Source organism: Protopterus annectens, chromosome 3.part0, assembly GCF_019279795.1.
Source record: "Protopterus annectens isolate FY-2018-M chromosome 3.part0, PAN1.0, whole genome shotgun sequence".
NCBI lineage: Eukaryota > Metazoa > Chordata > Ceratodontiformes > Protopteridae > Protopterus > Protopterus annectens.
The window spans coordinates 1,784,036,898-1,784,181,076 of NC_056731.1; positions in this window are offsets into that span (position 1 = coordinate 1,784,036,898).

The following is a 144,179-nucleotide window of genomic DNA, read 5'->3' on the forward strand; positions in this document are numbered from 1 at the left end:
ATCTGTGTGTCAGTTGTCAAGACATCATCTAACAATTGTTTATGGTCAGACTGTTGAGGTTATGTATACTACCAGAATGCAAACCAATGACAGATAGTAACAGTATCACCCACAGCACAGTGTCAAACTGTGTCATACACACACGTTTACTCAAGTTCCAAAATGTGTGTAATGCAATGCATACTGGCCACCAATAGAAACCATGGAGTGTTAACACTGTCTAATACAGGGCATGTCACCCTGCCCATGTGTCCAATATGCACATAAATGCAGACAGTGCACCTCAACCATGTTCACAAATGTACACCTGCAAATCTGTGCTGCACACATCCCACACTTACTGTCCACTCTCTAACACATGCTGACAAAACTACACACATCAGCCAAGTGGCACAAGGGCAGACAATACACAATTGGAATAAACACTGGTGTAAACAATACTACATTGATAATTATAGCTTTAATGCATCATGCCTGCTCAGCTACACCTTCAAGGATATCATTACACTTTACTGCTGACAACATGCTAACATTGCTATTCTGTTATAAAGTCACCCTGTGCATCAGTACCATGTTAGCCTGTTCCTGCATTAATGTTACAGATGACAGGAGGTGGCACAGGTTTCATCATATGCACAGGGTGTGTTGTAGGTTTGCCAGAGGCCTACATTGAGCCATACAATCGACATGTGTGTGTGTGAGTGTGTGTGTGTGAGGGCTAAGAGTACTGTTATGGGCCAATGTGGATGTAATGTGTGCGGGTATGTGTTTGCCCTAGGTGTATGGTTTATGTGCGTGTGTCTGCATGCACAGAGTTCCACCATGTGGCTGCCATATACGGGGATTTGTGGGGCAGCTACAGACTGTACCTGGCAGGCTTTACAGCTCACCGTCTCTGGCCACGGATATGGGACCTGTGCTTGGCAGGGGTGCTACAGACAGTATCAGGTACTAATCCAGACAGAGTACTATCCTCAGAGGTTGACATATGTACACTGGATCCAGGTCCCTGCTGAGACTGGCCAGAGCCACATGCACGTGATCTTCTAGGACGATCTATGGACAGCCCACCCCAACATTGCAGGGGCAGGTACTGGCACTACGGGAGCAGCTATGACTTGATGGACGTCCACAGTGACTGCCAGCTGATGATGTTGCTGGCATACGTCCACATCCACGTCTCAACTTTCCTGCACTGTCCTGACACATGGACATGACATTGTCACATCTAATATCTCACCCCAACGTCTATCAATGACCTCAGTGTAATTGCGGATGGCACCTGCTAGGTCATGGATACTGTCATTTAAAGAGGTGTTATGAGCCCTCTGTGCCCTTAGTCCCTGTCTGGTGTACCGCTCCATGCATGCCTGTGCCTCCATGACAGCCTGGAACATGTGTGTGGTTGTAAGAGTTGTGGCATGTCTGCCAGGGCATGATGACCAGCAGTGGTCTGATGAGAACCCCTGAACATCTGCCTATGTGGTACCATTCCAGACATCTGGCTATGGCTGCTGTGCCCTGATGCATGTGCCATAGATACCACACTGCCTTGGCCATTGCCGACTGTACACTGTCTCTCTGCTAAGGGCATTGGTGATGATGGATGTACAGGCAGTATGACTGTATGCATGGATGGGGTGAAGACTTGTGTACTTTCAATTGGTGGCCCAACAACAGACTCTGACAAACATGCCTGTGCCTCAACACAACTATCCTCATTATCACTATTTGTGTCAGTGACATCAGGTTCCCTGCTGCACTGAACCAGTCCAACCTCAGCAGCTGTGAGAGTAAAACAGGAAACACATTTTAAGACCTGTACATGATGTCAGAACACATGCACACATGAACACATGCACACATGCACACATGAACGCATACACACATGCACACATGAACACATGCACACATGCACACATGAACACAAATACACTCCTCACTAAAGCAGACACACACACACACACACACACACACACACACACACACACACACACACACACACACCACCAGCAATCTCAGAACATACTCATAGCAGTTGATAGTGGGGTACAGTATCACAAGCCAGTCATATCACACATGTCAGCATGCAGGACATGTGTTGCTCAACAGCATGCAGTGCGAGTGTAGACAGTCCTTGTTACTAACAGTATACATGGCTTTGATGCATGTGTTTTGTTGTTCGGTGATTGGCCTCCCCCTGGAACGCAATGTATACATGGACACAACATTGCTGTGCAAGTATTAACAACTCTTTAATGTACTGTGCACCATCACTCACAGGTATACATACCATGGCTGGATGTGTATCTGTGTGTCATATAGATATCCAATTCTGATTAGAGCCTCTGTGTCTTTAGCAAATAATTGTGGACACAGTTTTAGCTCATGCATGATGTGTATACACACAAGATCAGTGGTGCATGTATAACTGATGGAATACCACTGGTCCACATAGCCAATGTACAGTAGTTATGGTGAGTGTAGATCATATTGTGGACATGCCAGTGTCATCCATGACATGGCATGCTAAAACACAAATACATATTTAAACATCGCACATACCCAATGTGTGTCATATGACATAGCCACTCAATAGCATTACAAGACATATATGTGTCGGTTGTGCAAATGGTGCTTGGTATGCATATTGTTTATAGGTGCATATGTTTGCACACACACAACATTGAGGTGTATAGCAATGTAAGCTATGTGTAGTACTGTGGTTACAATAACTGGATGGGGTGTAGTACCATAAGCCATCATCATGAAGCATCATGTGGTCACTCACGGCTACAAATGTGTCCCAAACCAGCACCTATCTTGCTGTACCAAAACTGCGCTACCATGGCTACATTCATCATTTCACAGCCAGTTGTTACATGGGTTTGTAAGGAAGCCAATAAGGAACATTGGCTAACATGAATGTGTTGTGTGTTGCAGTGTGTTTCACTGCCCCATGGTAGGCCTCTACCCCTCAGGTATATTATGTGTGCTGTGTGGATGACATGTGGGATACTGGAGTGTGACTTTACAGAGGGTTTGTGAATACTTCATGTGTAGCATGTTAACATGTTCTGTGTATGACATAGTTGTGTATGTTGTGTGCATGCGTATCAACTTTGCCTATCCAGTGGTCACTACAGTGTAGCCACATTTGTTTGAGATAGTCTATGTATTGCATGTGTTTGAGGCAGCTAATCACATTACTGAGATGTGAGTAGTCTCACAGCAAACATGCACAGCATGCATTATGCATAGGTGTGTTACAGGTGTACATGGCCTACATCTTAACTATGACATGCACTTTTTATTTGCAATAATAAATGTAGAACACACTCACCAGCATGTGTCCGCTGCCTTGCTGTCACACCAGAGGGACCTACATGGATATGAGACAGTTTGTCAGTGTCGACAACTGTGGCATTGCTAATGTGGGTTTGCAATCTTAAAGTAGTACAATAGTTTACATTCACAGGCCTACAGATTATGTTCCAAATGATCAGTATTGCACAACAACAGGCTCCACATCTTCTAACTACACAGTACACATCTCACATATGCATGATCTACCAGTAGAGGTAACAGTAGTCTATAGATATGCCATGTTACCTGCACGCTCCATGTGTTCTTGCTGGGTGGCCCCAACCTCCATCAAGGTAAATGTCTGCTGTTGTTGCTGTTGGGCAGGTGCCACCAGGCTCAGGAGCAGCTCCTCCACTCTGGTTAGGGGGGGATGGATGTTAACCCCACCACCTGTTGCAAGCTGTTGTCTATGGACATCAGAAGCACGCTGCCAGACATGTCTAAGTAAATCACTGCAGTGATGGCGTACCTGGTCATATGTCCAGTTATGCATGCCTATGTCATTTACCCTCCGGACAACATCTTGCCACAGTGCAGTACGCTCATGCTGGTCTTGGCTGGTTCTCGAGAATAGTAGGCTGTAGTACTGAATCAGACAGCTAGTAATAATGTCATCCTCAGCACTACTGTAGCTGGAATTACGATGGTGGGACATGATCCCTGGAAGACAAAGAAAAAATATGTCTGAGCAAGTCATATGGCACACTTAACATTATACAGTAAAGATATCACTGAACTGCCATATATAGCAACCTATTAGCTGACTGAGATTAAACATTTTCAATACCACTTATCAGTGCTCACCCCACAACTGCTTGAAAGTGCCTAGCATGCTTTATATAATAAACCATGTTCTGCACAGCAACAAAATAAAATCACTATATAAGACTATACAACAGTACATGGCACACTGTATGCAACACAAAGCACCACCTAGCCACAGAAGGTATAGATCAAGTGAATGCATAAAGAAATATGTCATCCATCGCAATTTTTGTAAAGTCCAGTTACAGTATTACCATTATACCACACAACTTGTCGATGGCAAACCCGTGGCCAAAATATGTGCACAATTGTGGATATAGGTGGCATACTGCTGTAGTAAACTATAAATGTTGCTAGATACGCAGTTATATCTTGTAACACAAATATGACAGAGGACATGTTACAGGCATACCCACACACACACATCAAACATAATTACAAGACACAAAGGTATGGCAACCCAGATAAGCTTTACATGTGTACCATACAGTACTGTGTGTCAGTACTTACAAAACCTTAAGCATGAGGAATGTAATCCCTGAGGACTACAGGGACCACACAAAACAGTGGATCTAAGCAATGTGGACATACACCATACTTTGCTGTTTAGGCCTACAGCTTCAAGTAGTACTACAGTTCGTACAGGATTTGGATTCAACATCAGTAACAATCAATAAGCATACATGTAGTGCTTTAGCCTCCAATGACACACCCCAGTTAACACCAAGGGATTACATCAGACTGTATGCCATAGTGCTTTATCTGCCTAGCAACAGCATATGCAGCTTTTGCTGGGATCAAAGCAAGGACACATAATACCATGACAGAAACAGTTTCCCACTAAGCTATCCCACAAATACACATCTTTGACACATTCACCAACACATTGACCATCACACTCAGTCAACTTTACATAGAATCTATTGCAACAAGTAGATGTGGGTGTGTATGATTATATATGACTCTCTCTCTCTCTCTATACACACACACACACACACACACACACACACACACACACACACATATATATATATATATATATATATATATATATATATATATATATATATATATATATATATATATATATATATATATATATATATATATATATATATATATATATATATATATATATATATATATATATATATATACATACATATACACATCCATTGGTGTACATATACATATACATATAGGAACATATACAGTCCACCTTTCATGGTGGGAATATCAATTATACAAAGGATGTGAGGTATACAGTAATGTAATAATATCGCACAGTCTTGTGAGAAATACATTGAAAGTGTTTTCAGCCCAGGTAGCTTTAGCAGGCCTCACTGGCTGCAACATTGCAAACTGAACAAAACACACACAGTGTTTAACCACCACATGTCATATACCAGCACTGTATGCTGTCTTGTTTGTCACACACTAAAACCTACATACAAATATGCACATAACAACCTTCACCAACATATATATGTCCACCCTTCACAAACAGTTGCAATATGTCCCTTGCTCTATGCACATATACAGATGATAATATATATGACACATATATATCTCTCCGTATGTGTTTGCCATACACACACAAGGTCCACACTGTTGTAAGTCCCTGGACCTCACAGTTGAACTGTTGGGCCTTGCTGTAACATGAATAGGTGTCACATGTGAACACACAGTAACATTAGATGGGGTATATAGCTACAAATGCTAGATTAGCATACTAGCCGTATACAGCAGTTGCCAATGCTAAGCTAAACTTTAATATGACTATCATGCATGTATTACTCTGTCACAACCATGTTTATATGAATGTTTGCGCTAATCACCCAAACAGCCATTGTCCACACTACTGTACAGAACACAGATAACATGGATCAGATGTTTGTCATTTAATGCTGAGCTACATATTTCACAGTTATGTCCCACTGTACACAGCTACACACTGAATTGTCCATGGCAGTAGTTAAGCAGGACATCTGTGCATAGATACATACTGCTGCCACATATGAATGGTTCACATTATGTAGTGTACTCTTCAAAAACATCTACTACATGCCAGTAAATATGTATCTGTTACATACTTTTCCTTTGTATGAGTTGGTATTATTTATTTTCCATTTTCCTTTTGCTTTTCACTGTCTCTCTCTCTTTCCCTCTCTCCCTCAGTCTCTGCAATAGAGTGATTGAGTTTGTGGGCAGCAATTACAGCCTGCTTTTATAGGTATTTGCACATGTGCATGTGATGGCCTCTGCACCAATTGGTGGCCACCATTTGCTAATTGCATGCAGCCTGCTGTGTGATAATTGCAGTAATCACTGTCATAGCAACCCAATGCTATAAATTGCTAACTCAGGTAGGTGTCACCCTTTCAGCTTTCCAAAATGGGGATCATGTTTGTTTGCTGTGGGCATCGTTGTTTAAGTCAGAAGGTTGGTATAGTTCTTATATCTGAAGCCAGGGGTGTAGCCAGTGATTTGAATGTTGTACTCAGACCTGAATGTTGCTGCTTCCAGTACACACTTGTCAGTTTAGAATTGTACTCACCCCTCCAAATGCTAACACAAGATTCATGGGAGTATGTACTTTCTTTTCTAATTATACAATTAACTGCCATACAAAAGTAGTTATTGAGATGTAGTCTTTTGGTACATGAACTGTTTGTGAACTGCTATACTGTGAATATTAATTTACTCACTTCTGAACAGTTTGTGCTTTTTTAGTGTTGACATTAGCATAGTCTGCTCAAGAAAACTGGACAAATTTCAGTACTGAGTATGCCTACCTACATCCTTGGTAGACCCTGAACACACAGGTATATTGTACATTTGGGTAGGGGTGCAATTCTACACTGATTCTGATGCATGATATATTTATTTCAGCGCCAACTTGTAGTATGTCTACTGTGGCTTAGTGGTACTTTATGCAGTCTAGTGTGTACAAGGTCTGGGGTTCGAGACTGACAGAGGTGTTTTATTTTGCTGCTGAGCAGAACAAGGGCCCTGACATACAGAGTGACAAAGGCAATTTTAAGCAAGTTTGCATGGGTTTGTGTGATGCTTAGCAATGCTTAGCTAAGCGCACACAAGTGCACACTCGCGCAAACCCGCTAACTACTGCTTAAAAGTGCTTACTCCCGCTAACCCCCACGCTCATTTCTTTGAAAGAAAAGAAAATGGGGAGAGAGGAAAGTAGTGTAAAAGGGGCACAAAGAGGGAAAGACAGTAGGGAAAACAGCTCGGGATGTGCAGGATGGGTGTAGGGAAGGTCCATAGCTGCCCATTTCTTTAACAGCAACAGCTGTGCATATGCAATAAATTTGGAGGGAAATATGAAACCTTCAACCCCTGTGAGAGGGGTGAGGACAACAAAGTATGTTGTACTGCCAATTAAATATCAGTTTATGTGTCCAGCAGACATGTGTGCAAAATGAGCAGCTATGTACGGGGCATAATTTTGTTTGGGAGCAGATTGCCCTTTTTTTCTTTTTTTTCAGGTAAGAGTGGAATGTGGGGTAGGGGAAGCAGGTATATTTGGGGAGGTAGGTTGGGGAGGTAAACAGACAAGACAAACAAGATGCATACAGGGGCGGAATATGACACATGTGGTGGGTGAACACCATTGACAGGGAAGGATGTTTGGAAATCGCAAGCCCATGAGCCCACAGATGGCAACAGTGGAACTGAGATCCCCACCCATGGGCAGTCACCACTGCACCTTCCACAGCCCAGAGGATGGCTGTGCTGGGGGCTGCATTGGAGGAGCAGGCTCACCCATGAGTCACTCCACTCGTGCCTCAAGCTGGTGTAGAGGATCAGCGACAGAACGCTCGATCTCCCTACGCACCACAGCCCGGACCATTCGGAGGGTGAGAGGTGGCCCTCCTCCACCCACGCTTGCATGGGGGGGTGAGCCCCATCCCCTGCAGCACTTCCACCCAAAGGTAGCACAGGGCCAATGGAGGAGGAGGTCCCAAGCTGGGCACCGGACCTGCTGGTGCCAGGTGCCATCACCAGCTGAGGTGGGACAGGTGGGTTCGCTGGGACCAGCCTTCCCATACATTCTATGTTTAGGAGGATTTAATGAAAATATGGGTTAGTAACAGTCAACAGCATTCCCAATTAGTTATAACAGCATGCAGAAGTATTCCCATTAACCCAACACACCAGAGTTACAACAGTTGAACAGCAAGCATGACACATGCATATATGGAAAAGTAGTGGACATTACAACAGCATGTAGGTTTAATTGATGGCAACAGGCCACCAATATTGTGGTATTTGAGCAGGGCACATGCATCAAAATATATGCAGATATTTATAAACCAATAGGACATATGTCCCAACAAATGTTTTGAGATTAGACATACCCATTGAGGTGTGGAATTGTATTTTTTATGCACATACAGTAGGGTGGAAAATGATAGCTCTATTAACAACTTATATATCCTTCTAGTTTACACTACATTCCTATTAACTGCAGTTATATGTCCCCTACATGTATTATTACACTACCCAATTGTCCTTAAATCCTGAAATGGGTTTTGCTAGATCTTTATATACGTGGGCTGTATCTGACATACAGACTGTCCGGGATGCAGATGTTACTGCTACATATTTTGTGAGTTGCTCAGACACACTACTGCTGAGATGGTATACCGACAGCTCTACTTTCCTATACTTATCTAGATATGTTTAGGTGAAATTATCAGTTATATGTTAACAGCTCCCTACATTTCTGCCAGCACAATGGCATTTCTGGGGAACACAATACCAAGCTACTCATGTGCCAGATTAACCTGTACATGCTGGGCATGAACCAACAGTTGAGGTCTGTAAATATGCTTAAAAGCTACAGGCTCTCCCTTCATCCACTTTATATGGGCCTACCCAACTGTGTGTTAACAGCGCTTAATACAACAGTACTATTTCTATAATGCAAGAGTACAACAACATATCAAAGAAAATGACACAGACACACTCCAGGAATTATACCTTTATTAAATACTTAAAACACTTTTCTAGAGGCTCTCTCATTTATTTTATATAACAGTATATGCAGAATAATTATTAGATAATTATTATACCTTTATTTATTGTGTTAAAACACTTTTTTCAGGCTCTCTCATTTATTTTACATAAAGTACAAGCAGAATAATTACTAACCTGTCTGGTGGCACAGACTTAGCAGCCTATCTGCATAGGCTTGCTGATTCGCAGCACGGACACCTGCAGCTGTGAAGTAAATGAAGTGATATTGAGACATACCTATCCATAGTATACACTAGAATAGCAATTCTTACATACTTAATTCCATGGCTACTTACTCAATAGAGGGCATTTTCCATCTCACAGGTCCAGTTGATCTGCCTTGCGTCTCTTCAGGTCTGCGTGGTGGTGTCTGACCTGCTCACCAGTCTGAGGGACACCTGTGGCACTGGTGAGTTCATGAGCTAGACGGTCCCAGGTTTCCACTTTGTATTGGGTGCTCTGGTACTGGCCCCGCAGGAGTCTATCCTCATGATTATGGACAAGGAGCCAAACCATTACTTTTGACTCCTCAATGCCCCAACATTGCGCTCGAAAACGAGAGCCCTCTCCAGCACCGGCCATTGATGCCTGCAGATTGGAGCTACAACCAGTTATGGCAAGTATTCCCGCCTATGGAGCTTAAATTCACATCATTTCCCGCACTTATTTGTGATTGGCCAGTTTTGAAAAAACTCAGCTGAAGGTACACCTGCTTAGCAATGGGTAAACTTCCATTGATATGTATGTCTGTGTTGAACGTGCATGCTTATGAAAAGCTGTCATGGCTTAGTGGTTCAGTACTGTTATTATGGTGCACAGTATCCCGGGTTTGAGGCCTGTCATTGCTTTTTATTTTACTACTGGCCAGACCGGCTAGGAGGTGTGGCTATGTTTTGCCGACTTTGCTCAACTTTGCCCGACGTTGCTCTACATTGCCCACCATTGCCTGACATTGTGCTGGTTAGCGCAGTGCGCAGTTACTCTCAAACATCTTCTGTTTGCTCTCATTTGCGAGATGCACAGCTCTGCACAAAGCTATTGTGCTAGTTAAAGCAGTGCTTAGCTACAAGCAATTATATTTAAATATGCTTAATACTGGTAAACTTTGCTTAGCAGTGCTTCACATTGCATAAGATACATTACTTATGCATCCATCAGTATGCATAACTATTTCACTTTCTTATATATATATATATATATATATATATATATATATATATATATATATAACATTTATTCACTACTACATAGGCCATTTTAATGCTTTTTACTAAAATTTAAATGATAAATGTCTGGAATTATTTATATATACAGATTTCCAACAGAAAATAGAAAGGGGAGTGGTGGGACTCGAACTGTGAATGCCTCTTTTTTTTGCGAAGGCTCTACCACTATGCCATCGCTATTCAGCTTAATTTGCATATACGTTTCTTATTATCCTCTTCGATGTCTAAACTGCTAACTGTAGCTAAGCAATGGGAAAACCCATGCAAACACGTGCAAATACAGGCAGCTATATCAGAAATAATAAAAAAAAAATTAAAGTTTTACATTTAATAGTTGTACAGGGGTTTAGAATGTGGGGGAGTGTAGTGTTGGGTATGTACACATTTGAGCGGACTCGCTCATGTATGTTGACATTTCCCGATTGAGAGACTTGCAGGGGTGTGGATTTCTGGACTATTCGGCAGTCCAACATGGCCCCTGCACTCGTGCACGCTCCATGTTAGCCTTAGAGTTGAAGCAGTGAGCCCTCATTAATATGCATGATGCGCTGCCACCTTACTCTTAGACTGGCATTTCCATGTAAGACTAATCTAGTCTTACATGGAGGATTAGTGAATCCTGGGGTGTATTTCTCATTTCTGGTGCTGTAGTAGTCTGGCGGATTCCTAAACAGGATCTGCTGATCTAAAACAAGCTCAAACACATCCAAACATGCGTATTTATGCCAGAAAGTTGCAAGGGATAGAAATCAGCCCAAAATGGCCAATAAAATTGCAATTTCAGAGCTGGAAACCACTGCTCTAGTGTTAGATAGGCAGTTCAATGCTCTCACTTTCACTGGAAAGCAGAAGGACCTCTTTCTACCATAGCAGGTCTGGATAGCTCCGAACACTGAAACTAAAGTTCTGAAATGAGCAAAGCCTGCAAACTGTACTATTCTAGTTAGAAAATATGGGAAATTAGCAAACAAGATAGATGTTTTTTTGGTTAAATCAGGCTAAACAATGCAGTTATACAGTAAATAAGCACAGAAAGGCTAATGCACTTGAGTGTATAGCCCAGAACTGTAAACTCAATTAAAACTTTGCAAAATTAAACATTTGAAATTTTAAACTTTTTAAATAAAGCAAGGCAAATGCCCAACTGGGAAATGACCTACAGGCAGAAATATAGTGAAATAAGTAGCCAGTCTACTTTTTAACCTTTCTGAGAAGAGCAGGTAATAAAAATGACCAAAATCAGCAAAAATTAGAAATTTCAGAAAAAAGTACTTGCAGTTAGCACACAAAGTCTCTCTTTCTTGTTTCTGGTGCTGTAATAGTCTACAGGATACCCAAACAGTATCTGCTGATCTAAAACAAGCTCAAACACATTCAAACATGCGTATTTATGCCAGAAAGCTGAAAGGGATAGAAATCAGTCCAAACTGGTCAATAAAATTGCAATTCCAATGCTGGATAGCACTCATCTAGTGTTAGATAGGCAGTACAATGCTCACACTCTCACTGGTAAGCCGCAGGACCTCCATCTACCACAACAAGGTCTGGATAGCTCTGAACACTTAAACTAAAGTCCTGAAACCAACAAAGCCTGGAAACTGAACTATTCTTGTTAGACAAGACAGGAAATTTGCAAACAAGATAGAATTTTTTTAGTTAAGTCAGGCTAAACAATGTAGTTATACAGTAAATAAGCACAGAAAGGCTAATGCACTTGAGTGTATAGCCCAAAACAGTAAACTCAATTAAAACTTTGCAAAATTAGAAATTTGAAAATTTAAACTTTTTAAATAAAGTAATGCAATGCACAACTGGAAAATGACTTACAGGCAGAAATTCAGTGAAATAAGTAGCTATTCTACTTTTTAAGCTTTTTGAGAAGTGCAGGTAATAGAAATGACCAAAATAAGCAAAAATAAGAAAATTCAGCAAAAAGTACTTGCAGTTAGCACAAAAAGTCTTTCTTTTTCATTTATGGTGCTGTAGTAGTCTGCAGGATGCCCAAACAGGATCTGCTGATCTAAAACAAGCTCAAACACATGCAAACAAGCATATTTATGCCAGAAAATTGAAATCTGTAGAAATCAGCATTAAATGGCCAATAAATTTGCAATTTCAGAGCTGGAAACCACACATCTAGTGTTAGGCAGTACAATGCTCTTACTTTCACTGGTAAGAGGTAGGACCTCCGTCTATCACAGCAAGGTCTGGATAGGTCTGAACACTGAAACTAAAGTCCTGAAACCAGTAAAGCCTGGAAATTGGACTATTCTAGTTAGAAAAGGCGGGAAATTAGCAAACAAGATTTTTTTTTCTTTTTAGTTAAATCAGACTAAAAAATGCAGTTATACAGTAAATAAGCACACAAAGCCTAATGCACTTGAGTGTATAGTCCAGAACAATAAAGTTAATTAAAACTTTGCAAAATCTGATATTTGAAAATTTTTAACTTTTTAAAATAAAGCAAGGCAAGTGCTCAACTGGAAAACAACGTACAAGCAGCAATACAGTACACTAAGTACCTAGTCTACTTTTTCATCTTTCGTTGAAGTGCAGGTAATAAAAATGACCAAAATCAGCAAAAATTAGAAAATTCAGCGAAAAGTACTTGCAGTTAGCACAAAAAGTCTCTCTTTCTTGTTTCTGTTTCTGTAGTAGTCTGCAGGACGCCCACACAGGATCTGCTGACTTAGTAAATCTTCATTAATCTGTCATTCTCTGTGCAATAAAGTTATTGCTATAGGGACAAATAAGCCGTTAGAGAGTGCTACAAGCATGAAGATACAAGCAGGATAAGACTGGTTTAAGAACTTTCCCTGTTGGTGTTACAATGTTTTGGCAAAAGATGTCTTGTTGACTATTCAAATAGTATGCTAATGATGTGTTGTGTATGGAGAGAGGTGCCGACATTTGCAGTTAAATATGTGAAATTAATATGAAATGTCATGAATTAATAAATTTAACTAATTGAACCCATGACACTATGCAAAAGTATCAGTCTACAAACAGGGTAATTATCTCAGCAAGCCACATAAAAATGCTTATGTTATTACATCCAGCAGTCTAAGAACTGTTAAATTAACTGTGTCACAGTATAGCCTTTAGTCTGCCTTTACTCTGTATTCGCACAGTGAGGCAAATTTAAACAAATTTCATGAAAGTAAATGGATCACTGCAAATTAAATAGAAATCACCAGCGTTTGCAATAAGAAGTTAAACAGAGTTTACTTGCACTCAGCGTTATTGCACTATGTTAACTTCCATGTGAATACTGAGGAGAAAAAGTGAAAGCTTTTCCATTAGGCATTTCTGTCTATGTGTTTTGCATGTGAATCTATTTATTTACCCAATTAATTGTGTGAAAAAGGGAATACATAACCAATTATGATAATTTACTAATGTACACTTTTACCATATCCATATAGGATGGAAAAGTATTAATGTGTCATAAAATAAGCAAATCTTGCTTCAACTATATAACAAAGAACAGCCTTTATTTCCTTATGATGAATAAGTATATATGCAATCAAATGTAATAATTGCAATTATCATAACTGAATTGTTCCTGACATATTATTGCTGTTAATATTTTAGAAGTACTTATCCAGTGATAAAAAGTAATTGTTGCTTCTGAGTATTGCACCCACATATTTGTGTGTTCTCATTCCTAATGCAAGCAGCAAGAGTTATTGTGGAAGGCATGCATGCTTGAGATCAAGGATGGGTTATGTATGACCAAGATGCTAGTGATTGAGGGAACTGAATGAAATTCCTAGCTTGAATTTGGATCTGAGTAATATTTACCCTTTGTCTGTCTGAGGCAAGTTAGTCTTTACTGGTGTGCTTCATGGTTTGCAACAATTTCCTCTGCATCTGTAGAGTATAAAAAGAAAACACGCACACACACACACACACACACACACACACACACACACACACACACACACACACACACATATATATCTATAGTTATATATCTGTATGTATATCTATAGAAATTAGGTGTGTATGTATATATATATATATATATATATATATATATATATATATATATATATATATATATAAGCATAATGAGTGACTGCATTGGCTGGCAAGATCATTAATCTCATATCATATGATAGGCAGGTTATGAGTCAGTATACTTACACAACTGAGGGGTGTTAACAGTCCTGTATTCAGTCTCCCAGCAGCTTAGGAGGTCCATCTTGCACTTCTTAAGGTCACTATAGTTGTAATGACATTGTTCCCCAGTGCAGGGAATGCTAGTTGCATGGAAGACAGCCTTGGCCAAACTATTCCAAGCTTCAGCCTTATACTGAGAACTGATATAACCCCCTTGCAGCAGTCTACAGCTGTAATGCTTCATAAAGAGTGCCACAAATATCCTGGAAGTCACAAAACCCCACCTTTGTACTTTAAATTTAGCACCATTCTCTCCCTTGCCAGTCATGTCTGCAAATATCAAGCTAACAAGATATGTCTGAAATGGCACCCAGTTCAGAAGTCGCAGGTAACTGGTTGTGTGCAAAGAAGCACAGCCTTGCCAGCTGCAATTGCATAATTGGAAACAGATAGATACCTTGCCAGACACATAGACAATACTTACATCACATAGCAATAAAGGTGTGAAACATGGCATTGAGCTTTGCCATGTGTGATGCTCAACCTATTGACACAGGTGTTCATCAATGGAATGCTTAATGGCATGTTTTTAATCCTTACAGTTTGGAAGAAGAAAAAGCATGAATTGTGACATATTGTGATGTTGGGGCTTACATAATGTTAAAATATTGTTGTACCAGCTGTGAATCAAACTGATGGCGCAAAGTATACAAAAATTGAATGCTAGTTTATTCATTGCCATTACCCCTGCCGAACTATATTTTAAGCATAGAAGTTAGAGATATACAAATTTCAGCATGAATGGAGATACACTTCAGGGAGGCCTGATTTTAATTAGTTATGGGAATGCACGGAATGCATTCTTATGTAAAAGTCAATATTTCTGTTTGTAAATATGTTTCCGATGGATACAGTTGAATTAACTGAGTAATGCAGGTTGAGGTATGTTACATACATACTTCACAAGACATACCTGTCATAAACACATAGTTAGGATATGTGATGAGTCATAATTATTATAACAAAAGTATTGTGACCATCATACATCTGCAAGTGAATTTTAAATTAAATATCATCATTGTCATGTTTAAGAAATTAAAAAAATAAACAGCAAAGGTTTGGCTCCACTGTGTTCATAAAGCATCAAATATTCCACCAGGTTGTGATATAGTTGAGCAGCTCTCTTTATTCAGCACAAGCGCTTTCACAATAGCTTCATCAGGTCATGCACCTGATGAAGCTATTGTGAAAGCGCTTGTGCTGAATAAAGAGAGCTGCTCAAATATATCACAACCTGGTGGAATATTTGATGCTTTATGAACACAGTGGAGCCAAACCTTTGCTGTTTATTTGTTTAATTTATGGTTTTGCGTTTGTATGCAAAGGTATCCAGTGCTTTGTAGGTATACTTTTGCTTATATATTTAATGTTTAAGAAATTGGACACACATTAGCTCAAGGTGAAGCGTTAATGATATATGCTAAATAGAAAAGTTTACTTGTGCAAGCATCATTGATACATTTCTTGCAGGAAACATATTTAACATTTCTATTTTTACAGTCCTAATAAAATACTGTGAGAAATAGGATTCTTAAACCTTTATAAAATTATCTTTTAGCTGGATTCAAACACAATCAGCTGTGTTCTTTATCTAAACTCACTGCACTTGCACCTTCTGCCAAAGAGTATATGATGAGGATCTGAAGAAGGTTTTTTAACTGAAAGCGCTTATCCTGTTTGACCTGCAACCTGAATAGCACAATTTGTGCTTTTTATTTCTTCGTTTTATTAAAGCCTACATTTTAACAGAATTTCTCAGTGAACTTTTCGTTGTGGTGGAAGCCTTTTTTTCATTTTACTAATATGATGGGTGGATTTCTACACTCAGTACTGTCCAGAGTGCTGAGGAAAGCATAATGCTGTCAGGAGTGTTTGCACACTGGAAAACGGAAAGCAAATGTGGATTAAAAAAAAATAAAAAATTACACAGTACATATTGAGGATAAGTGCAATGTGATCTTTGCACATGATTCAAACAATGCCTCACGTGCCTTATTTCATTGAAGTCACTTCATTTACACATTGTGCCACAGATCTGGACATCTGTCAGGTGCATTCTCTGCACTAAGTACTATCCATGGTGCAGGGGGCCACAGACTGACACCAGGCATATTTGCTATACATAAGATTGCCTAAACTAAATTTTTCACTTTTTTTTCCTTAGGCAGTGAACCATGTTTGCACACGTCTGAGTGTAGAGTAAATGGAAAAGGATATTTATTTATTTGTCATTTGTTTACTGGGAAAGTCTAACTGGGCCATACAGATCCCATTTTCAGAGAGGGCCCAGGGAGAAAAGCTCTGAGATACAATGATCAAACAGTAGCACGTTACATAAGTGGTTACAAGCATACACAATTAACAGTAACTAATGCAATTGAACATAACAGTAGCATAACTATATCAAATGTTTACAATATAGAATCGTTACAGTGAAATGTCCAGTTAAAGTCTATACTATTCACAGCATTTAGTATTAGGGTAGGTATTTATTAGGCATTTTTTACTTATTTTTATTTTATTTTTCATTTGTTAATGAGGATAGTCTGACTCGACAAGGTCTATTTACAGCGAAGACCTGGGGAGAAAAGCTGCATATTAGTTAGAAATAATAACAAAAATAATTATACAGACAAATATGTGGTACAAAAACATACAATTTAACAAAAGGTGGGTTAAACGCACTCATATTAAACATGAATTACTGCATCTAGAGATCAGCTATTAGAGTTTACTAACTGTGACATGTCAACAGTAGATAAGATTAGGAAGGTAAGAAAGAAGCAGGAAAAGCAGTCAAAATCAAGTAATACGTGGACATAGCCACGGCTTCATGAGATGTCATTGTGTGGAAGTGGAGGCAGAGGTAACAGAGGGGGGAGATTATTTCAGGTTTTAGCTATGGCGTGCGAGAATAGTGCTTTCCCTGCAGTGTTATTAGCTCTAGAGATACAGAGGAGAGATTTGTCAAAAGAACAGAGAGGGCGATTAGCAGAGTAGTGGGAGAATAGTTGATTTAGTGCTGGAGTTTTGTCAGGGTACCTCAGGATGTTGAAGGTGATGGTAGCTAAGGAATTGAGAAAGTTCTAGCCATTGTAAGTCCCTTAGTGCCTGACAGGGATGGGTTCTGAAGGTGGAGTTGTTAGCAAACTTGGCAATTTTGTTATAACATATCTCACATTTCTACAGATCAGCTTTTCTAGTCTGGGTCAGGATTGGCGCTGCTTACATTAGAATGGACAATAGGTGAGTTTGGGCTATGGTGATCCCCTCCTTGTCTGTGAGGAATATCTTGTGTCTGTAAAGTGTTCCCATTTTTTTATTTGCCTTTTTGATGGTTTGAGCAATGTGGACATCAAAGAAAAGATTTGTGTCTATTTCTACAAAGAGGAGTTTAGTATGGGTAGAAGGAGAGATGACAGTGCCATTTTTGGAAGTGATAGAGAAGAAAAAGGGAGTGGCTTCAGATTTGTTAGAGGTGAACAGGAGTAATTTATTTGATATAAAAGAAAATATATGATAGACAAAAAGGCTGACAGTAATTTAATGCAATCAATAGGTATATGTAGGAATGATCAGAGCATAAAGTGCATTCAAGTAACAGATGCATCCTTCTCACATCTCATTGCAAGATCAGAAATGCACTTTATGAAACACATTACCAGACTTGTAGTCAATGACACATAATGTGAAAGTTGACACACAACGCCTCACATGTTGTCAGCAATATTGACACAACACAATGTTATAACAAAATGTGATTAAAATATATTCAGACAACCTATCTTTAAAATTATCATTTAAATGAATTTGAACTATTCATCAGCTGTCTTTTTTCTCTAAGCTGCCTGCACTCATGTCTTGTCACAAAGCAAATACCTAACAGCTGTATTTTCTTCACTGAGTACTATCGATAGTACCAATGGAAGTTAAATGCTACCGGGCTAGTATGCACTGCATAAGGCAACCTAAACTAAATATTTTACTTTTTTTTCCTTAAGCTGTAAAACACATTTCATGGTGCCAGTGGTGCACAAATACAGAAGGCGATATTTATCAGAAGCATTCACACAACTTTTTTGGAATAACAGCTTGAAGAATCATGAAATGAATCATAGTGTATATTTAGCAGCAAGCAAATCTACTACTGCATTACACTGATGTATTCAGTCTTTTGACATCTCCCTTCCACATTAGTACTAACATGTATGTCTCACAATATCAGGACTTGAGCTAATGCATGGGAATGGAGAAGGGCACAAGGAACAGCAGAAATGCTTTCATTGTTCACACAGCACTTACAATTAATATTGACATCATTTCAAAGGACTTATCTTTCTGTCACTTTTAGTTAATATTGACCTTACCTCAGTTTTTCAGATCAGCATATCCATATACCAAAATGAGTGTCAGGATTTAGTATGACCTCCATCAGTAAAATGATCTATAAAGAGGTTTTAAACCCTGTGTATGTATGTATGTATGTATGTATGTATGTATGTATGTATTTATTTATTTATTTATTTATTTGACACTTCTTGGTGGGTTATTCCAACTGGGCAGATGCCCTTTTTCAGCGGAGACCTGAGGAGAAAAGCTCCAAATGCAAAGTGTAAAAAATAGCAGCTGATGGCGTAATTGTAGCCACTGTAGATTTTTAGAGATAGACAGCGGTGTGAGCGGTAGGGATTGTTAGTGGCAAATCTAGCAATTTTATTATAAGTGAGCACTGGGAGTACATATATGTGTACTGTTTCTCTAAGCTCAACACATTTAAATATTATGCCACAGGGATAGGAGAGGGGCAACTTGAATTTCTTCACTCAGTACTATCCAGACTGCCGAGGAAAGTGCAATGACACCAGTCTTCATTGCATTATTGATAGCAGTCCAAATAAAATATATCAGTTTTTAACCTGGGCAGTGGCCTGCTGCCAGTCAGTGGAGCACAGTGCCAAATGGCACACAAATGATAAAAGAAAAAAAGAAAAAAAAAACATCACAATCAAGTACATTAAATGTGCATTTTAGATGTTTAATCAACTTTGTTATCTTGCAACAGGAACCTGTATGGACTTGAAAACAAGGGTAGTAACAACACTCATTGAGGAATCTTTTCCATTTTTGCTACATACAAAAAGAGAAAAAGTGTTTAGGTGTTCTGATAATGTAACATTGTATCGTGTCCCACTGCAAGTGCAACAGAAACCAGTTATGAAAGTTGTTCTTTTTCATCTGTCAGTAAATGTCAGGATGACTGTGATATTATCAACAGGATACCCATGTACTCATGCGATATTAAAAAAAGACTGCATATTGCCAACAGTTAGGATACCCATGAACTTCCCATGAAACTTCCACAATATTTAAGCAAAACCCTGGCTCATATCTGGTTTGGCACCTATGTTTCTAATGGACTCAGGTAACATGTAAATAGTTAATCTCCCGGGCCCATGCTTACAGTTATCAAGGGTATCCAAACTTGTCAGAGATTTGGGATGCATGGCTAGGCTTAAAAAGGCCCTTGTGGTCATTAGCCTAGTAAACACCTATGAACCTATGAAAAGTGCAAACACTGTGGGTGTATTCCTCTCTTTCTTTATGGTGCTTCATTCCCTTATCTATGTTTTTTTCAGAGCAATTCTATCTCTGTTTTCTTGCATATGTTATCTGCATCAGTGCTTAAAGTACTCTGCCACAAAAGGAGATACTACCAACCCAGCTATCTGGAATTTTGTAAATAATTATATGTCATTGGTGAATATCAAAATGATTTCTGTAAGATGCTTGTGTCACAACTGTATTAGAACAGTATGTTATATTTATATCAAACTGCTGGTACAGAAGTGTGTGTCGAAAAGGGTTTGTAAAGTACTGAGCTTAAAAATTTAACCACAGTGTAACTTGCTGGAAGGGAACAGAAATGTACATACACTAGTGTAACTGTTTGAATGTATATATTTTAACTGTGGAAACTGGAACACAACAGGTTAACTTCAGAAAAATAGCTGAAGTTAAATTACTTTATGGCAGCAGGGAGACACAATGGGCAGGATTCACGAAGCCTCCGTGTAAGAGTTACAAGGCTTACACGGAGGCTGCAGTTAAATGGTGTGATGACAGCATGTCATGCATATGCATGAGGGCATGCTGAATCACACCTAAGGCTAACACGGTCCATGGAAGACAGTAGGGGGTGCGTCTGTAGGCCGAGCCCTGCAAGCGGACACGCCCCCAGAAGAGTAAAACTGCCCAAAGTAAACCCCCACGACAGAGTACATGGAAATGTGAATAAACACAACATAACACATGCCCCCACAGACTATGAACATAAAATCATATAAATGAACATGTGTTATATTTTTTTTAAACTGTAAAGATGTTTGCCCGTGAGTGCGCTTGTTTGCGCGGGCGTGCCCGTAGCTCAGCCACAGTTAGCAGTAAGTGGAAAAGAATATAAGAACTAACTATGCAAAGTAAGCCAAAAAGTAAGAGCGTAGCAGTAGAGACATCGGCTGAAGAGCAGGCAGTCATGGTTCGAGCCCCCACAACAGCAATTTTTATTTTTAGTGAAATAAGCACGAAACAAGTCCCTGACACATATGTACACATATAAAATTATATTTTATGTAAAATGTAATGAAATAGGCCAGTTATAGTGAAGAAATGTGAGATAAAATAATAACAAATGCCAGATGTGCCCGTAGCTGAGCTATAGTTTAACAAGTTGAGTGCATCTGCCCGTAGGTGAGCAGTGGTTTAACAGGTGCAAAATGAGTGCCCGTAGGGGAGCTGTGTTTTAACACACTGAAACTGTGTGCCCGTAGCTGAGCTGAGCGTAATATGTGTGCTGACAGCCAAATGAGGCTTAAACCAGCGTAACCCGTTTGCGCAGAGCTGTGCCCCGCACCAACAAGCTAACCGATGGGCAATGTTGAGCAAGCTGTAACAAAGCTGCCTTTACACAGACACACCCCCTAGCCTGTTTAGACAGTCATAAAATATAAAAAGCAGTGGCCAGGTTCAAACTCAGGATACCATGCACCATAGTCAAGGTACTGAACCACTAAGCCATGACAGCTGTACTTAGAAATGCAGTAATAGCAAATATATAGGAATGAATAGAAAGTGGAGCATGACAAAGCAGGTTTTGTGAAGCTGATACAATTCCAAAATGGCCAATCACAGATAAGTGCGGGAAAAATGGCATATATAAGCCCCATAGGCGGGAATACACAGCATAACCGATTGTAGAACTAACTTGCAGCCAGAATGTCAGGAGTAGGTGAGGGTAGTTGCTTTCGAGCACAGAGATGGGGCATTGAGGAGTCCAGATATATGGTCTGGCTCCTTGTCCACAATCATGAGGCCCAACTCATGCAGGGCCAGGTCCTGTGGGGAGCATATAGGGCTGAGGCGTGGGACCGGTTGGCTCATGATCTCACCAGTGCCACAGGGATTCCAAGGACTGGTTAGCAGGTCCGTCACCACCATGCGGACCTGAAGAGACGTAAGCAGGACCAATTGAACCTTTGGATCCAGGAGGCCCGGCAAATGCCCAATGCCCCACTACTGAGTAAGTTACATTTAATTATGTATGTAAGAAATTAAACTAGCTGATATTATGGAAATGTGTATTCCAATATTACTTAATTTATATTACAGCTGCAAGTGTTCGTTCTGAGAACCGCAGAGCCTATGGCAATAGGCTGGTGCAGTTGCGCCACCAGGCAGGTCAGTAATCCTCTCCCAGTAACTGTAAAGAAATATAAAAGTATGACAGTTAGCAAAAGAGTGCAGTGTAGTCACTAAGTAATAAAATGTGCAAGTAACAGTGTAAGAGTGTTTGCAAGTATTGCTTGATTACAAAAGTGTGTTGCAGTCTGTAATCCAAACAGAAAAATGAAAATCTCTGAAATAAAGTCTGAAATAAAGATGCCCCACCTGTAATATAATAGTACACAACCTGCAGCAGGCTGAAAAGTACAGCTGCAGAAGATGAGCAAATCACATGTGTGAAATATATCCCTGTTGAAATACTGAAACATGACAGAAGTGAAACTGTTGGAAAGGATTGTAATAACTACAGGTAAAACATGTCAATAAAGCCTAGAAGTAAGTACCATCCTGAATTGTAAAATTAAAATAAGTGAGAGAGTGTGAGAAAGAGTTATGAATCCACCAATAAAGTAGTAATAACCCCTGAATAAAGTATACTGCAGTCAGTACAGAATGAAATGAATGTGACAAGCAGAACCAAACTGCGAAATGTGTTTAAAATGTTGCTGCAGCTGGAATGTGTATCCCAAAATCTGGATATGTTGCTCTCAGTCTGCAATATGCAGATAGTATGATTGTCTGAAATACCAAACATCCACAGTTGTCTATAGTTATATAAAGCAAATGTAGCAGGATGATGTAGCTGAACAAAGCCAGATATGAATGTGTATGAATAACAATAAAATGTATATTGATGTAGCAGTAACAGTCCTATCACCAACTTGAAGTAGTTATCACATAGGAGACTGTAGGTAGAACAGTAGTGTGTATATATCTGCAGCTATTAGAAATGTACAGCATATGTATTGGTATTTGAAGGTGTTAATTATATTTTCTTCACCCTACCCTATAACCACATATAATCCATTCCATGTGAAATTGGTATGTGCAATCACAATTAACACCCCTGGACATTTGTCCTGTTGGGTCATACATATTTGTATGTATGTTGATGCATCTGCCCTGTTCATACATTCAAACCTGATGGCCTGTTGCCATCAATCAACCCTGCATGTTGTTGGACTGTGTATTGCTGTTCAAATTATGCATGTGTTACGCTCGCTGTTCAATGGTGTGAATATCTGGGTGTTTGGTTAATGGGAATACTAATGCATGCTGTTACAACTAATTGCGAATGGTATTGTATGTTACTAACCCAAACTGTCATGACATAATGCAAAACATAGGATGACAGGGAAGGCGGGTTCCAGTGGACCCACCTCTCCCACCTCAGCTGGCGAGTGCACCTGGCACTAGTGCCCAGTCTGGACCCTCCTCCAGTGGCCCTGTGCCACCTGCAGGTGGAAATGCTGCAGGGGATGGGGCCCATCCCCCCTCTGCAAGTGTGGCTGGAGGAGAACCACCACTCACCCTCCGTAGCGTCCAGACTGTGGTGCGTAGGGAGATCTGGGAATCTGTTCTTGGGCCCCTACACCAGCTTGAGGCACAGGTGGCACAACTTACGGGCATGCCTGTTGCCCGGCCTACACAGCCCCCAGCACAGCCCTGTCCTGGGCAGTGAAGGAACAGTGGCAACTGCCCATGGGTGGGGATATCAGTTCCACTGTTGCCATCTGTGGGCTCATGGGCTCTGGATATCCAAACATCCATCCCCGTCAATTGTGTAACCCCCTCCCACATGTGTCATACCTGTATGCATCTTATTTGTCTTGTCTGTTGACATACCCAACCTACCTCCCCAGCTATACCGACTTCCTTTACCTGACATACCACTCTCACCTGAAAAAAAAAAAAAGGGCACTCTGTACCCACAAAAAAATTATGCCCCATACATAGCTGCCCATTCCACACACATGTCTGCTGGACATGGAAACTATCAATTACAATTGGCTGTACAACAAGTATTATTGTTGTCCTGACACCTCTCTCAGGGGTGGAAGGTTTCAAATGTCACACCAAATTACAAACATATGCACAGCTGTTGCTGATGAAGAAATGGGCAGCTATGGGCCTTACCTACATCCCTCCTGCAAAACCCAAGCTTGTTTCCCTACTATCTTACCCTCTTTGTGACCCCCATTTTTCACCACTTTCCTGTCTCCCCATTTTCATTTCTTTCAAAGAAAATAGCGCGTGTGTGCGCCAGAGTAAGCACTGTTAAGCGGTTGTAAGCGGGTGTGCACGGAGCTGAACGCCAGTGCGCATGCGGGAGCTCCACGCAAACCAGCGCTAACCCGGTTACAACTGCTTAAAAGTGCCTTAGTCACTCTGATTGACAGGTCCTGTAGTCAGTTCAAAAGCAAAATAAAATCCCACTGTCAGTTCCGAACCCAGGACCTTGGAAACAGTAGTCTGCATGACTTACCACTAAGCCATGACTGTTGTACAAGAACATTGTGCTACAATAAATATATCATGCAATAGTAGGAATGAATGTAAAGGGAATATAGGATGTGTAGTACACAAAGCATGTCATGTATATTTACTGTCAAATGTAGTGGATTTCTATAATAGTAGTGTGTGAACAGAAACAGCCATGCTAGTTGGTAGCTAGTCGATAATAATGTCAGTTATTATACATATATAAATGTATATATATATATATATATATATATATATATATATATATATATATATATAGTTGTAGGTGTCAGTGTACATACACACAGTACAGGAAACAGGAGAGATGAATGGAGAAATGTGAATCTACAACACAGCCTGAATCATGAGAGAGATACTAACCTTTACACTCACAGAACAGTGTCCACAGCATACCAGCATGGTCCCCACCCTTACAATCTGAAAGGGCAATGCCTATCTCACATACCCTTTTATAGCACTGTCCTGAAATCACAGTGAGAACTGCAATCAGTACACAACTGGCTGCATGCTATTAGCAAATGCTGGCTTACAATTGGTGCAGAGGCCATCACATGGACTTATGCAGATACTTACAAAAGCATCCTATACTCCCACTCCACACATGCAATACTTTCATTGCACCGTCTGGAGGCAGGGAGAGAGAGAGAGAGAGAGAGAAAGAAAAAAAGAAAGAAAAAAAGAAAATAAGAACACAAACAAAAACCCATGTAAGACAAACTAAGTTGAAGCTGTCATCAGTGTCAGTATCAAGCTGGGCTAGCAGCAGCAGGAAGCTATAGTAGCGGTAACGCAACCAGCTGCGACCAGCACAGGTAATGTAAAGTAATAAGTTAATAGTCTACATACTGTGAACCCTCCATATGTGTTATTGGTCTGTATCTATATGTATGTCTATGTGATAAGTTGTGTGCACGTAGTTTCACCCAAAGGGAATGACTATACATTACATGTCATTCAGTGTTAGGCCGTGATTCTGGCATCAGTTGTCCATTTCAGTGAGGCCTGTCTGTAGGATGTGTGTGTCAGCTGGTGTAACGACTATGGCGCTTAGTTCACAGTCATCTGGGAACTTTGTCATCCACAACCCGCACATGTTTGCTTTCACATCTGAGAAGTAAATGCCAAACAAGAGGGGTCCTAGGACAGAGCCCTGTGGGATACCACATGTGACTGGCTTTGAGTCTGACATGGCTCCCACAATATTGATTTTATGGATTCTGTAGTTCAACCAGTGTGCAACCCATCATGTGACATATGTAGTAACATGTAAGCTGATGAGCTTGTCTATGATGCCTGAGTGGAGTACTGTGTTGAAGGCCTTAGGCAAGTCCAGGTAGGCTGTATGGACTGCTTTGCCCTCATCAATGGCTGTAGTGACTGTTTTGAAAAGGTCAACCAGGTTCAAAAGGCAGGATCAGCCAATCACAAAGGCAAACTGGGTGGGATCAAGTGTCTGCAGGTACCCAATATCGCTGTATATGAGTCCCATAATGAATCATTCCATAGCTTTGCAGACCAGGCTGGTTAAGCTTATGGGGCGGTAGCTCCCAGGGTCAGTAGAGGTGCCTCCTTAGTGGAGTGGGACCACTGTTGCTGTATGCCAGTGTTCAGGTACAAATCCCGTAGTAAGGCCAAGGTTAAATATCAGTTTTATATGTGGTTGTATCTCCTCTTGGAGTTCACGTAGCACACATCCAGGGATACCATCAGGTCACATTGATGCTGTGTGTTCTGCTTTGCTGAGGGCGGCCCTCACCTGGACATCTGAGATGATAGGGAGGTTACATCCAGCTGTGATAAGTATTTCTAAGTGTGGGGGAGAGGGAGGGGGGATATTTGCACTGAATCTGTCTGCCAGAATGTTGCCAATATCTGTGGGTTCAGTGAATGTTAAGTAGGTGTGTAGTAACTCAGAGCATATCTGAGGCTTTTGGTCCATATGTCTAACAAAACTGAAGAAGGCCTTGTGGTTACCTATAGTGTCCGTGGCCATTTCCCTCACAGAGTTGGCATTGGATGTTGTTATGAGAGACCTTAGCTTACTACCAGTGCCGACCACAGATGCCTTCCCTTTATATGAATCTGCTCTTTCCTGCAGTAGCCCCCTTCTATCGTTATACAATTTGCCTTTGGCTGGGGTCCACCAGACAGGATGCTTAACCTTTGTGCATAGGTTCTGGGTTAGAAATGTGTGTGCATGTTCCATGCATTCTTTGGGATGTCCGTGGGAAGCATTCGCAAAGGGGTCAGCATTGTGGATTGTGGCTTCCACTGGCCCAGTGGGCTGCATGGATACCATGTCAGTCCTAACAAGTGAAAATCTGTGTATTCACATATATATCAAAGTAGTCTACTGTGCTGGTGGTAGTGGTGGGATATGTATATCCAGGCCGATTAATTTGTGTCCAGATCACACTAGTGGATGGCGTTCCACATACAGTACCTTGGTATGAACCCCCAGAGTGAGGTTGTGCATTGGACCTGTCTCAGTGTGCTGACCAATGGGGCTTGGTACTATGTTGTATGGAATGTGGCAGGTATTGTTGCACAGGTGTTGGCTGAGCACTGATATCCGGCCATGTACATGTGTATCCACCAAGAGACACACACGTGCTACATATGGGAGTAGTAGTATATCACTACAGTTGAGTATCATGTACAGTATGTGTGCCATATATTGCTGACATAGTTTGCTGATATCCTGTATGTGTTCTCTTTCAGGGACATGGTGTGTCAGCGAAATCCTGCCTACTCTGCTGCAGAAGATGAAGAGATACACCAGATCCTGGTGTGGGATTATGACATACTGTTTTCCCGCACCAGCCAGAATCAGCAGGAGAGGGCTGCACTGTGGCAAGACCTTGTCCGTAGGGTAAATGACATTGGCACACATAATAGGACATATGAGCAGGTACGACATCACTGCAGTGATTTAATCAGAAATGTCCGTCAGCGTGCGTCGGATATCCACAGGCAACAGGTCGCCGCAGGAGGTGGGGTGGCCAGACATTCCCCCCTCACCAGACAGGAGGGGCTACTCCTAAGTGTTGTGGCTCCAGCCCAAGAACATCAGCAGCAACACACCTGCATTATGATGGAGGTTGGATCCACACAGCAACACGACATGGAGCGTGCAGGTAATATGCCATATGTACACTTGACTGTTCTGTACACTGTTAGTTTATGCATGTGTAAGGTGTGTCCTTGGTATGTAGCTGTCAACATAGTATGTAATTGTGCAGGTGTGATATTGCCGATATCAGCAGCTGACATGTGAAAGGCAACTGGTGTACTACTGAACTGTATCATACGCAGTATCAATGGCACAGTTGTGCCCACTGACATTAATCCCCTCATTTCTGCAGGTCCCTCTGATGTTACAGCAAGGCAGCCCATCCATGCTGGTGAGTGTGTTTAAACAATACCTATAATAGTGTAACTCAGTAGTGCTCTGTGTGTATACTGTGGGGTGTGCATGTGTGCATGTGTGCATGTGTCCATGTGTGCATGTGTGCGTGTGCATGTGTGCATGTGTGCCTGTGTCCATGTGTGCATGTGTGCATGTGTGCCTGTGTCCACGTGTGCATGTGTACATGTGTGCATGTGCGCCTGTGTCCACGTGTGCATGTGTGCATCTGTCCATGCGTGCACATGTCCACATGTGCACGTGTCCACGTGTGCATGTGTGCATGTGTGCCTGTGTCCACGTGTGCATGTGTGCATGTGTGCATGTGTCCACATGTGCATGTGTGCATGTGTGCATTAGTGCATCACTGGTGACATTGTGTAGACATTGTAAACTGTGTTTGCTGTCTTCCTCCCACAGGTTCTGGTGCTGCTCTGTTGTCCTGCAGCAGGGAACCTGAATCTGGTGCCACAGGTACTGATAATGATGATATCTGTGTAATGGCACAGGAAGGTGTGTCAGGGTCCGTCATTGGTCAGCCAATTGACAGTACACAGCTGTCAACCCCATCATTGGGCACAGTCATCCTGCCAGTACATCCTATGTCACCATTGTCCCTAGGTGATGGACAGGATACAGTGGGCATTGACCAGGGTAATGTGGTATCTGTGGCACATGCTTCCCCACACAGCAGCCATGGGCAGGGTCCTGAGATGGTACCACACAGACAGTTGCCCATGGGTTCTCGTGGGAGCATCCGTGGGCGTACTGCCTCTGGCAGACGTCCCCAAAGAGGTCTGTCAACCTCAGCTATGTTTTGGGCTGTCATACAGGCACAGTCACGTATGGAAAGGTACACCAGACAGGGTCTGAGGGAGCTGAGAGCATGTCGCACATCCATGACTGACAGTATGCGTGACATCGCGGATGCTATCCGTAATTTCACCAATGTCATAGACAGACGTTGTGGGGACATATTACAGCAGTTCCACAACCACATATCCATGAGCCAGGGTAATGGTGGACGGTTGCATCTTCGACATGGCCGTATGCCAACAACAGCAGCAGCTGGCAGTCGGCGCGGATGACAACAGGCCCGTGGAACCCCCATAGTGCCAGCAGCAGCCCCAGCAATGCTGGGTCTGTGCTGTCATCAGACTGCCCCAGGAGACCATGTGCACATGGCTCTGGACAGTCCCAACAGGGACCTGTGTCCAGTCAACAAACTCCCGCTTCTGATGACAGTACCCAGTCTGGCTTAGTACTGGATACAGTCCATAGCACCCCTGCCAGGCACAGGTACTGTGTCCGTGCCCACAGACACTGATCTGTATGACCTGCCAGGTGCAGTCTGTGACTGTCCACAAACTCCGGTATATGGCAGCCATGAGGTGGAACTGTGTGCATGCATACACACATGCGAAATGTTAACACCTAGGGCTACCACCTACATGCACACACTGCACCAACAGTGCCCCACCCTGTACTGCTGTCCCTCACCAACACACATACACATACATGTCAATTGTTGGTATCAGTGGCAGACTCAGGCATACCTAATTCACACCCTGTGCATATGATGAAACTGTGCCACCTCCTGCAATCTCCAACATCAGTGCAGGAATAGGTAAACATGTTGCTGATGCACAGGGTGACTACATAGAAGTGTATTACTAGTATCATGTTGGTAACAGTACAGTGTGCTGATATGATTGTGTGTATATCCCAACATGCCTGATGCAGTAACTGTATGACTGTCCTGAATTGTTATCTACACCCATAGTAAAAACCATAGTGTAACAGCTGCAAATTATTGCATACCAGTGGTAAGGATGTCAACAGATAGCCACATACATAGGTAGCACAGGGGAGAAGCTAATGCAAGTAGTGATATGCAATGATGGACATGTACACTAATGGTAGCATGTTGCCCACAATGACTATGCAATGTGGATGTTTGCGCATGTTGATATGTGTGCAGTACCGATTTAATTCAAATTACAATGAAATATGACATAATATCAGTTCTGCCATGGACATCTGAGCTGTGCATTCCTGGGTACATGTTGATAGTGCCTGCATATTTGCACTGTTACCTATTGGAAGTGTTACCCCTTCTTTGTTGCACAATGGACTACTTCCAGCCCTGCTTACTGTAGCTTTGTTTGCATGCATGTTTGCTTGAGGTTCCCTGGAACACTGATTTCACCTGCAATGCAGATTTACAGAGCTTCTGTGGATTCCTAGTGACATCTGCATAGCGTACTATACGTATGTCAATTTTCCACCTGACAGAACGTCACTGTCTGTCCTGTTCGCATGTACATTGCCAGTGACACATTGCATATGTCTTACCTGGCATTTACCCACGTGTGCAGTCATATATGCCAGTGCTATGAAATCAGTAGCAGTACACCTACACATACTCACATTCAGTATGTTGTTCCCCATTGGCCCTATGTGTTGGTAATCACCATGGCAATCACACTACTATGGTAGCATGTGCAAAGGTAACCTGTGAATCACCTCTATGGTCCAGTTGTGGTTTATGTGAGTCATGTGGCAATGTCACAGCTGCCACATGTATGCAGTCAACCCTCTCCCCTGGCCAGGAACGTACAACACATGTGTGAGATGCCAACACATAGCCAATCTGGGGACTGAGCACTCTGAACCCAGTACTGCCATACCCTGAAAGGTGGCATGACATACTACAGTGACTACAATACCAGTCTGACATAGACCCGCACTGACAGCAATCCGAACACACTGGGGCATACTTGGAGACTCAGAATAGCATCCTTCCTGAGCATCACACACCTCCGCAGCTGGCACACAGGCATATGTTAAGTCGGAACAGAGCACATGCCACACATGGCACACACATCCCATGTGCCACACACTCACAGCCTGTAGGGCTACACAACACACCTGCTACAGATGTGTCAGGTACCTCTCTTGGCCGCTGCAGTGGGGTCCTGCTCAACAGGCTGTACATGGTGAAGGTCACAGTGATATGTCCGTGGGGCACTATGGTCCACCACAAAACACATGCATACAGGTCAATCAGAGGCATGGACACATATGACTCAGTCATTGTCCATGCCACTATGGATGACCTGAGATGTACCTCCCTGGACTACATGATAGGGAACATAGAAGGGCTCTCTCAGCATGTGGCACAGGCCAGTATGAGCCTGACCCTGGTTGCCATCATACCCTCACCAGGTATGCTACCACAATATGTAGGAAGGGTGTTCTATGTCTACATTCTGCTCAATCTCCAATGTCATTCATAGGGTATCCAATGGCTTTCAACGTGTGCTTACATGCTAGGGAAGCCACAATGATTTGCGAGGGGCAGCTTGCACGTGACACCCATGGGCCATTGTATATTGGCGAAGCCCCTTGATACACACATAGTGCCTTTTGCTGCAGGACACGGATTACATAGCCACCTCCGCAGGTATCACACAGGATAGGACACTAACAGTAATGCTACACAACACCAGCAGTGTACACCGCAAGATGCATGCACTGGACACTGTCCTCAGCACGGTACACTGCAATATCTGTGCAGTAACAGATTCCTGATTCACGGCTCACAGGTACAACCCATCACTGCCAGGTTATACCTCATACCATGCCTGTCATCCCCTACACATGTAACACACATGAACAGGGGGTGATATCTCAAGGCACCACAGATACACACACCTCCAGGTTGTTGGCACAGCACAAAGCATCAGGGCCTATCCATGAGAAGCTAACAGTGTGTTGGACTGCCTTCTGTTTCATAGCCTGGCACACACAACCCTCCCATACGCAGGAAACCCACCTGTCCTCCCTAACAACACTGGCATTATGACAGTCTCTAGATATGTCTTTATATGGCTGGACTGCATCCAGCTGAACATTGTGTGTGAGCATTACTGTAGCTACAACACACTAGCTGAAAGGTTCCCAGCATGTAGTCACTGAATTGCAGTGGAACAACATGCTACCACTCCCACAACAGGTGAGAACATGCAGCATCTGTTCATCGACTACATGTAGACTATATGGCCCAGACCAGATGTGTATCCCCTGCTGTAAGGATTATACCATATACAATTCACACTGTATATACACATACCGCATGCGGCCCCTGCACAGTAAGACACAGTCATAATGTTATGCATTGCAAATACCATTTATCCACTTGAGGCACGTGTCAGACATGGTAACTACTGAAGGTCACAGATATATATGTGTATGTGTCACACACATACATCATATGTGCATTGCCATTGCTGGTTTAAGCAATGTCATGCATTGTTATGAACAACAACCCACACATGATCATATTGTGTGACACAACCACACGTGGCAGTTGTGGTTTCCAAAACATACCTATCTGTGCTCTGACAGTGGTAATAGACCCAGTAGCGGAGCGCACTATTGGCATTACTGGGCAATTAGCCCTGTTTGGCTGTACTGATAGTGTGGTGACATCACCTGTGTTTACTGGGGGAATATGCAGCATTTGGTGTATTGTAGTAGTTACCAAAAGGAACTGTTCTCTCACACTTGCAATTACACACAACCCTACTACCCAAGGAACTGTTCTCTCACACTTGCAATTACACACACCCTACTACCCCCCCCAACCCACACATGGTCATATTGTATGACACAACCACATGTGGCAGTTGTGGGTTTCCAAAACATACCTATCTGTGCTCTGACAGTGGTAATAGACCCAGTAGCGGAGCGCACTATTGGCATTACTGGGCAATTAGCCCTGTTTGGCTGTACGGATAGTGTGGTGACACCACCTGTGTTTACTGGGGGAATATGCAGCATTTGGTGTATTGTAGTAGTTGCCAAAAGGAACTATTCTCTCACACTTGCAATTACACACACCCTACTACCCAAGGAACTATTCTCTCACACTTGCAATTACACACACCCTACTATCAACCCACACATGGTCATTTTGTGTGACACAACCACACGTGGCAGTTGTGGGTTTCCAAAACATACCTATCTGTGCTCTGACAGTGGTAATAGACCCAGTAGCGGAGCGCACTATTGGCATTACTGGGCAATTAGCCCTGTTTGGCTGTACGGATAGTGTGGTGACACCACCTGTGTTTACTGGGGGAATATGCAGCATCTGGTGTATTGTAGTAGTTGCCAAAAGGAACTGTTCTCTCACACTTGCAATTACACACAACCCTACTACCCAAGGAACTGTTCTCTCACACTTGCAATTACACACACCCTACTACCCCCCCCCACACATGGTCATATTGTGTGACACAACCACACGTGGCAGTTGTGGGTTTCCAAAACATACCTATCTGTGCTCTGACAGTGGTAATAGACCCAGTAGTGGAGCGCACTATTGGCATTACTGGGCAATTAGCCCTGTTTGGCTGTACTGATAGTGTGGTGACATCACCTGTGTTTACTGGGGGAATATGCAGCATTTGGTGTATTGTAGTAGTTACCAAAAGGAACTGTTCTCTCACACTTGCAATTACACACAACCCTACTACCCAAGGAACTGTTCTCTCACACTTGCAGTTACACACACCCTACTACCCCCCCCCCAACCCACACATGGTCATATTGTGTGACACAACCACACGTGGCAGTTGAGGGTTTCCAAAACATACCTATCTGTGCTCTGACAGTGGTAATAGACCCAGTAGTGGAGCGCACTATTGGCATTACTGGGCAATTAGCCCTGTTTGGCTGTACTGATAGTGTGGTGACATCACCTGTGTTTACTGGGGGAATATGCAGCATTTGGTGTATTGTAGTAGTTACCAAAAGGAACTGTTCTCTCACACTTGCAATTACACACAACCCTACTACCCAAGGAGCTGTTCTCTCACACTTGCAATTACACACACCCTACTACCCCCCCAACCCACACATGGTCATATTGTGTGACACAACCACACGTGGCAGTTGTGGGTTTCCAAAACATACCTATCTGTGCTCTGACAGTAGTAATAGACCCAGTAGCGGAGCGCACTATTGGCATTACTGGGCAATTAGCCCTGTTTGGCTGTACTGATAGTGTGGTGACATCACCTGTGTTTACTGGGGGAATATGCAGCATTTGGTGTATTGTAGTAGTTACCAAAAGGAACTGTTCTCTCACACTTGCAATTACACACAACCCTACTACCCAAGGATCTGTTCTCTCACACTTGCAATTACACACACCCTACTACCCCCCCAACACATGCTCATATTGTGTGACACAACCACACGTGGCAGTTGTGGGTTTCCAAAACATGCCTATCTGTGCTCTGACAGTGGTAATAGACCCAGTAGCGGAGCGCACTATTGGCATTACTGGGCAATTAGCCCTGTTTGGCTGTACTGATAGTGTGGTGACATCACCTGTGTTTACTGGGGGAATATGCAGCATTTGGTGTATTGTAGTAGTTACCAAAAGGAACTGTTCTCTCACACTTGCAATTACACACAACCCTACTACCCAAGGATCTGTTCTCTCACACTTGCAATTACACACACCCTACTACCCCCCCACAACCCACACATGCTCATATTGTGTGACACAACCACACGTGGCAGTTGTGGGTTTCCAAAACATACCTATCTGTGCTCTGACAGTGTAATAGACCCAGTAGCGGAGCGCACTATTGGCATTACTGGGCAATTAGCCTTGTTTGGCTGTACTGATAGTGTGGTGACATCACCTGTGTTTACTGGGGGAATATGCAGCATTTGGTGTATTGTAGTAGTTACCAAAAGGAACTGTTCTCTCACACTTGCAATTACACACAACCCTACTACCCAAGGAACTGTTCTCTCACACTTGCAATTACACACACCCTACTACTCCCCCAACCCACACATGGTCATATTGTGTGACACAACCACACGTGGCAGTTGTGGGTTTCCAAAACATACCTATCTGTGCTCTGACAGTGGTAATAGACCCAGTAGCGGAGCGCACTATTGGCATTACTGGGCAATTAGCCCTGTTTGGCTGTACTGATAGTGTGGTGACATCACCTGTGTTTACTGGGGGAATATGCAGCATTTGGTGTATTGTAGTAGTTGCCAAAAGGAACTGTTCTCTCACATTTGCAATTACACACAACCCTACTACCCAAGGAACTGTTCTCTCACACTTGCAATTACACACACCCTACTACCCCCCCAACCCACACATGGTCATATTGTGTGACACAACCACACGTGGCAGTTGTGGGTTTCCAAAACATACTTATCTGTGGTCTGACAGTGGTAATAGACCCAGTAGCAGAGCGCACTATTGGCATTACTGGGCAATTAGCTCTGTTTGGCTGTACTGATAGTGTGGTGACATCACCTGTGATTACTGGGGGAATATGCAGCATTTGGTGTATTGTAGTAGTTGCCAAAAGGAACTGTTCTCTCACATTTGCAATTACACACAACCCTACTACCCAAGGAACTGTTCTCTCACATTTGCAATTACACACACCCTACTACCCCAACCACACATGGTCATTTGGTGTGACACAACCACACGTGGCAGTTGTGGGTTTCCAAAACATACTTATCTGTGGTCTGACAGTGGTAATAGACCCAGTAGCAGAGCGCACTATTGGCATTACTGGGCAATTAGCTCTGTTTGGCTGTACTGATAGTGTGGTGACATCACCTGTGATTACTGGGGGAATATGCAGCATTTGGTGTATTGTAGTAGTTGCCAAAAGGAACTGTTCTCTCACATTTGCAATTACATACAACCCTACTACCCAAAAGGAACTATTCTCTCACACTTGCAATTACACACACCCTACTATCAACCCACACATGGTCATTTTGTGTGACACAACCACACGTGGCAGTTGTGGGTTTCCAAAACATACTTATCTGTGGTCTGACAGTGGTAATAGACCCAGTAGCAGAGCGCACTATTGGCATTACTGGGCAATTAGCTCTGTTTGGCTGTACTGATAGTGTGGTGACATCACCTGTGATTACTGGGGGAATATGCAGCATTTGGTGTATTGTAGTAGTTGCCAAAAGGAACTGTTCTCTCACATTTGCAATTACACACAACCCTACTACCCAAGGAACTGTTCTCTCACACTTGCAATTACACACACCCTACTACCCCCCCTGATAGTGTGGTGACATCACCTGTGTTTACTGGGGGAATATGCAGCATTTGGTGTATTGTAGTAGTCACCAAAAGGAACTGTTCTCTCACACTTGCAATTACACACAACCCTACTACCCAAGGAACTGTTCTCTCACACTTGCAATTACACACACCCTACTACCCCCCCTGATAGTGTGGTGACATCACCTGTGTTTACTGGGGGAATATGCAGCATTTGGTGTATTGTAGTAGTTACCAAAAGGAACTGTTCTCTCACACTTGCAATTACACACAACCCTACTACCCAAGGAACTGTTCTCTCACACTTGCAATTACACACACCCTACTACCCCCCCTGATAGTGTGGTGACATCACCTGTGTTTACTGGGGGAATATGCAGCATTTGGTGTATTGTAGTAGTTACCAAAAGGAACTGTTCTCTCACACTTGCAATTACACACAACCCTACTACCCAAGGAACTGTTCTCTCACACTTGCAATTACACACACCCTACTACCCAAGGAACTGTTCTCTCACACTTGCAATTACACACACCCTACTACCCCCCCACACACACACACACACACCTGCTATTTGCAGGATTCATACCCCAACTTAACTATGTCATGACACGTGAGAGAGTTGCATTAGTGAAGCACACTATTCGGATTACTAGGAGGTTCTTCTTCTCCGGCTGTACTTATAGGGTGCTGACATCATCAGTGTTTGGAAAGGGTAATGGGCATCATGTAGTGTGTTCTCCTGATTGTCAAAAAAGCACATGTCTTTCATACAGAATTGCACACACACAAACTCCCCTCATCCAAACACATACACTTACCATTTGCAGGATTCAAACCCCTACCTAATTATGTTACGACACTTGAGTGAAATGTATTAGCAGAGTGTGTTATTTTGATTACTGGGAGGCTTTTCTTCTCCAGCTGTACTTATAGGGTGCTGACATCATCAGTGTTTGGAAAGGATAATGTGCATCATGATTGCCAAAAAAAAATGTCTTTCATACAGAATTGCACACACACAAACTCCCCTCATCCAAACACACACACTTGCCTTTTGCAGGATTCAAACACCTACCTAACTATGTTATGACACTTGAGAGAGACGGAGTAGCAGAGTGCTCCATTCGGATTATTGGGAAGTTTCCCTTCTCCAGCAGTACTTATAGGGTGCTGACATCATCAGTGTTTGGAAAGGGTAATGTGCATCATGTAGTGTGTTCTCCTGATTGCCAAAAAGCACATGTCTTTCATACAGAATTGCACACACACAAACTCTCCTCAACCAAACACACACACTTGCAGGATTCAAACTCCTACCTAACTATGTTATGACACTTGGGAGAGACGCATTAGCAGAGTGCATTATTCGGATTACTGGGAGGTTTTCCTTCTCCAGCTGTACTTATAGGGTACTGACATCATCAGTGTTTGGAAAGGGTAATGTTTATCATGTAGTGTGTTCTCCTAATTGCCAAAAGGCACATATTTTTCATACAGACTTGTCAGCACACACACTCCCCTTATCCACACACTTGCAAGATTCAGACCCCTATCTAGGATATGTTATGACACTTGAGAGCAAGACACATTAGCAGAGTGCACTATTCACATTACTGGGAGGTTTACCTTCTCCTGCTGGACTTATAGGGTGCTGACATCATCAGTGTTTAGAAAGGGGAATGTGCATCCTGTAGTGTGTTCTCCTATTTGCCAAAAGGGACATCACTTTCATACAGACTTGCACACACACTAACCCCCCTCCACACACACTTGCAGGATTCAAACCCCTACCTAACTATGTTATGACACTCGAGTCAGACACATTAGCGGAGCACACTATTCGCATTACTAGTAGGTTTCCCTTCTCCTGCTGTACTTATAGGGTGCTGACATCATCAGTGTTTAGAAAGGGGAATGTGCATCCTGTAGAGTGTTTTCCCAGTTGCCAAAAGGGACATTTCCCTCACACAGACTTGGACACACACTAACCCCCCTCCACACACACACACTGGGCATTTGCAACATTCAAACCCCTACCTAACTATGATATGACACTCGAGACGGACGCATTAGCAGAGCACGCTATTCACATTACTGGGAGGTTTCCCTTCTCCTGCTGTACTTATAGGGTGCTGACATCATCAGTGTTTAGAAAGGGGAATGTCCATCCTGTAGAGTGTTTTCCCAGTTGCCAAAAGGGACATTTCCCTCACACAGACTTGCACACACAACAACCCCGCTCACCCACACACACACACACACACACACACACACACACACACACACACACACACACACACACACACACACACACTGAGCATTTGCATGGTTCAAACTCCTACCTAACTATATTATGATACTTGGGGAAAATGCATTAGCAGAGCGCGCTATCCGAATTACTGGGCATCTGTTCTGCACCTGCAGTATTTATAGGGTGCTGACATCTTTATTTCTACAGAGGTATGTACATCTGGTACTACCTGTCAGGTGGGGGATAGCATATATATGCATTTGCAGCCACCTACTTCAGGGTCAGATATGCACATCGCACTGGCAGGTTATGTTCTATACCATGCTTCATGACCACAGGACCTGTAACACACAACACAACCAGTCCAGAATGCCCCTCCCACATCCAGGACACACACTTTGCTTCCCTGGGAACAGTGCCAGGATATGCAGGTGTTCACATACACCATTCCAGTTGTTAACATCAGGTACAGGCATATTGTGTGTGGGAACTACTCAGGCCTCTACAACATTACCCTACAGCCACTACAATTTGTGGGTCCATGTGCTATGACAGAACCACTCACTACAGCCACATGGGGGAATACATATTGCACCTGTCCATCTCAACATGGGTACTCACTGTTCCACACCAGATGTAGACCATCATTGTTGATATCTGACCATACCCACCTTTCCCTGGACATCCATATCCCATCCCCACCCCCAGGCAAGGTTGTCACTGCAAACAAACTGTATTTAGCACAAGCAAACTCTACACTTGTGAAGACTGGGGTGGAAGACTTCAAAGGACCCATGCTGGGGGACTATACTCGTCACTCTGCATAATCCTTGACAACTGCATTTTATGAGCATGTGTAAGGTTTGCATTGATCATGCTACCCCACATATACCCATGACTGCTCCACAACAGGACACCTGTCAGGTGTACACCAGCCATATATGAGCTGTCCAACAGACAGAGTGAGCTAATACATTGCAGAGCTGTAGCCCACAGAGAGAGGACATCTCTGAACAGTACCGGCACGACACTTCAATCCCACATAATCATCACAACACAGTGTTGACAGTGAAATTGTCCAGACAATGCAGATAGGGCTCCTCTCAGTCTGTTATTGATGCCCACTTACTGTTAGAGGTCCTCAGCAACCCTCTTCCAGCACACACCAACAACATGGATGTGGCTTAGCACATTCAAACCCTGGGATCTCCACTGTGTCCCTGCTTGACAGAGGCACAGCACACTAGCCTCACACGATGCCTTATGTGACCTACTTTACAGTGGAACACTAGCCTACTGTACTGGGGATGCAGATGCCAAGCACACTCTGGCTAAGCTGTCATTCCCTAGGGCAAACAGCCTAGTATTGACCTCTACACCCATATGTTTAATTGTCAGATGCACAATATTTGTTGCTGATAGACTGTTTGCAGGTCTTATTGCCATAGCATTCCCTGTTTCTATGAACAACTTGTTTATCTGTGGAAGATGTTTGAATATGAGGGGGATCCACTATATCACTTATGTCTCTGTAGTCATTTACTGTGTGCACTGGGCATATTGCTGTGATGTGGTTGGTTCCTGGAATGACAAGTACAAATCCCAGATATGTGTGGCCAACTACTAAACGGAGATATGGCCTAAGTGTGTGAGCATGCCCAGTTCAGCCTTTCCATGGCATGTTGTCTGACATATGCCTCATTTATCAAAGTGTGCGAGCATGCCCTGTGTGAGCTTTCCATATGTTGAACTCTGCAGTCCACCACATATTTGGGTGAGTGTGAACTTCAACAATATCTCACGTTTATGGTTGTGTGTTGGGTGTCATGTTGTGTACTTACCGGCCAACTGCTTCGTGTCTGAACACAACAGGGATTATACTGTGCCTGCAGGGTTTGCATGGGATACTTTGCATACAGTTTTGGAAAACACCCAACACAAAAAATTTGATTCCAAAAATTTCCCTTTGGGGCCCCCTTTTTTTTTTTCCCACCCAAAAACCTAAAGTTTGAACCCCTTTTTAAAATTAAAAGGGGGTTAAAATTTTTTGGTTTCGGGGGGAAAAATTTTTTGGGCCCCCAAATTTATTTTTGGGGGGTTGGCCTTGGGAAAAAGACCCTTTTTTTAAAAATCCCAAATTTTGCTTTTTTAAAGCATTCCCTGTTTTAAAACAATTTTTTACGGGGAAGTTTTAAAAATTTCCCCAAAACTATGCCTTTAAATTTCCCTGGGTTGCAAAGGGGGCCTAATACGTCAAACCATTTGGGGCCCACACTAAAAGTATGGAGGGGGGGCCCCGTTAGCCTTCCAGGCAGGCTGACTTCCCATTTTAAATGTGAGGTTTTGGTTCCAATTGTTAAATCTATCCAACATTTGTTTCTTAAAAAATTTGTTTTGGGTGTTTGGGGTTTTTGGGGACCCCAACCCCCTTTTCTGGGGATTTACCCGGGGTTTGGGGGGTTTTAAAACTTTTAAAAATTTTTTGCCAACCAAGGGAAATTTTTTCAGCTTTCACTTTGGCATTTCCCGGGGCTTTGCCTCATTAAAACCCATGGCCCAAATTGTGGGGCCTTTGCTTTACCATTTGATTATTTCAATATCCCCAAAAAGGTTTGCCCTTTGGTGTATTCCCAAGGGGCTTGGCCACTTTTTTGGGCCAAATTTCTAATCTTCAAATTTGGGGTTTTTCAAAAATTTTGACAATGTATTTAGTTCTGGTTCAATTTATTGGCTTTTCCCCCTGGGCTTTATCCTTAAACTTTTGGGGAAAAATTTTTTGGGGGTTTTGTTCCAGTGAACAGAATGACCCTTTTCCCCCCCGGTAGTTTCAACAGGTACGGGCCCCCGGGGGTTTTTTAACCTCCCCGAGTGTTTTCCCCTCCCCCTTTTAATTTATTTTTTAATTTCAGTGGTTTTTGGGGGGTTTTTTTTTTTTTCCCTTAAACCTTACATCCTTGTGTCAGGAATGTCCTGACGTTGGGATTCTAGTTTCTTTCTGGGTTTGGAGTTTTACCTCCCTTTGGGGCTTAAATTTTTTTCCTTTAATACCCCGGGGGATTTTGGGCCCTTTTTCCCGGTAAAAGGAACCCGGGGAAACCTCTCCCACCATATGTTTCCCTTTTGGGGGGCCTTGCAACCCTGTACTGGGAGACTTGGGGTCTTTTGGTTATGGTCTTCGTACAGGCCATTATGTATCGGGGGTTCAGGTTTCCATGTCAAGCCCCCCCAAAAGGTCCTGTTATTGATTCCGTTTGGAAGGGTTTTTTCATCGGGACATTGCCTTGGGTGGGCATTTTTTGGGGGGGTGTCATTTTTTATGGAACACAGGGACCTTTTTTGTTTGGTGGGTTTTTGTACTTTCATTGGGGGGGTGTTCTGGCCCCCGGGGCTTTGTGTTTTTTTGCTGATGAAGGATGACTGCGGTAAGTGACCTCCTTATCTAGATTTGACAACCTTCATGATTAGGTGGGTATATGGTATGTTTCTGTGAACACTACAGCCACATGTTTGTCCAATGCAGGATATCTATCACCTCGTGTCCCCAGGTCTCTCATTACATGTTAGGTACGTAATGGGTTAACACCTGTGTGGTAATTGGTGGGCACTTACTGTATATCCATGGTGGTTGACTATACACATTTCTGCAATTAGCTTGCTGACATGGCTATGGCACCAGTTGTCTGTTTCTATGTGGCCCTTTTGTGGGATGCTTGTGTCAGCTCGGGGTCAGATATGGTGGGCAGTTTGTACTCCTCTGCATACATGTTCAGTCACAGTCCTTCCATGTTGGCCTGTACCTATGAGACATATATACGGAACAAGGGAGGTCCCAGGACCAAGCCTTGTGGGATGCCACTTATATCTGGTTTGTAGTCTGACATGGATGCAGCATGTCTGACCATGTCAGTTCTGTCCTTGGTCTGGTTTGCAACCCCTTTACTGACATAGGGGTTTATATTTAAGCTGGTGAACATATCTATACTGAACACGTAGGGTATTGTATGGAAGCATTTGCAAGGTCCAGCTACGCTGTGTGGACCACATTGCCCTCATCAATGACCTTAATGACTGTTTCAAATGGGTCAAACATGTTTAGGGGCAGGATCTGCACTTACGACAGCCACACTGGGTAGGGTCCGGTGTCAGTAGGTCCCCGATAGCTTTATGTCTGTGGTACATGCTGATCCTTTCCATAGCTGTGCAGACCAAGCTTGTCAGGATCCTGGGGTGGTGGTTTGCAGTATCCATTCAGGCAACACCTTTGTTGAGAAGGACCACTGTTGTTGTACACTGTTCTTTGGGTACATATCCTGTGGTAAGGTTGACATTTGGGTACATATCCTGTGGTAAGGCTGACATTGAGCAGTAGTGTGATTTGGCATTCCATTCTTCTTGGAATCCATGTTGGACTCAGCCCAGGACACCATCTCATACCTTTGCTGCTGTGTGTTTTGCTTTGTAGATGCTGGCTGTTACCTCAGCATCTGCAATGTCAGGGGGCCAGCAGTCTGCTGGGATAGATATTTTGCATTCTGGGGGGGGGGGGTTGCACTGCACCTGTCAGGTTGTATGTTGGCAATATGTGTGTGTGTTTGGTATGTTGTTTGTAATATTTGTGTGATTCGGATCATATCTGTGAATTCCCAACATGGTTCCTACCATCATTTGACTAAGCCTTGTGATTATCCTTAGTGTCCTGTACAATTTGTATCTTCATAGGTTCATAGGTTCATACTAGGCTCTCCACCCTAGGGCATTTGTAAGCCTAGCCAGAGTGTGTGTGTCTTTCGCTGCCCCTTGCTATGTGAATAGTATGGCCATTTATGATTTACTTTACTGTGCCTCTGTCTGGACGAGACACAGTGAAGACCCCCAGTGTACATCTACGATCATCCATCCACATGGCAATATTCCTGTTGAGGGGTGTCAGTGAGGTGCTTTGCCTAACATGGAGTGGGATCCTGTTCCAGGGTGTGGGGAGCCTCTGGGTTATGTATCTGTCCCTCCAGCACATCCTATTTCATTATGTGTTGAGGTTGACATCTGTCACTCTCACAGCTCCAATGGCTTTGATTTTCCTGGGGTGGAGCATGTCCATTACTCCTGGGTTGGACATGGCCTTGTACAACAGACATACAATGTCTCTGTGTAGGCAGAATGCGACTGCATTCAGCTGGGATGTTTACAGCCAGGCAGCATATGACATATATTTGAGACCCTTTATCCTCTTGGTGAGGTACCTTTGAGGTCTTTCTAACTGCTGCAGGTGTCAGGTAAGGTACATCCCATATGAGTCATTGTACTAGATTATGGGTCTGATAAGAGAACAGTACAGGGGCACAATGACCTCTGTTGATGTAGATGTGAATCCTTTCATGATATGGTGTCCAATATAGACAGTCTTCCTAGCCACATTGGCAATGTGAGTGTCACATAACAAGTTACTGTCCACTTGTGTCCCTAGGTCCCTGATTACTCCTTGCATACATAATGGTTTACCACCTATGTGGTAATTTGTGAGTACCTTGTTTGGTATTTGGTGGGACATTCATACTGTCCAGTGTCTTCAGGACGTCTGGGTGGGGTTCCTGTGTGTGAGAGTGTGGTCTGTAGCATGCTACAGACTGTACAGCAGTTTTGACTACAGTTAGGTGCACATGGGTGGTCTCCGCTGCTTCGTGCATTGTCAGTTACCTGGACGTATGGGTGTCTGTGCTGCATATGGATTCTCCCCCTCCTTTGATGTTTTGGTCCAGGTTTTGGGGCCATAACGCATGATATGAGGTATAACCTAGTAGTGCTGGTGTGCTGTCAGTAGGCTTGCAGCAGGTTTCTGTCACTGCACAGACATCGATGTTCTCCATACTGGGAAGGGCCTCAGGAGCATGCATATTGCGGTTTACACATCTGGCATTGGTCAACATTACCCTTATGTTTCTTACCACTTATGTTTTCTAGGGTGGTGGGTTAGTCTTTTCAGCCTTGCCTACGTACGGCTCTATGGAGGTGGGAAAAGCCTTATCCAATATCCAGACGCCCAGGGATAACAGGTGCAATCCATCCCTGGAACATCAGCATGGCTTGTCATGCATGACATCTCAAGCAGACAGACATTAGATCCTCTTGGACTGACAGCTGTAATTGCGCCACCTGTTAAAGCTGATCATTCTGTGTTTGTACTGTGGCATCATTCTTGGTAAGGGTAGGATGCTGCAAACGGCCAGTGTCATACCGGCCTGGAGTACATACTCTGAGAACTCATCCATGTCTCTTTTCATGTAGTCCAGGGAGGTACATCTCAGGTCATTCACACCAGCATGGACAATGACTGCATCATATTTCTACTTGCTTTGGGGTGACCTGCATACTTGTGTTATGTGGCATATTGTAGCAGCCTACAGGCAGCTTACTGTACCCTTTCCCTTTTTCAGTCTGGTGAGTGGGACAGAAGTGTGTCTGCCTATAGAGACACCTATTACAACTGTATCAGGCATGTTGTTTCTCCTTCTGGCCTGTGACTGTTTAGCACACCAGCTTTGTGTACTATGTGTTGCATGTGCTATGTTTGGAGGTTGTGTTTGCTTGGGGGTCTGCTTTGGATGCCTCTGTTGGTGTGGTGTGTTTGTAATTAGGGTCTCCAGGAATGTTTTTCTGTGTTTATGTTTGGTTTACAGTTGTGATAGGTCTATGTGGGACTGGGTTTGTGGTGTGTGTGGTTACCTTCTCCTCCTGACTAGTTTTGACAGTACTGAGTTGGGGGAGCTCAGCCTCCGGTTTGGATAAATGGTTGCATCTCTCACATATATTTGTATTTATTGGGGGGAGTTGAGGGTTGTCTGTGTACTTGGGGCAGGTGTAACATTGCCTCAGGATTCACAGATTCTACTTGTTGTAGCTGGCCTTAGTGGATTGTATGTGTGGACATATTTTATTGCCATACTACTGATCAGTGATTACTTCCCTTTTTATGTTTGCTCTATCATGTAGTAGCTTCCTCATTCTCTTGCATGGTTTGGTAATGGCTGGAGTCCAGCATGCCAGATGCCTGCGTGTATGGCATTGTGTCTTGTTGTTATTTGTGATTGCATAATCCAAGCATTCCTGACTGTGTTCATGGAATGCCTGTATAACAGGTTCTGCGGTGTGTCCCATATGTTGCACCTGCACAGGGCCTTTATTGGATTCCACATCAGTTTGGAGTTATACTTTACACGTTTTTCACTGTGGTTTTCTGGCCAGGGACTGTGGTCAGGATGTGTATATCCGGTGTGATTACTCTATGGTCTGGTCTTACCAGTGAGGGATACACTTCTCATCTTGCCATCCAGTACCCATGTTGCTGATTATCACATCCAGTATGCTTACCCCTCTTGTGGGAGTGGTACGTTGTTCCTGGGCATTTTGGTTTATGGATTCTAGGAACTTTTGTCCTACAGTGTTGGAGCTTGTATAATGCTCCCAGTCTATGTCTGGGTATTTTCAGTCACACAATATAATGTGGTTTGGAGGGCTTGATATATTCATGTATTCCAACACAGGCCAGGTGCAGTTCCTGGTGTTAGGATGGTAGTCTGTAGCAGGCTATAAACTGGGAGGCAGTTTTAGCCACTGTTACTTGACCATGGCTAGTCCATGCTGCTTCTTGTTGTGGTACCAACATGGGGGTGTGGTTATCCTTGACAATTATTGCTAGTCACCCTCCTTTTGTAGCTTGTTCCATGTTTTGAGGCTGTACAGCACAGTATGAGGTGTAACCTGGTAGTGTTAGGGTGCTGATGTGAGCCTTGACCCAGTTTTCTGTTACAGGACAGATATCAACATTCTCCATACTGTGTGCGTTTACACTGCATGCATCTTGCTGTTTAGACTTCTGGCATTGGGTAGGATTACATCTAGGTTCTTATCCCTTGTGGTACCTATGAAGGTGGGTTTGTGTTTTGAGACTTACCTATTCAGGGCACGCTGTGGGTACTGACAGCCTTTGCCAGTATCCATGAGGCCTGGACTGATAGGGGCACGCCACCCCTAGCAGGTGGTGCATCATGTCATGCTCAGCATGTCATCCCAGGCTGGAACACATTGACTCCCCTTTGACTAACTGCATTACTTCAGCCAAGTATTGCAATTCATCATCCCATCATCATATTGTGGCTTCATGCTTGGTGAGGGTGGATGTTAGTCAGGGTCCTCAAGTGTGTATATAGTACATGGTGTTACATTACTTAACACATAGCATTCATGCCTCAGGTGGTGCTGCAGGGCTGCCTCTGTCGGATGCACATATTACACTCCCTGTACATGTTTGAGAGCAAGTCATGTCATTTTAGGCATCCATGTTATTATTTGAGTGAGTCAGAGAGGGGTATCATTCCCAGGGTTCCTACTGAGCCAGTGTATGTGCTATGCGTTGCCTCTTTGCCAAGGCCAGGGCATACTGGGCATGCCTCCTTCTGCCTACTGGGGCAGGCTCAGGTTGTTCCTCCTCCGAGTCACACTCTGCCTGTGATGGCCTTGGCAATGGTGGGGGGCTGTTTGGCCCGGCCCTATGCTGGTCTTGCTGCAGCTGTTTTCACAAGATCATATTATGTAGCATAGCACATACCATGGCAATTTGGGTACATGTAGTTGGTGAGTACTGCAAGGCTCCACCAGATGTGTCCAGACACCGGAACCGTAACTTGAGCAGCCCAAACACACGCTCTATTACATTACGTGTTTGTGCGTGTGCCTCATTATGGCGTTCCTGTTCAGGTTTGTATGCATTTCTGATGGGTGTCATCAGCCATGGCTCCAGTGCATAACCTGCATCCCCCACTAGTTGTCCGTGTGGGATGTCCCCATTGGCAAATGTCTGGTACAGCTGCGTCAAATGCCAGATGTGGGAATCATGGTAGCTCCCAGGGCAGCCAGCACACACATTCATTATTATGCTCTGGGCATCACACACGACCTGGCAGTTGATGGAGGGGAAGCCCTTGCGGTTAATGTAGGCCCTACCCCACTCACAGGCTGGTGCTTTGATCTGTATGTGTGTGCAGTCTATTGCAGTCTATTGCACCCACTACCTCAGGGTATTCCGCTATTTTCTGGAAGAGACGCATATTGCTGGCCAATACCTCACGGGCATTGGGGAAATATACATGATCACCGACATGTGCTGACATGGCATCCAGGAACTGGTGCAGTACCCTGGAGCCTGATGCCTGTGATATCCCCATCATATCACCAGTTGGTCTCTGGAAGGTACCTGTTGCTAGTATTCTTAGGCCAACACATACCTTGGTTTCCACTGGGATGGGTTCCCCTCTGTTGGTTCTGTGTGTGAGGCGTGGCCTGCACAGCTCGACAATTTGCTGCAGGAGGTCTCTGTCCAGTCTATAGCGCTCTACTATCTCCAGCTCATGTAACCCGTGGTAGGTGACCCTGGGCCTGTACACTCTTCTCCGTCTCCTCACTGTGGGTTGTCTGGCACCATCTGCATTGTCACCACCCTTAGCAAGTCGTCTATGTCTCATTATGACAGCTATGGCAGCCCCTAGCATTTCTGCTCTGAGTTCAGCTTTTTCAGTTTTCACTTCTAATAGCTTACTCCTGTCTTGCAGTGTCTCTTGAGAGATACATCCTGCACTGCTGTTTGCAGAGTTTTAAGTGCTTGGCTGAGCTACTATTCTGCCTGTGTAATTGTCTGCTTCTAATTGTTTTCACCTGCTAGCTCCAGCAGTATTCCCTGCTAGCTTCCTACTAATTCTGTTTCTTCCTTTTTCCTTTATGTTTCCTCAGGGGGGAGCAACGTGCATACCAGCATAAACACGCTCACAGTGGCTTACATGCGTGCACACATGCTTACACGGTTCGGAATCTGCTTATTCGGGTTAAAACGTGCGCACACCAGCGCAAACAGTGTTACAACTCTGCCAACAGGCTCCCACATACTCAGTCTGCCCTACACGCGTGCACACTAGCGCAAACAGTCTTACAAGTCTACCAACATGCTCCCACATGCTCAGTCTGCCTTACACGCGTGCACACTGTCCTACCCGTGCCTCATGGTGCGCACACATGTGCATGCACACCCAGCAAGAAACTTTGGTATAAGTAACAGTGTACACCTTCCATTTCTTGACTTTCCCATGCTTATCTTGTGGCACTCCTCTTTCCATGATCTGTGTCTGTCATCTGTCATGTAACACTGACCTCCAATGAACTGCATTTCTTTATACCATTCCCCCCTGTGATGTCACCTATCTCCTACTCTATTCCTCCCCCTTATGTATCTCTTACACTACTCAGAATGTGCTCATTTGCTATGTGACAGTGGGATTCAGTATCCTAACCCTCATTTACATCAGATTGCCTACTAATGCTTAGTTACATGTCTTAGACTCAGCTTCCCCCCTTAGCAACCACTAAATGGTGGCCATGTTGTTTTTGGCCTGCTGGTCCCTGCATTGTAATTCCATGTATTGCATAAAACCCACATTTGTGGGTTTATAACCTTCATTCTTATGTTTTATACAGTGCAGCCCGTTTGCGTGGGGCTGCGCTGTGTTTAAACAAATTATATTTTTTTAATATTTGCATCGGGTACCTTGCCAATGGCCACATATTTGGTCATTGGCATGCTGCCTGACACATATGCACCCTTTATTTGGTGCTGACATGGCTCCATTGTGATTTTTGCAGAAACATACTCAGTTGTCAACTGAGTACATTTCTGCAGCTAAAACGGCTCTTACACGGGCTGCTTTCTGTTTCGTGGATCGCTACTCTACCTCATTTGCATGCCTTTCAGCTGCAAGTGAGGTATTTAGCATATCCACGCCGAGTCCGTGTAAGAGACATTTTAGCTGGTCTCTTACACGAAGTTTCGGGCTGTTCCTGGATCGCGAGGCTTGCATGGAGTCTTACACGTCTCTTACACTCTGTGCAAGCCTTCGTGAATCCTGCCCAATGTCTAAAACTAGGGAACTTTCATCATTGTTTTCCAAGTGTTTTATTGTTTTATAATTTCCAGCAACTACCAATATTTGAGGAAAAGCTCACGTGTATGTATTTTCACAGGTAGATGCTAAATGCTGCCAGCTGTATCAATGGTTGTTTTTCACCTGGGAAAGAGTCAGATGACAAGAAATGATGTCATTCTGCAAGCTATCTCAGCAGTAATATTTGAGATATTAATTTGGGAAGTGTCTTAGTGAGACATAGTATGCTGTACTCATCTTTGACCTGACAACATCAAGATCCACTTACCACATCTACCTTGCTTGGCACAAAGTAAGTGTATTAGGGTACAGTATAATTCTTTTAGATATAGTCAGGAATATAGTTTCTTTATTTATTTGAGACTGTTCTGCAATGTTGTTTTAAATATTTCCTGTGATTTTGAACTCTGCTATCACTGTAGACACACACACACACACACACACACACACACACACATACACACACACACACATATATATATATATATATATATATATATATATATATATATATATATATATATATATATTTTAGTATTGTCTTGTTCATTTATTATTTATTATTAAATATATATAAAACTTTCATTGTGACAGGTCTCTCTAGATATATTTAAGTTATGAGAGCACTTGCATATTTATTTGGTGACACTGTGTTGGCCACTCCTAATAACCTTGCTCTTGGTCAAACTACCATTTGTATTGATAGTAACATTACACAGTAAGAATGGACACTCTTTGTTAAGGGCATTAATGTAGCTGATAAGGAGTGACTGGTGGTAGGGGAAACTACATTATAGTCTGGGCAGAAGAGGGCATAGCTAGCAAACCTGTGCCAGCCTTTTCCAGGTGTGTGTATATGTAAATAACTCAAACCTCAAAGAGTGTGTGTCAGCTATTTGGGCAGGGACACAAAGCACTGGTTGAACAGAGAGGGTGCTGGAGGTCTTAGCTTGTTCACTCAGCTGAGATCTCAACTCTATAGTTGTGACAGTGGGGAGTCTTACTGGGAATCTGGAAAACGAGGGAGAAACCAGCCCCAGACTGACTGTGGTCTCCGTGTGCTCTTTAGGGAAATTACACTTGATGCAGAGAACTGCATCTGGAAATACTGTTTGTGTACCTGTCATCCTCCCTATGTACATCCCCACTGGTGCTAGTTGTGAGTATTGAGGCTCCTTGATTACTTGGCCAGTGCTGGGGTATCACATATATTGGTTGGCAGTGGTGGGATATCCATATATTGGGATTCAGTGTGCGGATATTGAATTCCTGTAGTTTGTAAACAGTGGTTACTAAGGAAGGTGTTTGTACTCTCAATCAGCTACACAGTGAACATTCAGAGTTTCACATCACAATAGTTTTATTTTTTTTAGCTTAGTTAGTCATGGAGAGCAGGCGAGGATGTCAACAGATTAGTATAGCAAGCTGACAAGGACCCAGTTGGCTGAGATGTGCCAAGCTAAAAAACTGGTGCATGCCAACATGACTAAAGCAGAAATTATTACAGTCTTTGTCACAGCTGCATCACAAACCAGCAACCAGGAACACAACCAGACTTGCCTTGAGAATGTACAGTTCAGTCTTTCCACAGAGGACTTAAAAATCTCTCTGGAGTTAAAGAGACTTCAACTGGAGGTCAAACATTTGGAAATAGAATCAGCAGAGAGACTGAGACATCTGGAGGCTGACGAAAATGAGAAACTGACATGTCTGGAAGCTGAGGAAAAGGAGAGGCAGAGGCAACATAATGCTGACTCTTCACCAGGGTCATGGAGGTAATGGGGAAGGAAGTAACCGAACCCCACAAGCAACAAAGGTCAGTAAATTTCTTCCATAATTTACAGAGGGTGATAATTTTGGTAGTTTTATTCAGATGTTTGAAATGGTATGTAAACAGTAGATCAATGGCTCTGGGCATGGTTCCTGACTCCCTTACTCCATGGTAAAGCTGTAACTGCTATTTCTAAATTGTCTGATACTGATTGCTTAAATTATAATACTGTTAAAAATTGTCAATTAGAATGTTTTAAGTTAACACCTGAAGCTTATAGAATAAAGTTTTGAAAACATAGACACAAGGCAGATGAAAGTGTGTATGTATATATTGCTGAACTAAGCACTTATTTTCATAGGTGGGTGAGTGGGTGTCAGGTCACCACTTTGAAGACCTTTTGGTGAGGGAACAATCCCTTAGCTCTTTGCCTGAAGACAGGAGAATCTGGTTAGCAGATAGAAAATGTAACACAGCAAATGAGTTGGGAAAAAGGGAGACCTATACCTAGCAAATAGGGCATCACTGCACAGGAAAGGGATACTCAGTGCTGCCCATGGGTCTAAGGGAACCCATGGTGGGCAGCCTAAGCCACCCCAACAGAGTCCACCAGTAGCAGGGTAGGCCACTAGTTCAGGTACATGGCCAGGTCTAGGGGTTAAATGTTTTAAATGCAAACAGTGGGGCCATATAGCATATAGATATCTGCAGAGGCAAGATGAGGAACAAAAGACGGGACAGCCAGTAAGCAGGAATAATAGAATGCCAGCAGTAGACAACAAGAGTAACAAACTATGACAAGAGGTTATATCCTATCTGAATAAATAGGAAACAGGCCACTGCTAAGAGAGACACATCTTCTGACATAACCATTGTGAAGCCTGCAATGGTTAAAGAGGAGCATTACTTGCTTGGGCAGTCTACTCGAGTCTGAGCTTTAGGTGGGACCCCATTCCAAATACCTTTGGCTAGGAATCTCCTTGACTAGGAGGTGAAAAAGGAAGCCAGCAAGTAGGTGTGTTGAAGGATATCCCTGCAGATATCCTAACAGGGAATTATTTTGATAATGCAGTACCTAATGTGCATGCAGTTACACACAGTCAGGGGTTGGAGACAATCATGTGTGTCTGAAAGCCTGGGGTGGGTGGGTCCAGACAGACCACAGACTTGAAGCCAGGACTGGTGTGGCAGTTACTTCAGAGAGGTAGCTGCCCTGTAGCAATGAAACTGAAGGTGAGACACAGCTTCTTGTGGGTACTGATGTTCTCTTGTACAGAGTGACTACAAGGGCAGAGGTAAGTAGTAGAAGTTTCCAGGATGACAGTGAGGCACCACTTTCAGAGAATACCAGACTTCCTGTAGAAGGGGAGCTGGGAGGGGTTACCAAGAGAGAGTTGAGACAGGCTTAGCTCTCAGACCTTACATTATAAGGCCTGAGGGAGGTAGCCAGTGAAGCACCTGATTGTAAAGGAAAATGGGAATCGGTATACTGGGACAAGGGGTTACTATATAGAGATTGGACTCCTGAGGGAGGGCTGGAGGGTGAGAGAATACAGCAGTTGGTAGTGCCCAGAGCCTATCATCTGGCACTTCTAGCTGTAGTCCATGACATTCCCTTTGGAGGTCATATTGGCATAAAACATACAAAGAGATGTATTATGTAGAACTTTTATTAGCCTGGGATTTCCAGAGATGTAACAGGGCACTGTAGGACCTTTGAGCAGTGCCAAAAGGTAGGCAAGGCAGGAGACAAAGTGAAAGCTCTTTTGATGCATTTGCCGGTGACTGAGGAACCATTTCAGATGGTAGCTATGGATATTTTGGGGCCTCTGAGTACCCCAAGTTCCACAGGGAAAAAGTATATCCTAGTGGCAGCAGATTATGTTACCAGATAACCTAAGTCAGTGGCTCTGTCCCCCACTGAGGCAGAAAAGGTGGCAAATGCTTGATTTTCAGCAGTGTAGGTTTCACAAAAGAAATACTGACTGACAATTTCATGTCAGACCTGCTGGCTTGTCTGTGGAAGTACTGTGGGGTGAAGCACCTTAAGACCACCCCCTACCACCCCCAAACTAATGGTCTTGTTGGGAGTTTAAACGTTACACTAAATACCATGCTACGATTATTTGCAGACAAGTTTAAGAGGGAGTGAGACAAATATTTTCCACATCTGTGTGCCCCAGTAATCCACAGGTGTTTCACCTTTTGAGTTGCTGTATGGGCATGGTGTGAGGGGACTTTTAGTTTTGATTTGTGATGATTGGGAGGAGGAGTGTAAATCCCACAAGGATTCTGTTGTGGCATATGTCCAAAATCTCAGGACAGGGCTCAGGGAACTCATGGGCTTGCCCCAGGAGAACCTGGAAGAAGCCCAACAGCAGAAATAGGTCTAGTAAGACAGGAATGTGTGAGCTAGAGAGTATTCTGTGCAGCAGCAGGTTATGTTTTTCATTCTTTTCAGATAGAACAAGCTACAGGCAGCTAGGAAGGGACCCTTCAAAGTGGTAAGGAAAGTCAGTGATGTTAACTACATCATAGAACTGCTAGGCAGGATGAAGGGGAACAAACTGTACCATGTGAACATGATGAAACCTTACCATGATAGAAAGGTCCTGGTGCTAAGTATTTACAGTAAGAGGCAGGAGGACTCTGAGGGGGATGTATGGCTGCAGGGAGCCAGACAGCACAATCTCAAATGACTATGGTAGAGCTTAGGGTTGCAGGCATATGATAGGACAGTGCAGCACTGTACTGGGGTCAGCAATGCCAAGGCAGCTGGAATCTCAAGACAGGGAATGGGGTAATGTATTCCCAGATAGGGTCATCCCCCTGAAACAGTTTCACTTGAAAAAAAAAACTAGCTTGAGTCTTCAATGGGGGGGGGGGTCATGAAAGGAAATACTGCCAGCCCAACTATCTGGAATTTTGTAAATAATTATATGTCATTGGTGAATGCCAAAATGATTTGTGTAAGATGCTTATATTACAACGGTATTAGAACTGTATGTTATGTGTATATCAAACTTTTGGTACAGAAGTGTGTGTTGATAAGGGTTTGTAAAGTACTGAGCTTCAAAATGTAACCACAGTATACCCTGCTGGAAAGGAACAGAAATGTACATACACTATTGCAACTGTTTGAATGCATATATTTTAGCAGTGGAAACTGGAACACAAGAGCTTTACTTCAGAAAAAATAGCTGACATTAAATTAATGACATTAAATTAATTTATGGCAGCAAGGAGACACAATGTCTAAAACTAGGGAATTTTCTTCATTGTGTTGCAAGTGTTTTATTGTTTTATGATTTCCAGCAATTGCCAAGATTTGAGGAAATACCCTTGTGTATTTATTTTCACAGAAATATGCTAAATGCTACCAGCTGCATCAATGGTTGTTTTTCACCTGGTATAAAATCAGATAAGAAATTATGTCATTCTGCAAGCTATCCCACCAGTAACATTTGAGCTATTAATTTGGGAAGTCTCTAAGTGAGAGACAGTATTCTGTATTTGTCTTTGACCTGACAACATCAAGATCTACTCACCACATCTGCCTTGCTTGCTCGCTCTGAAGTAAGTGTATTAAGATACAGTATAATTCTTTTAGATATAGGGCCGGATTCACGAAGGCTTGCACGGAGTCTAAGAGTAGAGTAAGACTCCATGCAGCCAACATGTCCGCCAAGCAGTACAGGAAGAGCCGGTAGGGACGTGCAACAGAGCTCTCAAAACTAGTCCTACACGAACAGGGCTTGGATATGCAAATTACCTCAATTGCAGGCGAAAGCTATGCAAATGAGGTAATTTTGCGATCCAGGAAACTCGAACCTGTCCGAGTAGGAGTAGTGTTATTTGCAGAAATGTACTCAGTTGACAACTGAGTACAGTTCCGCAAATAGCAAAACAGAGCCATGACAGCTTCAAAAAAAGGATGCATTGACAGGAGGAAGCATGCCAATGGCCAAATATATGGCCATTGGCAATGTTAAGTGATGCAAAATAAAAATAAAATAACTTTTTTTTTTCATCCCGATCTCCGGGGTTTAAGCATAGCGCAGCACCGCGCAAATGCGCTGCACCCCAAAAAGCAGAAAATCAATAATTAAGATCCACAAATGAGGATTTTATTGGTAATATGAATTTACAATGCAAGTGTATGGCAGGCTGAAGACAACATGGCCACCGAGTAGAGGTTGCTAAGGGGGGAAGCTCAGTCTAAGAGATGTAACCAAGCATTAGTAGGCAATCCTATGCAAAGGAGGGTTAGGACAGTGAATCGCAAGTTTACATAGCAAATGAGCACAGTCAGTGGAGTGTAGGAGTAAGATAAGGGGATTAACAGAGTAGAAGATAGGTGACATCACGGGTGGGGTATGTATGAAAGAAGTGAAGCTCATTGGAGCACAGTGGCATGTGTCAGCTGTCATTTACACATCATTGAAAGAGGTGTGCCAACAGGTAGGCTAGGTAAAGTCAAGAAATTGAAGGTGTATGCCGTGGATAACACTAAAGTTTCTTGTGAGCGGGTAAGCGTGCGTGTGCGTGCCTGTAAACCCGAGTAAGACAGTGGGAACGCATGTAAGCATGAGTGCACGCGTGTATGCCAGAGTAAGCATGTATAAGGCTGTTTAAAGAGTTGTAAGCACGTTTGAGCTGTTGTGCGTGTGTTTTAACAAGAATAAGCAAGTTTTAGTCCATGTAAGCATGTGTGCGTGTGTGTGAGCTGCTGTGATCGTGTTTGTGCTTGTGTGCGCGGCGCTGCCCCCTGAAGAAACAGAAAGGAAAAAGGAAGCACAACAAATAGTAGGAAGCTACCAGGGAGTACTAGCAGAGCTAGCAGGTGAAAACAATCAGAATCAGGCAATTACACAGGCAGTACACTAGCCCAGCCCAGCACTTAAAACTCTGCAAACAGTCCATTATGTTTCTCACAAGAGACACTGCAACACTGCAGTAAGCTAATAGAAGTGAAAACTGAAAAATCTTTACTGAGACAAAGAAATGTTAGGGGCTGCCATTGCTGTTAAAAGGCGACATATGCAACAGGCTGAGGGTGGTGACAATGTGAATGCTGCTGGACAACTCACAGTGAGGAGACAGAAAAGAGTGTACAGGCCCAGGGTAACCTACCAGGGGCTACGTGAGCTAGAGATAGTGGAGAGCTATAGAGTGGACAGAGACCTCTTGCAGCAAACTGTTGAGCTGTGCAGGCCACGCCTCACACACAGAACCAACAGAGGGGAACCCATCCCAGTGGAAACCAAGGTATGTGTTGGTCTAAGAATATTAGCAACAGGTACCTTCCAGAGACCAACTGGTGATATGATGGGGATATTTCCCCAATTCCCATGAGGTATTGGCCAGCAATATGCATCTCTTCAGCAACTAGTGGAATACCCTGAGGTAGTGGGTGCAATAGACTGCACGCACATATGCATCAAAGCACCAGCCGGTGAGCGGGGTAGGGTCTATTTCAACTGCAAGGGCTTCCCCTCCATCAACTGCCAGGTCATGTGTGATGCCAGGGCATAATACTGAATGTGTGTGCTGGCTGCCCTGGAAGCTACCATGATTCCCATATCTGGCATCTGACGCAGCTGTACCAGACATTTGCCAATGGGGACATCCCACATGGTCACCTAGTGGGGGATGCTGACTATGCACTGGAGCCATGGCTGATGACACCCATCAGAAACGCACACACACCTGAACAGGAATGCCATAATGAGGCACACGCACAAACACGAAATGTAATCGAGCATGTGTTTGGGCTGCTCAAGTCACAGTTCCAGTGCCTGGACACATCTGGTGGAGCCTTGCAGTACTCACCAACTACATGTACCCAAATTGTCATGGTATGTGCTATGCTACATAATATGATCCTGTGGAAACAGCTGCAGCAGGACCAGCATAGGCCTGGGCCAAACAGACCCCCACCATTGTCAAGGCCATCACAGGCAGAGCGTGACTCAGAGGAGGAACAACCTGAGCCTGCCCCAGTAGGCAGAAGGAGGTGTGCTCAGTATGCTTTGGCCTTGGCAAAGAGGCAACGCATAGCATATACACTGGCTCAGTAGGAACTCTGGAAATTATACCTTTCTCTGACTCGCACATATAGTAAAAGGGATGCCTAAGTTGACACCACCTGCTTTCAAATATGTATAGGGAGTGTAGTATGTGCATCCGACATAGGCAGCCCTGCAGAACCACCTGAGGCATGATTGCCATGTGTTAATCAATATAAAGCAGTCCTAAACAGCATTTACCACCATGTAGTATATGAAAACAAAATTGCACACACCAACTAGCACAACTGTGGTCAATGTTGAGTAATATTAGGCAACGTCCAGCAATGTTGGTGAATATTGAGCAATGTTGGACAAGCCTGGTCTAAGTAGGGCATAGATGAACAAAAGCCAACATGCTCATATTTGCTCTACTGGCCCTTAAGCAGTCTGGTCTGCTCAGTATGAAAATATAAAGCAGTGATGGGCCTCAAACCCAGGATACTGTGCACTATAGTTATAGCACTGAACCACTAAACCATGACAGTATTGCAGTGGTCAGCCTGTATGAAGAAATGTTGATAGGTCTATGCAAAGTATCTCATGGAAACCCTGCAAGCACAGCATAATCCCTGTCGAGTTATGACACAAAGGTGAGTCCTGCAGTAAGAATGGAACCTGACTTCCAACACACACAGTATAAATGTTAATATTGGTCATGTTCACACACATCAACAAATGTAGTGGACCTCAGATAGTAACATACTGAAAGGTCACACTGGGCATGCTCACAGACTTGAATAAATGAGACAAATGTCAGGCAACAAAACACGGAAAGCCTGAACTGGGCATGCTCACACACTTAGGCCATGTCTGAGTACAGTAGTGGGCCACACATATCTGGCAGTTGCATGTGTTAACCCAGGAACCTCTCGCTATCCAGCAATCTACCCTGTGCACACAGTTATATGACAACAGACACATATATAATATAGTGGAACCCTGTCATAATCAAATATGTTCTGCAGATACCTAAGTTGTTCATAGAAACAGGGAAAGGAAAGACGATAAAAACCTGCAAACAGTATCGGCAATAAATATTGTGCATCCCGAACATTATCATAGGTTCAGAGGTCGATATTAGGCTATCTGCCCTAGGGCATGTACAAGCCTAGCCAGAGTGTGTTTGGCTTTCGCAACCCTGTCAGATTACTACACTGTGCCTGTGAATAGTAGGTCACACAAGATAGCCCATGTACATTTGGGCTAGTGTGCCTCTGTGTAGCAGGGACCCAGAAGATATCCCAGAGGTAAACATACGATCACCCATCCAGTTGTCAAGATGTCTCCTGTAGGTGGTCAGTGGGTGGCTCTGCCTATGCGAAACCGGGATTACAATCCAGAGTGAGTGGAGCCTCCTGGATAATAATCTGTCCCTCCAGCATGTCCTATTAACATCTGTGCTGAAGTATATGTTCCTCGAGTGTGTAGCTCCAAGGGAGTTGGATATCCTGAGGTGGAGCATGTCCAGTAATTCTGGGTTGGGTATTTCTGTAAACAACAGACACAAATCATATCCGAGTTGGAGGTAAGTAACTGAGTAGAGCTGCAGTTACTGTATCCGAACTGTGCAGGGCATCCATGTGAGTCCCTAGATCTGCTTGGTGAGGAACTTTTGTGGCCATTACACTTGCTGCAGGTGTCGGGTAAGGTACATCCCAAATGTGGCATTGTAACCAAGCATGGTTGTGATGAGTATAGGGGCACAATGACCTCACTTGATCTAGATGTGAAACCATATGGGATAAGGTGGGCTATATAGAAGGTCTGTCCAACCACTTTGGCAATGTGATTGTCAAAGGCGACAGTACGAACAAGTCATGTCCCCAAACCCCTAACAACTCCTACTGTATGTAATGGATTACTACCTATGTGGTAATGTGTGGGCATGTTGCTATTCCAAAAGGGGATGACTATGCAACTAATGGCATTTATTTGTAGGCCATGGCTCAGGCACCAGTCATCCATCTCTGTGAGACCCTGTTTGAGTATGCATGTGCCAGCTGGAGAGTTGATTATGGCACCCAGTTTGCAGTCATCTGTGAACATGGTCAGCCATATTCCCCCTGTGTCAGCCTGTACGTCAGACAAATATATACTGAACAAGAGAGGTCCCAGGACTGAGCCCTGTGGGATGCCACGTGTAACTGGTGTATAGTCAGACATGGCACCTGCGATTCTGACCATGTGGGTGCTATCCCTGATCCAGGTAGCAATCCATCGTGTGAGATATGTGTCCATATCGACGCTGGTGAGCCTATGCATAATGGCTGAGTGGGGTATTGTGTTGAAGGGTTTTGCAAGGTCCAGGTAGGCTGTGTGGACAACCGTCCCTATGTCGATGGACCTGGTAACTGCTTAAAAAATACAAACAGGTTCAAGAGGTAAGATCTGCCCACAACAACACTGAAATGTGTAGGACACAGTGTCTGTAGGTTCCCGATGTCTATCTGTATGAGTCCCATGACAATATGCTCCATAGCTTTGCAGAACAGGCTAGTTAGGTTTATAGGGCGATATTGTCTGTGGTCCGTTGTGGCACCAACTCTGTGGAGTGGGACCACTGTCGCTGTACACCATTCCTTGGGTACATATCCTGTAGTAACTCTGATATTGAACAGTGACATAATGTGAGGTTTACATCTGTCATGAAGCTCGTGTAAGATGCAGGCCGGGACACCGTCTGGTCCCATTGATGCTGTGTTGTCTGCTTTGGGGAGGCAGCACTCACTTGTTAAGTTGTGATGTCAGGGAGGCTACACTCTGTTGGGATGGATAGTTGCTCCTTAGGGGGGGTGGGGGGGAGGCATCTGCACTGAACCTGTTTGCCAGGATGTTGGCAATGTCAGTAGGTTCAGGGTATGTTTAGTCAGTATGCAGTAACTCACAGCATATCAGTGAGTATCCACCCAGGGTCCTGACATAACTGAAGAAGGCCTTGTGATTGTCCTATGTGTCTGGTGTAATTGTCCATTTGAAGCGGCCCTTAGATAAATTCATGAGTGATCCTAGCTGTCTGCTAGTACAGATCACAGATGCCTTCCCTGTCTGGGATTGTGCTCTATCATGTAGTAGCTTCCTCCTGTCGTTGTACAGCTTATTAGTGCCTGGGGTCTACCAGACAGGTCCCCTGCCAATGGAGGAGTGAGTCCTGTTGTTATTTGGGATAGCACAATCCATGCAGTCCACTAGGTGTCCACAGAATGTGTATGTAAAGGATTCAGCAGTCTGAGCCGTATTTACCACTGTCCCAGGGTCTCTGAAGGATACCACCTTGCTTTGGTGAAGTGAGACGTTGGCTTATGAGGAGTTCACCAAGATTACCCAGGATGGGTGTGGGGACAGGATATGGATGTCCAGTGAGATCAATGTATGTTCTGACCTTACCAATAAGGGGTATATCGCTGGTGTGGAACATAGAGTCCCCATGTTGGTGATGATCAGGTCCAATATGTTTTCCCCTCTTGTGTGTGTGGTGACCGGTTGTGCCATAGCATATGAGTTTATAAATAGTAGCGACTGTTGGGCAAGGGTGCTGGGGCTTGAGTAATATCCCCAGTCAATGTTTGGGTATTTGAAGTCACCCAATATAATTGTGTTTGGCGAGACCTTCATATTCTCCATTGTTCCCAGGAAAGCCTGGTGTGGTTCCTGAGTTTGGAAGGGTGGTCTGTAGCAGGCAACAAACTGAAAGGCAATTTTGCACTATGTTACTTGCATATGTATGGTCTGTGATGCTTCGTGCAGTGCTACTAACCCGGAGGTGTGTGTATCTCTGATGTATATGCATACTCCCCCTATTTGTGTTGTCCGTTCTGAGTCTTGTGGTCAGAAAGCATGGTATGAAACATAACCTGGTAGTGCTGGTGTGCATTTGTGAGCCTGAACCAGGCATCTGTTAGTGCACAGATATCGCTATTCTCCATACTGAGCAGAGTCCTGAGTGGGTGCAATTTGAGGGTAACACATCTGGTGTTGAGCAGCATTAACCTTAGTTTCATTTACTCTGTAATATCTATGGAGGTGGGTTTGTCTTTTGAGCCTTGCTTAGAAAAGGCACTATGGTGGTAGCAAGAGCCTTAGCCAGTATTCGAACGTCCAAGGGTGACAGGTGCAAGCTGTCCATAGCGAAGCTACGTGGCATGTCGAGCATGTCACCCCAGGCTGACAGACACTGAATCCCCTTTTCAATGACACCAATATGTTAGCCAACTGTTAAACATGATAAGTTTGTCTGTATACTGTGACATCATACTTGGTGAGTGTAACATGCTAGACAAGGTCAGGGTCATACTGGCCTGGGCTACATGATCAGAGAGTTCCTCTATGTATCATGTCATGTGGTCCAGGGAGGAACGTCTGAGGTTTTACGCACCAGCATGGACAATGATGGACCCAGTCCTGTACTTGCTTTGGAGTGACCTGAGTGCATGTGTTATGTGGTAGATCCTGGCACCCGACAGACAGCTCAAAGTGACTATTCCCTTGTTTGGCCTGGTGAGTGCGACGTCAGTGTGTCTGACAATAAGTGTCACCTATTACAAGTGCATTTGGTGTGTTGCTTAGCCTGAAGCGCAGCGACTGTGTGGCATACTGACATTGTGAACTATGTGATATGTGGGTATTGTAGTGGGGCAACAGTTGTTTTTGTGTCTGCTTTAGAGGTCTCTGCTGCTTAGGCAGAGTTTATTTAGAGCCTCTGAGTATGTCTATGTATGATAATGTGGTTTTATTGCTGCCACTATAGGTTTATGTGAGACTGATATGTGGTGTGTGTGGTTAAGTTCACCACCTGATAGACTGTGCCAGTCATGGGTCGAGAGAGCTCAGCCTCTTGTATGGCTATATAAGTGCATCTCTCACATATATCTGAGTTTGTTGGGAGGAGGATAGGGTTGTCTGCGTACATGAGGCAGATGTGACATTGTGTCAGAATCACAATATTCACCAGCTGGACTGGAGAGTACACACGAAACCGACCCCTGGACATGCCAGGATATTATGATGGCATACTCCATAGCCTGATCACAAAGGATCAGTAGGGTGTTGAGTGCGTAAAAGAGTATAACAGGGATTAGTGCTCAGGTTTGTTGGTGTTTTGTAAAGAGTAGCTGAGAAGGAGTCCAGACTGAATCATGACACCTCCTTCAGCTATGTCCTAAATAGCAATGTACACTCTTATATGTCCTGAGTCAGGGCCAACTGTACCTGACTGACAATGCCGACATCCTGTCAGACAGGCCCATATATACATACCCACCTCCCACTGACGATAGTCCCTATCATCATACCAGGAGATATCACATGTAGAATGGCTGAACAGCTCCCCCCAAAGCCAAAAGCATGGCAGCAATTGGATTACATTGTTTCCCAATATGTGTCATGCATGAACTATAGAACAAACAGACCCTGCACCTGAACAGTCAGTTGAGCCTCACCCTCTCCACTGGATCTGGAACCGTTGAATGTGTTACAGCAACATATGGCACTCCCCACAAGTGTTGGTGCACAACACGCCATGGGAAGTATAGTCCAGTAAGCCTATGAAGTCTGATCTGCAAGGCCATGGAGTCCATCATAGTTGAAGTCATAAACAGAGCTATTGGAAGCTGACAAACACGCAACCCTACCAACTGTGGTATGTTCATGTGCAGATAATGGTTCCCAAACTTGCTAGACTGATTGCAAGGCAGCCACCCAGGACATACATCACTGAACAGGGCTACACATTTCCCACATAAACTTTGAATAGCCCTTTATCAACATCCCAGACACATGTCGTATCCACAAAACCAACAATGTGTGCATAAATATGTGTTGACATATGAAGGAATGTCAATGTGTCCACAGATAGATCACACAAGGTAAGAATTATGGGGTCCTGTTCAAGCTGTTTACACCTGCCGACCCACTTGGTTCATTCCTGGAATTGCATAAAACAAAGTGTACACACATTACCATGTCCAGTCTGATGATGTCAGCATCCTACAAATATAGCAGGAGAAGAGAAACCACCCCATAAAGCCTATAGCGTGCCGTGTCAATGCGTATCTTTCTAATATTATAACATAGTTAGAGGTTTGAATCCTGCAAATGCTGACAGTTTGAGTGCGTGTGTGTGTGTGTGATTTCCTTTGAGAGGCGTGCCCTTTTTGGAGACTGGGAAAACACATTAAAAGAGGTACATTCCTCTTTGGAAAGTCTGATGATGTCAGCATCCTACAAATATAGCAGGAGAAGAGAAACCACCCAGTACAGCATATAGCATGCCGTGTTAATACGTGTCTCTCTAGTATCATAACATAGTTAAGTAGGGATTTGAATCCTAAAAATGCTGACAGTGTGTGTATGTGTGTGATTTCTTTTGAAAGGAGTGCCTTTAGACTGAGAAAACACATTAAAAGAAGTACATTCCTCTTTGGAAAGTCTGATGATGCCAGCATCCTACAAATATAGCAGGAGAAGAGAGACCACCCAGTAAAGCATATAGCATGTTGTGTTAATGTGTGTCTCTCTAGTATCATAACAAGGTAGGAGTTTAAATCCTCTAAACACTGACAGTGTGTGTGTGATTTCCTTTGAGAGGAGTGCCCTTTTTGGAGACTGGGAAAACACATTAAAAGAGGTACATTCCTCGTTGAAAAGGCTAATGATGTCAGCATCCTACAAATATAGCAGGAGAAGAGAAACCACCCAGTAAAGCATATAGCGTGCCGTGTTAATGCATATCTCTCTAATATCATAGCATAGGTAGGGGTTTGAATCCTGCAAACGTGGACAGTGTGTTTGGGTATGTGTGTGATTTCCTTTGAAAGGAGTCCCCTTTTTGGAGACTGGGAAACACATTAAAAGAGGTACATTACTCTATGGAAAGATGTCAGCATCCTACAAATATAGCAGGAGAAGAAAATCCACACAGTAAAGCATATAGTGCGCCGTGTTAATGCGTAACTCTCTAGTATCATAGCATAGTTAGGTAGGGGTTTGAATCCTGCAAACGCTGACAGTGTGCGGAAATATGTGCGTGATTTCCTTTGAGTGGAGTGCCCTTTTTGGAGACTGGAAAAAAACATTAAAAGAGGTACATTCCTCTTTGGAAAGTCTGATGATGTCAGCAACCTACAAATATAGCAGGAGAATTCAAACTGCCCAATAAAGCATATAGCATGCGGTGTTAATGCGTGTCTCATTAATATCATAGCATAGTTTAGTAGGAGTTTGAATCCTGCAATTGCTGAGTGGGTGTGTATAATACAGTTGATCAATGTGGTGTGGGTTTTGCTTTTACAATGGTATGACATATCATGATTAAAACAGTATGTGCATTGCACACATTAGGTATCTGCGTGGCAAATAAATATGTATGCATGTGACCGCAATCAGTACATAGGTGTGAAGCCTGCATACTACATGAATAAATTTGTTACCTTTGACAGATTGTGCCACTGCTTCTCAGATCATAGGTCACATATGTATGTATGTGACAAGGCCGGCCACTGTAGTGATCTGTGGCCAAGGTCATCCGTGCCACACACACCCATGACAGTTACTATAGAGTAGTGTGAGTGAGGGTATATGTCAGACATGTTCATACACAACAACGACTGTCAATAATGGACAGTCATTATAGGTGTATAACAGCCTTGTGGATATGCATTTAGGCCCCTAATGTCTTATGTGATACACCGAGGGACTCCACAATACCTATGGATATGGGAATACCAAGGGACAGATGACATAACACGTGGCTGTAAGTACACATTGGTACCCAACATACATTTTGAGGGCTACCACCTATGTGGTACTGTCAGGATAGTATGTATAGTAAATGCGGATGACTATACCATAGTCGGCTTACTGCTATACAGCATGTATCAGACAACAGGTATCTGTCTGTATGATACCCTTATGTAGCATATGCATCCCATCCAGGGAATGCATTGTAGGCCAATGCATGCATTTCCAGGTGTGGATGGACATATCCCTAGTGTGTTTGCATGTACCTAAGAGGGCTATATGCCAAAGAGGTGTGGTTCCAGGAATGGGTGGCAGTCAATACCACTGGTTACTGTTATAGTATAGTACCGGAAGGATCCAACTGTTACTGAGTTCCCTACAACTGTGTGTCATTTGTCAGGACATCATCTAATGATTGGTTATAGTCATGCTGTTGAGGGTGTGTATACTACCAGACTGCAAATCATTGACAGATATTAACAGTATCACCCACAGCATAGTGTCAACCCATGTCATACACACGTGTACCCATGTTAGTACATACCTATAGTAGAATGCATCCTGGCCATCGAAAGATACTATGAGATGTTAACAATGTGTACAACAGGGAATGTCACATGTCCCATGTGTCCACTATGCACGTACATGCAGACAGTGCACACCCACCATGTTCACAGATGTACACCTGCTAATCTGTACCGCACACATCACACACGTACTGTCCACTCACTAACACATGCTGGTAACACTTTACACTTCAGCCAAGTGGCACATGGGTGGACAATACATACTCAGACCTAACACTGGTGTAAACAATGCTACATTGACAATCAGAGCTTTGATGCATAATGCCTGCTCTGATACACCTACAAGGATATCATTACACTTTCCTGTTGACAACTTGCTAATATTGCTACACTGCTATAATGTCACCCTGCGTATCAGCACCATGTTAGCATGTTCCTGCAAAAATGTTACAGATGACAGGTGGCACAGGTGTCATCATATACACAGGGTGTTTTGTTGGTTTGCCAGAGCCCAACATTGACCCATCCAATCAACATGTCTGTGTGTGTGTGTGTGTGTGTGTGTGTGTGTGTGTGTGTGTGTGTGTGTGTGTGTGTGTGTGTGTGTGTGTGTGAGGGACAACAGTACAGCATGAGCCAATGTTGATGTAATATGTGTGTGTGTGTATGTGTGAGCCCTAGTTGTTTGGTTAATGTGTGTGTGTCTGCATGCACACAGCTCCACCATGTGGCTGCAATATATGGGAGGTTGTGGGACAGCCACAGACTGTACCTGCTAGGCTGTACAGATCACTGTCTCTGGCCACGGACATGGTACCTGTGCCTGGCAGGGGTGTTATGGACAGTATCAGGTATCAACCCTGACTAGGTACTATTATCAGAGGTAGAGGTATGACGACTGGACCCATGTCCCTGCTGGGACTGGCCAGAGCCACATGCATGTGGTCTACTAGGACGGTCAATGGACAGGCCAGCCCCAGCATTGCTGGGGCTGGTACTGCCACTACAGGAGCGGCTGTGATCTGTGGGCTGTCTGTGACCACTGCCAGCTGTTGCTGTTGCTGGCATGCATCAGTGTCAATGTCTCAACCATCCCAGACGGTCCTGGCTCATGGAAGACACATTGTGGAGGGCATCTATTGTCTCCACCCAATGTCTATCAATGACTTCGGTGAAATTCCGGATGGCACCGGACAGGTCACGAATGCTGTCATTGATAATGGTGTAATGGGCCCTCTGTGCCCTTAGTCCCTGTCTGGTGTACCATTCCATACGTGCTTGAGCCTGCATTACAGCCCAGAACATACTGGAGGTTGTAAGACCTGTGGGGGCACGTCTGCCAGGGGCAATACGACCAGCGGTGCTCCCGCGAGAATCCCTGGACATCTGCCTATGTGGTACCATTCCAGGAATCCGGCTATGGCTGCTGTGAGGGGATGCAAGTGCCATGGGTACCACGCTCTCCTGGTCAATGTTAACTGCATGCTGTCCCTCGGCTAAGGCCATTGGTGATGAGGGATGTATTGGCATTATGAGTGTGCACATAGATGGGGTTGAATGCTGTGTACTGTCGATTGGTGAACCAACGACAGACCCTGTCAAACCTTCCTGTACCAGAATACATGTCTCATCATTTCCAATATTTGTGGCAGTGACTTCAGGTTCCCTGGTGCTTTCAGCCACCCCAAACTCAGCACCTGTGAGAAGAAGACAGGAAACACACTTTACAATCTGTACATGATGTTAGCACACATGCACACATGCACACATACACACAAGTACACATGCACACATGAACACATGCACACATGCACACATGCACACATGCACAAAAATACACTCCTCACTACAGCACATACACACACACATACTAGCAATCCAACACATACTCAATAGTGGGTGAAGGTGGGTGACAATATCACAAGGCAAACAGTCACCTCACACGTGTCAGCATGCAGTATATGTGTTGCTCAAGACCATGCAGTGCAAGTGTAGACAGCCCTATTTAATGACAGTATACATGGCTTTGATGCATGTGTGTAGTTGTTCAGTGATTGGCTACACCCTAGAACACAATGTATACATGGACACAACATTGCTGTGCAAGTATTATCAGCTCTGCAATGTTCTGTGCACCATCACTCACAGGTATACATACCATGGCTGCATGTGTTATCTGTGTGACACATAGATTTCCATGTCTGATTACAGTGTCTGTGTCCATAGCAGATAATAGTGGGCACAGGTGTAGCACATGCATTGCTATGTACACACACGGGATGAGTGGTTCATGTAGACGTGAAGGAATCCCAATGCTCAACATGGCCATTGTACAGTGGTTATGGTGAGTGTGGAACATATTGCAGATCTGTCGGTGCCAGCCATGACATGGCATGCTACACAACTGCAACATTAAACACCACACATACCCAATATGTGTCATGTGACCTATACACCCAATAGCATTCCAGGACATATATGTGACACTTTGTACAGATGGCGACCGCTGTGCATATTGTGTATACTGGCATATGTAAGCACACACACAACATGCTATGCATATTGTGTATAGGTGCATATGTTTGCACACACACACAACATTGAGGTGCAAAGCGATGACTGCTATATGTAGTACTGTGGTCACTGTAACTGGATGGGGTGTAGTACCATGTGCCATCATCATGCATCTTGTGGTCACTCACGGCTACTAATGTGTGACAGACCCCCGCCTAGCATGCTGTACCTGAACTGCAGTGCCGTGGCTACATTCACAATTACACAGCCACTTTTTACATGGGTGTGTGAGGTGACCAATAGGGAGCATTGCCTAATATGACTGTGTTATGTGTTGAAGAGTGTTGCACAGCCCCATGATAGGCCTCTACCCCTGAGGTACATCATGTGTGTGTGGATGACATGTGGGATACTGAAGTGTGACCTTACAGCGGGTGTGTGGTAACGCCATATGTAGCATGTTTTTGTGTACTGCGTATAATAAACGTGTTATGTTGTGTACAGCTGTAGCAACTATGCCTATCCAATGTGCAGTACGGTGTTGCCATAACTGTGTCTGATGCTCTGTGTATTGCATGTCATTGAGGAAGATACTGACATTACTGAGCTGTGCAACGTCTTACAGCAAACATGCACGGCATGCTTTATGCGTAGGTGTGTTACGTGTACATGGCCTACACCTCACCTATGACATGCACATTTCATTACCAACATTGCATTTATACCACACTCACCAGCATGGATTGTCTGCCTTGCTGTCACACCAGAGGGACCTATGAGAATATGAGAGAGTTTGTCAGTGGCCACAACTGTGGCATTGCTACTGTGGGTATGCTAAACTACAGTAGAACAACAGTCAACAGTCACAGGTGTACAGATAATATTTCACATATCAGTATTGCACAACACTAGGCAGCACAACTGCTAAACACACAGTACACATCTCACGTAGACATAATCTAACTATACAGTTAACTGTAGTCTACAGATAGGGCATATTACCTGCTCACTCCATGTGAACATGCTGGGTGGCTCCGGCCTCCATGACAACACATGCCAGTGGGAGTTGCTGCTGCTGTCCAGGAGCCACTACACTTAGGAGCAGCTCCTCCACTCTGGTGAGGGGGAATGAATGGCCACCCCATCACCTGTGGCAAGCTGTTGTCTTTGGATATCAGACACACGCCGCCGAACATGTCTAATTAAATCACTGCAGTGATGGCGTACCTGCTCATATGTCCAGTTATGCATGCCTATGTCATTTACCCGACGAACAAGATCCTCTCACAGTGCAGTCCACTCCTGCTGGTGCTGGCTGCTTCTGGAAAACAGCATTGTGTAGTGCTGCACCAGGCTTTGCTGTATCTCCTCTTCCTCTGCTGCTGTGTAAGACTGGTTACATTGGTGGGCCATCTGGCTGAAAGAGATATGAACAATATGTGTGAGCGAGTCCTGTGGCACACTTTACACCTTTAACCACAGATATCACTTTACTGACATATATACCATCCATTTGTCTGTCAGAGGATACACACGTTCAATACCACTTATTGGTTCTCAGGCCACAACTGACTAACAGTGCCTGGCACACTCTATATATTAAACCACTATACAACAGTACCCAGCACACTGTTTGTGACACAATGCACAACCTCGCCACAGGGGCATATATCACGCCAATGCACGAACAGAGATGTCATCCATTGCATTGAATGTAAAGTACTGTTACTACCTTAGTCGTTGATGGCATAGCCCTGCCTGACATATGTGCTCAGTTGTTACTATAGGTGGCATACTGCTGTAACAGAGTATATATGTTGCTAGATACAAACGTATACCCTGTAACACACATATAATTGTGGCCATGGTACAGGCATAATTACACACACATCAGACAAACATACAACACACCACTGTATGCCAACACAGATGAGCTTTACCTGTGTACCATACAGTACTGTGTGCCACTACTTACAAACCCTTATGCTTGAGTTATGTCCTCTGTGCAGACTATGGGAAACACACAAGACAGTTTTTCCAAGCAATGTGAACACACACCATACTGTGCTGTTTAGGCCTACAGCTTCAGGTAGTACTACAGTTCATATGGGAGTTGGATTCGCCAGCAGTGCCACTCAGTAAGCATACATGTATTGCTTTAGCCTACAGTGAGACACCACGGTCATCAACAAGGAACTACGTCACATCGTTTGACATACTACTATGTCTGCCTAACAGTACAATACACATCTTTTGCTGGCCTCACAGCTAGGATAGACACTACCATGTCAGATACAACTTCACACTAACCTATCACACCTTTACAGACCTTGCACACATTCAGCGTTACACTTATTCAACCTGACATAGCAGATATTGCATTGAGTACATGTTTGAGTGCATAGTGTCATAGGTAGGTAATATGCTATTGGCCCTAGGGCCTACATCAGCCTAGCAATATGCTACCCTGGCCTTTGACACAAATGTACTTTGATTTCACTTGCCCCTGTCAACCAGAACCACAGAGGGGATTCCTGGAGTGTATTACAAATCTCCCAAACAGCCATCAGGGGTATTTATGATAACTGCTAATGAGGAACCTTGTTTGCTATTGCTAGGTGGTCTATTCCAGCGTATGGCATATCTCTGAGATAGGAACCTATCCCTCCAGCATGTGCTGTTTAGTGAGCTGACAAGGTTTAGGGCCCTAGAGCGTGTATCCTGGAGGGATTGTGATATGTTGCCATGGTGGTTGTCACCCAGCTATGGGTCTGACATACCTTTGTATGTCCGGCAGAGGTCACCTCTGTGTGGCCGATATGCAATACAGTCTAGACGTGGTTTTGCGAGTCAGTCTGCATAGAGCATCTGTTTGCGGCCAGTATTACCCTTTGTGAGGTATGTCTGTGGCCTTTCCACCTGCTGTAGTTGTCATGTGATGTACATAACACACAGGGCATTGTAATGAGTAGAGGGGAACACTGACCTATATTTCCCTAGATGACACACCTGTTGTCATGACCCATACCACACAGACAGATTAAAGATATAGTGTGGCACTGTCTTTATCAAATAGGAGGCTACTGTCCACCTGTGTCCCATGTTCCCTTATCACACCTTCAGTGTTAGGTAGATTTCTCCCTATGTGGTAGTTAATGGGTACAGTGTTTTGAAAAGGTGGAATGGCACTGCAGTATCGACACTTGTCTACAGTCCATTCCTTGGTCACCACACACCTGTTGCAGTACATATGACCCCATGTCTCTCTCTCTCTCTCTCTATATATATATATATATATATATACATATATGTATACACATATCTATACACATACATGTACACATCCATTGCTGTACACATAGATGTAATGTACATATAGGCACATGTACAGTCCACCTTTCATGGTGGGGATATAAGTTATGCGACAGTTGTGGGATGTATATGTATGTGATTATATTGCACAGTGTTGTGCAGAATGCATTTTGGTGTCCTCAGCCCATGTAGCTTTAGCAGGCCTCACTGGCTGTAACACAGCAGATCTGACAAATCAGTCCCACAGCGTTTAACCACCACATGACATACATCAGCCCTGCATGCTGTTTTCTATGCCACACACTACGACCTACATAGATATATGAAATAACAACCTTCAACAACAGGTATCTGTCCACCCTTCACTAACAGTTGCAGTATGTCCCTTGCCCTATGCACATGTGCAGATACAGATAGATACGTACTGCTGCCACACATGGATGATTTGCAGTGTGTAGAGTACTCTTCAGGAACATCCACTACATGCAAGCACATACATATGAGTTGCATACCTTACCTTTGTATTTCCCTGCTCCGTCTGTTGTTACAGTTTTTTTTTTTTTTTTTTTTTTTTTTTGGTTGTTTGTTTTGGGTTTTCTCCCTCTGGTTCTGTCTCTGTTTCTGTCTCTGTTGTCTGTGTCTCTGTCTGTGTCTTTGTCTCTCTCTCTCGATCTTGCTCTCTATCTCCCTGTACTTGCAATGATATTATTGCATGTGTGGACAGCAGGTACAGCCTGCTTTTCTAGGTATCTGCACATGTGCATGTGGCAGCCTCTGCACCAATTTCTGCCCACCATTCAGTAATTGCTTGCAGCCTGCTGTGTGGTGATTGAAGCACTCACTGTGATTGCAGCCCACTGCTATAAAATGCTAGGTTAGGTAGGCGTAGCCCTTTCAGCTTTCCAAGGTGGGGCCAATGCTTGTTTGCTCTGGATACCATTGTGTCAGTTGGAAGGTTGGTATATGTCTCTTATCTGAAGCTAGGGTTGTAGCCAGTGATATGCATGTTGTACTCAAACCTGAATGTTGCTGCTTCCAGTACACACTTCTCAGTGTAGACATGTACTCACCCCTTCAAATGCTAACACAGGATACATGGGGGTATGTACTTTCTTTCTGAATTAGACAATTAACTGCCATACAAATGTGGTTATTGCACTGTATTCCTGTGTCACATGCAGTGTTTGTGAATTGCTATACTGTAATCATTACGTTACTCACTTCTGAACAGTTTGTCGTTTGTTTGTGTTGACATTAGCACAGGCTGCTCAAGACAACTGGACATATTTCAGTAGTGAGTATGCCTACCTACACCCTTGTTTTTGCCTGAATACACAGGTGTGCTGTACCTTTGGGTAGGGGTGCAGAACTACAAATAGCATTGTTTATTATCATGTGAGGTTTATCTTGCTGAACATACAGGGTTGCTGTGTATCTGTTAGTCTATCAAGGCAAGTAGTCTGTCTACGTAGCTCCCACCTGTGGACATATCCAGATGGTAGCTAGCGGTTAGCCTATTATACTTTGTCTGTGCACCACACCAGTCTTTTCAGCACTGGCACATTGGCATTGTCACAGTTGGTTGCTAGCAGTACATGGCTACATCCTGTGATATTTCTGTGTTGTACTCCTACATAAGGGCATGCTTGTGGAACTCCTTCCAAAGCTATTTGCAGAGTGTGTAACAGCAGCAATGCTGATATGCCTGTGTGTTTCTGCCTCTGCAAGGCCTCAGATACTCTCAGGTATATATTTAAACGGCCTCAGTGAAAGGTACATATAAGTGAGATACACCTGCAATATATTACAGACATATTGCAGTTGAGACTTTCTTGGGAATCAGAGCATATGTATAACTACACCTTTTCTGATGTGCAAGCAGTGTCTACTCTCACCTATTGACATTATTCATTATGTGTGATTCCACATTACTCTGCCTAAAATTAGTACTTTTCAGAGTGATTCAGTGGGGCACAGCTAACATTTGTTTTCAAATCAGGGACATCCCTGTAAAGCAGTCATGGTTGGGGAGTCTGGCCTCTGCCCTATTCAACTTTGCCAGTGTTTATCCTGGTCTGATACTGTGTGGTGTTTGTAAGGTGCTACTGTAACATTATTCCCTGCTAGGATGGCTGGTTCTCTTTTCACAGTCATGTCATGCAATTCCACAACAACTGCTGGTAAAGACCCACACAACAGGATTTGTGTTATGCCATTCCTAATTTCCATTTACATTCCCTCATTGTAATGCATGATATATTTATTTCAGCACCAAATTATTTGCATATCTGCTGTGGCTTAGTGGTAATTCATGCAGTCTATTGTGTCAATGGTCTGGGGTTCGAGACTGGCAGAGATTTTTTATTTTGCTGCTGAGCAGAACAAGGGCCCTGACATAGAGTGACTAAGGCACTTTTTAAGCAGTTGTAAGTGGGTTTGCGTGGGTTTGCGCCATGCTTAGCGATGCTTAGCTACACGCAGACATGCACACACTCGCTTAAACCCGCTTACTACCACTTAAAAGTGCTTACTCCTGCTAACCCCCATGCTAATTTCTTTTAAAGAAAAGAAAAGAAAATGGGGAGATAGGAAAGTGGTGAAAAAAGGGGCACAAAGAGGGACAGACAGAAGGTAAACAAGCTCGGGATGTGCAGGACGGGTGTAGAGAAGGTCCATAGTTGCCCATTTCTTTACCAGCAACAGCTGTGCATATGCAATAAATTTGGAGTGAAATTTCAAACCTTCCACCCCTGGCAGAGGGGTGAGGACAACAAAGTATGTTGTACTGCCAATTATAATTATCAGTTTACATGTCCAGTGGACATGTGTGCAAAATTGGCAGGTATGTATGGGGCGCAATTTTTTTGTGGGTACAGATAGCCCTTTTTTTTTTTTCAGGTGAGAGTGGAAAGTGAGGTAGAGGAAGTAGGTATGTTCTGGGAGGTAGGTTGGGGAGGTAAACAGACAAGACAGACAAGATGCATACAGGGGCAGTGTATGACACATGGAGTGGGTGAACACAACTGATGGGGATGGATGTTTGGAAATCGCAAGCCCATGAGCCTGCAGATGGTAACAGTGGAATTGAGATCCCCACCCATGGGCAGTCACCACTGCACCTTCACAGCCCCGAGGGTGGCTGTGCTGGGAGCTGCATAGGACAGGCAGGCTCACCTGTGAGATGCGCCACTCTCGCCTTGAGCTGGCATAGGGGATCAGCGAATGAACGCTGGATCTCCCTACGCACCACAGCCCAGACCCTTCAAAGGGTGACAGGTGGCCCTTCTCCACCCACGCTTGTATGGGGGGGATGAGCCCCATCCCCTGCAGTGCTTCCACCTGAAGGTGGCACAGGACCAATGGAGGAGGGGAGCCTGGGCTGGGCACCGGATCTGCTGGTGCTAGGTGCTCTCGCCAGCTGAGGAGGGACAGGTGGGTCCGCTGGGACCGGCCTTCCCATACATTCTGTGATTAGGTGTGTTTAATTACAACATAAACAACAGCATTCCAGATTAGTTGTAACAGCATGCAGTAATATTCGCATTAACCCAACACACCAAGGTTCCAACAGTTGAACAGCAAGCATAACACATGCATATATTGAACGACAGTGGATATTCCAACAGCATGCAGGAATGTTTGGTAGCAACATGCCACCATGATTGTGGTGTTTGAACAGGGCATATGCATCAATGTGAATGCAAATATTTATAGAACAATAGGACATATGTCCCAACAAATATTTAAGATTACACATACCCATTGAGGTGTGGAATTGCATGGTTTATGCACATACAGTAGGATGTAGAAAAAAACCTCGATTAACATCTTATAATTACTTTTAGTCTGCACTACATTCCTAGTGACTGCAAGTGTATATCCCCTACATGTATTATTACACTTGCCACCATGCATTAGGTTGTGTAATGGGTTTGGCTAGTTCAATATATACCTGACCTATATCTGACATACTAACTGTCCAATTTGCAGATGTTACTGCTACATATTTCTTGATTGCATTTATATTTCTTTATCTACATATCTGGATGTTTTCACATGACATTTTCACTTCAATTTGTACAGAACCCTGCATTTCTTGAAGCACACTCACATTTCTGGGGAACAAATTAACATGCTACTCGTGTGACAGATTTACTTATGCATGCCAGCCAGTAACTGACTGTTGAGGACTGTATATATGCTTCACAGCTACTAGCACTTCCATAATCCCACTTTAGATGGGACTGCACAACTCTGGGTTGCCAGCACTTTTCAAAACAGTACTATTTGTATAATGAAAGGGTACAACAACATTTCAAACTAAGTGACACAGATACACTCCGGGTTTTAGACCTTTATTACTGACATTACACACTTTACCACAGGCTCACTCCTTTATTTGTTATAACAGTGTATATGGAAGACATATTCAAGACATATTATACCTTTATTAATAGGTTAGAACTCTCTCTTTTTCAGGCTCACTCACTTATTTCATATGACAGTACCTGCAGAGATATTATTCCGGACATATTTTACCTTTCTTAATGGGTTACTACACTCTTTTTCTGGCTCTCTGACTTTTTTATCTGACAGTACATGCAGAGGACTTATTCAGGCCATTTTATGGCTGTATTATTGGACTACAACACTTTATTTCATGCTCTCTCCCCTATTTTATATAACAATACATGCAGAATAATCACTAACCTGCCTGGTGGCGCAGCCTTAGCAGCCTATCTGCATAAGCTTGCTGATTCGCAGCACGGTCACCTGCAGCTGTAAAGTAAATGAAGGGATATTGAGACATACCTATCCGTTATACAGAATCAATTATCAATTCTTACATACTGCATTCCATGACTACCTACTCAGTTGTGGGGCATCTTGCATCCCACGGGCCTCCTGTATCCATTGATTCAGGCGGTCCTGCTTCCGTCTCTTCAGGTCTGCATGGTGGTGATGGACCTGCTCACCAGTGCGAGGAATGCCTGTGACACTGGTGAGGTCATGAGCTAACTGGTTCCAAGCCTCTGCCTTGTACTCCATCCCTTGGAAGTAGCCCTGCAGGAGTCTTGACTCATGACGGTGGACAAGGAGGCAAACCATGTATTTCGACTCCTCGATGCCCCAACATTGCACTTGGAAGCATGTACCCTCTCAAGCACCAGCCATTCTAACTGCAGATGTGAGCTACAATCAGTTATGGTGAGTATTCCCACCTATGGGGCTTAAATATGCCGCATTTCCCGCACTTTTTTGTAATTGGTCATTTTTGAAAATTCTCGGCTGACTGCAAACCTGCTTAGTAACGGTTAATCTATCATTTCTGTGTATATGTATGTTAACAGTGGCTGTTTCTCCTAAGCTGTCATGGCTTAGTGGTTCCGTACTTTGATTATGATGCACAGAGTCCTGGGTTCGAACCTTGTCATTCATTTTATTTTAATACTGTCCAGACAGGCTAGGGGGTGTGGCTGCGTTTAAGTAACTTTGCTCTACGTTGCTCCACGGTGCCCTGGTTGGCGCAGCGTGCGCACGTCCGCACAAACACATTGCGCTGGTTTAAGTGCTATTAAACTATGGGCACGTCTATTGCACTGGGTAAAGCACTCTTAAACTTTGGGCATCTATAATTGTGCTGGGTAAAGTGCTATTAAACTATGGGCAACTCTATTGCGCTGGGTAAAGCGCTGTTTAACTGCGGGCAATTATATATCAGGATCCTTTAAAAATATATATTTTGTTCACTGATACATTGGCCATTTCACTGCTTTTTACTAATATTTTAATCATATATGTCAGGTATTATTTCATATACTGATTTAAAACATAAATAAGAAGGAGAGTGGTGGGACTTAAACTGTGAATGCCTCCTCTTTGTTCGAATGCTCTATCATTACGCTATTGCTATTTGGTGTTATTTTCATAAACAGTCTTTCTTATACTCTTCCATGTCGGAATTGCTAACTACAGCTAAGCAATGGGCACACCTGCGCACACACGTGCAAATACGGGCAGCTATTTCGGGAATTTGAAAAAATAAAATTAATGTTTTACTTTTTATAACTGTGATGGTGGTTTACAATGTCAGGGAATATGGTGTTGGGTGCAAGGACATTTGAGCAGACTCGCTCTTGTGTGTTTTCATTTTACTTTCCAACCCTTGCAGGGGGATGTACATTTAGACTGCTCGGCAGTTGGACACACCCCCTGCTTTCCTACATGGTCCGTGTAAGACTTACGGTTGAGTCAGCGTGCCCTCATAAATATTCATGGCACGCTGACATCATACCGTTTAACTGCAGCCTCCAAGTAAGACTTATTAAGTCTTACATGGAGGATTCGTGAATCCAGGGGATAGTCATGAATATAGCAAAGCTTAGCTAAGATATTTATCTTTATTTATTCAAGACTGTCCTCCAATGTTGTTTTAAATATTTCTTGTGGTTTAGAACTCTGATATCACTGTACAAATATATTTAGTATTTTTTTGTTCTTTTATTATTTATTATTAAATATATTTAAACCTTTCATCACAGCTGGTCTGTGTAGACATATTTAAGTTCTGAGAGTACTGGCATATTTATTTGGTGACACTGTGTAGGCCACTACTAATAGCCTTGCTCTTGGTCAAACTACCATTTGTATTGATAGTAACATTACACAGGAAGATTGGATACCCTTTGTTAAGGGCCTTAAAGCAGCTGATAAGGAGTGACTGGTGGCAGGGGAAACTACCTTATAGTCGGAGCAGAAAGGGGCATAGCTAGTAAACGTGTGCCAGCCTTTCCCAGGTGCGTGTGTTTATGTGCATAACTCAACCCTGAAAGAGTGTGTGTGTCAGCTACTTGGGCAGGGACACAAACCACTGGTTGGACAGAGAGGGTGCTGGAGGTCTTGGCTTGGTCACTCAGGTGAGATCTCAACTCTACAGCTGTGCCAGTGGGGAGTCTTATTATGGATCTGATGAAAGAGGGAGAAACCAATTCCAGAGTGACTATGGTCTTTGTTTGCTGTAAGGGAAATTATACTTGATGCAGAGAGCTGCATCTGGAAATACTGTGTGTACCTCTCATCCTCCCAATGTACTTCCCCCACTGGTGCCAGTTGTGAGGATTGAGGCTTATTGATTACTGGGTCAGACATGGGGTGTCACATACTCCATGGATTATGAACAACATTTATTAGTAAGGGGCAATAACTGCAGTAAGTAAATCCAACATCTGAATGTTAGGAATGTTGCTCTCCGAAAACAGTCATTATACTTTCAAACTTTTTGGTAAGACTCTTCTCCCTGACACACCCTCAGAAAAATACATCAAAGAGGGGAGACTGTGAAACTTTGATTGTTTCTGTAGACAGACTAATCAGACAGCTGTAAGCTATTAGGAGGTAACATATCTCAATAGTCATTTTTACAGTGCTAGGATGTGTGCATGTAATTGTGTGGCTCCTTATGCCATGTTTACATTCCCTACATTTAGTGCAGATTGTGGTATTTGGGTATGCTAATGATTTAACTCCTCACTTGCATACTCACGGTGCTCCCTGGGCTGACTCTGAACTATATAAAGGTAATCATGTAGCAAATGCATTTGTATTATAATGAGAGACTGTTTGGACCGAGAGAGCATGATACTCCTAAATAAACACTACTTCTGGAGAACTATCGACTTTATACACTACTTTATTGTCAAGGTATATATTACTATTTCTTCTATAATGCTTTTAGTATAACATTAAACAATGAATTGCACTGGCTGCTGAATACCATTTTTTACCATAATATTTTTTTCTTTATCCCTTTCTTTTGTCATAGCCCAATAGGTACAAAACATATGCTACAGAATGTTACATGACCTACATTTTGTAAGTTGCATTTAATTGTCGTTTGCACAGTTATTGCTTATGAGTGCATTTTACATGTGTTAGCAGAAAGAAAAATGTGTTATGTTTGTGATTTTTACCTGACTGTCATCCACAGCAGTGGATATAGAGATGACACTTAAAATAGTTATCTTACATTTCTATTGCTATATGATGAATTCTTCTTGTTAATGTTGTAGATGATAAACCTGCCTTACACAGCTGTTATAGATTGCTGTGATATTTTATCCGTATTTTTTGTGGGGGTGCTGTCCTAACTTGTGTTTACTTGTACAGAGCATTAACTTTTAAATTGCTGTGTGCATGATGGATGCATGCTTTCATACATAACTGAGTCCACAGTCTGTATTTAACTTTGTTTCTGGTTTCTGTTTCATATCATGCAGGGATATGGCACATAAGAAGAAATCTATACCTTACAAGCCACTATGAACTAATGCAGAAAATTACGTCTTTGTGTTGCTTTAGCAGCTATTAGAGTTTAACATACCTTTCTTATAAGGAAAATATTTGATCAATTTTATTCTCTTTTTCTTTGTTTGTTGTGTTTATTGCTTGTTATTGTAGATGATCCTGAGATTGGCACTGTGGAATTCCTACTACCAGATGTCCATGAAGAGGCACAGTCTGTCAGAGTGCAGAGGGTCAGACTGACACTAAGGTTTGGATGCCACATCTCCTGCTGATATTCTGGATGCAGTCAGTATGCCTACACATAACTATGACACAGAGACCTCTGATATGGGACATTTTGAGGATGACAAAATTGCTCAGGGTACTGTGGTTACTCTAGTTGCAGAGCTGGTAGCTTTTCCCCCATAGCCATAGTGTGGCTGAGGTGCTACACAGGAGGGATGGTAGAGGTGCTTTGAGGAGTTCTGCTGTCCATGCTCCTTCTGATGCTGGTGTGTCATTAGGTGCCACTAGATGTATGTGTATAGCCATAGTGGAGGCACAGGAACATCCCCCACAGAGTCTAGGAAGAGATAGTCCAACTGCTAGATGTCATGCATTCTGACATGGGTGACTCCTTGAACCATGTGGGTGACTCCTTGGACAGGATGAATGACACACTGGATCAGTTTCTGTGATGTCTGTTGGGGAGGGTGTGCATCCATGTAGCCAGAGAGCTGCTACATCTTCTGGTGTTAGCAGACATGGCCATGCAAGACCCCACTCCCATAGTGATGCTACATCCATTGCTTCATTAGAGAATGCAGTGTCTACACCCATAAGTGGAATGCCACAGGGTTGTGGTCCTACACGTAGTTATGAGGATTGCTCATCCAGCAGACATTGCTCATGTTCAGGTGGCACCCCAACTTCCTACCAAACCTGTGGAAGTAGCAGTGCAACCCCTGGCAGTGGTAGTTCTTGTGGTCAGAGGCAGCAATGCTGAACTGACTTTTCTACCATGCATGGCTTACACCTGTCCAAAATGCCAGGATATAGTGCTAACACAGTGCTTGATTGTGTTCATGCAGAGAGAGAAAGAGAGAGAGAGAAAGAGACACACACACACACACACACACACACACACACACACACACACACACACACACAGACACATTGAAAAAAATTCAGTTGACAATACCACCTCACACTCATGCAACCTATCTAAATAGTATTGTTGAGTGCTATCTGTCTTTTGTTACTGACCTTGAACACTGTATACTCTAATAGATATATATGTTTCCTATTTGCACACACTCACTTCTTTGGTGCCACCCTATTCAAATTACAATGACTGTACTCTGCCTTTTTCACATGTCTTTGTGACTTAGGTTTTCATACATGTCTGATAAAGACAGTGGTTAGCTAATGCTTGCTTATTCACAATCTTGCATTTATCAATATGTATTGCAAAAGAAAAGTTTTTGATTTTTTTATTTCTACTCATTTGTGAATAATTGTTTCTATAATTGTTGAACCTCATTGTGTTTTAGTTAGTATTGTTGATAAAGCAGTGGAAACATTAGGTACTTCACTCTTGCTTCTTGGTGTAGTTGTACAAATGAGGATATAATTGACCTGTTCCATGTTTTATAGGTAGAGGACAATTGAAATGCTCATTGCACAGTATTGGTTCTAATACATAACTGTGTATTGCAAAACTCTGACATAGGGGATATTACTGACATAACTGTATACCTCAGACAAATGCTTTACTTAGGGGCATATACATATTTCCATATAAGAGTAATCAGTTATATAACTATTTTTCTTTATAGGTCCCATGGTTACCTTGTCATTACTGTAGCTACAAATTGTGTTCTTGGGGGTTGTCCCTGTCTGATGTTATGAGAACACAGCCATTACATGGTTAAGTAAAAGTTGTGGAGTTCGGTTATCCTGTTTGCATGTGTGTGGGATTTTAAGTTTTGACCTAGGTGGTGAGTGTGTGTGTGTGTGTGTACTATTCTTTACCTATTAGCTGCAACCAGGGCATACTGTGCACGCCTCGATCTGCCAGCACCATCTGCAGCTGGTGGTTCTCCCTCAGACTCTTCATCAGTATCTGCTGCTGCTGGCCTGTCTGTGGTCATTGAAACTGGGGTCCTGCCCCTTACTGTCCTTGTTAAAACTGTTTCTTGAGAATGATGCTGTGTAATATGGCACAGACTGTAGATATTTCAGCAGTGGTGTCAGGGCCCTACTGCAGTGCAACTCCTGATGTGTCTAGACACCAGAACCTTGATTTACGCCATCTAAACACATGTTCTATGATTTTTCTAGTTTGAGTGTGGGCATTGTTAAATTCTTGCTCAGTGGGGTTGTGTGGGTTTCTCATGAGTGCCAACAGCCAGGGCTCAACTGCATAACATGTATCCCCTATTAGATGCCCTTGAGGAATATCATAGCAAATCTTGTGTGCAGCTCACAAGTGCACCCTATATGAGTTGTGGAAATGCTTGGGTTATCTGCACAGACATTGTAGATGACTCCTTGAGCATTACAGACAACCTGACTTTCCACACAGTGGAAACCTTTTCTGTTGATGTACCTCCTTCCCTGTTCTGCAGGTGGGACTTTTATTTCTATTTGTGCATACCCTATGGCCCCCAACACTTCAGGGAAGTGTGCTACTGCAAAAATTCCTGCATCGTTTTTCCCTCTTCCTGTGAGGTGCATGGGAAACAGATGCAGTTCCTCACATGTAGTAGCATTGCTTTTAAAAACTGATGTAATATTCTAGAGGCTGGTGCCTGTGACACCCCTAGTATATCCCTGGTGGAAAAGTACCAGTAGCTAGTATACATAATGCTAAACATGTCTTTATTTTCACTGGAATAGGTTCTCCATTATTTCCCTGGGGCCTGAGGTAGGAGTGGCAGAGGTTGCATATGTCCTCCAATGTTTCCTTATCCACCCAATATTTCTCAGCAATTTCTGTGTCATCCAGCCCATGATAAATCAACTGGGGTCTAAAACCCTTCTTTTTCTTCTTGCCTGAAGTCTAGCAGCAGCAGCAGCACCACCACCACTCTGATTTAAAGCCTGTTGCACAGACGGCATAATAATAGCAGGAACAACCAGTAATATGCTTTTTTCTATGTGTAATCATGCTGTATTCCAAAGGGTTTTGCTGTACAGGGCAAAAGCGTACAATGAATGCACATGATTACTTTATTGCTTTCTGAATAACTCTGCCATATTCAATTGATTAATTAGCATGTACTTTGGAAATGGATGCGTCATTAGCATATTTTGCCATTTTGTTTTGACTGGCAGCTCTACACGACATGTAGAGCCATTTAATGAATACCAAATAGTGAGCTAATGTGTTGGTGGCATGGCGAGCTGCCAACATGATAGCTACACTTTGTGCAGCTGTTAATGAATCCAGCTCAATAAGATAATATGTAACATTATTGTAATTATGCAAATAAGTATTAATATGCCTGCAATTTACATTAGCTAGACCTTAAATATCAGTGTGAGTTTGTTCAGCATTGCATATACTTTTATTGATACCATGAAGTTCCATGTAAACACAATGAGGTTTAAGATTTTAATATTGTTATTAACGTATCCATCTATTCACAATCCATTTTCCCATTTTTACACATGGGGTCAGGGTGTCACTTCAACAGTGACAATCATCTAGAGCCAAAGTTCCCACTAGTGGGTGGCTAACCATGCTGCGGATACATATGATATATGCAAAATATTTCCAGAAAATGACTCCCATTTTCTATTGTAGAGTACACTATTTACCTTAGCGTCCATTTCTGACCTCTGTGGTGACTGGACATGAGAAATGATGGTCCACATTGTGTACAGGTTGACAATGCCTGAGAAATTTACAGAAATATACTATTCATGCATATGCGCTTATTTCATTAGTAAACAGATATAAATATCTGTAAACAACACGTACTGATGACAACATTTGTAGCCTTTTGTAAGTTTTCATTTGATGCCATAAACTACTTCATACATTATCTGTGTCAGGTTATTTGCAGAAATATTAATATGGAGATATTCATATTTTGGCATAAAAAGAAATAACATTTTCTTTCTTACTGACCACTGTATTGGGGTCAACAGACATTCCTGACCTGTGTGCTTAGCTGTCCTTCAAAATGCAGTTCTACATTGCTGCTATGTGGACACTGCCTGAAATATCTATATAAAATTCTCTAATTTATTTAACATTTGTTTACCGGGAAAGTCCAACTTGGAACGCAGCCAATTTTCAGCGGAGGCCCAGGGAGAAACACTCCAGACGCATGTCTTTGTAACATGGGAGGAAAACAGAGTAGCCAGAGAAAACCCACATGAATGCAGGGAGGACATGCAGACTCTGCACAGAAGGCAACCCAGCTGAGAATTGAACTGGAGAATTTCTTGTGGTGAGGCAACAATGCTACCATTGCACCACTGCATTGTCCAAATGTCTGTAGTCTAATGTACATAAATATCAAATAAGGACTATTTGAAAAGCAGAGGTAGACACCAGTTCTCTCTGACAATTTTTCTACCTTCATGTAATATTTCAATTGACATCAGGAAGTACAGTCTACTCTTCCTTGTTCAAGTTATTAAAAAAATATGAATATGGCATATATTCATAACTTGGCATAAAACTAAAATCATATAGCCTACATTCTCTGTTCATATTTAAATCAAAACTCGTGAGTCCTGTCATAAAGTTCTCTTTTACACAATTAATGAAACTATACTATTATATACACTGTATTATGTATCAAGCATTATTTATTACAGTTTTTGAAGGTCATTAAGTATAGTGATAAGCTTGACTAGAATTAATACCCTATGACAACATAACTAGAATAAAATACATCCTCATAAAAATAATAAACCATCCTGAATCTGATAGGGTGAAAGCATTTGAGCTAATTACATACAGTTTAATTATAGTAGTTTTGTAGTTTATTATTGGGAATGGGGATGTTTTAAGTGGTATTTTGCAGATAATTAAATATGCATAATATACAGTTGTGGTACAACAGTTAAATGAATTTAAAAAGTGTTAAATTACAGCAAGCAATGATACTTCTATAATAATTAAACCACATCATAACAGATATAATACCTTTGTGTAGTTTGGTACGTGTGTGTGTGTGTGTGTGTGTGTGTGTGTGTGTGTGTGTGTGTGTGTGTGTGTAAGGAGTAACAGCAGTGACATATGTTGGTAATCTGAAATAAGAAAAAAAGTGTGCTGGACAGGCTCTTACAGTTTAGTCATTCCTTATAGACACAGGTGCAGCACTGCCACTATGATCAAACTATGAACATTTGGAAGTGAAAGCACAAAACACAGATCTGATAACTGAGAAAGCAGTGTGGAATTCTGTACCTCACACACCTACTAATTGTGTACAATTACTTTGCTAAATGATGGCTTCATAGTTTATTGCAAAAATGTTTCTTGAAAAGGTATGGTCAACTTATTTTTAAATGGCAGGGTTGAATATATAAGTAGAGGTGGGTTATAGTGTTGTGCCAGTCTCAGACACAATACCTCAATTATCCTTTAAGGTTGGGCATAGTTGCTTGTTTGAGTGATGTCATCATTTCATTATTCATACTTCAATATGAAGCAGAACTAGACTTTTTTTTTTTTAATGTCCATATATTATGTAAACAGACACCCCCAGATGTCACTGCAGCCAATTGGCTGTTGAGGCAGTGATGTCAGGTGGCTGCTCTTGTTGCAGCTTTCTATTCGGCAGTGTGCTGCAAAGCAGCTGGGTTACTGAATACTTAAAAAAAAAAAATAACACTGCCTTTTTGTACTGATTTTTGTCAGGAAATAGCACAGAGCAACTGACTATACTTTGCATCAGCAAGTATAAGGTACACATTTCCAAGAGGCTTTTTTTTCACCTAAATCAGTAAGAATAACTGGTGGTGAGAAAAAGTGCTTTTCTGTGATAATTTTAAATGGGAAGGTTATTGTTTTATTGAGCTGTATTACATATGCACAATTGCACTACAGATTGACTACGTTTGTGTATCTGTAAAACATAAGGATCTCAAGAAATTATTAATAGAAATAGAGTGCACATACATTCTTGAGTCTTGGTAGGAGCAAACCATCTTTTGTGCAGGCACTGTGAGTGCTGTGCCGAGAATTAATCAACTCTCATGCCAATGAGTTAATTACTATAGAGCAAGTTCTCTAAGCCTTATCAAAAGCTAAGTATATTTCATCCATGGGCTCTAGTAACATATAACATAACACATAACATAAAATAACATAACAAATAACATAACATAACACTTTGCCTGATTATTAGTGCCAAATATGGCCTTTCTGAGCCCCTACATAACCTGTTTAATGTAAGCCTCTCCACTGGTTACATTCCTGAAGCCTGGAGAACAGCAATTGTAATGCTATTAAACAAGGTTAGCTCAACCATGGTCCCTGGTAACTATAGACACATTAGCCTAACTAGCCTCATATGTAAAGCCACGGAGTGCATTAATTCAGACTTCAGTAATCTGGACATTGAAAATCTCTTAACTCTGGATCCTCACCAGTTTGGCTTTGCCAAAGGAAGGTTCCTACCTCTTTAACCTCATTAATGTATTTGAAAAAAGTAACTGAAGCAGTGGATAGTGGCTATACAGTGCATATAACACATCTTGACTTGGCCAAGGTATTTGCAACTATTCCCCATGCAGGCATTATTGATAGACTTGTAAATCTGAATATAAAACCTTATATTGTATGGTAGATAGCTATCTGGTTGTCTGAAAGAAACCATGTGGTTAGAGTTGCAGGTGCCACTTCTGAAAGCAAAAATGTAACCTGTGTTGTACCAAAAGGCTCAGTTTTAGGCTCTGTCTTATTTGGCATATATGTTTCAAACCTTCAGGCCAGCACTCCTGTCCTATGGTTAACTAAGTTTGCAGATGAATGTAAATTAGGTGTTGTTTTATGATTTTCAGCTGACATTGACAACAGTCTAAAATCACATGTAATAAAATGTAGCATAGTTCATTCTGGCAAACAAAACAGTTTCACTTACTGTATAGATGCACCTCTCCAATCAGGCGCTGTTGTAAGGGATCTGGGTACTCTTATTGATAATTCCTTATCGTGTGCTCATCATATCTCCACAGTAATTTGGAAAGCCTTTTATCTGGACCATCTAGTTTCCAAAGGTATCTCTACTACATCCAAAGAAGCCTTAATTCCCTTTTACTCATATCTTAGCAGACACATTATTGTATATAATACACCTGTTGTTATGCATTTACCTACACATATCACACAACTTGTGAGACCTCAGAGATTCAAAACTAAAATTATCAGTGACCTCAAAAATGTTAGCTATCAGGAGAGACTGGCAGTCATCTCAGTATATTCAATCTGTTATAGACTCCTCCAAGGAGATCTGTGTCTAGCCTTTCGAGCCATGAAAGATCCATCCCTATTTGACATTCTGTTCCTTTGTGAAACTAATGGTATCTGAACTGCTTAGTTAAAGGAATTAAACCTTCATCAACAGATAAATAAGACACACTGGTGTGATAGATTCATATTCCAATGTATACCTCAACTTTGGAGCAAAATTCCATTACATGTCAAACAGAGTAGCACACTTGTCACCTTCTAGGTAAACCTAGATAATCAGAAGGGCATCCACAAATTCTTCCCCAGTCTGTCTTTTCTTGCCCTCCTTGAAGCTATAGGGATCTTCTGAATAGGGTTTTTTGGGTAGGCTTGAAATCGTCTGCAGACTGATTGTGTAGTACTTATCTACAAACCTATGAACCAATGAAACATGTACAGCAAGTTGTTTTTGTTGCAGTGACAGAAATGCATTATGCTATGTGTTAGTAAACTCTGTAGAGGTGCTGACAATATCCTATTGAAATAGAATTTCCTTGTATTCATCTTGTGCATCCCCTTCAGGTCACTGGGCAGTAATTGCTTGTGGATAGGTGTTCTCATTTGCAGCTTTGATGTTCTTGGGTGATATAGTAATGTGGATTAATGAATGCTTAACACTCTATATACCTATGCAATACATGTACATGCTAAGTACATGCTCTATTTCTAAATGATGTTTATGTAAGCTGTTAAAGCTTTTTTTTCTGTCATGCATGTTCATTTACTCACATTTTGTATTCCTTCTGATATCATGTAACTGCATTTTATGTATACATCAAAACTGGTGATAAATTTGGAACCTTTCTTTCTTTCTTTCTTTCTGGGCCTCCACTGAAAAAGGGTTTTATTCCAGCCAGACTTTCCCAGTAAACAAAGATAAATAAATAAACAGGTGGCCATGTGGGAGTCCACCACGATGATGTGCAATACAATGTCCTAACTGAATGGCATTTGCTGCTATTTACCTCAGACATCTTTATCAGGCACCTGGGCCATCCTGAGCAGCCTGGCTCCAACATCCAATCCACCACCTGGCACTAGCATTCTTATGTCACGACTAAGGGATACTATAAGCTTCTTAGTATCCATCAGCTGCTGCTGTGCTGGTGGTATATAGAAGGAGCTGACCAGTCAGTAGTTATGTCCCATGCCTCAGTTGTGGAATAAAAGATAATGTCTGTGAACTTACAGTGTGTTTGTGCCAATGTCTGATTGTGGACCACCTATTGCATTAATGTCCCACATGTTCCTGTAACATCTGGTCCCAAAAAGCCTTGTCCACTTTAGCCTTTTTAAGGAGCTTCCTGACATATGTGTGTATAGGGCCTGCAGCAGCACCTCTGTGATCTGTGAGGTGAACCTTTCTTGGTGCTAACATTCAGCTATACTTATGGGTACATATTATAGGTTCATAGGTTCATAGGTAGGTACTAGGCTATCGGCCCGAGGGCATTTATAAGCCTAGCCAGAGTGTGTCAGTTTTCGCTGCCCCATTGATTAATTAACTGATCCTCTGTCATGCAGAGCCAATGAAGTGATCCCAGAGGTATATTTTCTATTACCCATCCACTCATTAAGGTTTCTCTTGAAGAGTGTTAGTGAGGGGCTTTGCCTAATGTAGTTTGGAATTTTGTTCCAAAGCATGGGGAGTCTCTGTGACAGGAATTTATACCTCCAGCATGTTCTATTTATTGTTGTGGTGAGGTTTAGCTCACTAGAGCAAGTGGCTCGCAGTGACTTGGATTTCTTTAGGTGGAGCATGTCCATCAATTCTGAGTTGGACATGGCTTTGTAAGTCAGGCAGAGATCACCTCTGAGTAAGCGATATGCCACTGAGTACAGCCGGAGTTTTTTCAGTTGGGCTGCATAGGACATATGTTTGAGGCCAGTAATCCTCTTGGAGAGGTACTTTTTTTGGTCTTTCCAGCTGTTGGAAGTGTCTTGTGAGGTACATCTCAAATGGGGCATTGTACTCTATGATGGGTCTAATGAGTGACAAGGAGAGGGGCACTATAACCTATTTATTTCTAGATATGAACGCTTTAGTAATTAGATGGGCCACATAGAAGGATATCCTAACTACTTTGTCAATATGATTGTCACAGGAGAGATTACTATCTACATGGGTCCCCAGATCTCTTATTACCTCTTCTGTATTAAGGGGGCTGCCACCTATGTGGTAATTCATGGGTGCTTTGTTTTTCCCAAACTGGATGACTATGCATTTTTTGGCATTTAGCTTGAGGCCATGACTTTGACACCATGTGTCCGTCTCAGTAAGGCCCTTTTGGAGGATGTCCGTGTCAGCCAGAGAGTCAATTATGGCTCCCAGTTTGCAGTCATCGGCAAACTTGGTTAGCCATAGTCCTCCTGTGTTTGCCTGTGCTTCTGAGAAGTAAATGCCGAACAGTAGGGGTCCCAGGACCGAGCCTTGTGGGTTACCACTTGTAACTGGTTTAGAGTCGGACCTGGAGCCCGCTATTCTTACCGTGTGAGCTCTGTCTGTTAGGCAGTTGGCAACCCATCTTGTGATGTAGGGATTTATGTTCAGGCTGGTGAGTTTTTCTGTAATACCCGAGTGGGAAATGGTGTCAAAAGCCTTGGCGAGGTCAAGGTAGGCTGTGTGAATCACCTTTCCCTCATCTATGGCCTTGGTGACTGTCTCAAAGAAGTCAGCCAGGTTTAGTAAGCATGATCTGCCCTTAACAAAGCTGAACTGGGTTGGGTCAAGTGTTTGGAGGTTCCCAATGTCTTTGTTAATGAATTCCATGATGATGCGCTCCATAGCCTTGCAGACCAGTCAAGTCAGGCTTATGGAGTGATAGTTACCAGGTTCAGTTGTTGCCCCTCCTTTGTGGAGAGGAATAACCATTGTTGTGCACCATTCTATGCACACGTAGCCTGTGGAGAGGCTGAGGTTGAACAGGGTGTTTAGGTGGGGGGGTTAGTTCGTTCTGTAGTTCGTGCAAGACACAGCCTGGGACACCATTTGGTCCCATTGACGCTGTGTTTTTGGCTTTTGAAAGGGCTGTTTTCACCTGTGCATCTGTGATTTTTGGGACACTACACTTTTCCGGTATGGTTGTGGGTCCTTTTGGGGGTGAGGGGGTGAAGTTTGCACTGAATCTATCTGCCAGGATGTTGGCAATATCAGTAGGTTCAGTATATTTTGTGCTATTATGCACTAGTTCAGTGCATATCTGTGAGTTGCCACTTAGATTCTTAACATAGCTAAAGAAGGTTTTGTGGTTATCTATGGAATTCTTGGCTATTTTTCTTTAGAGGTTAGCCTTGGATGATTTCATGAGGGACCTTCATTTCTTACTGATACTGATCAGGGATTTCTTTCCTTCTTGGAATTTGCTTTTTTTCTGAACTAGTTTCCTCCCGCTGTTGTATAGCCTGTTTATGGCAGGGGTCCACCAAACTGGTTTCCTTCTCTTAAAGGAGTGAGTCTTGGTTTTGCTAGGGATGGCATGATCCATGCATCCTTATAGGGGCTCATAGAGTGCATTTGTAAAGGTTTCTGCATCTTGGGCAGCATTATCCTTTAGTGTGGGGGCTGTGAAACTTATCACCTCTGTCTTAAGTTAGGTGAAATTTGCTTTAGAAAATTATTTTACTGTGGTTTCCTCAGTTGGGGGTGGTTGTGGGGTGTGGACATCCAGAGTGATTAGTTTAGGCCTTCACTTGCTATCTTATGCCACCTTGTACTTCTGTGGTGGGTACAGCCATGTGCAATGTTATGAGGTTCCTGTTCTGACACTGTGTCACAGTGTAGCAGTTTTGGGCATGTGAGCTGTATGCACTGTCTGTCCAAATGCCACTAACATTGCATAGTACTGCAGGGCCAGCATATCCACTAGCCTCTCCTGCTCTCTTTTGGGCTATTCATCTTTGTGAAGACACTCACACAGCAGGATTGAGGCTTAGTTTGTCTGCCCCAATGCCCTGACTTGATGTCCCCCAACAGACTGAATGCTGTCCAGCGTGTTCACAATGCCATGGCTGTTTGTTTCCACCCCCCCCCCTGTCTGCAACCTATCTTGCCTATTCCCTGTGTCCTTGCTGATTGCATGCATCCAACAAGACCATGACCTCTACTGCCTTTTCTCTCGGCTCAGGCTGGTTGTATGTCCATCGAGACTGCAATCCGTCCTGTCTGCTTTCTTCTACATTGATTACCCACATTTTGCCAGACCCCTGGTATGACCAGTGCAGTGTTAACACACATGTATGCTCCACTATATGATGAATGTGTGTGACTGACTGTTATTCACCATGAAGTCAGTAACTACATTGTTAGGGAATATTACTGGTAATTCCATCTCATGGTACATTCCCCATATAACAGCATAGTCATATATCTACCACTGTCATCTGTTTTATAAGTTCCTCACTGTTGTAGTGCTTCTGACAAAATGGCAACTCCACGTTTTATAATGGGGCTCAAAGCACAGTTATTATACTAATGAGTTATTTCAGTGTGATTGTCTCTAAGTTATGCCACTAATGCAATGTATTATCATCCCTATTTTTTGCTATGAGGCTTGATCCAGCTCACAGACAGACACTGTCATCAATTATGATATGCACTGCTATGGGGCTGAACCATAAGTACTTGCAGCATATTAATAACTATGGTCATTGCTCAGCTCACCTATCTTGTCATGACCATGATCAAGCATGAGGGTCTTATGGGTTATATGCACTTAAGCAACTTGGCTGTGCGCCTGTCACCCTTCCCTGCAGTAATGGCCACATGCAACATGCTGCCAAAGATGGCCATTATACTACTACGCTGTCTGTCGATACATGTCATGTGCTCTCTGCAATATGTGGTATTGTGCCCTAGCTATCATATCTGGTCCTGGACTTGACCTGGTGACTGGACATGACCTCAGCAAGGATCTGAGTCTGGTAGGATTCAGCACGGTCAGGCAGAGGGGCAAATGTAATTTAATAACTGCTATATATACAGTATGGGGAGCACTTGCTCGGAGACAATATTGGTCCCTGTATAAGGTAGATGCCTGGCACTTGTTTGCCAGGGTGGTGAGGGATACCACAGGTATCAATCACTCTGGTGAATAGTGCCAACATAAATATAGAAGTTTGAAGAGGCAACATCTAGTCCTTCTCCCCCACTGGGAAGCAGAAGTTGAGACAGACAGCTTTTTCAGAACTGTAAGTTTCTGTTTTTGCTGAGTCATTGTATAGAAATGTGAAATTATGTGTATAAGCTTTCTGATCTCATGGGTCTGCTCTGTTTAAGAATGCGTTATTTTTTATTTTTCAGCTGAGGGTAAATCAGAATGCTAGAGAAGGGAGGACAGACTCTTCAAGTGGTGGGGCAGATTTACTCTGTTGTGGCCATCACTTCATCATTGCTTAACGTGTTTACCATAAATTGAGCATTTTATTCCAGCTACTTGTTTATTGATATTGCCGATCGCTGTTATTTCATAATTTCGTTACAGTGATTTTCATTTAACTATTTAAACATTTCATTATTTTTCATTGTCTGCATAGTAAAATGATTGTTTTAGCCACACTGTCTGCATTATTGTCCTAAGTTACGATAGTTATTCCTTCATTTATCACAGTGTATATAATAACTATACTGAACTTGTTTATCTCGGCTGTAAGGAGTTTTTTATTTGACTATTTAAACATTGCTTGTTTTTCATTGCGTATGAAAACTGGTAGGGCAGGATTCACTAAACCTCCGTGTAAGAGTTAGCAAGTCTTACACAGAGGCTGCAGTTAAACGGTGTGATGTCAGCATGCCATGCATATTATCCAAGAAGTAGATAAATCCAAAGCAACCGAGCCAAAGAACAAAAAATCAGGCGACGAAAACAACCCAAATGAAATCAAGTGAAATGCATATTCATGAGGGCATGCTGAATCACACCCTAGGCTAACATGGTCCATGTAGGAAAGTAGGGGGCGTGTCCGCATGGCGAGTTCTGCAAAGGGACACGCCCCCAGAAGAATCACAGTCCCGAAAGGAAACTCCCACGAGCGAGTCCGCGGAAATGTCAAGAAACACAACAGCACACATGCCCCCACAGACTATAAACCCAACTATAATGTAAAACGTAAAAATTAACAGTTTAATTTTTTTTTATAATTTCAAAAATGTTTGCCCATAATTACGCTCGTTTGCGTGGGTGTGCCCTTTGCTCAGCCACAGTTAGCAGTCATTGAAAAAGCATATAAGATCTAAATATGCAAATTAAGCCAAGTAGCAATAGTGTAGCGGTAGAGACGTCGGCCAAAGAGGAGGTAGTCAAGATTCGAGCCCCAACAACATCGTTTTTTATTTTTAGTGAAATAAGCACGAAACAATCCCGACATATATGTACATATATATAACTATAATTTAAGTAAAATGTAATGAAATGGGCCATGTATTTTGAAGAAATCTGATACAATAAAAAAAAAAATGTTATAAGTGCCCATAGCTGAGCAACGCTCCAACAAGCTGAGTATGACTGCCTGCAGGTGAGCAGTGGTTTAACAGGTGTAATATGAGTGCCCGGAGTTGAGCAGCGCTTTAACATGCTGAAACTGTGTGCCTGTAGTTGTGCAACATTTCTTATAGTGTAATATGCGTGCTCATAGCCAAATAACGCATTAACCAGCGTAACCCGTTTGCGTGGAGCTGCGCAGCGTGCCAACCGGCTTACAGGCGGGCAATGTTAAGCAACCTGTATCAAAGCCGCCTTTACACAGACACACCTCCTAGCCTGTCTAGACAGTAGTAAAATAAAAAAAAAAAGCAATGTCCAGGTTCGAACCCAGGATACTGTGCATCATAGTCAAAGTACTGAACCACTAAGCCATGACAGCTGTACTGAAAAATGCAGTATTAGCATATATATAGGAATGAATGGAAATAGAAGCATGACAAAGCAGTTTTTTTTAAGCTGATACAATTCCAAAATGGCCAATCACAGATAAGTGCGGGAAAAACGGCATATATAAGCCCCATAGATGGGAATACACAGCATAACTGATTGTCGAACCTATTTGCAGTCAGGATGGCAGGTGTATGAGAGGGTAGTCGCTTCCGAGCACAGAGGTGGGGTGTTGAGGAGTCCAAATATATGGTTTGGCTCCTAGTCCACGATCATGAGGCTCAACTCATGCAGGGCCAGGTTCTGTGGGGAGCGTACAAGGCAGAGGCATGGAACTGGCTGGCACATGATCTCACCAGTGCCACAGGCATACCAAGGACTGGTGAACAGGTCCGTCACCACCATGCGGACCTGAAGAGACAAAAGCAGGACCAACTGAACCGTTGGATCCAGGAGGCACGGCAAATGCTCAACGCCCCACTACTGAGTAAGTATCCATGTAATTACGTATGTAAGGAATTATCCTAGCTGATATTATGGAGATGTATGTTCCAATATTACTTAATTTATATTACAGCTGCAGGTGTGCATTCTGCGAATCAGCGAGCCTATGGTGATAGGCTGGAGCGGTTGCACCACCAGGCAGGTTAGTAATTATTTTTCTGTAATTGTTATACAATATAAGTGAGACAGCTTGTAAAAGAGTTCAGTGTAGTTACATATTAATAAAGTTCAAATAACACTAGAAGAAAGATTCTGCTAGTACTGTATGATTAGATAAGTGATGCAACCTGTAATCCAGAAATAAAAATTAAACAAGTCTGAAATAGAGATTTCCCACCTGTATTGTAATATCAGATAACCTGCTGCAGCCTGAAAATTAGTGGTAAACAAGCTAAAGACAATAGACATGTGTCAAATACATCCCCTTTGTAAATCTTCCATATGAAACAAGTGAGTCTGTTGGAAAGGATTGTTGTAACCAAGTATGACATATTAATAAAGCCTAGAATAAAGTACCATCTTGAATTGTAAAAATAAAACAAGTGAGAGTGTGAGAAAGAGGTATGAATAGACCAAGAAAGCTGTTATAACTTCTGAATAAAGTATACTGCAGTCAGTACATAATGAAATGAATGAGACAGCCACAACCAAACAGTGAAATGTTTGTATACTAAGACCTGTAGGGTATATATATCTGTAGCTACTAGAGATGTACAGCATATGTATAGGTAGTTGAAGTTGTTAATGAAATATTTCTTCACCCTACCCTATATTCACAAATAATGCCATTCCACAACAAACTGGGTATGTGTATTCACAATTAATTCCTATGGACATTTGTCCTGTTGGTTCAAACATATTTGCACGTACGTTGATGCATGTGCCCTGTTCACATATCCAAACCTGATGGCCTGTTGCCATCAATCAACCCTGCATGCTGTTGGATTGTGTACTTTTGTTCAAAATATGCATGTGTTATGCTTGCTGTTCAATGTTTGGAATTCATGGGTGTTTGGTTAATGGGAATACTGATGCATGCTGTTACAACTAATTTTGAATGGTATTGTTGGTTACTAACCCAAAATGTCATAAAATATTACTAAGCATAGGACAACAGGGAAGGCAGGTTCCAGTGGACCCACCTCTCCCACCTCAGCTGGCGAGTGCACCTGGCACTAGTGCCCAGGCCGGAACCTCTTCCGGTGGCCCTGTGCCACCTTCGGGTGGAAGCGCTGCAGGGGATGGGGCTCATCCCCCCTCTGCAAGCGTGGCCGGAGGAGACCGTCCACTCACCCTCCAAAGTGTCCGGTCTGTGGTGCGTAGTGAGATCAGGCATTCTGTGCTTGAACCCCTATGCCAGCTTGAGGCTTGGGTGGTGCAACTCATGGGTGTGCCTGCTGCCCGTCCTACACAGCCCCCAGCACAGCCCCGTCCTGGGCTGTGAAGGCACAGTGGCAACTGCCCATGGGTGGGGATCTCAGTTCCACTGTTGCCATCTTTGGGCTCATGGGCTTGCGATATCCAAACATCCGTCCTCGACAATTGTGTTCCCCCCCCACATGTGTCATACTCTGCCCCTGTATGCATCTTGTTTGTCTTGTCTGTTAACCTCCCCTACCTACCTCCCCAAATATACCTACTTCCTGTACCTCACATTCCACTCTCACCTGAAAAAAAAATAAAAAAGGGCACTCTGTTCCCGCAAAAAAATTACGCCCCATACATAGCTGCCCATTTTGCAGACATGTCTGGGGGACATGTGAACTGGTAATTACAATTGGCTGTACAACATATTTTGTTGTCCTCACCCCTCTCTCAGGGGTGGAAGGTTTCAAATTTCACACCAAATTACATGCACAGCTGTTGCTGATAAAGAAATGGGCAGCTATGGGCCTTTCCTACATCCTTCCTGCAAATCCCGAGCTTGTTTTCCTACTGTCCTACCCTCTTTGTGCCCCCTTTTTCACCACTTTCCTATCGCCCCATTTTCTTTTCTTTCAAAGAAATTAGCACGGGTGTGCGCGAGAGTAAGCACTTTTAAGCAGTTGAAAGCGGGTGTGCGCTTGTGTGTGCTTAGCTAAGCGTGTATGCGCGAAGCTAAGCAACAGTGCGCATGCATGAGCTCCACGCAAACCAGCGCTAACCCGCTTACAACTGCTTAAAAGTGCCTTAATCACTCCGAATGGCAAGGCCTGTAGTCTGCTCAGCAGCAAAATAAAATTCCTCTGTCAGTCTCGAACCCAGGAAACACTAGTCTACATGACTTACCACTAAGCCATGACTGATATACAAGAACTTTGTGCTGAAAGCAATATATCATGAAATAGTAGGACTGAATGTAAAGGGAATATAGGAAGGCTATTACACAAAGCTTTGTGTGTATCTTTACTGGCAATTCTTGTGGATTTGTATAACATTAGTGTGAGAAGAGGAACAGCCATGCTAGTTGGTAGCTAGTAGGTAATAATGTGACAGTAGCACCTTGCAAACCACACACACTATCAGAGCAGGATAAACACTGCCCTATTTCAATAGGTAAGAGGCCAGACCTCGCAACTGTGACTGATTTACAGGGATGTCCCTGATTTGAAAACAAATGTTAACTGTGCCCCACTGACTCCCTGTGAAATGTACTAACAGTAGGCAGAAAGGTATTTTATCCCACGTAATGGTAACTGTCAATTACTGAAAGTATGCACTACTTGCATGTCAGAAATGGTGTAGTAATACATATGCTCAAAATACCCCACAGTCACAACTGCAGAATATCTGAAATATCTCACGGGTGTATCCCACTGATATGTACCATTCCGTGAGGCTGATAAAAGATACACCTGAGAGTATCTGAGGCCTGCAAGTGTCACAAACTAACAGGCATATCATTCTGTCTGCTGTCACACACTCTGTGAATAGCTGTAGAATAGCTTCCACAAGCACACCCGCATGTAGGTGTACAATCCACAAATATCAAAGGATGTAGCCAACTAATAAAATAAGGACATTATAGCAGTTTACAAGTGCTGCATATGCCTGCTATCCATAACTGCTAGTACAAAGTGCAAGGCCCCACTACTGCTCAGCAGCAAAATAAAATTCCCTTGTAGGTGTCAAGCCCCACACCTTGGCCAGACCAGACTGCATGCAGTACCACCAAACCACACCAAACATATAAGGAATTGCTGCTGAAAGAAATATAGCAAGCATTACAAGGAGTGAATGTAAATGGAAAATAGGAAAGCCATAGCAACACATTCCAGTAAAGACACCTAGCAGGCATTCAAGGAGTGAATGTAAAGGCCAAATAGTGAATCCATAGCAACAAATTGCAAGAGCCACTGCTGTATACCAGTTACTCCACAAGTCCCACAGGAAAACACATACTCCCATTTAAACAGTATTAGTATTATTAGGTGTCAGTTAACATACACACTGAGAAGAATGAACTGGAGGAAGCAATAGTCACGTTTCAGTACAACATGCATTTCAGTGCCTACAACACAGCCTGAAATATGAGAGACATATCAACCTTTACACTCACAGAACAGTGTCCACAGCATACCAGCATGGTCCCCACCTTGAAAATCTGAAAGGGCTACGCCTACCTAACCTAACATTTTATAGCACTGTCCTGAAATCACAGTGAGAACTGCAATTATCACACAGCAGGCTGCATGCAATTAGTAAATGCTGGCTAACAATTGGTGCAGAGGCCATCACATGCACATGTGCATATACCTACAAAAGCAGCCTGTACTCCCAGTCCACACATGCAATACTTTCATTGCAACAACCGGAGGGAGAGACAGAGAGAGAGAGAGAGAGAGAGAGACAAAGAGACAAAGAGACAGAGAGAGGCACCAAAAAAAAAAAAAAAAAACAATAAAAACCAGCAAGCTAACCAGCAGCAGGCCAACAAGCAGCAAGCCATCACAAACAGCAGTGACAAACAAAGGTAATGTAAACTAATAATCTAATAGTCTACATACTGTGAACCCTTCATATGTGTTAGCAGTCTGTATCTATATATATATATATATATGAAGATGTGCATAGGGCAGGGGACATACTGCAACTGTTAGTGAAGGCTGGACATACATATGTATTTGAAGGTTGCTATGTGCACATATCAATGTAGGTTGTAGTGCAACGTACAATGTAGGTTGTACAGTAATGGATGTTTAGCAGTATGTTAGTGTGTCTATTCGTATGTGTAAATACAAAAGTATATATATATATATATATATATATATATATATATATATATATATGTATATATATATATATATATATATATATATATTATATGTATATGTATGTATATTTATATATGTATAAATATATAATATGCATATATGTGTACATAGATAGACAGGGATGTATAAATAGATAGACATATATAGATAGATAGATAGAATATGTATATACATATATATGTAATAGACACATACATATATAGATATATATAGATACATACACATATACAGACAGATATGAATGTCTAGAGATATGTATGTATATGAATATCTCTCTCTCTCTCTCTCTCTCTCTCTCTCTCTCTCTCTCTATATATATATATATATATATATATATATATATATATATATATACTGAGAGGCACATGTGTGCAGATGTATTGCAACAGGTGCCTGGTGACAAAGGCATGGACTGAACACCAGTGTGGATACTGGAGTACCATACCCCATTCCAAAACACTTACACCACTAACCACCACATAGGTGGTTGCCTGCCTACTACTGGATGTGTCAGGAGGGAACATGGGAAACAAGTGTACAATAGCCTCCCCTTTGTTATTCACAGTGACACACTAGTCTTGTAATTCCTGTACATGGTACGTGTCAGCACAAATGGTGTGTCAGCTAGGGAAATGTAGGTCACTGTACCCCTCTACACCTCACAATGTCCTACACGGTATGTACCTCCCATGACAACTACAGAAAGGGAGAAAGACACAGTCATACCTAACAAACAGTGATAATGCCCTCAAACACATTACCTATGCAGAGTGACTGACAAAACCGCAGATAGAGTGCCTTTCATACTACCTACACAGAGGTTACCACTGCTGGATATACATAGTTAAGCCACACCCATAACAGTTGTCCAACAACCATGGTAACACCTCACAATATCCCCAGCCTAAATGACCTATGTCTGTCATCCTTGGCACCGCAGTAAAGAGCACATGGTGGAGGTACAGGTTCCTACCCACAAATAAGCCATACCCTGGAGTAAACCACCTAGCATTAAGAAGCAAGGCTCCTCATTAGTGGATGTCAGACATACCCCTGTTGAATGTTATGCAGATAGGTAATATGCCATATGAGTCACCCTGTGTAACTGTTTGACAGGAGCAAGTACAATCACATTACATGTGTCCCAAGGGGCAGGGTAACATAACAGTATGCTGCTGTAGACCCAGGACCAATAGCATACTACGTACCTATGACACAATGCACACACACATGTACTCATTGCAATACCAACTATGTGAGGTGGAATGAGTGTGCCACTGACTGTGTGCAAGGTCTGTAATGGTGTGATTGCTCAGCATGACTTTGTGTCTGTCATGGTAGTGTGTGTCTTTGGTGTGAGCCAGAGAAAGATGTGTCAGGTATTGTGATACAAACATACTACATTGCCATATGTTGTGCTGTGGTTTCCTGTATGTGACTGCGGTGTAGGTAGGGGTATGGCCACAAAGACTAGGGTGCATTGACATTGAAATTTCTTACTGTGCATTGCATGCATTGCATGGGTTGACAATGTTCCCCATCCATTACCTTGATACAAACCCCCAGTGTGAGGTTGTGCATTGGACCTCAAACAGTGTGCCGACTGCTGGTGTATACTAGTTTGTTGTATGGAGTGTGCCAGGCACTGTCACACAGTTGTTGGCTGAGCACTGATATGTGGTCATTTACATGTGTATCCCCCAATAGACAGACAGATGCTATATATGGCAGTTCAGCGATATCACTACAGTAGAGTATTATGTGTGCCATATCACTTGCTCACATATTTTTCTTTTCCTTCCAGGGCAATGGTGCACCAGCGCAACCCCACGTACTCTGCTGCAGAGGAAGAGGAGATACACCAGAGCCTGGTGTGGGATTTTGCCACACTCTTTTCCCGCACCAGCCAGAACCAGCAGGAGATGGCTGCACTGTGGCAAGACCTTGTCTGTCGGGTAAATGACATAGGCATGCATAACCGGACATATGAGCAGGTACGCCATCACTGCAGTGATTTAATTAGAAATGTCCATCAGCATGCGTCTGATATCCACAGGCAACAGCTTGCCACAGGTGGTGGGGCAGCTATACACCCCCCCCTCACCAGACTGGAGGGGCTCCTCCTAAGTGTTGTGGCTCCAGCCCAACAACAACATCTGCAGACATGTGTAATGATGGAGGCTGGAGCCACCCAGCATGTGGACTTGGAGCGTGCAGGTAACATGCCATATTTAACATGGTAGTTTATGCATGTGTGAGGTGTGTACTGTGTTTGTAGCTGTTATCCTTGTAATTAATGTGCAAGAGTGATATTCTCAATATCAGCAGTAGACCTGTGAAAGCCAACTGTTGTACTACTGAACTGTATCATAATTACAGTATCAATGGCACAGTTGTGCCCACTGACAATAAATGTCTTATTTGTGCAGGTCCCTCTGGTGTAACAGCAAGTCAGCCAATCCATGCTGGTGAGTGTGTAATAACAATACTTTTAATACTAATGATAATAATAGTAATAATACCCTCAAACAGTATTGCTATGTGTTTGATTGCAGGTGTGTTTGTGTCTGTGTGTATGTATCTCATGTACTGAGGAGTGTGCATGTGTGCATGTGTGCATGTGCCCATGTGTGCATGTGTGCATGTGTGCATGTGCCAATATGTGCATGTTTGCACGTGCCCGCGTGCATCTGTGGTAACATTGTGTACACATTGTAAACTGTGTTTCCTGTTTTCCTCTCACAGGTTCTGGTGTTGCTCTGGTGGTGTGCTGCAGGGAACCTGAATCCACTGCTGGGGATAGTGATAATGATGATACATGTGTAATGGCACAGGGAGGTGTGCCAGGGTCCGTTGTTGGTCAGCCAATCGACAGTACACAGCAGTCAACCCCATCAATGCGCACAGTCATCCTGCCAATACATCCATTGTCACCAATGTCCTTAGGTGATGGACAGCATACAGTGGGCATTGACCAGGGTATCTTTGGTATCAGTGGCACAGGTATCCCCTCACAGCAGCCATGGCCAGAGTCCTGACATGGTACCACACAGGCAGATGTCCTGGGGTTCTCGTGGGAGCATCCGTGGTCGCACTGCCCCTGTCAGACATGCCCACAGAGGTCTTTCAACCTCAGCTATGTTCTGGGCTGTAATGCAGGCACAGGCACATATGGAACGGTACACCAGACAGGGTCTGAGGGAGCTGAGAGCACATAGCACTGCTATGAATGACACTATGCGTGACGTTGCGGCTGCCATCTGTAATTTCACCAAGGTCATTGACAGATGTTGGGGGGACACATTAGATCTGTTCCACAACTACATGTCCATGAGCCAGGGCAATGCCAGACAGTTGAGGCGTCGACATGGACGTATGCCAGCAACATCAGCAGCTGGCAGTCGTCGTGGATGACAACAAACCCGCGGCCGCTCCCATAGTGCCAGTACCAGCCCTAGCAATGCTGGGTCTGTGCTGTCATCAGACCGCCCTAGGAGACCACGTGCACGTGGCTCTGGACAGTCCCAGCAGGGACATGTCTCCAGTCATCAAACAACTGCTTCTGATGACAGTACCCAGTACGGCTTAGTACCTGATACTGTCTGTAGCACCCCTGCCAGGCACAGGTACCGTGTCCGTGGCCAGAGACAGTGATCTGTATGACCTGGCAGGTACAGTCTGTGGCTGTCCACAAACACCCATATATGGCAGCCACGAGGTGGAACTGTGTGCATGCATACACACATGCATAATGCTAACACCTAGGGCTAACACATGCACGCACACACCGCATCAACATTGCCCCATCTTGTACTGTTGTCCCTCACTAACACACATGCACACATACATGTCGATTGGTTGTATCAGTGGCAGACTCAGGCATACCAAGTACACACCCTGTGCATATGATGAAACTGTGCCACCTCCTGCAATCTGTAACACTGATGCACGAACAGGTTAACATGGTGCTGATGCACAGGGTGACTACATAGAAGTGTAGTAATATTATCATGTTGTCAACAGTAAAGTGTAATGATATCATTGTGGGCATATCCCAGCATGCCTGATGCATTAACAGTATGATTGTCATTGTATTGTTTGGTACACCACTATTAATTACCATAGTGTAATGTCTGCACATCTTTGCATTCTGGTGGTAAGGCTGAAAACAGAAGGCCACCTACATAGGTAGCACAGGGGTTAAGAAAATGGAAGTAATGATACTCAATGACGGACATATAAACCGCAAGATGCATGCAGTCCAAACTCTACTCTCCATGGAGAATGTTGATATCTGTGCGGTAATAGACAACAGGTTCAAGACTCCCAAAAGAACCCTAGCACTACCAGGTTACACCTCATACCATGCTTGACAGCCCCAAAACACGGAACTAACTATGACAGGAGGGTGAGTCTCATTAAATGTCAAGGATACTGTGGTGGCAGGACAGGTAGCTTACATCCTTCTAAGTTGGGAACTGCTGATTGAGGGCTCAGTGTCTGTTATTCTAAATGTGTATTAGTTCTGGTTTAAGCACTTGGGCATCAAGCCAGTTATTTTACATTACGAAGGTTCATGGTCTGCACTCTTGTGGGAGGAGAGGCTGGACTCTGCCCGTCTGAGCATGGAATTTCTGGCTAAAGGCTTATAGTGCCTGCATATTTGAACTGTTTCTTACTGAAATTGGTACACCTTGCTTGCTGTAGCATAGACTGGATCCAGGCCTGCTGAATGTAGCTTTGTTTGTATGCGTGTTTGCTTGTTATTTCCCTGAAACACTAATTCCACCTGAAACACAGCTTTTCAGCGCTTCTGTGGATCTCTAGTGACATCTGCATTGCTTACTGTACTAATTTCCTTGTTTCACTTGAAAGAAAGTTACTGTTTGTCATTTTTGCATTTAAGTTACCTGTAACACATTGCATTTGAGTTACCTGGCACTTGCTCACTAAAGCATTTATATATGCCAGCACTAACAAATTAAAAGCACTACACCCTCACAAACTCACCTTGAGTACCTTGTTCCCCATTGGCCCTTTTTGTTGTCAATTATAAAGGAATTCCCAATACTATTCTAGCATGTCCAAGGGTCAGTTGTCAATCTCCTCACCGGTCCAGCTGGTGAATCTGGGAATCTTGAGGCAATGTTACAACTGCCTCATGTACACAGACAACCCTCTCCTCCCCCCAACAAATTCCAACACATGTGAGAGATGCAACCATATAGCCAAACTGGAGGCTAATCTCTCTCAACTCAGTACTGGCAAAACCTGTCAGGAGGAGAAGGAAACCACACTCACTACAATTCCAGTCTCACTTAGACCTACCACGACAGCAATCCAAACACATAAACACACAAAAATATACTCGGAGTCTCTAAATAAAAATCTGCCTAAGCAGCAGAGACCTCCAAAGCAGACACCCAAGCAACCGCTATCCCAGAACAGAACACATGCAACACATAGCTCACAAAGCAAGTGTGCTGAACAGTCACAGCCCTTAAGGCTAAACAACACACCTGATACACTTGTAATAGGTGACTCTATCATCAGGCACACTGACGTCCCGCTCAGTAGGCTGAGCAAGGAGAAGGTCACGGTGAGATGCCTGTCAGGCGCTATGATCCGCCACATAACACAAGCACACAGGTCACTCCAAGGCAAGTACAAATATGACTCAGTCATTGTCCATGCCAGTGTGAATGACCTGAGATGTACCTCCCTGGACTACATGATAAGAGACATAGAGGAGCTCTCTGAGCACGTGGCCCAGGCTGGTATGACCCTGACCTTGAGTAGCATCTTACCCTCACCAAGAATGATGCCACAATATGAAGACAAGATGATCAATTTCAACAATTGGCTTAAGTTTCGGTGTCATTCAAAGGGGATCCAATGCCTGTCAGCCTGGGATGACATGCTCGACAAGCCACGATGCTTTGCTAGGGACAGCTTGCACCTGTCACCCCTGGGCTTTCGGATATTTGCAAAGGCTCTTGCTACCCCCATAGTGCATTTTTTAGGCAAGGCTCAAAAGACAAAACCACCACCATAGGTATCACAAGGGATAGGAAACTAATAGTAATGCTACTCAACGCCAGCAGTGTAAACCTCAAGATGCATGCACTGGAAACTGTCCTTAGCATGGAGAACATCAATATCTGTGCAGTAACAGAATCCTGGTTCAAGTCTCCCAGGAGCACCCCAGCACTGCCAGGTTATACCTCATACCATGCTTGTCGGCCCCAAAACTTGCACCGAACCAGAACAGGAGGGGGAGTATCAATATTCGTCAAAGATACACTCACCTCCAGGTTGGTGGCACAGCATGAAGCATCAGAGACTATCCACGTGCAACTAACAGTGGGTAAAACTACCTTCCAGTTTATAGCCTGGCACACACCACCCTCCCAAACCCAGGAATCCCACTTGGCCTTCCTGAGAACACTGGAAATATGAAGGTCTCTCCAAACACCATTATATTGGTGGACTTCAACTACCCAAACATAGACTGGGAGCATTACTCTAGCTCCAACACCCTAGCTCAAAGGTTCCTAGCATTTATACACTCAAATGCTATGGAACAACTTGTTACCACTCCCACAAGAGGGGGAAACATACAGGACCTGATCATCACCAACATGGGGACTCTATGCTCCAGACCAGAAGTGTACCCCTCACTGGTAAGATCAGACCATAAACTAATCTCACTGGATATTCACATCCCAACCCCACCCCCTGCCCACAAAACCACAGTGTAAAACTTCTCTACAGCAAATTCCACACCCCTCAAAACTGAAGTGGAATCCTTCAAGGCCCCCGGGCCTGTGGAAAATATGGCCCAGACCACAGAATCCTTTATAAATGCATTCTATGAACATCTTCAGGAATGCATGGATCATGCAATCCCAAAAAAAACAAGACCCAATCCTCCAAAGGCAGACATTCTGTCTGGTGGACCACAGCCATAAACAAACTATACAATAGAAGGAGGAAGCTACTATATGATAGAGCAAAATCCCAAAAAGGGGAGGCATCTCTGTTCAGTGTTAGCAAAATACTACGGGAACTCATAAAATCATCTAAGGCCAGCTTCGAGAGAAGAAATGCACAGGACACTAAAGATAATCACAAGGCTTTCTTTAGTTATGTTAGGAACCTGGGTAGGAATTCCCAGATATGCTCAGAATTAGTCCAAAATGACAAAAAACTACATCGAACCCACAGACATTGCCAACATCCTAGCTGACAGGTTCAGCACAAACTCCCCCCCTCCCCACCAGAAGGGCAAATATCTATCCCAGCAGAGTGCTGCCCCCCTGACATCTCAGATGCTCAGGTAAGAGCCGCCCTCTCCAAAGCAAATAACACAGCATCAATGGGACCAGACGGTGTCCCGGGCTGCGTCCTACATGAACTCCAAGATGAGCTAAACCCAAACATAAAACTACTGTTCAATCTCAGCCTTACCACAGGGTATGTACCCAAAGAGTGGCGTACAGCAACAGTGAACCCTCTACACAAAGGTGGTGCCTCAACTGATCCTGTAAACTATCGCCCCATAAGCCTGACTAGCTTGGACTGCAAAGCTATGGAAAGGATCATCATGGACCTCATACATACAGATATTGGGGACCTACAGACACTGGATCCTACCCAGTTTGGCTTTAAGGGCAGATCCTGCCTCTTAAACCTGGTTGATTTCTTTGAAACAGTCACCAAGGCCATTGACAAGGGGAAGGTGGTCCACACAGCCTACCTGGACCTCGCAAAAGCTTTTGATACAATACCCCACTTGGGCATTATAGATAAGCTCACCAGCTTAAATATAAACCCCTATGTCACTAGATAGGTTGCAAACTGACTCAAGGACAGAACCCACATGGTTAGAATTGCTGGAGCCATGTCAGACTCCAAACCAGTTACAAGTGGCGTCCCACAAGGCTCAGTCCTGGGACCTCTCCTGTTCGGTATATATTTCTCGGAGGTACAGGCCAACACGGACGGACTGTGGCTGACCAAGTTCACGGATGACTGCAAACTGGGCGCTATAATTGACTCTCCAGCCGACACAAGCATCCTCCAAAAGGGCCTCATAGAAACAGACAACTGGTGCCAGAGCCATGGCCTCAAGCTAAACGCCATAAAGTGTATAGTCATCCCCTTTGGCAAACACAAAGTGGTCACAAATGACCACATAGGTAGTAATCCATTACGTACGGAAAAAGTAATTATGGACATGGGGACCAAAGTTGATAGCAATCTCTCATTTGATGACCACGTGGCCAAAGTGGTTAGAAAAACATTTTATATAGCCTACCTAATCATGACAGGATTCACATCTAGATCAGGAGAGGTCATCGTGCCTCTTTACTCATCCCTCATCAGGACCATAATTGAGTACAATGCCCCTTTTGGGATTTACCTTACCAGACACCTGCAGCAACTGGAAAGACCACAGAAGTACCTCACCAAGAGGATCAAAGGGCTCAAGCAGATGCCATATGCTGCCCGGTTAACATAACTCCATACTCAGTGGCATACCGCCTGCTCAGAGGCAATCTGTGCTAGATGTATAATGCCATGTCCAACCCAGAAGTAATGGACATGCTGCACCTCAGAAAATCCAAATCCCATCAAGCTACGCGCTCGAGAGACTTGACCCTCAGCACTGACATCAATACGACATGCTGGAGGGACAGATTCATAACCCAGAGGCTCCCTTCACTCTGGAATAAAATCCCAGTCCAGGTTAGGCAGAGTCTCTCATTGACTCTCTTCAAGAGGAATCATGATAAGTGGATGGGGGATCGTAGGTGTACCCCGGGTATCACTTCTGTGTCAATGTTAGACAGAGGCACAGTATACTAACCTGAGAAAAGGGCATAGCAACATTAAACTAAAATGGGTGGCGAAAGCCAAACACACTCTGGCTTGGCTTATAAATGCCCTAGGGCAGATAGCCTAGTAGGAACCTATGAACCTATACCCACACCCCCAGGTTGTTGCCATAGTGTGACACATCACAGACTATCCACATGCAACTAACAGTGGGTTAAACTGACTTCCAGTTCATAGCCTGCTACAGACCACCCTCCTAAACCCAGGTAACCCCCTTGGCCTACTTAAGAATACATGAATATCTGCAGGTGTCTCCAAACAACAATATATTGGGCAGCTTCATTTACCCACACATAGACTGGGAGCATCACTGTAGCTCCAACACCCTAGGTGAAAGGTTCCTAGAATCCATACACTCAATTGCTATGGAACAACTTGTTACCACTCCCACAAGAGGGGAAAACATGCTGCACCTGATCATCACCAACATGTGGACTATATGCTCCAGACCAGAAGTGTATCCCTCGCTGGTAAGATGACACCATAGACTACTCTCATTGTGTATTCACATACCAACCACAGCCCCAGCACAGAAAACCACAGGCAAAAAGTTGTGTAATGCAAATTAGATGTATTCACATGAGGCAGGCTTCACACATGGGAATTAGTTAAGGTCACAGGTACATATGTATATGTGGCACACACATACCTCATGTGTGCATTGACATTAATAATATAATCTATGTCATACAATATTAAGAACAACACCCCACACACATGGACAAACTGTGTGACAAAAGCACCCATGGTATTTGTAGGATTCAAACCCCTATCTAACTATGTTATGACACTTGAAAGAGGCACATTAGCAGAGTGCGCTATTCGCATTACTGGGAGGTTTCTCTTCTCCTGCTATACTTATAGGGTGCTGACATCATCAGTGTTTAGAAAGAGGAATGTGCATCATGTAGTGTGTTCTTCTAGTTGCCAAAAGGGACATTTCTTTTACACAGAATTGCACACACACTAACCCCCCTCACCCAAACTCACACTGAGCATTTGCAGGATTCAAACCCCTACCAAACTATATTATGATACTTGAGAGAGACACAGTAGCAGAGTGCGCTATTCACATTACTGGGAGGTTTTCCTTCTTCTGCTATACTTATAGGGTGCTGACATCATCAGTGTTTAGATAGAGGAATGTGCATCATGTAGTGTGTTCTTCTAGTTGCCAAAAGGGACCTTTCTTTCAAACAGAGTTGCACACACACTAACCCCCCCTTCCCCAATCACACACACTGCGCATTTGCTGGATTCAAATCCCTACCTAACTATATTATGACCCTTGAGAGCGACGCATTAGCGGAGCACGCTATTCGAATTACTGGGTATCTGTTCTTCTCCTGCAGTATTTATAGGGTGCTGACATCATTATTTATAAAGAGGTATGTACATCTATTACTATCTGTCAGTTAGGGGGATAGCATATATATGCATTAACAGCCGCCTACTTCAGGGTCACATATGCACATCAGCACTGCCAGGTTATGTTTTATACCGTGCTTCATGACCACAGGACCTGTAACACACAGCACAACCAGTTCAGACCACCCCTCCCATATCCAGGAACCACACTTCCCTGGGAACAGTGTAGGATATGAAGGTGTTCACATACACCATTACAGTGGTTAACTTCAGGTATAGGTATATTGAGTGGGGGAGCTACTCAGGCCTCAACAACATCACCCTACAGCCACTACAATTTGTGAATCCATGTGCTATGGCAGGACCACTCACCACAGCCACAAGGGGGAATACATATTGGACCTGACAATCTGCAACATGGGGACTCTATGTTCCACACCAGAGGTAGACCACCATTGTTAATATCTGACCATACCCAATGTTCCCTGGACATCCATATCCCATCCCCATCCCCAGGCAAGGAAGTCACTGCAAACAAAGTATTTATCAAAAGCAGACTTTGCACTTGTGAAGACTGGGGTAGAAGACCTCAAAGGACCCATGCTGGGGGATTATACAGGACACTCTGCATAATCCTTGACAACTGCATTCTATGAGCATCTGGAAGGTTTGCATTGATCATGCTATCCCAAATAAACCCAAGACTCCTCCACAACAGGAGACCTGTCTGGTGTACACCAGCTATATATAAGCTGTACAACAGAAGGAGGGAGCTAATACATTACAGAGCAATATCCCACAGAGGGAGGACGTCTCTGAACAGTATTGGCATGACACTTCAATCCCTCAAAATCATCACGTCAAAGTGTTGACAGTGAAATTGTCCAGACACTGCAGATAAGGCTCCCCTCAGTCTGTAATTGACACCCAATTACTGTTATAAGTCCTCGCCAACCTTCTTCCAGCAAACACCAGCCACATGGATGTGACACTGCAAATCCAACCCCTGCGATCTCCACTGTGTCCCTGCTTGATGGAGGCACAGCACACTAGCCTTAAATGGTGCCTTCTGTGACCTATTTTACAGAGGCACAGTAGCCTACTGTACTGGGGAGGCAGACGCCAAACACACTCTATCTAAGCTTGTATTCCCTAGTGCAAACAGCCTAGTATTGACCTCTACACCCATATGTTTAATTTTCAGATGCACAATATTTGTTGCTGATAAACTGTTTGCAGGTCTTTATTGCCATAGCTTTCCCTGTTTCTATGAACAACTTTTGTATCTGTGGAAGATGTTTGAATATGAGAGGGATCCACTATTTAACTTATGTCTCTGTAGTCATTTAACTGTGTGCACTGGGCAGATTGCTGTATTGTGGGAGGTTCCTGGATTAACACATACAAATACCAGATATGTGTGGCCAACTGCTAAACTGAGACATGGCCTAAGTGTGTGAGCATGCCCAGTTCAGGCTTTCCATGGCTTGTTGTCTGACATATGCATCATTTATCAAAGTGTGCGAGCATGCCCAGTGTGAGCTTTCCATATGTTGAAATCTGCAGTCCACCACATTTGTGGTTGTGTGTGAACTTCAACAATGTTTCACATTTATAGTTGTGTGTTGGGAGTCATGTTGTGTACTTACTGCCCAACTGCTTTGTGTCTGAACCCAACAGGGATTATACTGTGCCTGCAGGGTTTCCATGGGATAGTTTGCATACAGTTGTCAACATCCTTTCATACTGACCAAACACTGTAATATCGTATAGTGTACTGGTTCAGTACTTTCACTGTGGTGGATAGTATCCTGGGTTTCAGTCCTATCACTGCTTTAAATATTCATAGTGAGCACACCAGACTGGTTAAGGGCCAGTTGTGCACATATGACCATGTTGCATTTTGTTCAGATATGGACTACTTAAACCAGGCTTGTCCAACATTGGTAGTGTATTCTGCAACTTGGGTGGACATTGACAAACACTATCTATGTGCCCTAGGCCATTTCTAATGCTAGTCAGAGAGTGTTTTTGTCCTTCAACATACATTGTAACTGGAGTTTGCCATGACATATTTCAAGGTTAGTATACTGTGCCTCTGTCTACCCATGACATAACAGTGATACCCAGGGTAAACCTACCATCTCCCATCCACTCATCAAGATTCCTCTTGAGGAGAGTCAATGAGGGACTCTCTGGCTAACCTGTACTGGGAGTTTACTCAAGAGTGGAGGGAGCTTCTGGGTTATGGATCAATCACTACAGCATGTCCTATTTATGTCAGTTCTGGGGTTCAGGTCTCTCATGTGCATAGCTCACTGGAATTCAGATTTTACAAGGTGCAGCATGTTCATTGATTCCAGCTTGGACATGGCTTTATACATCAGGCACAGATTGCCTCTGGGCAGGCAATATGGCACTGTGTGGATCTGTAGTTTGTTTAATCAGGCAACACATGGCATCTGTTCGAGCTCTTTGATCCTCCTGGTGAGGTACATTTGGGGTCTTTCCAGTTGCTGGAGGTGACTGCTGAGGTACATCCCACAGGGGCCATTGTACTCAATTGTGAGGCTGATGAAGGATGACTGAAGAGGCACGATGACCTCCCCTGATCTAGATGTGACTACCTTCATGATTAGATGGGTATATGGTATGTTTCTGTAGCCACTACAGCCACATGGTTGTCAAATGCAAGATATCTATCAACTTGTGTCCCCAGGTCTCTTATTACTTCTAAAGTACTTAATGGGTTAACACCCATGTGGTAATTGGTGGGCACTTACTGTTTATCCACAGGGGATGACTATACACTTTTCTGCATTTAGCTTGATGACATGGCTCTGGCACCAGTTGTCTGTTTCAATGTGGCCCTTTTGTAGGATGCTTGTGTCAGCTGGAGGGTCAGATATGGTGCCCAATTTGTAGTCCTCTGCAAACTTGTTCAGACACAGTCCTTCCATGTTGGCCTGTACCTATGGGAAATATATACCAAACAAGGGAGGTCCCAGGACCAAGCCTTGTGGGATGCCAGTTATAGCTGGTTTGTAGTCTGACACGGCTGCAGCATTTCTGACCATGTCAGTTCTGTCCTTGGGCTGGTTTGCAACCCATCTACTGACATAGGGGTTTATATTTAAGCTGGTGAGCTTATCTATAATGAACAAGTGGGGTATTGTATGGAAGGCTTTTGCAAGGTCCAGATAGGCTGTGTGGACCACATTCCCCTCATCGATGGCCTTGATGACTGTTTCAAATGAGTCAAACATGTTTAAGGGGCAGAATCTGCCCTTAAGAAAGCCACACTGGGTAGGGTCCAGTGTCTGTAGGTCCCCAATATCTTTATTTCTGAGTTCCATTATGATCCTTTCCATAGCTTTGCAGACCAGATTCTGGGGTGATAGTTTGCAGTATCCATTCAGGCACCACCTTTGTGGAGAGGGACCACTGTTGCTGTACACTGCTCTTTGGGTACATATCCTGTGGTAAGGCTGAAACTGAGCAGTAGTGTTATTTGGCGTTCCATTCTTCTTGGAGTTCATGTTGGACACAGCCCAGGACACCATCTCGTACCATTGATGCTGTGTGTTTTGCTTTGAAGATGCTGGCTGTTACCTCAGCATCTGCAATGTCAGGGGCCCAGCACTCTGCTGGGATAGATATTTGGCATTTTGGTGGGGGAGGGAGAGTTTGCACTGAACCTGTCAGGTTGGATGTTGGCAATGTGTGTGGGTTTGGTGTATTGTTTGTAATATTTGAGTAATTCAGAGCATATCTGTGAATTCCCAACAAGGTTCCTACCTTCAGTTAAGAAAGCCTTGTGATTATCCTTAGTGTCCTGTACAATTTGTATCTTCATAGGTTCATAGGTTCATACTAGGCTATCTGCCCTAGGGCATTCATAAGCCTAGCCAGAGTGTGTGTGGCTTTCACCACCCCTTGCTATGTGAATATTATGCCCATTTAGGGTTTACTTTACTGTGCCTCTGTCTAGACGTGACACAGTGATGACCCCCAGTGTAAATCTATGATCTCCCATCTACTCATCAAGATTCCTGTTGAAGAGAGTCAGTGAGGGGCTCCGCCTAACATGGACTAGGATTCTGTTCCAGAGTGTAGTGAGCCTCTGGGTTATGAATCTGTCCCTCCAGCACATCCTATTTATTTATGTGTTGCGTTTGAAATCTCTCATGGCTCTGATGGATTTGGATTTTCTGAGGTGGAGCATGTCCATTAATTCTAAATTGGACATGGCCTTGTACATCGGGCATACATCACCTCTGAGTAGGCAGTATGTGACTGCATACAGCTGGGGTGTCTTCAGCCGGGCAGTATATGACAAATGTTTGAGACCCTTTATCCTCTCTGTGAGGTACTTTTGAGGTCTTTCTAACTGCTGCAGGTGTCGGGTAAGCTACATCCCAAATGGGGCATTGTATGCAATTATGGGCCTGATAAGAGAAGAGTATAGGGACACAATGACCTCTCTTGATGTAGATGGGAATCCTTTCATGATAAGGTGGCCAATATAGAAGGTCTTCCTAGCCACCTTGGCAATGTGAGTGTCACATGAGAGGTTACTGTCCACTTTTGTCCCTAGGTCCCTGATTACTTCTTCCATACGTAATGGATTACCACCTATGTGGTAATTTGTGAGCACCTTGTTTGGTATTTGGAGAGACATTCATACTCTCCCATGTCTTCAGGAAGGCTGAGTGGGGTTCCTGGGTTTGAGAGGGTGGTCTGCAGCATGCTACAAACTGTACAGCAGTTTTGCCTATGGTTAGTTGCACATGGATGGTCTCCGATGCTTCGTGCATTGTCAGTAACCTGGAGGTGTGGGTATCTTTGCTGAATATGGATACTCCCCCTCCTTTTGTGGTTTGGTCCAGGTTTTGGGGCCGAAAAGCATGATATGAGGTATAACCTGGTAGTGCTGGGGTGCTCTCAGGAGCCTTGATGCAAGTTTCCGTCAATGCATAGACATTGATGTTCTCCATACTAGGGAGGGCCTCGAGAGCGTGCATCTTGAGGTTTAGACTTCTGGCATTGAGCATCATTACCCTTATGTTTTTTCCACTTATGTTTTCTAGGGAGGTGGGTTTGTCTTTTCAGCCTTGCCTACAAAAGGCACTATGGAGGTGGCAAGAGCCCTAGCCAATATCCAGATGCCCAGGGGTGACAGGTGCAAGCCATCCCTGGCAAAGCTGCGTGGCTTATCAAGCATGTCATCCCAAGCAGACAGACATTGGATCCCCTTGGAATGACACCAGTAATTGAGCCAATTGTTAAAGCTGATCATTCTGTGTTTGTACTGTGGCATCATTCTTGGTGAGGGTAGGATGCTGCTCAGGGTCAGGGTCATACCAGCCTGGGCTACATAATCGGAGAGCCCCTCTATGTCTCTTTTCATGTAGTCCAGGGAGGTACGTCTCAGGTCATTCACACCAGCATGGACAATGACTGAGTCATATTTGTACTTGCTTTGGAGTGACCTGCGTGCTTGTGTTATGTGGCGGATTGTAGCAGCCTACAGGCAGCTTACTGTACCCTTTTCCTTGTTCAGTCTGGTGAGCGGGACATCAGTGTGTCTGACTATGGAGTCACCTATTACAAGTGTATCAGGCATGTTGTTTGTCCTTAAGGGCTGTGACTGTTTGGCACACCGACATTGTGTACTATGTGTTGCATGTGGTATGTTTGGAGGTAGTGGTTGCTTGGGTGTCTGCTTTGGAGGCCTCTGTTGATTTGGTGGATTTTTAATTAGAGCCTCCGGGAATGTTTTTGTGTGTTTATGTCTTTGGTTTGCAGTTGTGATAGGTCTAGGTGAGACTGGGTTTGTGGTGTGTGTGGTTACCTTCTCCTCCTGATTAGTTTTGACAGTACTGAGTTGAGAGAGCTCAGCCTCAAGTTTGGATAAATGATTGCATCTCTCACATATATTTGTATTTCTTGGGGGGAGGAGGGGGTTGTCTGTGTACATGGGGCAGGTGTAACATTGCCTCAAGATTCACAAATTCAACATGTTGTAGCTGTCCTTAGTGGATTTTATGTGTGGCCATATTTTATTGCCATAATACTGATCAAAAATTACTTCCCTTTTTGGGATTTGCTTTATCATGTAGTAGCTTCCTCCTTCTCTTGCATGGTTTGGTAATGGCTGGGGTCCACCATGCCAGATGCCTGTGTGTATGGAATTGGGTCTTGGTTTTATTTGGGATTGCATAATCCATGCATTCCTGAAAGTGTTTATATAATGCATTTATAAAGGGTTCTGAGGTGAGGCCCATATTTTCCACAGGCACAGGGCCTTTAATGGATTCCACATCAGTTTGGAGGAGTGCAACATTTGCTTTACACATGTTTTTCACTGTGGTTTTCTGCCCAGGGACTGGGGTCAGGATGTGAATATCCAGTGTGATTACTCTATGGTCTGATCTTACCAGTGAGGGATACACTTCTCATCTGGCCATACAGTACCCATATTGCTGATTATCACATCCAGTATGCTTACCCCTCTTGTGGGAGTGGTAAGTTGTTCCTGACCATTTTGGTTTATGAATTCTAGGGACCTTTGGCCTAGGGTGTTGGAGCTAGAATAATGCTCCCAGTCTATGTTTGAGTATTTTCAGTCACCCAATATAATGTTGTTTGGAGAGCTTGATATTTTCATGTGTTCCAACATAGGCCAAGTGCAGTTCCTGGCATTAGGAGGGTACTCTGTAGCAGGCTACAAACTGGGAGGCAGTTTTAATCACTGTTACTTGACGGTGGATAGTCCATGCTGCTTCTTGTTGTGATACCAACATGGGGGTGTGGTTATCCTTGACAATTATTGCTAGTCACCCTCCTTTTGTAGTTTGTTCCATGTTTTGGTATGAGGTGTAACCTGGTAGTGTTAGGGAGCTCTTGTGAGCCTTGACCCAGTTTTCTGTTACAGAACAGATATCAGCATTCTCCATGCTGAGGGGAGTTTAGACTGCATGCATCTTGCAGTTTAGACTTCTGGCATTGGGTAGCATTACATCTAGGTTCTTATCCCTTGTGATACCTATGGAGGTGGGTTTGTGTTTTGAGCCTTACCTACTCAAGGTACGGTGGGGGTGACAACAGCCTTTGCCAGTATCCAAAAGGCCAGGAGTGATAGGTGCATGCCATCTCTAGCAGGTGGAGCATCGTGTCTTGCTCAGCATGTCATCCCAGGCTGGCACGCATTGGATCCCCTTTGACTAACAGCAATACTTAAGCCAATTTTCGTAATTGATCATCTCGTCTTCATATTGTGGCATCATGCTTGGTGAGGTAGGATGTTAGTCAGGGTCATCAAGTTTGCATATACTACATGGTGTTACATTGCTTAACACATGGCAATCATGCCTCAGGTGGTGGTGCTGCAGGGCTGTCTATGTTGGATGCACATACTACACTCCCTGTACATGTTAGAAAGCAGGTTGTGTCAACTTAGGCATCCCTTTTACTATATGTGTGAGTCAGAGAGAGGTATCATTTCCAGGGTTCCTACTGAGCCAGTGTATGTGCTATGCATTGCCACTTTGCCAAGGCCAAGGCATACTGGGCACGCCTCCTTCTGCCTACTGGGGCAGGCTCAGGTTGTTCCTCCTCCGAGTCACGCTCTGCCTGTGATTGGCTTGGCAATGGTGGGGGGCTGTTTGGCCCAGCCCTATGCTGGTCCTGCTGCAGCTGTTTTCGCAGAATCATATTATGTAGCATAGCACATACCATGACAATCTGGGTACGTGTAGTTGATGAGTACTGCAAGGCTCCACCAGATGTGTCCAGGCACCAGAACCGTGACTTGAGCAGCCCAAACACACGCTCGATTACATTTCGTGTTTGTGCGTGTGCCTCATTATGGCATTCTTGTTCAGTTGTGTGTGCATTTCTGATGGGTGTCATCAGCCACGGCACCAGTGCGTAGCCAGCATCCCCCAATAAGTGACCATGTGGGATGTCCCCATTGGCAAATGTCTGGTACAGCTGCGTCAAATGCCAGATTAGGGAATCATGGTAGCTTCCAGGGCAGCCAGCGCACACATTCATTATTATGCCCTGGGCATCACACATGACCTAGCAGTTGATGGAGGAGAAGCCCTTGTGGTTAATGTAGGCCCTACCCCGCTCACCAGCTGGTGCTTTGATGCGTATATGCATGCAGTCTATTGCACCCACTACCTCAGGGTATTCCGCTATTTGCTGGAAGAGATGCATATTGCTGGCCAATACCTCACGGGAACTGGGGAAATATACATGATCATCGACATGTGCTGACATGGCATCCAGGAACTGGTGCAGTACCCTGGATGCTGATGCCTGTGATATCCCCATCATATCACCAGTTGGTCTCTGGAAGGTACCTGTTGCTAGTATTCTTAGGCCAACACATACCTTGGTTTCCACTGGGATGGGTTCCCCTCTGTTGGTTCTGTGTGTGAGGCGTGGCCTGCACAGCTCAACAATTTGCTGTAGGAGGTCTCTGTCCACTCTATAGCGCTCCACTATCTCCAGCTCATGTAACCCCTGGTAGGTGACCCTGGGCCTGTAGACTCTTCTCCGTCTCCTCACTGTGGGTTGTCCGGCAGCATTTGCATAGTCACCACCCTCAGCAAGTTGCATATGTCTCCTTATAACAGCTATGGCAGCCCCTAGCATTTTTGGTCTGAGTGAAGCTTTTTCAGTTTTCACTTCTAATAGCTTACTCCTCTGTTGCAGTGTCTCTTGAGAGAAACATTCTGCACTGTTGTTTATAGAGTTTTAAGTGCTGGGCTGGGCTACTGTTCTGCCTGTGTAATTGCCTTCTTCTGATTGTTTTCACCTGCTAGCTCTGCCAGTAATCCCTGCTGGTTTCCTACTATTTCTCATGCTTCCTTTTTCCCTTCTGTTTCCTCAGGGGGGAGCGACGTGCATACCAGCGAAAACACGCTCACAGTGGCTAACACGCATGCACACATGCTTAGACGGACTAGAATCTGCTTATTCAGGTTAAAACACGCGCACACCAGTGCAAACAAGCTTACAGGTCTTTAAACAGGCTCCAACATGCTTACTCTGCCTTAAATGCGCGCACTCACACTTACACGCGTGCACTCTCTCTTACTCGTGCCTGCCAGCGTGCACACGCGCGCATGCACTCCCTGCAAGAAACTTTGGTGTTATCCATAGTGTACACCTTCCATTTCTTGGCTTTCCCATGCCTACTTGTTGACACTCCTCTTTCCATGATGTGTGACTGACATCTTTTACATGCCACTGTGCTCCAATGAGCTGCATTTCTTTCATACATTCCCCCCTGTGATGTCACCTATCTCCTACTCTGTTACTCCCTCTTATCCTACTCCTACACTGCACGGAATGTGCTAATTTCCTATGTGACAGTACGATTCACTATCCTACCACTCATTTACATGGGATTGCCTACTAATGCTTAGTTACATGTCTTACACTCAACTTCCCCCCTTAGCAACCCCTACTCGGTGGCCATGTTGTTTTAGCCTGCTATTCCCTTACATTGTAAATTCATGCTTTGCATAAAACTCACGTTTGTGGGTTTAATTTTTTTATTTTTCTGTTTTTTATAGCGCAACCCCTTTGCGCGGCACTGCGCTACGTTTAAACATTTTTATTTTATTTTTGCATCGGGGTACATTGCCAGTGGCCACATATTTGGCCATTGGCATGCTGCCTGGGACATTTGCAACCTTTATTTGGAGCTGACAAGGCTCCATTGTGTTATTTGCAGAACAGTACTCGGTTATCAACTGAGTACATTTCTGCAGATAACACGGCTCTTACACGGGCAGGTTTCTGCTTCCTGGATTGTGGAATTACCTCATTTGCATGCCTTTCAGTTGCAAGTGATGTAATTAGCATATCCATGCCCTGTCCGTGTAGGAGCCGTTTTAGGTGCTCTCCTACATGCACATACAGGCTGTTCCTGGATCGCGATGGCTGCATGGAGTCTTACACTACTCTTAGACTCCGTGCAAGCCATCGTGAATCCTGCTGGTAGTTTCTAGTCATGCTATCTGTGCTATTGGCCTAAGTTGTGCTAATTATCCCTGCATTTACCACAGTGTGTATGATGACAGGTGTACTGAACTTGTTTACCTCAGCAGTAAGGATTTGGTTTACATTTTACTATTTAAACATTGTTTATTTTTCATTATGTATGTAGACTGCAGTGGTAGTGCTGCAGTAGTGTTGTCGCTTCACAGTAAGATGTTGTCCTGTTCGATTCTCAGCTAAAGCATCTTCTGCGTGGAGACATGCATGAATGGGCGTACCTTCGTTGAAGGTTGTGCATCAGAGCTTGCAACTCGGTACATAAAAATCTTCTGACAATCATTAGCAGACTGGAGTTCTGCTGTGGTGACCCCTAACCGGGAAAAGCTGAAAGATACAACAACATGTACGCTAGTAGTTTATACCCATGCTATCTGTTCTATTGTGCTAAGCTGTGCTTGTTATCCCTGCATTTACCACAGTGTGTATCACAGCTGTTCTGGACCTGTTTATCACAGTAGTGAGCTTCTGTTTTATTTTTATTTCAGTTTAACACTGCAAGCATTGCTTCATCATACACTGTTCATTGTTCATGACCACTGGCTTCCACCCGTGTACTGCACTACAGTCCTACATACCATAGGCAGATAAACGCCCATTCTCATTCGCTGCTGTTATTCTCAGTCATATGTATTCCTTGGCTATCACTCTGCATTGCTCTGTTGATTGTTGCTTTTCTTTCTAGTGCATGTCTTATTATAATAAAAAAAGCATATACCTCATCTCTGTGACCTTTGTATCTGTACCCTAGTCTGTTTTTTTTCTTTCTTTGTTGTTTTAATTATGTCATTTCTGTTTTTTTTTTCTCCATTTATTTTGATTTTTACTTAATATAGGTTCACTGAAAGGATGCAGCTTGGATTTAAATTACATGTTGGTAAAGAGGAGGCTGGACATGCTCTGTATCCAGGAGACAAGATTGAATGACAGAACAGAAAAAAACACTTGGCTTGAGATCTGGTGTCTTCTACTCAAGAGGAGTTCAGACTAGAAATGGCACTGGATTTGTGGTGAGGGGAAAGGCTTCAGAAGGCAGTGATAGTAATCAGAATTAGTAACAGACTCATGGTAATCAGACTCTATTGTAAGGATAGGGAACTGTTCATACTCTTACCCTATTTCCCATTGCAATATTGCAATAGCAATGAAAATAATACACTCACGCTGTAGCTGCATGATTGACTAGATAAAGCAGGACAATAGCAGTTGATGTTTATAATGGGAGACCTGAATGCACGTATCAAGACAGGAAGAATGGAATACAAGGACTGTTTTGGTCCACATGGGTGGGGCAACAGGAATAAAGAAGATGCTAGTCTAGATTTCTATCTGGTTTCCAACACATGGTTCAATAATAGAGACAGTTAGAAAATTGCATACAAAAGTGTCCAACATACAACTCAGGAAGACTTTCTACTAGTAAAGAAAGGGCATTGTAATAAAATCATTTATTGCAAAGCCATCCCTAATGAAACAGTCTGCCCATAGCATAAAACACTGGCTATCAAATTAGCTGCAAGCAGCAGTTAGAGAAGGCTCTAAGGTCAACAGAGACTATGTTGAAGATCTGGAAGTGGATCGAAAGGAAGGCACAAGAGTTCAGGGAAATACTTATGGCCCTAGCGTCTCAGGAAGAAGAAGGAATAGATGGAGATGAACAGGAATGTCAGCACCTTAAACAGCATTTGTAATGATAATAGAAAGGATATGTGGCCGAGCCAGGTATGGAAATAAGGTACGTAAGGAAAGCTGGAATTGGAATGCAGATGTCCAGCATGTTATGAAAAGAAAAAAATGAGTGCAAGAAAAAATGGAAAATAGAAAAGATGGACCAGTCTAAGAAAGTATACTGGTTGGCTAACAAAGATGCAAAGAAAGTGGTTGCAGTTTTAAAAAACAAATCATCACAGGCACTCTACCAGCTTCTGTAAAATGACTCAGTAGATGGCACAAATAAATTCTATCAGGTTGCAAGGCAAAGACAGAAAAATAAAGAATATATGCATCAGATATCCTTCATAAGGGAAGCTAACAGCAATCTGCTCACTAGTCCACAGCATGCATTGAAGATGGAAGGAGTACTTCCAGCAGCTTCTGAATGAAGAAAATCCAACAGAAGCTTTACTGCTGAAGACATAGCTTATGATGAAAAAGAAAAGAAGCCCACCCTAAAAGAACAGCACTATGGGAAATAAAGTCAGGGAAAGCAGCAGGCTCAGATGAGGTCACAACAGATATGATCAAAATACTGGGTGAGCTAGTGGAGAAAGAACTCCTGAGGGTACTCATAGCAGTATGGAGAGAAAGGTGCATCTCAGATGAGTGCAGAATAAGCATACCAGTTCCAGTGTAGAAGAACAAAGCGGGCATTCAGAAATGTGGTAGTTGGTAGTTTAGACATATCAAAGTCTGTCACACTGCATGAAAGCACTGGAGAGAGTGATTAGTAAATGAATAGATGAGCAACTTAGATTCAGCACAAGTGACCCAATGTCTGCAGTCAAAAAGATAATTGAGAAGAAGCTAGAGAAAAGGAAACAATGCAGCTAGGCATTCATAGACTTAGAAAAACATACGACAAGGTCCCAAGAAAGCTGATTTGGGCAGTCCTATGATGTCGCATAGTCCAAGAAACATTGGTATAATTAGTGCAAGCTATGTACAAGGACCCACCAATACAAGTACAAACTGTGTTCAGACTCACAGAGGGGTCTCCAGTGTCAGTGGATCAGCATCAATGTTCAGCCCTGAGCCCATTGCTGTTCATACTGGTGATGGACTACAGTAGTAAAAAGATCAAAGGGAACAAGGTTGCTGTATGCAGATGATGTGGCATTACAGACAGACTCTGAACAGGACATTCAACAAAGGATATGGGAATGAAATCCAAAAGTGAAGGCACATGGGATGAAACTGAGTACACATAAGGCAGCTGTAATGACAGCAAATGGTGGAAATCAGAAGAAGCTAAGAAATGAGATAGAAGGAAAAGTAGTGGAGCAGGTTAACAGCTTCAAGTATCTGACAGAAGTGGTTGAGAGGTGGTTGAAAATAATGGAAATATGAAAGAGGACATCAAAACTAGAATCAGGGGAGCTGTAGTCAGCTGGCACAGATTGACAGGGGTAGTGTAATTCAGAAGAATACCAAAGAAGCTGAAAAGTAAGGGGTACAAAACAGTGGTGTGACCAGTACTACTGTGAGGCACAGAAACCTGGGGAGTGAAGACAAAACAGTTGAGGTAGCCAGAGGCGAAGAAGATGAAGTGCTTGAGATGGGGGGATGTTCTGCTAAAATCTGAAGAGTTGAGTGGTATGGCTGGGTGCAAGTGCTGTGCAGTTTCTGGTATGTGGATGTGGGTGAAGTGGGGGGGGTGAGGATGCATGTTTATCACATAGGCATATTTTATCAGATCATTATATATAAAAGGGATGGAGCAGTATCTACTGGGGGGCATTCCTACTCTTTGCTCTTATATGCTTTTTTCTTTAATACTTGATGAAGGAGTGTGTAAAAATGTACCACATGATTTTTGTTGCAGACTGATAGGTCTATGGTACTGGATAGTACCTGCTAGACAAAACAGAGAACTGGCTAGTTATAATTTCTTTGTAAGGTAGTCTTTCCTATGGCAGACACAATGGATACGGCTGTATAATACAACTGTTGTGATGTATTTATGTAATAGTATTACCTGTATAACTTCTCTCCTGTTTATATAATCTGATGTTCCTTTGATTGTTTAAAAATTTCACTGAAAATATTTATAGAAAACAAGTATTGGCGTTAGAGTTTGCTTCATTAAAGATATGATTTCTTATTTAAACGTTAAGAAATCAATGGGTGACGTCAAAAATGGTGCACCAATAGAGCTATCATCTTTCACAGGTTATTCACAGAAGACATCATATTTAGTGCTTTCATCCCGTAACAACTAATAGACTTCTGAAGAACACTAGTGATGCATTTATATCATTGTACAATATGGAACGTTAGCATGGACATCTCATTTATTTGTTGGTGTATGATGTTTTTTAGTGGTTCTGATGCCTGTACAACAACAGTGACTCCTGCAACCTGCTTTGATATTCCTGGTTTGGTTCTTGGTATGGTGTTACATTTGTAGTGCATCCATATCTGTAAACACAGAGTATTAGGTATAAGGTAGAAAGTTGAACAACTAAATTTACTAAGTGCCAGACTGAATAGCCATCGCATGTATTTATATAGTGGCCCAGGGTACTGGGACAGAATAAGAAGCAAAGTGTGGAAATGACAAAAAGAGTTCAGCTATTGGATGAGGGGGTACTTGAAAAGATCCCACCAGAAAACCATTATCCATGATAAAGCTAGTATTCATAGCACCACCTTGCCCTTATTCTCACATTCTATATTTTTAACACTGAAGGATCTAGGCAGAAGTAGGAGAGGATGGAGAGCACACTGCCAGTGCAGTAATACAGAAGCCAGAGGAGATGGGGAGAGCACACCACCAATGCAGTAATGCAAAAGCAGGAGGAGATGGGGAGAGCACACCACCAGTGCAATAATGCAAAAGCAGGAGGAGATGGGGTGAGCACACCACCAGTGCAGTAATGCAAAAGCAGGAGGAGATGGGGAGAGCACACCACCAGTGCAGTAATGCAAAAGCAGGAGGGAATAGGGAAAGTATAGCACCAGTGCAGTAACAACTGAAATGCACCTCCCAGCCAACACACACACACAGTATAAAGGTCACTGGGTAAGAATTGCAATGACCTTTCTAGCGAATAGAAGAAGATTTGAGTGCAAACTTGACAGGGTAGTCTGTCCAGTGGACTGTTTGTGAATTAACTAATGTAAGACCAGAGAGTGAGGGTTTTATTCTATACTGGTGCAGGGAGTCATGCATGAAAATATTTTACTAATACAAATATATGACACACAGACATACCTGTGCTTATTTTTGTTTTCTGACCGAGAAGTGCCTCTGGGCTTGGTGACTTTATAAGGAAAAAAGTTTGACTTTATATACAATACTCGTTCAGCTACAACTAAAATGCACAACAAAGCTGATAAACACCTTAAATTCAGGAAATGAAACAACAAAGAGAGGTATATTTACTAAAGCAATGAAGAAACAGCAATAGGCAGAGTGAATGGTTTCCCCTTATGTCCTTGGGAGACAGCTTTCCAAAATTAGTAGGCTATGCATCTTTTCTCAGGTTGTATTTCTGCTAGAATCTTATGTCAGAATTTTCTTTCCACTTATTGCATGTATTATTAGTCTATGAAATGGGATCACACTAAGATGGTGATATGGCAGAATGGAAACATGCACTTTGCAGTTTATTTTTCTCTTTTTCTGAGTTAGTTGATACAGGTAGCTTTGAGCATGGGGGGTTCAGGTCTAACTTCTTTTTCATTAGTTCTTTTTTGTTTTCTTGGTTAACGTATACTACATAGAGCTCTTCCTACACTGGCACAACAGCTAGGTGGCCAGACAGATACCCACGCACCCTCCCACCTGCCAGAGCTCTTCAGTGGAAAAGAAAACAAAAGAAAAAAAACCCTGGAGCTCCTGAAGTGCAGAAGCCAATCAGGTCCCAATTCTGCCCCCTGCCTCCAACCCTCCTTCCTCAGATTATGGTAAAAATAAATAAAAACTAAGAAAAAAATGTCTTCTTTGTTTTAATCTGTAGTTGCAAATATTTATAACTCCAAATTGTGGGGAGTTGAGAGCTGCAGTGCTCTGGTTTTATAAAAAGAACAAATCTGTTTTTACTTTCAAACTTGAGCAAACTGCTTGCTAAAAATGTAGAAAACAAGTTGCTACAGTTTAGACTTCGCACAGAGAGCTACAGCTCTCAGGTTTGACTGCAAATGCAACATCAGCTTTTAAAAGCTGGTGCGCATTATAGATCAATTGGGATGGGCTTATCACACCCCCTAACACTTTGCACCTAGGGTAGTTGCCCTCTTTGCCCTTCACTAAGTATGCTATTGAATAGTGAGAGCAAGCAGTCTCTCCTCTTGTACTGTTAAAAGGCTACCTTCCTCTAAGTCCTGTGAGTCACGTCTGCTCTGTCTAAATACCTTCCACTGGGATGCACTGAGCTGCATGGAGTTGCACTAAGGTGAACTGCCTTGAGGTGATTTCATTGATCCTACTTTTAACTGCAATGTCCTGTGTTTCTCCATTCCAACAAACGTGTTCCTGTGCTATTCACCCTACCTCTATTTGACTTCTCACTAACCTTCATCACACAGCAATACTGGTCAATATAGGGAGATAGAAGACTGATCATCCTTCTACTTCCAGCCTTACCATACATGGTATCCTAAGGCAGTGTAGCAGTAGCTTCATGCTTGCTGAAAATGAACCCTTACTTATCCCATATGAATTTATCTGTAACAGTTGTAAATATTTATTTATACTGGAAGTGTCCCTATCCCACTCAGTGGTATGCAATGAACTTAACACTGTCTTACCCCATCCATATAGCTACATAACATCTGCATATAGAAAACGCAAAACTGTCATATGCTGGTGCAATTAAAATATTTCTACCCAAGCCTCCTAGAATTATTAAATTGAGGCATCAGTCTAAACTGTCATATCGGCTTTCTACACACTATCTAGCATCCACATGTCTAAATCAACATATAGCACTTTCTGACACTACAGTAAACTCAGCCACTAAAGGGTTCACATTACCAGCATGCAGAAGTCCTTAAGGCAGCAGGACCAAGCTTATACATCCTGGTCATAGGTGACTTCATAGTTTTATTTTATTTTATTTTGATTTTGTTTACTGAGTTTGAATTTAGTCAAAAAAGCCTTTTCAGCAGAGACCTGGTGAGAAAAGCTCCAACATATTAGAAACAGATTTTGTAGTTAGAGACACAGATACTCCACTCACTAGTCTGAACAAAGACAGAGTGAAAGATAGCTGCCTCTCAGGTGTAAAAATCCACAATATCACTACAACTTGCAAGCCCCTTCACCCCAGGTAAACATATGACCTGATCATTGTGCACATGGGAGTGAATAGCAAGAGACACACCTCCTTGGATCATATGAAGGACATGATCGAGCTGTCAGAATATGCATTTGAAATGGTTGAGAAATTTCTCCTGAGAAGTATTCTACCATGACTAATAATGTTACCTCAATACAAACAAATGATAACTGACTTTAACTATTGGCCTAGCTTCTGGTGCCATTCTAAGTAGATCCGATATCTTATCAGCCTCGGAGGAAGTGACTAACCATCCCATATTCTTTGCTAGGGATTGCCTGAATTTCTTCCTTCATGACTTCCATATATTGGTCAAGACTTTTTCCTTCCTTATAGTGCCTTTTTTAGGCAAGGTCAGTCTCTTCAAATTACCTTCACAGACAATCAAATTCAAAACAATATTAAGGTGGCAATGCTTAGTGTTACAAGCAGTAGCAAAACGTTGCACTCTTTATATATATATATATATATATATATATATATACATGGATCTATTTCGACCCATTGAAATTATACTTCTTTGAGACTGAAATAATTGATCCCAGTTCCGGGAAAGTGTGTTTCAATGAAAAAACACTTTTGCAAAACTTAGTACACCGAGTAGGTGTTATAGATCGCAGTACAGTGAAGATAAGGGAATATTTTCTTTTCCTCACTGTAGTGTGAACTTGGAGTTAGTATATATAAGTAGGGGGTGTGGGAGGCTTTTGTGCTATGTTTTTTGTGTGTGTCTTTTTTGTGTTCGATGTACTGAGTTTCGCAAAAGTGCATTTTCATTGATAGCACTGTCGTGGAACTGGGATTGGTTATTTCACTTTCGAAGAAGTAAAATTTTGATGGGTTGAAATCTACTGTATATGTATATATATATATATATATATATATATATATATATATATATATATATATATATATATATGCATTGTTAACAAAACATTGTTTCATAACAGAGAAAAGACCCCCCATAATGCAAGTATTTAATGCTTGCCACTCATTCTGATCTAACACTGAAATGGAAGGTGTAACTGTGGGGGGGGGGGGTCTCTATGTTACTAAGAAATCATTTTACATCCAGACTCATAATGCAGGACATTGTGCTCCTACATATTTTTTTCTCGATATACAAAATGAAGCACCATATCATTGTTAACTGCCATGCCCCGTCCATGACATCCAATAATCACAAGGCATATGTAAACAGTATTGGGTGACTTCAAATCCCCCTCTGTTTTAAGGTTCTTTGTCTTTCATGTGATATGCTTATGAGTATTTCCTAGTATATATAGTTCATAAACAGAGTAGTCTGGAGGAAACATATGGAACAGTAGCAAATATGTTTTCCCTGCAGTGGAATACCAAAGTCACTGAGAGGCATAAGCAATGTATCTACTTAGAGATGATGGTATCATTTTAAACAAAAATTGCCATTTTCATTTTTGGAGTGAACGGGTTATTTTTATATGACAAGTCCTCATGATTAATTTTTCTAATATTCTTCACCTTTGTACATCTTTGTAACAGTGGATCAAGTGCGGTTACCTTTCAGTTCGGAAACATTTTTCAAGCATATCTAATTCTGTCTTTCAGCTTGGAACCATGCCTTTTCACTTTGTTCTTCTTTGCAGCTAGTCACAACACACAGCTAAGTGTTATCCTTAATATGAGGAAGAAACATGGGTGCAACCAGCTATAGACCATGGAATGCACTTGACAAAATACACAAAATTTCTACTAAGAGATATCTTAAAATGTAATTTTAAAAAGCCCTGAAGTCATCTCTACTGATATAAAGTAGTAAAGCCATGACTATGGTCATGGATGGAGGAGCTGGCAGTGACAAAAGGGGAATGGGGGTGTGGGAACAGCATCAGTTTGAAGCCCTGTAACTAAATTTTAAATTCTGACTATTATCTGCAGTTAAAAGTGTCATTTTTGAAGAAAACAGATTATAGTAAATTAAGTATAACACATATTAGTTCTGATTGTTTCAACTATATTGAATTCCACAATGACACTTATGTATAGTTCATGTAATCTTCTTCTTCTGGCTTTTCCCGGTTAGGGGTCGCCACAGCGGATCACCTTGTCCGCACATTAATTGGCAGTGGAGTTTTATACTGTCGAGTTGCCAGCCCGGCGCCGGATCACCTTGTCCGCACATTAATTGGCAGTGGAGTTTTACAGTGTCGAGTTGCCAGCCCGGCGCCCAACCTTCCACAGAAGGCACACTCACACACACACCTAGGGCCAATTTAGAGTGTCCAATCCACCTGAAGCATCTCTTTGGGATGTGGGAGGAAACCGGAGCACCCGGAGGAAACCCACGCGACCACAGGGAGGACATGCAGACTCCGCACAGAAGGCACCCCAGCCGGGGATCGAACCGGAGAACCTCTTGCTGTGAGGCGGCAATGCTAACCACTGCACCACCGTGGCCACCCATGTATAGTGCATGTAATAATTATACCTAAAAAGATATACATTTTTTTAAATAAAATGATACAGCATGAGCTCTTTCTTCAATCATATTTTAAATAGTAATGAATTTCTCTATTCTACATTGTATATTGTGTATATTGTGTGGTATACAATGTGTGCTGTTTTGTGGGCTGTATGGGTCATTCATTGTGATGTTGGGCAGGTGTGGTGTGGCATTCAGAAGCACCATTTTCTTGCCTTTTGCCAGTGCTCCTGATTGTATACAGGTTAGTCTTGTATGCTTTTCCATTGTTAGTGATAAATGGTTTGGGTTGAGAGTTGGTGGTGCGTATTAATCATTCATTTCTCTTTTTTTAGCTTGCTTATGATGAACTTGAATTTTTGGATCAATGTTTGGATGTTGGCTCCATGATGAGAGATTGTTTGTAGGGTTATTTGGTTGGTGTTGGACATGATTTAGATCAAATCATATGCATTTTTCCTCTTTATACATTTTTTCCATAGTGTCACCTTTAAATTTTCCATCCATGCATGAAGCAGTACAGCCTGGCATGTATCAGCTTTGTGAAGTGAAAAGGAAGGAAAGAGAAGGAAAAAAGAGCATCTTACTTAGTACATTCCTAGAGTGTCATCATTACAGTTAGAGAAGATCCAGCAAGGTCAGTGTAGCAGTCATCTTGATGTAAGCATACTTGCAGTTCAAAAGTGAACTATTGAATCATAACAGTAAAGGAGCACTTGATTGGCTTTAAACTGAATTTTATAACTAATTAATTGATATAAAGTATAACTCTTTCTTCTAAGTCTTGGTTGATACAACTTATTGCAGTACAAGTTTATAAAGTTTATTGTTGGAAAATGTAATTGGTAATAGGCTAGGTAATTGCATAGTGAATCCTTTTCTTCACTCTTAACACATAGTGTAGTTTACCCTGGATCACATATATGCAAATGCCTACTTTGCGTTTTCTTTTCCTATGTCTCTGGCACAGTTAGTTTGGCCAATGGTAAAAAGTTTTCTTCTGTATGCATCTTTATTAACAACTTGCATTCTGCCAGCTGTGTGTATAAGCATAATTGCTTATATTCTTTTATGAAAGCACCAATAAAATAGTTCCTGCATTTGATAGTAGGGAATCCAGAATAACAATGCAGAAGTCTTTATGACATAATTATTTTTGTAAAGCTTTATTATTAATAACATTCACATTAAGCCTCTTTTATGTGATGTTTTATTCAAATAACCAAATTCTGCCATATTGCAGAGCAGTATATTTTCTTGTTGCATATTGTTTAGCAGACTAATAACTGCTGCTTCACGAATTTAGGTATCTCGTCTATACTTGAGGTGACCGCATTTCCCTTAACTATGCATGTTAGCCATTTGAAGGCTAAAGTGATGCTGCTTAAGCTGAAGTGAGTGATGAATAATCAGCACATACCATTTAAAACGCTTCATATTTGATATTTGTTGTATACGTGTGATGGGAGATATTAGGGAAAACATTCAGAGATATGAGTATGAACACATGTTTAGTTTTTGTTTTCCTAGCTACAGCAGTTAAATGAGCTGAATTGGAATAAAAAAACTTTAAGCTGGGATATGAATCTGGTAATACTTAATATGTATGTTCTTGTGGTCTGTAAATGGAAAAATATGATTTAGGGTGAGGCCAAAATATTTATGTTGTTGCAGTTTTTTAATCTTATCATTGCTAGTTCTGAGCATGTGTGTGTGTGTGTGTGTGTGTGTGTGTGTGTGTGTGTGTGTGTGTGTGTGTGCGTGTGTTGATATGGATGTACATGCATGTGTTTATATGTGTAAAGTTTTAATTGGGTATTAATGGTTGCAGTTTTTGAAATGCTAACAGTAAGTAAACTTCTAATTATCCAAAGGTAGAGATTACAGGCATTATTCCATTATTATTTCTGTAACAATATAAAGGAAGTTTCCTTTCTATGCAGAATATTATCACCTGCAGAAAGGTAATTTTAGTAAGGGATAGTATAAGGGTACTGTCATTAATTAATCGTGAAAATGGTTTTGATCCCAATACACATGACTAAAGAACTGTAAACTCTGGATTACACTTTGAAGGTAATCATTTATTAGATAATGTTTTAAATGAGTTGCTTATATTGTTAAACAAGCCTATGTTCACAAGTTTATTTACTAAGGCTTGATGATGTATGTTTAAAGTCTTTATATAGCTGTATAAAAATAGTGCTTTTGAGCCAACTCTTAATTAATTAATGCATAATAATATCAATGATTAATATATTTATATAATTTAATGCCTTTGACAACATGGGGTAGAGGTTAGGTATCAATATTGTTGTATTGTGTTGCCCATTGTATAAGCTATGAGACTTTTGGTATTTAAGAAACATGTCAAGCATGCATTCTTCTAATAGACATGATGTAATATCTAACATGCTGGTACAAAGCAAAAGGACAGAAGTGCAAAGTTTACTTTTTGTTTCTTTCTCAGAATGAGCTATGTTATTATTTCATTTCATCTGGCAACAAGAAATGAACATGTACACTCCTTTGTTACTATAGCTTAACAAGAATAAAATCTGTATAATATGGGTATGGCATGGTTCTGGAATTATTAATAAAAATGCAAACAGGCAACACTGAATATCTGTGGCACCATTATGATGTCCCTAATAAAATACCCAAAGGTGTCAGAAGAGTTTAATAACTTTTCAATTTATTTGCCCTGGCTAATCTGCACAGTCTACTTTGTATTTGTTATTTACTATTTATTATTGTTAATTTAGAGATATAAAATTAAGTAATGTATATTTGTCAAAGGCTTTGCTCCAAAAAAAATAAGTATAGCTATCACATAATAACTTACATAATTTGTATGTTATAGTCACTGATTTTTTATATATATATAATATATATATATATATATATATATATATATATATATATATATATATATATGTATATATACGCTATAACTTTACAATTACAATTATAAGTCTATGGAAACATTGTTTCCAAAGTTATTAATGTATTTATAGGTTTAGAATTTTGGTTATAGTAGCTATTCTAATGATGTCTGTAAGGAGAAAGTGTGCAATAATTAATCTGTCTAGAATTGTAGGCCGATTACGAATGGCTTTATCCACGATTTTCAGGGTAAAGTTTGTAAATGCTTTACTTTTTTCTTAGTTTTTATCTTTAATCTTTTTTTTTTTTTTTTACTGCTCAGAAAGGAAGAAGCGCGACATAACTTTATAAACAAGGGATAAGAAATAAAAATATAAAAGCTAAAAAATTACATGGTAAATACACCCTGGGATTCAATAAACTCCATGTAGGCTCCGTGCAAAGCCTATGTGGAGTTTACATGTTTGTGCTGTGGTACGAGGTAAGTGGCAGCGCATACAACCACACAATACATATTAATGCTGCACGCCACATCTAAGCAAGGTTTTGTGGCTGGCAACAGTGTGGCTATCAAGGAAACCATGTAAGTGAACCCAGATAGCAATTCTGTTTAAAGAAGAGCACATAGAGTCCACTGTTTTATGTGGAATGCCATAATGATCACAAGGGCTTCAAAGATAGCTCTCAATCTGTTAGTTCAACATGTCTGCACAAAGGTCATACATAATGTGGTAACAATTAACCAGAAATAAGGATATACTTAACATAGATGTCGAACACAAATGTGGTAGAATGAATCTCAAATATACCTTTCAACCTCTTAGAGCAAAAGTCTGGACAAACACATAAATAATGGGGGGGGGGCAAAGGGCCATAAACAGGGACAAATTCTAATATTCCTCTTACAAAACTAGAAAGTTGATAGGACAATAGGTTTTACTGTAACATGAATTGTCTGAAGAGCATGAAGTTTGAAACTCAAATGTCTGCAATTATTTTCTAACTTCAGTCCACAATGACATGCCAATGATTTGCCAGAAAACCAAAATATTATGAGGAAAAGATAAAAAATATGAGACAAAAACCTGGACATTCTGCACAAATCAGGACAGTTGAGATGTATGAACTCAAATATATGTAATATTGAATCACATCAGTACTGAGATAATCCCAGTGATATGGCAAAAAGCCATAAATTTGGTAAGGAACACATGTGGACATCCTGGAAATATCTGGACAGTTGAGCGGTATGAATGTGAAGTATATGGTCCAAACACAGTACAGGACCTTGTATCTACAGTGCTGAGTATTATGATATTCCATTCCTGGCATTCTGTACTGAAACTGTGCAAATGGCCTGCAATGGGACATGGACTGCCATGTAACACTAAGGGGAAGTGTATGTGTATTGAATAGGGACACATAGATGAACTGTAGGAATGAGCACAGGGAAAGAGGACAGGTGAAACAACCTAATGTACAGCAGATGAGGGCATGTCAGTGGAAGATGGTTGTAACAGAAACACCAATTACATATCTCTATAGTACAGTAGTGACTGTACAGTGAAATGTGCTTTTTGTGACTGTCACACAAGGTGACATAACAATTGGGAGGATGTCTGTGTGAGGTAAGCATCCTTACATGAATAATTCAGAGGACATCTATCAGGGATCTGACATACAATTGGGGTAGAGAGCATATTGCGAAGCTATGCAAACTGATGTGCCTGAATATAAGTGTACTCTCAGCAGAGTTCTCCAGCAAGGTCAACCCAGGTAAAGGCTCATGGAAAACATTAAATGAACCAACTGCAATCATGGATAATATCAGAATAATACCACCAGTAATCCCATGCCTCTGATATAACATGTGTGATTTAGAGCGATAAGAGTTGAGTCTGCACAGACACACACACACACACACACACACACACACACACACACACACACACACACACACACGAACAACTATTATGATACATCCACACATGAGGGTAACCATGCACACTGTTCCGGTATTGTAACATCTGCTGGAGGTGTTCGGAGGAACACTGCTATACCTGTTTGTGACAGTATGACCAATATGTATGTGTGCATATACATATATATATATATATATATATATATATATATATATATATATATATATATATATGTGTGGCACAGTCCACAGTGTCACAAATGATATACATGACATTAATGTTGTGAAACACCTATGTATATAGTGTGTGGATCAGCAGAACAAGTACCACACGTGCGTCTGGTGCTAACAACTTGATTAGTGTTCTGCCACATCAGACAGTCATGTATATTCCACAGAAAGAATACCTAGGTATAGCCAGTAAGACTGTTGATGTGTTGGGAGGTACATAAAGCAGGGTGCTTTATACACTGTTGTTGGTGTGATGAATGCTGGGAGCCATGAAGGTATTATAGCCTCTGATGTGAATGTTCTTCACTTACCCAGTACATGTGTTACATTCAAGGGAGTAGTCAGAATTGTGACCACATGCTGGTGTATGTTCCACTTATCATCTAGCCCAGGACACAGGTTGCATATCTATTTGTCTGATTATAGGGTGTAATGTCAACATTATACTTGGGTTGTGTGTTTGTGTATGTGACTTAACAAATCCCCCCATGCTTACTTGTCATCGCAAGTGTTGTCATGGCTGTGGCAACAACATTTGGTATATGTTGATATTGTCTGTATTATACCAATATCACTGTTGAAGTCAATGACTGCCCACCAATCTGTAGGCCTTCAGGCAGCTGTTTGGACCCAGGATGTGTATTCCATCTGTGATGTCCATCACTTAAATAAAGGTCAGGAAAGGGCCTAGCAGACAGCCTTGATGTATGAACCTGATCACTGGACCTAATATATGTCACTTCATGCATTTAAACATAGTGAGATGCCACTTATGTGATACACTGGTCTACCCATTTGGAGATATAGCTGTTTATGGCCACATATGACAGTGTTGATTGAATACCTCAGTGTGGATTTGTGTCAAATGCCTTGACCTGGTCAAGTTCCACAGCATGATACTGTTGTCATCATGCATGCCCTTGATGATCTCTTTGAGGACACCTATTAGATGTAACAGACATGATTTAACATTAATGACTCACACAGGTCTGTTGCACACAGCTGGAATACTATTAGTGTTCATTTCGAAGAGGTCCATGATGACATGTGGGTCTACCTCAGAGTTGATGAGAGTCAGGATATTTATACATGCTGTATCAGGTGCTCTCCTCCCACCTTAGATGGGTGCATGTTGATGTACAGCCTTCTAAGAGAACATAGTCCATGTGTAGGGTATGATGAAGTATGGATTCAACCATATCAGGAAGTATATGTCATGAGTCATGCCATAGGCAATCTGTGATGTTGTCACATTCCGGTGATTCCGTGTGATAGTCCTGAATGATGGTAAGATGGTGCATGCTGCCTATCATTATCTAGCCTAGGGATTTGACACAATCCCCCATGCAGGTATAATTGAGAAACCCTCCCAACTGGGGATTAATCCTTACATCACTAGATGGATAACCAGTTGGCTCAATGGCAGAATACATACTGTAAAAGTTGATGAATCAACCCGTATCAGTACAGCTGTCACCATTGACAAGCCACAGGGATCTATTCTTGGCCCTTCACTGTTTGGACTCTATTTCTTGACAGTTCAGACTAAAGTATATGCCCTTTGGCTTGCCAAGTTTGCTGATTCTTGCATATTGCGTGTAATCATTGAGTCCACATGATGATAACATAATACAGGAGGAGGTAACACAGATAAATGATTGGTAACAAAGGCACACAATCTATAAATAAATGCAGAAATATGTCTTTTTTATGTTGTCCATCTGAAAAGTGGAATTCCATGTTAATCACAGCATTGACAACAGTCCTGCTATGCTAAACTCCAGTGATGCAAGCACTGGGAATACATGTAGATAGCAGTCTGAACTATGACCACCAAGTGTCCACTCTGGTATTGAACATCTCTGTTGTGCACATCATAAGTTATGCTATCATACTCAGATCTTAGATTTGTATGACAGCACTGTACTCAAACCTCATCAGAACACTAATAGATTATAATGCTCTCATTTGCATGTACCTCACCAGACACATGCAGCAACTGAACAGACCACAGGACTTCCTCATCAAGAAAACACAGGGCCTACAAACCATGCCATGATGTATGTGGATAGAGTAAAAGCTATGTCACTATAATCTGTCTCACATAGGATGAGGTGTAATCTGCCTGGCCTCCAGAACAGTCTATGGCTTTGCTCTGGTAGGAGTACTGCATCTCCACAAACCTGAAACAGATGATGAATCAGCAGTGTTTGTTGAGGAGAATATGCTAATAACAGTGTCCTACATGCTGGTGTAAAATGCTTTCTGTAATGTCAAGCAAGAGCACATACACACACACCCTGTTGACTGCAGTGAGAACAGAACCTCTACCTATCTAAGTCCGCAGATTACAAAAGTTGGTACTTTAATCAAGCCCCACAGCAAAAGTCCGACTTGAAGTGTCTCAGACAACACTTTATAGCTGATGACATTAGCAGTGTCTGTTGAGGACAATATAGCAATAACATTGTCCTACATGCTGGCGTAAAATACTCTCTGTAATGTCAAGCAAGAGCACACATACACATAGTCGGTTGCAATAAGAATGGAACCCCTACTTATTTAAGTACACAGACAACAGAACACATTACTTTACACAGGCACCACAGCAGAAGTCTGATTTAACAAGAGTGCAGCTTAACTTATAGTAGATGACATCAGCAGGCCATGTGGGAGACAAGAGGTTGGGAGGCCTGCATGAAATGGATGTGTAGGTATGTTCAAGTATCAAAGTACTGTTAATCCATTGCACTGGAGCAGTAACTCTAGGATACACACTTCTGCTCTTCTGTCTAGACACACACCAAGTTCATTGCAGTGAGAACAGAACCCCTACCCATCTAAGTACACAGACTATAGAACAGAGTATTTTATGCAAGAGCCATGGCACAAGTGTGATTTTCACACAAGTGCAGGTCAACTAATAGTAGCTAACATCAGCAGGGGATGTGGGAAACAAGCTGCATGGAGGCCTGCATAGGTTCATAGCTTTATAGATGTATAGGAGACTAGTAGCCTAATGGTCCTAGTGTGTTTATAAGCCTTTGTAAAAATACAAGTACCCTTATTGATCATAGACAGATTGCCATTGTTAGCATAACAATTCTGTGAGCAGCACTGACTAGACCTGTCCATGAGGGACATAGGTACCACCCCAGAGGTAACTTTACAATCTCCCCAACTAGTTCTCAAGGTTGCTGTTGAACAGGGTCATTGAGGAGCACTGCTTCATATGCAGTGCAGCCTATTACAAAGTAGCGTCAATCACTGGGGGATGTATCTGTTTCCCCAGAATGTTCTGTTTATGTCATAGGCTAGGTTGAGAACCCTGGAGCAAGTTATTATTGCCCCATTTGATATGCAGATGTCCAGCATTTCCAGTTGGGCAGGGTCTGAGACTGCTCTGTAGGCCAGGCATAGGTCACCTCTCAGCAGTCTGCATGATACTGAGTACAGTGACAGGTCTTTCAGTCTTTCCATGTATGTCATCTTTAGAGGGCCTGGTGTTTCCCATTCACAAACCTCTGTGTTTCATCCAATTGCTGCAGGTGTCTGGTGAGATACAGAAAGAAGGGAGTATTGTACTCAATTAGTGGTCTGATAAGGGTAGAGTTCAGCAAAGCTATGACTTCTCTGGTCTTAGATGTGATGTCCATATGTATTCCATATGTATGAGGTGCCCAGTACAGAATGTATGTCTCACCACTATGAACACATACTGATGAAAGTGTATATTGCTATCAACATGTGTTCCCAAGTCTCACAACAATGTGTTTGAGCTTAGAGGGGTGCTATGTATATTAGAATTAGCAGGGGTACGTCATTGCAAAGTGGACAATGAGGCATTGTTTGCTTTAAGGTTCAGTCCATGAGTTTGGCACCAATCATTTGTCTGTGTCAATACCTTCAGTAATATGTTACCATCACTGGGTGACTCTATATGAGTGCATCCAGTTAACTGTCATCCACAAACTTGGTAAATGCACAGACTATTTACTGTTGCCCATACTTCAGGGAAGTAGTTTCCAAACAGTTGAGGGCTCAGCACAGATGCTTGTGGTATTCCGCTGGTAAGTGGGCAAGTGGTGGAGGTGCAGTCCCCAACTTTGAGAGTGTGTGTTCTGTTGGTAAGCCAGTTGGCTATCCATCTAGTACTATACGGTCTAATTCCAAGACAGGAGATCTTCACTATGAGACATGAATGGGGTATAGTGTCAAGGACCTTGGATAACCCAACACATGTGGTATGTCCTGTTATCCCTCATCCAGGTCTTTGGGTTCATTATCAAAGAAGTCCACAAGGTTCAGTAAGCGAGATATACCTTTGACAAAAACAGAATGTGTCAGGTTAAGTGTGTTGAAGGCCACCTATGTCCCTGTGGATAAGGTCCATGCTTATTCCTTCCCTAGCCTTGAAGATAAGGTTTGTTAGGCTTATGGGTCAATAGTTGTAGCTATGCATGTTAACAGATTGATATGCATTGCATATCACACAGGATTTCATATTGCTTTCTGTAATATAGATGATATATGCATGGAAAAAGTAATGCGGTACCAGGGTTCAGTGTTTAGGGGGTGGCAACACATTGCTGCATTCTAAATATATGGCATATTGTCAGACATTAGAAAGGTCATTCAATTTGTAATGTTTCTACATGTAATTTCATGTCATAGACAAGAAATGGACAGTAAACAGCAATTTCCCTAATACTCTGTACTCAGTTTCTCATCTTACATCTCATTACTCTCCTCCTAGTAAATAACCTCTCTCTCACATACTTTTACCTTGATCTCTGTTCACCTTTTACTATCATTATCTTATTTCACACCATGACCCCCTCTGCCTCACTTCAATCCTGCTTATCTGCCTCTCCTTACTTACCTCATATCACCTTAATAATTTGCACTCATCCACATCCTACACTTTTCCTTTACTCATAAAAGAACCCTCCCTCCACTCCCTAATCTGCCCTTCTCTCTTTAACTCTTCCTACTCACAGCTCCTAAAAATAAAAATTTTCTCTGTCTCCACTACTTCCTTTAAGTCTAAAAACAAGCCCTTGGCTTCTACCCTTAAGCAAATAAACCTTCCCCTTTTTCTAGCAATTTACTATCATCCAGTGACATCCACCCAAACCCAGCCCCATCTATCCCAACCATAAATAATACCCCCCACTAAGCATCTCTCCATCTTTGCTATTAAAATACAAAGCCTCCCTAACAAAGTTACAGAACTACACTTCTGGATCACCCACCACTCACCACATATCTTGACCCTATGTGAAACTTGATTAAAACCACATATTTCTAACACTGAAATACTACCTCCCCACTACAACATGTATCACTAAGATAGAACCAGCAAAAAAGGAGGAGGTGTCACAGTTATCTATTCTGAACACCTCAACCTATCCCCCCTGCCAACATCTTTGCCTAACTTTCACCCACCTGAACTACTACTTCTAAACTGTCACCTTAACCCCCCAAAAGAAATTCACCATTGCTTCTATCTAAATCCCCCATGGAAACAGCATTCCCACCCTCAAATCTATTTTAGCATGGATCTCTACTAATATCCCTTATGAGACCTTACTACTAGGTGGCATAAATATCGACTGGCAAAAACTATCCTCTACCTCTCCCTCTCAACAAATAAACCTACATGGATTCCATCAACTCATCACAACTCATACCCACTTCAACAACAATGTGACGCCCATGCACCGGCCCAGTAATCAAGGAGCCCCAATCCTCACCACTAACACCAGTGAGGGGCATCCACATTGGAAAGGATAACAAATACACACACAGTAAAGTACAATTTCCCTTAAGAGCACACAGAGATCACAGTCAGTCTGGGGCTGGTTTCTCCTTTTCTCTTCAGATTTCCAATAAGATTCCCCACTGGCACAGCTATAGGGTACAAATCTCAGTCAAGTAATCAAGCCAAAACTTCCAGTGGCCTCTCTGTCTAACCAGTGCTTTGTGTCCCTGCCCAAGTAGCTGACACACACACACACACTTTGAGATTTGGTTTATATACAAACACACAGACACTCCTGGGGAAAGCTGGAACAGGTTCTACAAGTATGCCCCCTCCGGTCAGGCTCTGCCACCAACTACTCTTATCAGCTACTAAAAAGGCCCTTACCAAAGGATGTCCAATTTATACTGTGCAATATTATTATCCACATAGTAAGTGGATAAGCAGCAAGGATTATTGGAGTGGCTTTGTACAGTATCACCAAATACATACAAGTAATCTAGAGCTTAAATTATCTCTACAGAAAACAGCCACAGTTGAAAGTTTTAAAAATATTTAATAATAAATAATCAAAACACTAGACAAATCTCCTTAGTTCAACACAGTGTTAGTCAAGAGTTCATAAATCACAGGAAAATGCTTAAAATAATACTGTAGAATAGTCTGACATAAATATAGAAAGCAGCTAGACTAAATCTGACTAAATTCCTATCTAACTCTAAGAGCAATCACAGTTCTAAATAAACTTACATATAGAGAAAGGCAGAGTACTGGTGAGTGGATGTTCTTCAGACAAAATCCAAAATGCTATCTCCTTCTCTCTGAGATCCCTTAAAATGATAATACATCACTGCTGAATAACTTTAGATTACATCATTCTTGACACTTCTCTGGTTTCCAGGCTACCAGAAACTCTAAATTTACATTTCTTAGTTTTTTTGGTAAGCTTGCACCTGAACAGGAAGCCATAACAATAAAATAAATTATACATGTAAAAACTTGCAATTAACATTGGTCTCAAAACAATAGAAGGAAGTCCTCAGTCCAGACATTGTCTTCGATCTTTGAGATCAGGCATACAATGCTTGACTTATCATCTTTCTTCCAGCAGAGTGTACTGTGGTTACATTTTTAAAGTTCAACATTTAACACAGTTTTCTAACATTTAAGAGGGCAAGCCTGTGGATTATATTCATATTTACAATGGCATAGAATTATCTACAAAATTCTATCTAGCTAGGCTGGCAGCCTTCACATATCTTCACAAACAATTCCAACAGTTCATAGGTTCATAGGTAGGTACTAGGCTATCGGCCCTGGGGCCTATACAAGCCCAGCCAAAAAGGTACCCTGGCTTTTGCCACCCTGGATTCTTACCTCTGACCCCACCCTATATCATGACCCCAAGGCCATCTCCAACTCCCTAAGTGACCACCTCCCTGCCTAAGTCCAACTTTACTCCTCCCAAATATCTAAATCCCACCATTTTAGAGAGTATCAGAAACTTTCTTCTTTCAACTCAGAAACCTTCAATAACATACTTGTTTCAATAAATTGGGGTCTCCTTAAGCACCTCCCTCGTAATGATGCTGTTCTACACTTTTCTTGATATATTTGACTCTTTAGCTACTCTTAGAGAATCAAGGCCAACCACTCACCATGGCTCACCAAAAGCACCCTATCTCTCATGAGAGAAAGAGACAAGAATTGGAAAAAAAAGCTAAAAACTAAATTTGCAACATTCCTGCAAAAATATAAAGAACTACGAAATCTAGCAAAAAAAAAGCTATCAACAAAGACAAGAAAATTACTTCTATAATTCCCAGTTCTCCTAAAAGTCTAGCCCCCAAAAAGTCTGGAATACCATAAATAATATCTTAAATCCAGGTACACCTACCACCCCCAATCTCAACCTAAATAACTCTTCCTTAGAAACTGCCACCTTACTTAATACAAACTTCATTGAAGCTATTCAAAAACTAACCCAACTCTCCTAAACCCCCAACCACTCTCACATCACTCACTACACATGCAACATGACTCCTTTCTCTCTCAACCCTGTCTCCACAGCCTACATCAAGTCACTTCTACTAAAACTGAAACCTTGTTCTCCCTCTACTGATAACCTCCCCTCCCTCTTTCTAAACTTTCTGCTCAATCCATAGCCTACCCTGTCTCTATTTTAATAACTAGATCTATCCAAGAACCTACTGTCTTCGATATGTGGAAATCTTTCTACACCATTCCACTTCACAAAGGAGGTAATTCCACTGACCCTTCCAACTATAGACCCATTGCCATCCTATTTCCCCTATCCAAAATCCTCAAAAATGCATTCACAACCAGCTTTTAACTCACCTTATAAAGGACAATCTTCTGACCTCCACTCAACATAGCTTTAGGCCATACCACATCATCTCCACTGGCCTCCTATCCTTCACCCATACTGTTGCTGAAGCCAGGGACAAAACCTCCTGGTATCTTGCCTCTTTCTCGACCTCTCTAAAACTTTCGATACTGTTTCCCATACCAAGTTACTTACTAAGCTTACTGATCTAAATCTTTCCCTCTCTACTATTTACTGGTTCTCAAGCTAGCTATCAAATAGGCTTCAGTCTGTCAGATGGCAATCTACTTGCTCACCTTCCCTACCTATCCAAACTGGTGTCCCTCAAGACTCAAATCTAGGCCCCCTCGTATTCAACATCTTCACCAATCACCTTTACCCATCCTGCACCACCTCCTCCCTTATACAATATGCTGATGACTCTACTCTCATTTCTTGTGCTGATAACATCTCTAAACTTCTTTCTATCACCAAAAACTCTTTCTCATCTGTAGAAAAATGGCTCACAAAGCATCAATGTATACTTAACCCCCCAAAAATTAAGCTCCTACTATTTTTCCCCAAAATTCTCTACCACCTTAAATCCACATTTATAATTCCTTCACTAGATAACACCCTCATCAAAGCTGAACCTCACACTAAGCTACTGGGTACAGTAATCGATGACCAACTCAAATTTGACATTCATATCCAACACTGTATCAAAAAAACTAACCAGAAACTAGGTCTTCTCTAGAGGAATAAAAAAAAATTCTTGCACCCAACTCCAAAGCCACCCTTGCCCAAGTCTTCCTCCTTCCATGCCTTCCCTATACTTACTCATCTCCAGTTTAACCTCCTCTACAAACTCAAACAATCCTACAATAATATAGCCAGATTCACCTGTAACCAACCTTATAAGTCCCATCATTGTCTTGCCCTGAAACAACTTCAATGGCTGGAATTTCCCCAGCTCTTACTACTTTCCCAGCTGCAACTGACTCACTCCCTACTCAACAAACCTCTAGCCTGCTCATCCCTCTCTACCTTAGTATCCCACCCCAACTTGGTCTCTTCGTAGTTATGACCAGCGCCTTCTTAACATCTATAAATCCAACAAAACATCTGGTAAACTCCCCTATAAACACTCAGTGTCCCTTGCGTGGAATAGGTTACCACCTCACATTCATAGTGTCACTATTTCCAGCTGTTTTAAAACTGAAGTCAAGCACTACCTTCTTAACTAAAAAGCCTGCTCCTGCCAAAATCTTCCATAATCTGCAAGTTTCTCTCTCTCGCTCTCTTTTCTCTTCCTGTCTACATCTCATTAATCAATGATTAATCTGCTCACTAGTCAATACTACAATATGTTACTTGGGAAATATATGTCAATATTATCACTACTTACTTGTACTATTTGTATTTACCTGATTTTTACATTTATTTATTTCATCTGATTACTGCATATGTAATTTTTGTTCTTGTTGTATTACTGCACTGTATTTCTTGGTATCTGTATATTGCCTGTTATGTTATCCTTTTGCATTTGTAATCTTGGAGCTTTTCTCCACAGGTCTCCACTGAAAACTGGCCTTTGGCTCAGATGGACTAATCCGTCTAACAAATGTCAAATAAAATAAATAATATTTACTTTTTGTAGCATGGTGAGCAGTGGGTTTGTGTGATGGTTAGCAAAGTGTATATGCATACGAGATACACATGTTTGTGCATAGCTAAGCAGTGTGCAAATGCAAGCCCTAGTGCTTAAGTCTGACAGTTAGTTTTGAGTCTATGCAACACACTTAATGCTTAACTGACTCTGCAGTAGCACATGCTAATACACTGATATATGCCTTTTTTGGGGCCTAGATGGTACTGGGTTTAAATCCAGGTCTAATTCTTTTAAATGCTTTTACTTAAACATTAATACTGCAATAACATGAATTATTTATGTGTAGCTGTGTGTTGGCATAGTGCAACTGGGGTCAGAGGCATTGCAGAGAGGTAACTGCATAATTTTGTCACCACTCACCATTGCTGCATGTTGGTGCTCAATGTGCACATCCATGTAAACTTGGACCCCCAAAAAAGGAGGGATCCATTACTTTTGCAGCAACTTACTTTATGTGTGTTGCATTTGATTCTATCTTTTGACCAGATTAAAGTGGTGAAAATGGAGTAGATAAAAAAGCGGTGAAATGGGGAGCAAGCAGAGGGAAGAACAAAGGGAAAGCAGGACAAGAATGTGCAGGAGGGAGGTAGGAGAAAAAACATATCTATCCATTTCCTTTATAGTGTAAACTGAAATTATGTGAAGAATATTAACTGAATTTGGACTGCCACCTCCAGAGAGAGAGGTGACCACAACGCAGTCATATTGTATACACAATTTGATCAAATCAAGTGTGTCAAGAAGGCATGTGCAAAATGGAGAGCTTTAC